General features: G+C 35.1%; 1 protein-coding gene across 1 annotated transcript; it reads right to left on the reverse strand.

Moving 5' to 3' along the window:
* Positions 1-46,656: 46,656 nt before the first annotated feature.
* On the reverse strand, positions 46,657-107,080 carry LOC128989204 (transcription factor hamlet-like). The gene is made up of 12 exons (XM_054411076.1): positions 106,736-107,080; positions 105,953-106,096; positions 101,946-102,077; positions 100,568-100,619; positions 99,800-100,006; positions 97,270-97,406; positions 92,501-92,587; positions 79,029-79,151; positions 76,349-76,472; positions 54,253-54,346; positions 50,748-51,066; positions 46,657-50,011 (listed from the first exon to the last, which is right to left on the reverse strand). Exons 1-12 carry the CDS (start codon positions 106,934-106,936, stop codon positions 47,873-47,875), a joined length of 3,759 nt encoding a protein of 1,252 aa, XP_054267051.1. The 5' UTR covers positions 106,937-107,080; the 3' UTR covers positions 46,657-47,872.
* Positions 107,081-144,179: the final 37,099 nt, after the last annotated feature.

The raw sequence follows: 144,179 nt of genomic DNA on the forward strand, positions 1-144,179 counted from the left end.
CCTGTTTTGTCTATTTTTATGTTCCATACGGTGTTTTATAATTTTAAAACTATCAAATATGAAATATGCTCCCTTGCAGATATTGTTAGTTCATACATATTAGCATATTGTATTGAAGTTATTATTTTACGTGTCCTCCACTTTTTGCATATTAGGTTTACGTTTATGTATTCTTGAATGTAAAACCATAAACTAAGTATGTTTTATCTATGGTAAAACTGTTTACTTTTTATGATTAAATAGTATTTATATGTGCATTTAAATACCAGTGCAACACTTATCTACATATTTGTTTTCTTTATATCAAAATAATAATTCCCCCTGTATATAATAATAATAAGCCTTGTTTACTTCCTTCCTCTATACATAGTATATGGAGAAAGTATTGTTTTCGTCAAAGTGTTTGAGTTTGAGTTATCAGTTGATATATCAGTTTGAAATTTAGTATGTAGGTAGTAATCCTTGGTATCTCCAGGCACTTTTTTCATTTTTTCAAAATTTGGATTATTAGTTGTGATTTACTCATAAAAACCCATAAAATAACGTGAAAAGTGCAATAATCATTTCCTTGCAAATGGCACAAACGATAGCCCTTTAAATTCTGAACAAAATGGCACAAATCCCGCTACCGTAAAATTTACGGTTCAAAATTTATCGTAATTTTTTTAGTGTAAATTTATTTTTTTATTTAAAAACACCACAAATTTAGAGAAAATCTTATTGAAAAAAACCCGGTTTTGATTGAAATTAGTATGTGACGGTTCTTATAATTCTTATAAACATAGTGCAACCCCCCAAATGCTGTAAAAATAACGGACCAAAGGTATGTGATTTTATCTTAACAACGCATGAAAAACGGAAAAATGGATTATTAAAAAAAACCAATTCTGATTGAAATTGTTCCGTTATGGTCCTTATAATTCTAAACAAAATAGTGCAACTATCTCTTTAATAATCATTGTTTAAGAGTTAATGAAACTTTTGTGATTTTGCCTATTGAATATCATACTGTAGTTACTCTCTTAGCTTACCCATGGTAAAGGTTTTTTGACAATCTAATGGGAGAAAGTATGTATCAGATTGCTGATACCGTTTATTTCCTTTTTTTAACTTTGGATTCCTAATGTACTGCGTCTATGTATAGTGGCATAATGCTACTGCATAACAAACAACACAGTACACATAAATAATAAATTGCTCACCTATATAGTTCTTCGTTTGCCTAGTGATCTATACAACGCACGGTGCGTCTTCTGTCATCCGATGTCCTCGGTACGAGGCTGTTCCCGCCAATTTATTGTTCAAGTGACGTTTACGAGCTACAAATCGCGGGAATATGGCATAATAAAGTGGCTTTGCGATGGTATTTATAAGGCGTTGATAGCCTCCTTGGCGGATTAAGGATGGTGCCGTTAAAGGTGGTGTTTGTGTTTTAGCATGATTGCCGCGGAGGTGCATGAGGAAATCACTATCATTGCTGCTTAATACTCTTCAATTGTAGTATGGATTGACGAATTTATAAGGAAGTGCTTATTTAAATAGTTGTGTAACTTCTGAAAATTATTAGGTAGTTAATTTCCGTTAGTTTAGCGCATGTATACTTAACGTAATTGTAAATTATACGTTGTTAAAATGGTCAATCTTACATCTTACATCCGGTGTCTTCTACGTGATCAGCTGATCGGGAAAAGTCGGTTTTCATCTGTAGTACGTCTTTATTAACGAGGTGAGCCGGGAGAAAATGTGGCGAGACACAAAGTCTGAGATGTCGTAGTATGGCCTATCAGTAAGGTATTGTATAAGTTTTTTGTTGAAGGTATCAGTTGGTGGTGGATGTTTTTAGTCTTGAGGCAAATGGTTGAAGGAAAGGAGGCTGAATAGGTTGGGGTTTTTTGAATTTTTGAAGTCTATGCTGCGGTAGGTCAATGTTGTGTTTGTTACTCTTGTCGTAGGGATGGGGATTTTTGTCTGGCCAGGATTATGGTTTCATAGATATAGAGGGAATAGGCAGTGAGGATTTTATGCTGGGTAAAAAAAGCTTTGCAGTGCTCCGAGGGGTGGGTTAAGTTTTACCGATATAAGAATTCGGAAAATAAAAATAAAGTAGGTTAGTAAAACTATGCTTAAAATCATCGTTTTTAAGAGTGTTTTTTTTATCGGTTTATTGGTAGTTGTAGTGATACAATTTTTATTTTTTTAATTAATTAGCGATCAGCTGGCCTGACTGATCCTGTTTACAGCAATAAAAGTAAATGAGAATTCCACTTCTTCACTCACACTCGTAACATTTTACGATAAGGTAAAAATCGCAGCTTTTAGATAGCAGAATTCTTAGTAAGCAGTTTAATTAAAGTTTATCGCACATTTCCCGTTTTAATTGATCCTCTGCAGATAAATTAACTATATTATATGTTTGGAATTTACTACTTCGTATCGAATAAGTCTAGTTAATTATTTTATTGGAAACATGTCCCTGTCGTTAAAAATGTTAGTTTATGTACTACATCACTGTGAACACGTTGGTTGAAGCCAATTCAATTAAATATAGTCTCAAGTCTCATTTATTAGTCTCATTTTATTGGTGTAACATTATTATTTGATAATATAATTTGATAATATTAGATAAGTATAATTTGATAATAAGTTCGCTGTTGACTTTCTTCTTAATTTTCGTTTAGTACATTATTGCAGTTAAATCGAGTTACGTAAACCTGCTTACTACTCTATGTTTATAGCAGTTTTAACCGATTCCCTCTACCTTATTAAATTCTCTTCATCCTTTTAATCTGATCTGTTTTGTTCCTTATGAGCCAACATTTATTCTCATAAGCTTATTTTGTGTGCCAATGACTCAGATGTTAGGCTGATGTTAGGCTAAACAATCTTTGATTTGTTCATTTCTTCTTAACATTTCCAGTCCATCTGATTTTGAGAAACTACAATTCCTACAAAATCTGCACCAATTTAAAGTTCCCACCCCTCTTTAGTGTATATCTACCATAATATTTCAAGCTAGAAAGCTGAGAATTTCCTAGTTGAGGTGTAATTTATGATGTTTGGAAATAAATATAGAATAATCTAAATGAATTAAATCTTTCTGGAAAATTTTGGATTTTTTGTTTTATACTCTGACTAAACGTTTCACGATTATGTACTAAAGACAACAAACATGCATTTACCGAAAATGTTAGTAGGCCTATACTGACTTACTATTCTGGTTTTGGGAGAGGACAAAATGAGTTACATTTAGTTTGAATTTAAGCTTTGGCTAACAGTTCATATAACCTCATACGTGCAAGTGACGCACTCGACTGCGCCGCGCCGGTCACAACGCATGCGTCGTACCATCAACCTGTCCACGCTGAGTTATTGCTCCGGCGTAGACGACAACGATCAATCCAATGTTGTGCACCTCGTTAGCATACAAGTGGTCCGAGCAATAATCTTCGCCAAACCAGATTTACGAACCTCTATGCCCAAATAAGAGGATTTCGAGCAGTTACGATCGAAAGTGAATATCGATCATTGCACAACCGATAACGACGTCATTGCTCTCTCGTCATTTCGGCAGTGGACAAGTCACTCGTGTTTAATGTTCATTTGCACGCTCACTTCGCGAAAGGCGTTTGTAATTGCGACATAAACACGGTTTTTCGGAGGACCAGTAAAGCTGAAGTGCCAATTATTGCGGGTTGCGAAACTGGCAAAAATTGTATCATTATGTGTTGTGAGTGTATAAATCCTCTCTTCTGGAATTCCTTTGGGCATAATGACTATATTTTTCTACTGTGTGCTCGGGGAAACTACGCTATTTACTTCACGCTCTGGAGCCAAGCACGAGCCCATTTGACGGTTCAAAATGTTTATGTCAATTATTAATAATGGTTTAAAAAGGCTTGAAAACACCTATACACAGTAACTTTTATCTGTCACTGTGTATTTATAATAAAATATATTTTTCTCATTATGATTACATTTTATTTTAAAATAATTAATCCGAATCTACTGTAAAACGTCTTTAAACACGTTTTACAGTACATTCGTTTTTAGACATCTGACAGACCGTGTCAGAATTGATTTAATCCACCAATGACTGGTCCTCGAGGGCCATCTTCAGGGTGACGACTTCCGCTTGGTTGACGAATCAAGTGGAGTCACACAACTTGCAATCTTCTTTTTCAACATAACATTATACCCATTTACACTTTTACTATTACACAAACCAACCAACAAACTTAACCCTTATTTATTGCAAATGTTGGAGTTCGGCATCCGAGCCCGTAGCTGTTAATGTTATGAAGACCTCCATAACTCCGTGATATTTGTTCGGTGCCGGGAGAAGGCAGAGGGGGGAGCGTAGATATTTGCAGTGATTCACGCCACTCCACCCCGAGGGTCAGTGTGCCAGGGCCCCCATAAAGACAATGGCTGGGCCCCGGCAGCCAAATTCGAGCAGAGTTATGTGAGGCCGGTGGACGACCGCTCCCGAAGTAGATAATGGAACTCGGCCTGGTAGCCGTGATAAATAATATCAGTCACAATTAAAACTGATTTACTCGTAACTACTACGCACGGAGTAATAGCGCCATTGGATTTTATTTTGGTCGGCTTTCGCCACCTCGGCTCCTCCGAAGGAGAGCAAGGGCGTGTTGTCCCGGTAGACCGCGCAGCGATCGCTCGGGGGAATGACTAGGAATAGAGACTGCTGTTGGGGTGGGAGTGAGTACTACAGACTACTGGATATAAGAGAAGGTGCTAAAGACTTCTGTGCTGGGAGTCTTCTTTCTCTGATGGTGAAAGACTAGAAATTACCTGCCGATTGGAAAACGGATTATGGACACTGAATAGGAGAAAACACATAAGACAAGGTTAGACATTAGGAAACATGAATGTAACATGATGAATTAGGTTAGACATGAATGTAATGGAGAAGAACTGCTGCGAAGATTGGATGAACGATTAGAGATTACCATAATCAATAAATGATTTTTATGGTTTAATATTTTTTAACTTATGATGAGTCTACAGCTCAGTCTGAAGCGTGACGGACTCTAAAACTAAAAAATGCGATGACGTAGATTTGTGACCCGTTTCCGCCACTTACAATGTGTCAGCACTGTTAATTCTATTACTGTGCCTGCTCCCATTCTAATTTTTATTTTCTTGATACCTTCCTCGCACGAATATGAAGTACACGTTGACGTGCAAATTCAAAGTTGAAATGGGCCACCAACCTCTTAAACATTGTTATTATTGTTATATTTTTGCATTAAAGATAAAACTTTCAAACATAGGCCTACAAGACTCCAATAAATGCAACTGGATAGTAGTACGTTATTAGTTTTAGAACTGTAAGATAATCTAATTTACAATAGAGCCTATTCAACTCACGTAAGTAGAACATTGTTCACTCTCATGACTTCCTCGCTTACGCCACAGAGTCCCATAAGAAACCATAGAAGTATTAGCTTTCTAATTGGAACACGATCGAAGGGTAGTGTTATGGTTTGCATCGGCCGGACCCAATCGTTTAATTAATTTACTGCCAATTAACTGACCGGTAATTAAACTAGTGTAATTAACCTTTATCTGTGCGGAGGAGGAATTATGGTAAGACTATCTTCATTACCTGGAATCTAGGAAGGAGGCTCCGTCAAGACTACAAACGTCTTCACAAGTATCAGTTCCTGTACTAATGATCAACTCGGGTTAATGATGCCAATTAAAAGCTTTGCTAAGAAGAAAGTCGAGAAACTTATCCAGAGTGCACAAAACATACTATGATAACTCAACAACCCAAACTAAATCAATTTCAAATGCTTTTTTGAGTGAAGTCAACCACTTTGAAAAATGCTTACACCTTCACAAAAATGGATTCTGTTGACTATTTTTTGAGAATTGTAAAGCAATTAAAATATGCATTTAACTTTAGTGTTGATTAATTGGCTTACAAATTTCTTGTAAAACTTATATCCTAGTTTTCTATTTGTTGTCCTATTGGTCGATGCAACTATTATAAAATAAGTAGGCTGGTATGTGAAGATGGCTTTATATAAACATGTAGATTTGTAAATTTAGAAGGGTTTGCTAGTTGCTAACTGGTAATATATAATAATTTAATACATCTGTTAGATTGCATTAAGAGCCTTTAGAGTAGACAACTCACTGAAATACGAAAAATAGAATTTTTCATTGCGCTTTTGCAACTTGTTAAGAACATGCAAAGTGTGTTAAACTACATCCTAATCCAGTAATGTACCAAAATCTTGTTGTATACAGAGATAGCTTTCTCTTAAATATATATAAGACACTAATTTCTTATATAAGTTTAATTAATGTAAGTTTAATTCTTAACCACTATCGCTCTAAAATTCCAATCAATAGTTAAAAATACAAATCGTTAATGTCTCTTGTAGGGTAACTCTTTGAAGCGGCAACTACCAAGTTGTTTTCCTCCCTGATCGAAATTAAACCACTCTAACAGAGATTTCAAGTAGAGATAAGCGGCGATGATTTATTTTCAAATTGAAAATAATGGCTGCAAGTGGGAGGAGATATCAGACACGAATTAACGGCGGAACCAGGTGTGAGTGCCACTGGTTAACGGGGGGAAATTAAAAGGTGCTACAGCCAGGGTGAGTAATTGCATAGCTAAGGTTAACAAAACTCAGTGTTACTTAGCGTTATGTAACGTAACGTGGTTACGCCGTTATGTGCGTGTGTCACGCTTGAGCCAGAGAACAATATCGTATGGAGTGGTTGAGGTCTTCAACATTTTTGGAAAGATGAATTTCTTATGTAAAGAGATTGGTGAGCAGATCAGTAAAATTCAAACATTGTATTTTATATTATTATTTATTTATTTTAATTGGTGTACGTTATCGGTTTAGCTAAGATAAGATTACATAAGTGAGATTCATAAGACATTGAGACATTATAATGCATAATCTAAGGCTAAGATGAGTGTTCTGGACGATTTAAGCCTAAATATTAATAAAAGTACATATCCAATTTCAAACAATCAAAATACGTCTAATACTTTTTCTAGGTTTGGACCGGCGACCGTGTTACTACCGAACAAACACAATATCAACTAAGCCCCCCAGTTACTTATGTATAAAGTAAACCCCTAAGTACTCTTGGAAATTTACCGAACAACTGTTCCCCCGCCTATAAATCTCCTTTGCGACTTCCCTCCTTAAGATTTTCATGAAACAACTTTTACCTCAGTATTGAAAGAAAATAATTGAGGGTTATAAATCGAAGGCGAACAATCAACTTTCCACTGCGTGTGTCCAAATACTCTTCCCGAAACCGGCCCAAAATGTTGCGAAAAAAGTCCAGTTTTTCGGCATCCATTATGGAAATTGGCGGCATTGTTCGAATCCCGTATAACGAACTCTTCCCCCGATAAGACGGTAATTAGTCTGTTTTTGGGCATTGCAAGTCCTCGACACGCTATTAATTGAAGCCGATTCTCCGATTCCACTCTCCGGACTCCAGTTGCCGCATCCGCGCGTTTCACTTTTGCATACATTTTAGCGCCCAGTGACAAGTTTTTTCGGAGCGGATTTTTTGTCAACACTTCGGTTTTAATTAATGTTCCTTCTTATGCGATTAACGCCACACTGCGTTCGCCTCTTAAGATACGGAGGTGTTTATGTGGCCTGATCGTGGATTTGCTGTCAATTTACGCGAAAGTTGACAGAGTAAATGCGACATTCGTTACTTCAACTGGTTCCCACCTGTTTATAACGGTCGCAATGATCATTGTGTTGTTTTCTCTGATTACATGCGACTTTGATAAGTAAATATAGAAGTTTGTCGTTTGTATTACATGAAACAAGCTGTACATTCACCAGTCCACTTCGACTTGGATTATTTTTACATTCCACGCGTAGAAAATGTAACAGAGAACATCAAAAAGATAGTTGTAAGTGAACGAGTTATATTGGTAAATGTCTCTTTTTGAGATATTCAGAACGACCATGGATCTATCAAACCTGATTCCCAAACCCAAAACATAGTTTCAAGCAAAGGATTACGCAACTTTTAATTTTATGGATTTGTATTTGTTTTACGTCGACGTGAAATCCGTTTAATATGGGCAAAACTTACCTGATTGTTTTTATTTATTTTTATTTTTTTATTTTACAACTCGAATTTGTTTCCTAGTCTGACATAAATTTGTGGTAAATCGTCTTTATCGCGTCAAATTAGGCTGGGAGTAAAACTTTTTAAAGATTTTTACTTTTTCCTATACACGTAAAAAATCTCTACCAAATTATTAAATTGTAAATATGTACTGTAAAATACACATTTGAAGAGCCTAATATTTTGGCTAAGCAATTATTCACACTTCACAATAGTTTTTGTTGTTCTTTTTAGTTAGTATAACCAATAGTTTTGTTACTATGGTCAAAATAATAACTATCTTAATCACCTGGATTTTACTTTTTAATGGTTATTTTAAAAATAATATAAGTAAAGTAATTTGTACAACCTGTATTCTCTTCTTGTCCCAAACCCTAAATAAAATAAATGGGAAATTCCTTTACAAATTGAGATATCGACTGTAACCCACTTTGAGGAGTCAAAGAACGATTTTATACCTAGTCATGAACACAGATGCCTACAGATCCTCTACGTACTTTTTACATGTAAAATAGTATTAAATCTAATATTTCTTTAACAAAAGTTGCCCTTCTGTCACACACATCAGTTGGTTAGTACTCGTTGTATCAGAACTGAAGACTGTTGTATAAATCTTAAGAAAATCCGTACTAATCTTACGTTATGCTTAACCCTCAGACAATGTTAAAACCATTGATTAGAGTTTCATTGCCTAATATTGGATTTTAGACGTTTTAGAATTACTCTACAATTGTATTAAAGCAGTTACGTCTTGCGAAAGTAACAATAGTTAACAATTACATACTCATTAAATAATATTAACTTGTATTGTCAAATTTGACACATTCAATTATACACTTTATTCTGAGAGATTGAATTGAAAATGGATATAGGTTGGATGTAATTATATCAAATATTAGGGTTTAATTTAGGCATCAATGTCTAACACTACTAATGAAATTCTCCTTTCTCTCGAGGATGATGACAAGTCCTCTACAATAACTCCACCCATTCCCCTCCTATCTTCTTTTAGAATACGTTAGACCTTTCTCCTTATCTTCTTACGTTTGGATCAGTCGTAAAAAATAGAGAACATTTTGATTGGATGAGGCACGCTATGGCCTTAGGGCTATAGGAGGAGAGTGAGCTAGGAAGGTAAAGAGAAATATCTAGTGTCAGCTGGTTGGTATTCTTTGTTGTTTAATATGAATCAAAATAACTGTAACTTAAATTATAATAGTGTCGTACTTTACCACTGAATAATGCTACAATGTACTATGAAATATCGCTCAGACTTAATTAGTTCTAATATTGTAATCAACCTTAAAGTTAAGAATACAATGGAAACTCCATGGTACAGTATCGAAAGTTAAATTTATTTAATTAAAATACAAAATTGATAGTAAAAGAAAATGAGGGGTTCACAATACAGTTTACAATCAGTGGGGAATGAATTTAATAATGAAAGCTTTAGGCTAAGCCTATTACAATAGTTCTAAAGGTTCATGTGTTTAATTTATTGCATGAATCTTTATCTCAGGTGGGGTGATCGAGCGGCATTTGAATTTAATCTTGTGATTTTATATAGCCTAATTAAAATTTTGTTTTGAAATATAAAAATAGGTTCAAATTATTTTCTGATTGGTTGAATTAATGACTTGATTAATGTTTCTTGACTTTTAAATTCTGGTACAATGTTCAAAAGTTAGGCCTAAAATGTTTTAATGGCTTCCAAGGATAGAAAATGTCTATTGGAGTGATCTCACCAAAAATTGATGTCTTCTTCACGGTAAATTTCTTGATGTAATAATGATTAATGTTCTTAACAAGGACGGTTCTTCTTTAATCGAATTTCAATAATTTAGGTTCAAATTTGGCCACTTTTTTATAAACTTTGATATTAAAATATGTAGTATCCAATTTACATCTTCATACTAGCTCAGCTCTCTTGGAAGGTGATGCAGGTTTGATGCATTGTTGCACTCACATATGTCAATGCTGACTTAATCACAGAAAATTGTAAGCCACTGTTCACACATATACTATAACAAATTTCAATTTGAATTTTGAAAAGTTATTTAAATAAAATTATATTGAATTTGAAGCAATTTTGTTACAAAAATTATAGGCTATTGTATATTTTCATGAAATTAGGTTATTTGAAAATTTCTATATTATATTGTATTAAATTGATTACCTATTGGTCTGCATGTTTATAATGGTTTGATAAAGGGAGATGAATTGACATATTAATAAAATGAGAAACATATGGTGAAAATTAAATTATTCTAAAAAAAATAACAGTGGAAATATTGAATTGTTACAATATGTTGTTTTATGACGACAATGAAACCAACGTTGATTCAATTCAATTCAATCCATTTATTTCCATGGTAAAACCATTTTACAAAAAGGTACAGTAGGTAAGCAATAAAACTAAAATTATTAGCAACAAATAAAGGCTATGACTGAATAAATAGCAATAACAAGAAAAACAAATAAACAATGAAGATAGAAACCATGATAAAGTCTGTGAAACAATAACAAAACAACACTTTAATACACGGTTTGGAATTCCCTAAGCAAGAATTGACATGACAAAAAAGATCCACTCACAAATTTCACACACAAATTTTGATCTCGTACAAAAATGAAATTAAGAGAATACAAGAGGTTCTACCCACGAATCCACGGGTGTACAATTCAGAAGCCACAATTAAATTAATTTAATTAACTTTGACTTTATATTTCATTTAAAGGGCCCAAGTTCAAGAAATTCTCATCAGAATGAATATTAAAAGCAGTAGGACCTTCATACCTTACCTTTATACCTTCATACCTTTATCCTGAGGTGGCCAACGTGGTTTTACTTGAACTCACAGCTCTTTTTCACGAAACCTCTCGGACGACCAACAGAAATAATTTTTTCACCACACTATCATGTTTTTGGCTGTATTACTTACGTTAATTGGTGGCCGAAAGTTACGTTTTGCTGGCGATGCCAGCTGTCCATAATTTGGGGACCGAGCAGGTTTTTACAGGCCGGGGCCGCAAAATCAGCTGTCCGCTTACTTACTTAAAACATGAATGCATTTTAAATACATAATCAAAATCCATAGCATTTCAATAGAATTGTGTTATTGTCACCGTTGCCTAGCAACTATATATTTTTATTTTTGCTGATTCCTCAAATTATTTCTTCACATAACCTTAAAGTTGTAGTTGTGTTGACTATCAGTGTGCATTATTATTGTGGTGAATAGTGGTAATAGGGTATAGTGTGGTGAAAAATAGCGTTCGTACCACGGACCGAAATGGTTTTGCGGCTCTCGATCGATTTAAGTTCTCGACTTCGTCTCGAACTTAAAAACTATCTCGAGCCGGCAAAACCTCATTTTCGGCCCTAGGTACGAAATATACTATTAATCTCAAATGCATCGTATTTCAAACATCTTAAAGCTCTCACTTGTATCAAACAGCTAGAAATAACATCAATGTTCATTTACCGCACCTCTTTGAACATAAAATGATAAAAGTAAATAATAATATACGTAAACAAAAGTGTAAATAAAGAAACTACTGTCAATTTCATTGACCAGCTGTTTTCGATGAATTAGTTGAATAACGTTAACTTCTAAAACGTGTAAGGCGTAGCCATTTGGAAATCGGCCTGTGGGGCAGGGCCCCATTAAAATTCGTTCATACCAATACTTTTCGGCAAATCTACACACTCTGAGCTTCATTTTGATGTGCCATATGCCTATAATTTTATTTGGTTAATGGCCTTAACCATTTACATAACATTTGATTGTACCACTTTAATAATATAATAGATTTTAAATTGCATCCTTATTACAACAATCCTCTATATTAAAAAACGTTTGTAAAACTTATGACAGCCAGCCTGATCATACTACTGGACCGAATTAAACGCGGGTTTTAACAAAAGAAAGGTTATTGGTCCTATATGTACAGATTTTATTTGTATTTTGAGAATATTTATGTTAATTGAGTAAAAATTTGAAATTAAAGTTTTCATATGGAGATTTAACATGCGGATAATTCTATAACAATAGACAAGCATGTTTATTGAAAACCCACTTTTATCAACTCCTGTGCATCGCAGGGAATATAAATATGAATATAAATTAAAGAAAAAAAATTACACGGGCTTTATGGGTAGCCATGTTGGTGACGAAATAAACAAATAATCAAAACAAATGAAAGAAATTCCAATAACATGTTTTATTTACAGCGTGAGGTAAAAATAGAGAAGTATGCACAACACAAACTTTTGGCAAAATTATCGACCACAGGGTTATTTACCTAATATTACCATTATCAACTATCAACCCAACTTCAGTATCAAATAGTCAACGAATGATGTTACTAAATTTAGAAGAATCGTCTACCTTCTGAATTTACTTTTGGTGCAGATCTTATAAAGCCCCTGGTGAGACGCAATGATGTTAACGACGTTAGTAAAAAATATCTTTGACTATTCCAATAATCAATGATAATATTTACTTAAAGAAGCCTAGAAGAGAAGTGTGCAAGATTACATGTGGTCCTTACTACAATCAATTACTTACTTACCTCCTTGGCCATTCAAACCTAGGAAAAGTTGCCTCCACTGTTTTCTGTCTTCTGTTTGGTCAATTGATGTCCCCGCTGAAGGTCTTTCCGAACCTGGTCACTCCACCGTAGTTTGGGTCTTCCTAGAGGTCGGGTTCTTTGTGGTTGTCCATTGGTAGCTTCAGGAGACTTGTTTACTTCTCTTTTCTCTATTTGTCCTGCTACCTCAATCTTAAGGTCTTGACAAAAGCTACAATGGGTCTTCATAAAGTTCTCGGTATGCTCTGTTTTCTTCTGGTCCACCATATGTTTCTTTTATAGATCTGAAAATCTTTCTTAATATCTTGTTTACAAAGACAATTAGGTTTTAGAAATAGGTGGACTGTATTCACTAGACAGACGAATATAATTATGAGGAAAAAAGAGCGGTCCCAGCACGCAACCCTGAGGTACTCCACGAGTGCGGTGCCCGTAGCGATCAGGCTCTTCACTAGGCTTCTTGTCAGCTGCAGGGCCTTTCTTACACCTGTCCTTACAACCCTCAATCTTCACGTCCTTCTGATGATAGCCTCACTCACGTGCTGCACTCACTTATATAAGAATAAACGTATCAGTAGGTTATGTTTTAAACCAACTGTGACCTCTATTTTGTGTGGTATGGTACCAGAAAATTGTAAAAACTTTCTTGTGAAATGGAGGGTACTAGTAATTAACTAATCATTCATACACATATTACCTACTCCAACTAGCGACTCATAATTTAAATGGTTTAGTTAGGAATGCTTAATTGTTTTTATTTAATCAATTCCAAGAAATCATTACGTGTTTTAGTGACATCACAGAACAAAATTAACACATTATCATAGTAACTGAGGATAACATCTTATACTGATTTTAAACTATTTATCACTTAAGTTTCCACTGGCTTGTTCTTACGACTTATAAACTTAACACAAAAAATACCCAATGCTTACACCGTAACGGAACTTAACCGTCTTTCGATCCAACACAAGTCAGAAGTTTACACTAACAGGCAGATAATACACCATGATGACCTGGGAATTACCTGAATAAAAATGCAAAGACTGGTATACCACGCAAATATGATTTTTCATGTTTTAACACTAGATTTTTTTTAAGTTTTCAATTAATGTCACTTATTCTACCTTTGTGTACGTTATGCTACAACGCAGTTGTCAAGAAGACATCAACCTGTTCTATCTGGTGTTTATGGCCTTCTGCAGCACTTTATAAACCATTCTCTTCCACTTAGCCTGGATGACACGACAGTCCTAGAGTAAATTACGTCTGTTAAGACTACAGAGGAATGGTTAAACGTTACCCATACGCAGCGTGCCAAGTATTAAGACAAATGGTTTGAGTATGAATGGTCGGGAACCGTAACTATTCCTTGTAAACCAGTATGAAAAAAACGTTTTTATCTAATTTTTATTTTAGCGTGATCATTATCGACATCGAATACTGTATATGTAGAATAGGACGATTGGAAATGGACGATTTGGATAGGACGTCATCGAGAAAATAACACAGAGGGCTGTTGTTTAAAAAGCTACTAAAAATAAGTAAAACTTAGTTTTCACAGAAATACATACAGATCACACCTGGAAATAATAACGTACGCCTTGTGTGGAGTTTTTATTTTGGGTTTTACTATTACTTATAGAAGTGAGAACACACGGAGTTATAGACTTTATATATGCCATGTGATTTAAAAATCAGCCTGTCTTTCGAATATTTGGCATAGCTTAGTATACATACCTGAAGTAGTAACAGGAGAAGAAAAGTATGAAGGCCAAGAAAATGAAGATAAAAGAACAAATTCGCAACAGCACAAAAACTTATTGTTACATCCATAGACAAAAATTATTTGGTTCACATTTTAAATGATGACACTTCACAAGGTATGTATACTAAGCTATGCCAAATATTCGAAAGACAGGCTGAACAAGAAAAATGTATCTTACTGCAAAAGTTTTCCAATTTCAAACTAGAACAAAATTAAAATGTGACTAGCTTCATTCCTAGCTTGCACATTAAATTAAACATGGCAATTAAATTGAAAATTTTAATTCAAAACATTTATCAAATAGCTTATCAACTTGATACTTACAAACAACAATCCCTTTCATGGTATCTTTTTAGTATGTTTTAAGCCTCACTTCTATTTCTGCCTGGGCCCATAGCCTGTGGAGTATTTTGTGTTTTTTTGTTTTGGGCTTAGGATTCATGGACAATGTCTTTCTAATAATTTATTGTAAAATAAAATAATTTCTATAATTGTTGTATTCTCACTTCTATGTCAGTTAAAAGTAAAACCCAAAGTAAAAACTCCACACCTTGCACCTAGAGTATAAATTATACCTTTTGACATCCTGGTACCTTACCCTGTACCAAGGCCCCTACACCTATCGTGCCTAGAACAGCTATTATCTCTTTAGAGAACGCACGCTTTCACGAAATAGTTAAACAAAGAAAGCGTTTTACTTGAACCAATGTTTTATTCTTATTTCGGTCCACGATTACTGTGAGTAAGACGTTCACGAAGAACGTCATCTCGCACCCTCTGAAAACCTTTCACCATGCATGACCGCCGGCGATCCCCATATAATTGCTTAATTCCCCTCTAAGTGGGTGATGGCGAGATGCCTTAATTTAGAAATTACTCTGGTTTCTCCATCTGAAGAGTGGATTGTTTCGTCTTTTGAGCTGGTAACACCCACTCCGCTGCCACGGGTATTAAGTCGTTTCCAAACATATCGGTTCGTAGATCTTGGGTTGGACTGATTATGAAGTAATTGAATTTTCCTCTGGAGTTGATCCGGTAAGTTTTATGTTGAGTAGTTTTTAAAAAGTGTAATTATCTTCAACAAACGTGGTAAGATGAATTCTTTGGAGTAAAATATGGAAAAGTACATTTCTTATTTTAATTTATATACATGCCAGTTTTTTTTGTTTTTCTTCGTTCAAGAATAAAATAAATAAATGTATACCTAACAGTATTATATTTTAAATGATCCTTTTAGCTTGAAAAAATTTTACAAGTATAAACTTGCAATGAGAATGAAGCAAGGATAATCACTATTTCAAAGTATAATGTTTGCAGCCTCTTTAAAATATTTTTAAAAAATGAAAAAAGCTCAAAATGTTATCTAGTTTTTGACAAGTGTATGTTTGCTTTAACAAAAAAAAATAAATTTGTTGTTGGACGCACACTGCAGTTATTTGCCAATTTTTTTTATAAATAATTGCTCTAATATTTGATAATTAAACTTCAAGAAATTAAATGCTCTGGTACCCTTTTGTGATTTCCTTTGTGCTGATAAGTAATTGCAAATTAACTGTGACTGGAAAAACTAGTTAAACACGTTCAGTATTCTGTTGAAAGTTCCAAGTTGTTCTTTGAAGTAATTTTCACAATATACTGTACAACAAGTACCGAAAATAAAACCTTTATACAACTACAACATGCATGTATTGGTCAAATGGGCCATTTCATTGTATCGATAACATTATTTATTCCATCCCATTACTTCATTCAATTGATCTTATATCATTATCACCTCTGCCACTAAAGAATACAATTATTACATCACTGATCACCAAAAGCCTGTTATTACCTTTTATCTGATCAACGCTAAACCGTTATCGAAATCGATCACACTAAATGCATTAGGATATTTTACTATTACAGTGCACATTGAAATAAGTCTAAATGCAACCTCTCATCTACCATATCAAAATTGATCAGATAAAATGCTCTAGAATACGATTACAAAACGCATTGAATTAACATTTCCAAATTCAACTTCATCTACCACAGCCTCCTATCACCACATTCGTTAGCCAGGTGTTGCACTGCCTTCTAGATAATTAGTGTAATAGTTCCAGGATAGTTTAATTGTTTAAGATGGCCGTTTAGACATGCTTTCTTACTTCCATTAGCCCTGGGGTGCCCCACACGAGGGCCAGTCATCGCCACGTCACCCATCATGTCCGGACAGGCCGGCGGGAGGCCTACTTAGGCCCTTTGTCGGTTAAATCGCCCAGGTTATAGGCCGAGAAGTGTCTGACCATGAAATGAATACGAAGAAAGGTGTAAGAGTGTCGTGCCCAGTGAGTCGATGTTGGTTGAAGAAAGGTTCTTTCATGACGAGGTGCATTTTGGTGTGAAGAAAAATAAAGCAAGCAGCTTAAAGGTTAGAAGTCTATGTAGATTTTGCATCGCTTTGGTTGAAAGTAGTTTGGACTACATTTTTCCGATTCTTACATATCAGAGTACGTATTTTGATGCAAAGATGAGTGAAAATGATGCATGTTGAACTGATAAGATGATAGCTTTGATACTGACTAAGATCAGCTGGTACTTAGGCTGTGTATTTATAATGCCCAATCCAATAACAATGGCCAGCTTCCGACCTATTCCAGGATCACACCGGGAACCTTCTCATTAGTAGTTGAGCACTCCACTCATTTACCTAGTTATCGAAAAATTACATAAGTTAAAACGTTAAAATTAAAAAAAAAGTTTACCAAAATAGACGATTCTCCTGGTAAGAAACTAGATTTAAAAATTTAAGCTCTCTGGTTCTAGAACATGGATTAGAACACTACCTAAATGTAATTATTATCTTTCACTGCAAACAGGTTTTCTCAGTTGTTACAGTTCAGAATTACGCTAAAATCGTATATTTACTCTAAATGTACTTAATATACAGTGCTATACTTCACAGTGCTTATGTTTCAATTTGCCATACATCTTGTGAATCATACATAACATTTCACTAAATCGTTTCACAATATTATTGAAAATCCGTCGAAAAATAAATTCTGGGTTACCAGAATCTAAATTTTTTTTAGGTTAGCTCCCATTAAGTATACACTGGAAGAAAATCTATGAAAGCTAGATGCCTTCGTTCCAACTCAATGAAATATCTTTTCTCCAATGATTTTCATCCATTGCCTTCATATGTTTTTCATTGGGTATTTATTATCATTTATTTTAAGGAGTTAGTACTTTACATTTAAGACCAAATCAGATGCGAAACTCTAAAATGCCATCAAAGGATTTAAAATTTCATCTACCAAAAGTTTGAGGAAACCACTACAATCACATATCATAATAGACCCAGTTATACAACCAAACCGCGGCTTTGATTTGACGATTAAGTCGTAGACCAGGGAATATATCAATAATCCCTAGACCTCAGATTACTTATTGCCTTGAACTATCCTAGTTGTCGGCCTAGACCCACCTGTCTGGTAAAATAGGATTACGAAAACGATTTTCAAAGCGTACAACTCACTGAAAAGATAGACATAATTTAGAATTTGTGATCGAGCCGAGGGCAATCGAGCATGTCACACGCTTCATGCTGAAAGTAAGTACAGCTGTCATGCGTTGACATTTCCATTGTACGGTCCAGATCCGGCTCTGAGACGTTCTGTATAAATCACATGTTGGACTGAGCTCAGAAAACGTCAGGTCTGACTTTTCCCGGGAATAAATCATATTTAAGTTTCAACACCGCAAACGCGCATCAAATCGCAATTTACCGTAAAAGCTTCTGTATAAATATTATCTGCGTGGAGACCACCACTCTGACCACAATTTGCGAGGGTCTTCAGCGTTGGGATTTCGGTAATTTATTGCCAACTGTGGTGAGAAGACCATACGTTGAAAATGGATGCTGATGTGTAAAATCATTTACATGGTTTAGCATTTATTGATTTTCTAATTGTTTTCTTCGTGGAAGTCAATTGTAAATACGAGTAGTACTTTTTGGTCTTACCATTTAAATTTCTTAACGCAGGCTGTTTGGTATATGCTGATTTAGAAATAAAAAGTTTGAGTGTACGGCTAAGCATCTCATCAGAGATGGGTGTTTGTAGCATTTTAGGTTCTTGACCAAATATACTGCCTTAAATATCCACTCTTATCATATGAAATCCAAACATTCCTAGTGTACAGAGAGCCAAAGTTTGTCATCTGTTTTCATTAAAATGGTAAAAATGTTACCTGTCCATGACATTGGATACGTTATAAATAGTGTTATCGTGTTTCCCAAATATATTATTTTAAGCGCAATAGAAAAATTGAAAGATCCCTTCATTTCTTTAAACATTTTTTAGATGCAATTTGGCTAGGAAAAAATTACTATGGGAACCATATTCGATAGGTTCTTGATATAGCCCGTGGTTAAACCACGTTTTACCTTTTTTAGGGAATATAGATTAGACTTTTTCCACAGAATGGCTAACAGTGCCAAACACCCAATGTAATACCAAGGAATCGCATTGTAATCGCACCCGGAACTGGCTCTATAGGGTCACCGTAAAGTTCACACACACGGTAGTCTGGCTGACAACCGTGTAATACAAGTGTAACGGACTATTACTTAAAGACTTTACATAACAATAGACGTTTCACAGATGCATTTCCCCACGTCAAGTTCCGATGGAGGTAATCCTCCAGCTCGTGACTGCTGGAGATTGTTTTCTGACGTCCTGTGGAGTCTGGACTCTAATCCTCTTTCAATTAAATCAGTATGAGCAAAAGAACCGGGAAGGTGAGCTTTTTAATAAAGATATAAAGTCGGTCTTTAAGTTGTAGCTGTCCAGCGCTGTCTTCTGGCGCTGACACTTCGACTCGCAGCATTAGTTCTTCAGTTCAAGCTCCGGTGGTTTTGGGTTACCAAAACAAGACTGTCAACGCTGCCGGAGATCGATTTCTAGTTCCCGCCGATTTCTCAGATGTGGCCGCTGATTTCTCAGATCTTTCCGCAGATTTTATCATGATGAATGCGCATTAGGAACTTCATCGCTGTCAATATGGCTGCGAAAATTAGGTAATTTACCAAGTTTGGTGATACCAACAAACTGGTAAATCTGGCGAATGTACAGTAGAGGTATAATTTGTCAGGGAGCCAACCGTTATTTGATATTCTTGAAAACTCGTCCTTATACCAGTAATTTCGTGTCCCAATTTTATTTATTCAAGCATACCCACCCACATCCTACCAAACATTACTTGATATAGTGGTTCATAAGATTGCAATTGTAATTTTTATAAATATAACAATTATTTTCCTCGACCTTCTATTTGGACGTTAGTATTTAGCTGAACTAAATATTCTTTAGGCCTACCATTTTTACCAGCCCTCTCAATCCTTTTCTTTAGCTCTAACCCTTTCCATGTTTGATTTTACCTGGGCCAAACTATCCCTGATTTAATCTCCCTCAAGGTCCTTGAGGGATTTCATTTGTGTATTTTCTTTACGTGATTCTTCTTACTATCTCAACACGTACTCAGCCGATCTTTTTCTTCCCTCCTTTCCCTCACTTACATTTCACCTCTGCATTATTATATGGGTCCTTCACTCCCTTCGAACGCACAACGTCCATACAGCTTTCTTAAAACGTTTTTCTAAGACTGGTAGTTTTTATCTTATTTTCTATATAATCATATTTTAGATCCATAGAGTAACACCGGAACAATTATTGATATACACAGCCTAATTTTAGTGATTGTAATTCAAATTTAGCCTATAGACAACACTCACACAAGTAAAGCAGACTCAATATAATCCTCAATTTCATTCAATGACCTTCAACTACAACATTTACAGACCTCCTCATAGTCTGAAGATATTTTATGCCTAGGGCAATCAAGATTCAACGAGAGCTAGCTCATCATTGTCAACAGGTGTTCAATCCACCACAAAACGTTAGAACCCCTAAACGAGCCATCTAGAACTCTCTCGATGTGAGTTATTGAGGCCACGATGATACCATGTGAACAAGGACCTAATTAATGGCATGCTAGCAAACACAGAAAGCGTGCTTTACTTCGTGGCCTTGCTGAGCCATTAATCGTCGTTGGCCTGCTAGAGTCGCTGTTGTCACATAGATGTGGTCAGCCTGTGACACACGTCGTGCGTGACTCTGCGTGACCTCTGTGACCTACGTGACTGTCACGTGACCCCACGGTTCTCATAGGATTATTCCTCGTGTTTATCTAGAAGAAATTAACAACATGTTTGAAGTGGATAATGTATGGTAATAATTTTAGCCAAGGGTCAACAAGTGTTAGAGTTAGGTAGTTAAATTTGTTGGGTAAGTTATAGCATGGATAAAACGTGGTTGGTTAGTCTATGGATAAAATCAACGAATATTCCGGGAATCACTTCTTTTAGTGTGTACCTACTTTTTTCAACATAACATAGCTTCTAATCACGGCAAAAACTATCTGGGACAATACCAGATTTAGCCGCATTAATAATAGGAAAATGTCAAATGTTTGGTAGAAGCATCACGTTAGAATAATATGCATCGCATTAAGTAGCCATGACCATGGAAGTGTAAAACGTGTAAAACTTCTTCAATATAGAACTCTAGTTGCCAGGAGGGCAATAGTTCGTACAATCTGGACACAGCGAAACTACGAGAACTGGTCATCAGAATAACTGGACATGTTAACAGAACGTTTCTGTGACAAAACCAGGGGAACAGGACATAAGGACACAAAGTTGCTATTATTTGGACACATTTGGAGAGAAAGGGGAAGGTCCATGAGAACAGGGCATCAGCATACATTATAAAAGAACATTCCTAGGACCTAGACACTACAAAGCTAGGAGCAAGACATAAGTGGAACAGTTCCTACGATTTGGTCACCAAGTTAGCAGGAAAGCAGGAAGCTCACGAGATCTGGACATCAGGATAGCAGGACATGTGGACAGAACATTCCTGAGATCTAGACACCACGTGATCAGGAGAGCGTGACGAGAGGATGTGACGCGCACGCGAGCGATGAAATGGTTTTGATTGGCGCTATTAACACGAGATGTCGCAAGCCGTAATGGTGCCCAGGGCGACAAACCACTTTCCCGCCAGAATTCTCGCTTCCCGCCAGTCTCTAACAGCCTCAGTCCGCAAATGGATAGTGCAATAATAACAGTTTGGACTGAGTAAAATTATGTATTGATCATTTATAACGTATTATTGTATCCGTAACGCAATATTTGAAGTGTTAGAAATAGATAGTGTTTTTATAATGAACTCAGAACAAAAATAATTAGAGGCTATTGCACAGTTGTCAGGAAATGTGCCAAACTAATGAATTTAGCACACGGTATTTGTAGTTTTTTCATGGAAGTTTTGAATTGAGGTTCGAGGTTGAGATCAATAATGAAATCTTCCCTAAGAGTTGTGTATCAAAACTTGTCAAAAGGTGATGACGTCCAAAACTGTCACTTGAGATTTGATTCTCTTTTTCAATAAAAAGTAATATTTAGAAAGAATACTCTGCTGTAGCACACATTTTTACTTCATGCCCCATATTTCCATATATATTTACATGTATCATATTTATATTATGATATACAGGGTGGTCATAAATTATTGGACACATTTTAAGATTACATAAATACCAATAACCAAGCAACTTGGAAACTTGGGAATTGTTTTATTGAATGGCAAATTTAAAACAGTTTTATACAGTAACTACAAAACAATAATTACATGAATGTCAATAATTATAAAAAGTGGTTATAAAAAAAATTTGTGCAAAAATCACTCAAACAGTTTGTGTAAGTTTTTTTTTCCTCAATGACTCGTGTTGTGGCATATACAGCATGGATAGCATGGCATAGTTACCATGGCAAAACCAACAATGGACCTTTCTACACCAGCTGTGTATGATATTTGGTGAATCAAACCTTAAACTGACTTAAACGTAACAATTTTACTAGGGTTCAATAAAAAGCAAAGTCTTTGGTTTAATGAAAGTAAATCTGCAAAAACTGTTCGAAGGAGGTTTTGTTTAGAGTATAGCCGTAATTCTCCGTGTAAAAATTTTATAAAATGGTGGTACAGTCAGTTCGAACGACTGGGAAGTGTCCAACATATAGTCTAAAGGGTCCTCATCTCAAAAGAACATAACTTACATTAACAGTTTAGGCGATTTCGACTGTGACTTTATAACTACTTTTCATAATTGCTGAAATTTTTTTAATTAATTTTTTGTAGTTACTGTATAAAACTGTTTAAAATTTGCTATTTAATGAACCAATTTCCATGTTTCTATGTTGCTTGGTTTTTTATTTATGTCATCTTAAAACAATAATTTATGACCACCCTGTATAATATCATATATCATATTTTTCATCCTTAAAATTATGATCCTTTGAGCCACGCAGTTGTTAAACACAAGACGCAGCGGCAGCATATACACTTCGAGCGACGTGGGTATTGATGTGGTACCTTATATTCTTAAGTATTTTCCTTTGCTTTGGATAAAAAATATAGTAATTTAAATGCTTATGCCACCCGTATTTGGAAAGTTAACCCATAGTTTGAACTGAAAAAATTTGTTATATTTTGGTATTTACAAAACTACGGATTGTTGAACTACGTTGAACCCTTCTTTATTTTAGCTCTCATTCCTCCATATATCATAAACGTCAGATGAATCATGCTAAAGACTTAACCAGTATAATCTTTGTAATAGGTCCACCACAATTCCTATGGCTTGGGCATGTAAGTTTTTGGTGAAAATCATATTGAAAAAACTACCTTATACTTTTTACAATCAAGATCACCTCACCACAAACAAAATATTTGAGATCTTTGAGATTGAAAATTTTACCTTTTCTTCCAATAATTGTGTTCTCTCTTAGTTATGCAGTTGGTGTAGTGACTAGCAACCATCCAACTATCGTAGGAGTAGCCAGTGTCCTGCCGATAGCCAGTCCCGGCACGCGTGGCTCGAGCCATCAACAATAACTCCTCCGCCACGCCTCCATCCATCACACACACTCCCAAGGAAACTTGATCAACTTTTGCATAAGACGATGGCTACACGACGACAATGGCGATGGTCTGATAGCTGATGGCTGATGAAGCTGTGACTGATGTCAGACGAGATCTCTATCTCGCGTTTCTCTCGGAACAAAAAGCCTCGCCATCTCAGTTACGGCGTGAATGAATCTGTAGAAGGACGTATTTGCATCTTCAGTCTGTCCGAGGACTTGCGAACATCTGATGGTATCGGCGGCGTTCGTCAATCCTGCTACTTATTATGGAGATCGGACGCTCCTTTAACATGCACTTTCTATTCCCTTCTCGCACTCTCGGACTTAGCCTTGCGTTTCTCTCCGTATCTTTTGAGGAAGCTGGGTAAATGTGAACTAGTACGCATAACTGTGCTTTGTCTCGTTTATGTTGTATGGTTGTGTTATACTGATGAGGAATAAAGGAAAAGTATGTGTTTTATTGATGTATGTATCAAAGTTTAGCTCACCAAACTAAAGAGGAATTTTACTTATTTTTTTTTATTTTAAGGAGGAGTACAAACTGTAATAATAGACTGTAAAATTTTAATATTTGTTTATTGGTGACAATCAATCATTGGTGAAATCCGTATTAAATGTATTAATCATGTATTAAAAAACATTCTTCTCACTAAACTATGCTAACTATTAAAAAACTTTCCACGTCGTCATTGTTTTAAGGGAAATAAATTGTTTAATCATATTACTATGAATATTTGAAGTGTGTCTACAGGTACACTATTGTGAAATTGATTTCTCCAGTATTATTGAAATTGAAGGGAATTGTGTTAAACTACTGCTATTTTTACAACGATCAGATAATGAGCATAACGATCACATTTATGAGCTCGTGACCAAAGTGATCCGACAATTGTAGGATAACATAAAGGGACCAAACCTCCATGCTGGGGGTTTGAATCCTATAATCAGTATTTCAGATTAAAAAAAAAATGTTTTCATCTGTATTCAGCTGTTCTTATAAAGAGAAAAAAATTCAGTACACTACATTAATATTTGTTTACGAGATATTAATAGTATTCTTAAAGGTATTCTTAAGGAGAGTAAACTAATTTGGATTAGGCTTACATCTTCATGGATACTCTCAAATCCATTTATTTAATTTTTCTTAGTTTTAAACGTCAATCATATTTTTAGCACCTCGTAGTAGCTAATTATGGTATCTGTTGAGCACGACTCTATTTTAACATGGGGTAAAGTTGCAGATTTTTTCAACTTGGCCGTATATTCACTTAGTTTCAATTTGCAACATTGCAGATCCTAGATCAGTGCCAGCATCTAATTAGTTCTTCTAGCGCGATGTGCCAAGTCTGATTTGACGATGATCGCAGTCATCAATGGACCGCAGTGAATGAACTAGGTGCATTCCGCGGACTCGCCAATCTAATTGGCCGAGGATCCCTTCTCGTTATACGCGACAAGTTGGAGGCACAGCCGCAAGCTTTCTCCCGTTTTGTTTAAGGCATCACCTCCCGCTATCTCTTTTTAATTGACATTTTTACCTGACACAATGCCCGGCAAGTCGATTTTTAATCGCGATGAAAATCTGACAAGGAAGACGATAGCGATCGACAAAGTTGAATGACTTTGATGACCGGCTCGTGAGATGGCCGGCGATAGTAGACGCTCTCTTATGACACCGCCAACCGCATTCCTTCCATTTGCGGGAATCGCCCGCTTCCGTCGGAAGGTATCATTCGGAAGGTTTCACTTAATTGTTTCCTCTCGGTAACGAATTCGTCCGTATCATTTGTTTACGACGTGATTTACAAACTTGTAATTTACCGGGTGTATGGTTGTATGCGGTAATAGTACTGATTAATCTGGATTTGTGAATTTGTGAGGCTGTAACTAGCATTATCTGTAAGATTTGTCATATTATATTATACGATTGTCTAGGCTATATTATTACTCAGTCAACCACTTGTTTTTATTTGTAGTCATCATTATCTGGAAACAGAGACAGCTATATTAAAACGTAACCATACACATTCCATATGAACAACTCACTAATAAACAAGCGGCAGTTATACTATTATACGCTTACTGGAAACGTGCACTGTCTTCAAGAACATTAAACAGTTTTCGTTGAACATTAAAGGCCTACCTCCAGCATTTTGAGTTCAAAATTTTCCCACTCAAAATAATATTTACAAGAATCAAGTGTAACATTGGGAAATGGTCAATCTAAGAAATAAAGTGGATATATGCTTATGACCTATAAAAATATTGCTGGGAAATATTGCAACAACACTCTACAACCTTTGGCCAACATTCAACGATGCTATTCTACTTGCTCAAGGAAGGGCTACTGGTGTTACCCAACCCATGTCAGAAGAACTTTTTGCTGATGCCAATTTCTTCATTAGTACAAGGGGGAGTAGCCGCAAAGTCAGTCCCGTGCCAAGCAAGCTTTATACAGCTTTTACGACCACTTTCATCCTTTACGCCAAGCGCAATCCGTATTCGTCTCGGTCATATGGATTCTGTGGCAAAAACACAGCTGTAAAATTATACACCGGGGTTGGTGTAGTGGTAGTGTTGTGCGAAGTGTGTGCTTCACCTTTTGTCCACCGTTACCGAGCGCCTCATTTCTCTATGAAAAATTCCTTAATCTCCCATTGTTCGTTGCCACCTACACTGGACTTGCGTGAATAGGAAAATTGCGCCCTTACATAACAGTGTTGCAGCTGATGAGGAATTATCACAAGTAATAACAGTGATGTTGAATATGGTTGATTTAAGATTGTCTTTCACAAGTTTTCATTTTGAAACGTAGAAGCCATACCACGGTAAAGCCACGTGACAGGTCCGTTATTGAGATAACTGATAAAAACTGCAATTGTTTTATATATATATATATATATATATATATATATATATATACATATTTTATATGTATTACAAAATATTACTCATTTAAAAAAATATTCCTTATTTAAATCTGTAGTCCAAAATCTTTTCCAGTCCTGTACAGTTGCACAAAACTTAGCCCATCAAACAGTACAACATCGGTAAAAGCTGTTCTAAAAAATCCTTGGAAAACTATTTGGGAGGCTTACTTTTTAAAAATTTTAAAATTACACGTATTATTTGTGAATAAGGTTTCTGGTTTGATTTCGAACAAGATAATTGTTGGACTCCCCTCTCATACCATTCATTGGGCTATCTATAAATGATGCCATCCAATTAAGTCAACGTTAGATAGTAATAAGACCAGGGTTTGGATCGTTACTTAAATGATAACACAGATCATAAAAAAAAAACTGTCATAAATTATAAAACCTGGTTCTCATCTTTTCACCTTATCTTTTGGAAATTCGTGTAAAACTCATCTTCCACATAATATGTTTTCCGTATAAAATTTAATTAAATAAATCTGGTTGAACTGAGTTTCTCAGATCATATACCGTCTTTCTCAACCCTATTCACTACCACCTTTCACATAAACACCACACAGTAGCACCTCTAGGACTGACCGCGGAATCCCAAGCATCCTCTATGGGAGACGCTCGCCATCAGATAGTCCACGTCCGAGTTGAACTTATAACTCCAGGAGGCGCTGCGCTGCGCTGCTGCGACTGAGTGATGAAGACCGTGCTTGTTAATGACCACGTATTTTTACGTCTGTCATTCGGACGCCTGCCCTATCAGCTGCTATCGGCCGCGCCATCGCCTCCAGTAAAACTGTCTTCTCCGGAGTTACTGTCACTGTCCTCCGAGCCGCTTCCATTCTTCATTGTCGCTCCAATCACTAAGCAGCCAAGTCAAGTATCTGTTTGCAAATCTTCTCTGCATTGTAATCGTTAATGAATTGGAGATACCTTGACTGAACTGTGATAGGGTGTCCCAGATGAACGATGGAGTCAGGATTATATCACTCCATTACATTTATGGGTACAGATTTGGTAGTTATGTTAAGGACATTGAGTTTTTAAAATATAACTAGAGCTCGCAACGTGGTCGAAATCTCGACCAAAAGTACGTATTGTGCAAACATGTGATTGGCTTTGTCATGGCAATTTGACTTAAGCTGCTATTAAGAGTGACTCATGAATATTCTGCCACCAAACTGAACATTCCGAACAAATAGTTATTTGTGCAACTAGTGAGAAAAGTGAGCAATTGACTCACTCGAGAGAAATCCTTACTCACGAGCCGTAGGCGAGTGAGGAATGGTTTCTCGAGTGAGGCAATTGTACTTTGAACTCGAGTTGCACATTATACTTTTCCTACAGTTACCATAAAACAAATAAATTGGTGAAGAAACATAACCTATTTTTACACAGAAGTGAACTTTTAATATAACATTTAATGTGAAGTGACAAATACAACAGTACAACAGCTGACCCGCTGATTTACAGCCAGTGCTGCCAACGTATTTCGCGCGCATACGACGTTGCCTGCATGTTACGCGCTCACTATTTCGTGCCTTCTCGTTGCAAATCTGGAGTGAGACAAAGTAATTAGAGTGAGACAATGTTAACATTGTCTCACTGATGAGCGAATTGGCCACATTGCTTTCTCAAATCAGTGAGAGAACATGTACATTGTTAGGTAACTGTAGGAAAAACTAATTTCATCATACTCTTAGAATTATAAGACATAGAAAAGCAGTCTTATGTAGAACTTTCCATTTTTCACTCGGATACTTGTAACGGGTCAGCAGGTTGGGTTTCGATTAACAAACGACAGTCGTCAGATGATGAACGAGAGGTAGGAATGGCAGATGCCAGCTGACTGCGCGTTCATCACTCAACCACAAGTTACATCATATTTTACTACCGGAGTTGACACAGGTTCATCTATTACACTTGAGATTCGCTCGCATCCTTATAATTATTGTCACGGCGTCGTTAAGACAAAGATGATCTATGGGTCGACGGGTTCGGTTTCATCAATGAGCCTAGAACGACCCCACCAGTGGCCAGCATGACGGACACTTCATCAGGCTAATTCTCCATTAATCAGAAGCTAAGTTTGCTAAACGCTAGCGCCCATTAATTATTTCAGACTTGTATTCGATCTTTGGACCATCGGTGTAATTTGTCCGAGAGGTGATAAATCAAAGAAATCGTTCTTGGGTCACAAATAAATCTTGGACGTTGGTAGTTTCTACGCTGCTGATGATCGCAGGTATTATTAGTGGCTTCCGGAATCGTTCTGTCACAACCGTTTGGTTTCAACATTGGAGAAACCTCAAGATTGCTCTCCTTAAGTCGCAATGGTGAACCGGTTGCGAAGAGGATTGATGTTTGTTAATTGGGAAATAAACGTGAAGCCGCTTTTCCATTATATGTTTTATATATGGTATGAAACATTAACATTTCTATGTTGCCTCTTGGTCTCTTAGAACTCTATTCTATGTTGTTGGACATTAATTTGTGTAATTTTTTAATCTATCTACGATATATCTAACGCGCAAAACGCAAAACACTGCTGAACCAACTGGGCTATCCACTATATACCATTTATAACATGTGTATTAAGACATTTGCTCATTCCACCTCCTCGTTCTTCCAAGCAAATATTAAATCACAATCAACAACAGAATATTTTAAACAAACTCGCCGATATCGTTAATCGTTTTGTAGCTTCCGGAAAGTGTTTGTTACCATTGAAGTGTAACACCCCTAAAAATCGAAGTTACTATTTTAAAATCTTTTATATTTTAAGTTGGCTCTGTAACTCACATTGACAAACGTTAGTTTTAACAGTAAACAAGACAGTATAGCTGTTATGTCCCAGATCTAAATTGAGAGGCAAATCGTTAAAACAGTAACATTTTGGGCTCATTTTAAAGCTTACATCATAATAACAGTTTAAAACGCATTTTTGAAATCTTGTCTCAGAAAATGTAGTATGATGGTAGCTTTACCTCCGGAAACTTTGCAGTGACCAGATCAGTGCAGAAGAGACCAGGTCCATTTGCCAGCTCGATAAGAGAGCAAGTTCGAGAAAATAAACCAGAATCCAATAAAATATGAGTCTAATTACGCAGCCCGATGTCCAGTAGCCCAATCCGGTGTTCCTCGTCCCAATGTACAATTAGCCGGTTCAGTTTCCCACGGTCCGCTGTTCCTCCACACTCATTGCTGATGCTCCGTTCATTGTTGAAGATCCAACTTGGCCGAGTCGCGTCGTCCATTTTATGGAGAGTTTATGGCCGAATTATGGTCACGACCGATGGATTTGATCGACTAATGTCTCCTCGGTGACATAATCCATGTCATATCTCCAGCACGTCGGTCTTGCCAAGCATTGATGTCCTGTACGTTCCCAAGAGAACGTACGCGGAGCTGGTGTCTTCCTCTGAGATGAATTGTCAATATTAGAGATAACACTAGCGGAAATTCCACCTAAATTGTGAGTCTCGGTTGTGCTAGTTTATAAATTGATTAGTTCTTGAAATATGTTGTAACACGCAATTTTGTTTCATAAATGAGTCAGGAGTAATATGGTGTATAAAAGACATTAAAATAAGCTATTCGAATCAAGGATGGATCAATTTAAAACCCAATTAATTACCTTTTTTGGTCTTTTGTGGCCAATTTGTGGAAAATAAATTCGAAGTAGGTTATTTAAAAACCATTAGTTGGGGAATTCGCCCTTGAGAGTTGAGGTTGGTCCACGAGAATCATATTTTAAATCCCGGAAACGAACCAAATCCATTACTAGAAACTATCCACAAGACTACGGGTTAGGATATGCAGGATAAAAAACTTTACAAATCCTAACAGGATTTGAGAAACGTTACAATATTTTATTGACACAAAAAACTAAAACACAATATCCAAAGAAAATCTTGCCCTTGCGCTACTAACCCAATGCAGTATACATAATCTATAATTTCCCCATTTTTCTCCAGCTTCTTTGCACTACAAATAATGGCTAGTTTACCTGTCGCATACGTTACTAATAATTGAAGTGATCTTGCGCCTTCTCTGCAATTTGTCGTGAAAAGTTGTTATCCCGTCACGTGTCAAAGTAAAGCCATAAAGTTGGAGTAATAACATGTTCAACTCTGTCTTGGCGGCTTGATAATCAAAATGAAATTAACGGTTAACGTTCAATTTTCGCACATTAGAAGCCGGTCTTTGGGTATCAGGTTGAGAAACGAAGACCAGAGTGCTGCAATAGATGCTAAAAATATTTTGACGGATGCATATTTGGCATTTTGAAGGCTGTTGCTAAAAACCACTTCCAAGGACAAAGAATCATTTTCCCTCATCCTCACCCTTACCTTGGGCTTTACGGCTGTGAATCAGCTTACGGTGCATTTAGTTCAAACATTCACTGAAACATCAAATAAATGACACTTGGAAACCATTGTAACGACATTGTTGACGTTGTGTTTTGATTTAAAGATTTAGCTGACAGCCACAAGCTACGTACACAATTCTTTAAGACAGCAACTTCACCTAGGTCCATATTTTGAGTTTGAGTCGGAATGCAAGATTATTGTAGAACAGAGTGATCTGTTTAGCTTTTACTGACAAAATCAACCTTTCTTTGGTCACGGTCACTAGTAGAAGACAACGATAAAGGAAGTTAAAACAGATTTTATAGCAGTGAAAAATATGTCCCCCTAGAGGGTTAGCAGTAGTTTTGGTAACACATCGTTTTATTGATTTATTAACACCTCATGAGTAAACAAAAAAGAGACAATATCGAACTCACGCGTTAAAATCAGGTTGCGTTGATATATCTTTACGTATAAAAGATATTATACGTCTATAAAAAAGCACGTTTAATCCATTGAATTACTAAATGGGGGCTTGATTTTACCAGCAGCTCATATTGTTATGCCTTTTTACTACAAAAAGAATTTTCCATATAAAATCATTTAAAACTGTCATGAATTGATTTGAAATTAGGTCATTCATCCTAACATAGTCTAATGCTCAATCAAGTGTGAGTCTATTCCCTACCCAAAATAAAAAATATCTCTCACAAGTTTACCTAAGCCCTTAACGGTCCTGCTACAGGACTTATCGCTGCCACGGGGACAGTTAATTAAAACATAAATATTTGTCCGATAGCCTGTTTAGGGCTCTAGGAGGCATTGAAACTTCAACTTGATGTATGTAGTGAGTGGTTGTCAGTCATGGTGCGCTATCATTAGCTCTGCTCACAATGGTGTCTGTCTGTACCATAACGAGGTTAGTGACGTATCTGACGCATCGAGACGCGGATTTAGGAGCTTAACTACCTCTAGTTCTGAATCCTTCGTGACGAGGATGTCACAGGATACGGATGTCCTGGAGACGCGGGTCCTTTGATGGGTTGACATTGACGTACCTAGTTGTAAGGATAGTATTTTGTTTGAAGGAGGTTTAGAGGTGGTTGAACGAAACTGGGGAATGTGTTGCTAGAGCCTGGTGGTTAGCGTTTTTGAGTATGGTGTCAGAGGAGTGCAGTGCCGAGTACCAATTGCCTAAAAACATTGACGAGGGTCATTTTACAGTCAGAGGCTTGAGTACGGTGCGAGTGCCATCCAGGTATCAGTTACCGGTTCCACGGTGTGGCGGGTATGGGGGTGGAAAGATTGCCCGGGGGGCAAAACGAGCAAAACTTGTTTCAGGGATAGAATGAAACTGTTATAAATTTTTGTAAATAGCTAAAATCTTGTAAATACGGGATCAGTATTTTGTTTTGTCTTTAGTTTTAAGTTAGGATTAGTTAATTGACAAGAGTCATCCTGTAAAACAGTTTGTACTGAGGAGCGCTTGCTAATAAAAGGCATTTTTATTTATTTATTTATAACTTAACCTAACGTAACCAAACTTGCTGATTATGACAAAAATGAATAAAAGTTTACTAATTGAACCGATATTGATTTCAATCGATATAAAGTAGCCTAGTTTAGAAACTGTATTCGGTCTCAGTTACATCCTCTTCCAATAACGCCTCTCCTCTGAATCACTCTTGCGCTCTGGAAAGTCAAACGGCACTCGAGTCCACCTGACGGTTTTGACAGTATATGGCCCCCACGGCAAAGAATAGGAAGACACACGCTCCGTTTCCCGTGTGAGAGGGATTCGATTGATGACTTTTCCAAAACGATTTGAGGGGTTTTGATCGATGCCCATGGATGCGTATGACTTATAAAAGCTATTGTCACAGATGTTTAAAGAAATACAAAGCACAGTAGACCTTATTTAATCCTGGCTAATCTGGGATCAACAAGTTACGTAATGTTTCTTAGGGATTGTGTTGGGTATATCTTAAATACAACGTAACATCGTATACAAAAAAATCACTGTAAACTATGCAGGACACCTTCTTAGTATATTTTATATGTCGATGGTATATAGTAGCTCCTTCCCAACGTATCAGTGACTGGTCAGAAAATTCGGGTCCGCATTAAGAATAGTAAGTTCAGGCGTACCACAGAGGTCCGTTCTTGCTTTTCTTAATGTTCATCAACGATCTCCTGTATCATGTAATTTTCTAGTTGCAGCTGTTTGCTTATGATAATTCCTTTATTGTTTCCAAACAAAATCATGAGCCGCTAGAAATCCAAACATTTATCGAGAGTAATTTTGTTTCCCAAGGGTTTATGAGAACGTTCTGCGTGTAAATCCTCAGAAACACCACGTTTGGACTTTTGTACACAACAGAAACCACCTAACACATCACATACTTTAAATTCACCATTTTACGAAATCACTATTGTTTCATCTTCATTTAGGAGGTGCCATTGATAGTAACTAAAATTTTCAATTGATAAAATTCACAAACAAGCTCAGCAATAATAGTCCTTCTTTATGAGCTCTTGTTAATTAAGAAAGTTGCATCCTTCTGACATCTTTTAACGGCCTTGTTTACCCTTTCTACCATAGTGTGTGCCCGTCTGGGCTAACGACAAACTTCAAACTAAGAGAATATGCAAGCTATAAAAGAGCCGTCAGAACAATCAGTCTCACATATCTAGAGTCTTTTAGGCCCTTCTTTCGTACAAATTTATAGGCTAAACTCCCCCTCATTCTTTAATTTATTCAGTTCTTCATTATTTATATTAAGCCGTTCTTCTTTAGAAATACCCGAAAGTTTCATATTTGTCTTGCATCTCACCACAGCTTTAATCGTAGGAGAATATTTCGAATTTCCATTCCACTATCCCACACCACTTTTTATAAAAACCAATAATTTTTCACGTGTATCCGTCTATTTAATTCCCTTCCTGATTCAATCAAGAATGATGAAGCACGGTTTGGGGGATAAGCAAGATTTATATGATATGGAGCTATAAAGTGTTTCTTCATTTTTGAATGTATATAATATGTATATCTTGAAGGTTATTCTGTAATTTAACGGGTCTGGGTCTTACTTATATCTTAGTTTCAACAATTTTTGCCCTGAGCCTTTCTGTATTTATGGCAAAAAGGCCTATTCTGGTTCTGATTGTGAATATCCCGCTTCAGCTATGTCGTTACAACATCCTACGGGACAAAGGTTTTCGTTATTTACAACGGTCGTCCATTTGCTATGAATCATATAATAATAGCGTTAGTCATTATTTACGTTATAAGATTTTTACATTAAAACGCAAAAGATTTCACATAGACTTGACTTATTTTAAGTGTTTTTTTTTTTTATATTTTAAGTTTGCTCTAACTCGGATAGGCTAGGATTTTAACCAACCAACCCAATAAACGGTATTCCTTTCCATAATACAACACGAGTCTCCATCTCCTACCAAGTCTTCTACTATAATTACCTCGAACGCATTTCCATCTTCCGTCAAATCTTGATTTACCGCACGAGCGAGTCGCGTTTAAGGGCGTTTGCGGCGGATTTGCATTTTAACTGATGCGACCGAAGCCGAGCTGCTAGGAAACTACAGATTGTGAGATAAGAGAACTAACTTTAACTTATTTCGACTAACCTGACTTGCGCGGAGGTAAGTAAAAAATGAATCTAAACCGTGCGCTGGGCCTGCGCTCACCAGTTATAGCTTGTCCAACACAGTTAGTATGGTGATAAGTAGATCCGATAACTCCAACAAGATACAACCGCAGGAATAAAACCAGCATTTGAACGTAGGTGAAACCAGATATTTTTATGAGTTAAGGTGCAGAACTGTATATGCAGTCCACACACGCTATGATAACATTATTCTATATCTGTATTTGGTAGTCGTTAAAGCTTCGACTGTATTACACCTTTACGTTGTGAAGTGGGAATACGTTTGTTGTGTAATACTTCCGCATTTACTATTGGAGTTTATTCAGCTTAGATTCAAATGTCGAAACGATTATGGGTTTGGTAAGTTAACCTCAGAGTGCAAGATTGTATTGATACTCTCACAGTTGTGTTAGATAAACATAAGTTTTGTTTTTTATCCAAAAAGATAAAAGGGTAAGGTAAGCAACCAGGTTATAAATTTTAGGTTTCGTTCAAATATTATTTAAGGGCCATCTAAGTAGTGTATGACAACGCTTCAGGCTGATGTGATTTTTCAATGGTAACACCCTCTGGTATTTAGATAATTATGTTGGTTGATGGTCAGGTAATTTAGAAGCATAGGATTTCGGATGGTAAATCTATGTTCACTTCAATATCACTATATGAAATGGAGATGAGAACGAGCTGGTCTAGAGGTAGATATTGGGTCTTCGGTCCTTGAGGTCCTTGGCTCGATATTACCAATCACCAATGAATATAAATTGTGGACGATTCGTTTAATGATGTCAGGACACCAACGTTATAATTATGTGTACTGTAAATTTTATTGGATTTTTTCTTTTTATTTTAGGGAGTTTCTATTCAGACCTACTGGAAATTGTGTATAGTATGAGTAATTATATTGTGTTGATATTGATTATGGAAGAGGCAGGGTATGCGATGGAATTGGAAGGTGATATCGTTGACTAGGCCTATACACTTCCTCAATTGACAATTGCTCTTTCTACTGTAGGCTTCTATAAAATTTGTATTTATACGTGTAAGCTAGCTGTTCTGTGATTTATACACAGTTTTAACTGACTACTCCCGTACGTAGGACGGGCTAACACCTCGTTTATTTAAAGACCCAATGTTCAAGGATTGCTGAGTCCATACTTGAACCACAAAAATCTACCAATTTTATACCGAACCGGTGAAGTTCAGATTGTTGAACTCAGCTGCCCAGCTGTTCCTAGAAGTTTCCTCTGTCCAAACTACAACTATCCCAAACAGCCGACCTACTCAGCCGCCAGTGGGTGCTGTTGATGAGTTACTACTCCTAATTTCGGTAGGTACCGAACGTGATTTATCCGACCGTTATTTGCATACGTCTGTGTTGCAACTGCGTTAATTGCGAAAGGTAGCCCTGAGATATGGCGGTGGATAACCAGCCGTTGCTTACAGCTAGTAGGCTGTCGAATCTATCAGGGCTGGGCTATATGTGATCACTGCCGCTATGGGGGCTGGGATTGTTATGGTGAAATACAACGGTTTCAACATACTCTGGATATTAACTGACAACATAAGATTGTGGCATCAACTGTTTGTATTTGATGGTCAATATAGGTATGAACGTGGAACGTAGAGCAAAGAGGACATGAGACAAATTGCAGTATTATTTAGCAATGTTGAAACATAGGGATTTGGAAAGGAAGTGAGATGAGTGGAAAGTTTTCTAATTCCAATCAAGGGATAGGAAGGGGTGCAATAATCTTCAATCGCCCATTATTCAAGGTTTTTTAGTCAGGTACATTAATTTGTACACAGGTTAACATTCAGAATCAATCCATTCGACTGAAGTTTAACGTAATCACAATCGTTCAACTATGTGAGGTTTTCAATACAGCTCAAAGGTTGTCTAGCATGTGCTAAGGCATTTCGGACTTTTTTAAATTGTTATGCTTGTTCGAGGATAAAGAAAAAATGGTTAACTCACCTCCACAGTTTTAGAGTGAACCTAGAATGTCACATCTACTTGTACGTTCTTTGCAATACAAATTCAGCCAAATTAAAATATAAGTTAGCCTAGAAGAAAATATTCGAAACAGATTTATAAAAAGAAATACTGTATGGCCAGTCTAACTTAGACTATATGGCTCAGTTGCCATTTTACATTAAACTATTAAATTATTGATTTGTAAAGCAGTTTGACATTAAAAAGTATCCAAAGGGGTTTCATTGCCAATAAAAAAAAAACACTAAATGACTTCGGTGTCGAAACATCCTGAAAAAATAAAGTAGTGATGTAAGAGATATCAAGTTTTACATATTTAAATTATATTGGTTATAACAAAATAATATAATAGAATTAAACTCGAACTTTCTTAATTGAAAAAATAATTTTGTCGAAAGATTTCATTGTATAGATCGGGAGTGAGATATGAGGGCAGTAACCATATTGTTGGAAGATCTTGATCTGTCATTTGGGGGAGAGGAAAAAGAAAGTTAAAGTAAATTCATTTAAAAAACTTGTATTTTAAAATAATTTTTCCTTTGCTTCACGCTTGAATCATTAGTGGAGTAAGTTTCATAGATAATTTGAATTCCCTAAATGGCAATTAATTGCTCAGAATATTAATTGATGGACTATTTATTGTTCCACATAGTAACTAAGTAACGGCTGTTACATTGCACTTATGTTTTATTATTTTATACCATGACCTGTTCTAAACCATTCCTTTGAGTATGTGAACATTAACGATTCTTTAGTAGTTTAGTGAATTGCCTTAAAAGATTATATCAATATCTTTCAAAATGTAAAAAAGCTCCTCATTCACAACAGATAAAATGTGATAGAGCTAGAGAATCCGATGTACAATCGTACATGAAGGTCTTCTATATCGTCGTAGTATACCTTTAACTACAGAATTAATTTCCCCATTTTTTTTTCAAGTAAAGGGTCTATTAATACTTTTAGTTGTTACGTATTTTATTATTAATTCAATTCAATAGTAGATAGTCAAATATATTAATTTGGCAAATAAATATGATTCAAAATTTTTTTTATAAAATTACCTTTTTTAATTTTTTAATAGTAACCAAGATTCGAAATAAATTTGTCCTTGGCACCCCCATTTAATGCGTAAAATAATGTAGGCTAAGCTTTTGATACCTAATTTAATGCGTTGTATAATTAACTTTCAATTCCCAAACGTTTAATTGAGATGGACAATATTGTGTGCCGAATTGTAAATAATATTCCTTTCATTAGGATTTAAAATTTGAAAGATAAATTAAAAGTTTAAAATAATGTTTATTACTAAGTCGATCTTCACGGATAATTAAAAGTGTCTTTAAAATAAATACCTTAAAAATAACATACCACCATTCAACTAATTATTGTAAGTATTGTTCATTCTACAAATGATCAAACATCTTTCTTCCATTATAACCTAATGACGGGAAATGTTTCTAACTCAACTTACGTTCCTATATTTCTTTTTTTCTCGTAGACATTATCAATCACTCTGTACATAGTACCACATACATACATAGTACCAGGGGACTGAGCATTTCTCGTGGCGTTTGATTCCTATAGGTCTCGCCACCCTAAGTTGAGGCAGCCCAACCTGACCGGGAGGGTCATTACCGGCTGGTCCCGCACGACCCTTTATAATTCGATTAGCGACACTTCCGTGAACGCTCTAGTTCAATAATTGTCATTAACAAATTTATCATCCGATAAATAAATTTGGTCATTTACATTAATTAATTTGATTTAACAAACATTTCAGTTTTTGTCCCATCAAAAACGGACAATGTTTACGGTTTGTGGGGTTTTGGATCTACACTACTTGGTTTTTTTGTTTATACCTCACAAACCGTAAACATTGTTCGTTTTTGATGGGACATCATCCGATAAATAAATTTGGTCATTTACATTAATTACTTTGATTTAACAAACATTTCAGTTTTTGTCCCATCAAAAACGGACAATGTTTACGGTTTGTGCGGTTTTGGATCTACACTACTTGGTTTTTTTGTTTATACCTCACAAACCGTAAACATTGTTCGTTTTTGATGGGACATCATCCGATAAATAAATTTGGTCATTTACATTAATTAATTTGATTTGACAAACATTTCAGTTTTTGTCCCATCAAAAACGGACAATGTTTACGGTTTGTGGGGTTTTGGATCTACACTACTTGGTTTTTTTGTTTATACCTCACAAACCGTAAACATTGTTCGTTTTTGATGGGACATCATCCGATAAATAAATTTGGTCATTTACATTAATTACTTTGATTTAACAAACATTTCAGTTTTTGTCCCATCAAAAACGGACAATGTTTACGGTTTGTGCGGTTTTGGATCTACACTACTTGGTTTTTTTGTTTATACCTCACAAACCGTAAACATTGTTCGTTTTTGATGGGACAAAAACGGAAATGTTTGTTAAATCAAAGTTGTTAATGTAAATGACTAAATTTATTTATCGGATGATAAATTTGTAAATGATAATTATTGAACTAGAGCGTTCACGGAAGTGTCGCTAATCGGATTATAAAGGGTCGTGCGGGACCAGCCGGTAATGACCCTCCCGGTCAGTTTGGGCTGCCTCAACTTAGGGTGGCGAGACCTATAGGAGTTATTATAAAATTATAAAATACAGTATAAAATATGTAATAAAACTAATTGTATAATAACATTATATTATCATTATCATTGACTTTATATATATTATGCTGACGGTTGGTGCTACTGTATTTGCATTACTTTTTGTGCACGACCCTGTCAACTCAAGTAATAGAAAACCATTGTAGGCCTAAATAAACTCGCATTACTAAAAAATTGCCAAAATAAAAATTATGCGTTTAAACATAGTATCCTTACAGTATTGTCATTGTTTAAAGATGAGCCATTGTGTAAGACTTCATGTTATAATATTTTATAGTTTTTGGCCTATATGTGACATCGGGTCTCCTCTACCAATTAATTGACTTTAATTAATTGATTAATTAATTGCCGTTACAGTTTTGTGCTAGGCATAATTTACTTATATTCAATAATTTACTAATACTAATCCTAATTTACTAATACTAATACTATTTACGATAGTTGACTTTTATTCAAAACTGGTGAATTCCACTGATAAACCCACTTTTAGAAATTAAAGTGTTAACATAGAAACGGCAAAATAGTTATTAAAAGCTGCAAATAAACACTCTGAATACTACTAAGATGTGGCTTACTGTTGTATAACGTAGTTTCCTAGGCTAAATATAAGGGTTTATGAGACAAAAGATGTCATAGCCTTTACTTTAAGCTCTTGAATCTTGATATTTATATATCATATTTAAAATATGTCGATTCCGAAATCTTTCAATTACCTGTAAATGGATTTGAGTGGCATGATGTCAGTTTCATGTTCTACATTAAATTTTGCATAAGAATTATTGAAAATGATGTAGGATTTTTCATAATTTTCGTATGACGATATCGTATGAGGTTTTTTTTAAATTTTGTACAAACTCCTTTGTAAATAGTTCCAAAGATTAAATATAATGTCTATGATAAAAGATTTCAAAAAACATTGGTCTATTGCATTTTTCAACACCCTTTATACAAAAAGGTAGCAAAATGTATTGAAAACTACGCCATTTGATAAGCTTTATAACTATATGCTACACTATTGAGCAGATCTGCTTATGTTCGCTTTAGTGGTTTGAAGACGCCATAACATGGAAAATGTAATAGACAAAAGTGTTTTAAATTTTTATCATAGACTTTGATTTTAATCTTTGGGACAATTTACAATGGAGTGTTTGCTATTTATCCTCTATTTTACATTATTCTTATTTAACATTTAAAGTAGAACACGAAAATTACATCATCTGCTCAAATCCATTTACAGGTAATTGAGTAATTGCTGAATCGTGTTTAAAAACATGGTTATTTTTAAACTTAAAATAATTCTTTGGTAAACTAATTTTTAACTAGGGACCTCTTATATGCATCACCACATTTCTTTTATTTAGTACTTAGACCAAACAGTTTTTGTAACACTGATAACCAGCCACCGTATATACAAATAAAATACATTTGAATTCAAATCCAAGTCAACCTATACACTGGATGAATTATGGTATTATAATCCAAACAAACATACAATGTATATCAACAAACATTTAAACAAACTTATAAAAAAACAACACACATCTACAACATAATTACCGACTTCACGGCCTGTAGGTGCGCGTGGAGATACACACCCTGCACTCTAGCGGCGAAGCAATGAACTGCGTGTGTTGGGGCGACTAACAGTACATGTTGGAACTGATAACCCCTACACAATGACCAAGTAACTTAGTATATTAAGTAACGTAGTAAAACAATTTATTATTTATTGTAGGCCTATTGTAAATTACCAAAAATAGTGCTACCTAGTATTTATTGCAGATATAACTTTATAGCAATTTAGAATTTAGATAATACTATTCGACTTTATCAATTTGAAGCGATGTTGAATTTTAGGTACAGTTTCAACTCTGTACAAGTATTTTGGACAGTGATTTCGGTAATATTGCAAATCAGATAGGGATTAGTATGTATTGCAATTTGACATTTCCCCCTATACGTTACATAGTATATGGAGAAAGTATTGTTTTCTTAAAACTCTTCGAGTTTGAGTTTTGAGTGGATATATCTGTTTTGGGTCCCCCTGAACCCAAAAAAGTGGTTTTCGAAGTGATGTGTGTGTGTGTGGGGGGGGAAGTGTACAGAGCTACAGAACACACCTGAAGTCCGATTTTGGTGGAATTTAATAAATAGATACTAATCCATTATATCTACAGGCAATTTTTAATTGTTTAGAAATTTTGATTTTTAAAGGCAATTTTCCTATAAAAACTTATAAAACAACGGAAAATCTGCTTTTCTCGAAAATGGCTTGAACGATTCTAATAATAATTTACTTCGCTATAAATCCTTTAAATCGTCCTTTAAATCTTGAACAAAATGGTGCAAATCCCATTTCTGTAAAAATTACGGTTCAAATTTATTGTAACTTATGTTATTTTAAAAACCTATAAAATAACAACAAATATGATTTTGAGGAACAAGCTGTTTTCGATTAAAATTATTATGTAATGGTCCTTAAAATTCTTAACATATGGCACAAATCCCATTTCCGTATAAATTACGGTTCAAAAGCTATCGTAAATTTTGTAATTTTTTTCTCATAAAAAACTATAAAATAACAAATAATCGGATTTTAGCAAAAAAACTGGTTTTTATTAAAATAATGTGTTATACTCCTTATAACTCTAAACAAAATAGTGCAACCCCCACATTGCTGTAACAATTACGGTTCAAAAGTTATTGGAACTTTTGCGATTTTCCTTCAATAGCTTATTGATCAGCTTCGTACGTGTTATTAAATTTACGGAATGTAAATAAAAGAAACGTCTTATAACACTTAAAATCACTCAATCAATCAATTTTAAGTGTTATAAGACGTTTCTTTTATTTACTTTCCATGATTTTCCTTAAAAAATATCATAATTACTCCCACCGCTTAAAGGTTGTTGACAAGCTTATGTGAGAAATATGTGTCAGATTGCTGATCCCGTTTATTACAAATTTAATTTAAACATTGTCAAATCTCACTTAAGAGAGACTAATCATCGTTTCACTTTCTTAGTTTGGTTGTAGCATGAATCATCAAAAGCGTATGATTAAAAACACCATAAGCTAATTGACTTTCTCATAAAACCCCTATAAAATAACAAAAAATCAGACTTTAGGAAACAAGCTGGTTTTGATTAAAATGATGTGCTTACTGTTCCACTTATGTAATTTTAGTCAATATGCTAACCTAAAATTTAAGTAATTACTATTACACTTTATTTGTCTTCTGTTAAAACAATAAGGATTGCCATCAGTGTAATAATTGTAACTAAATAATTAAATTAAAAAAGTAATAAAAACCAGTTGTAAAGCTTCAAGCTTACTTCATCAAATAAAAGTCTATTCCTAAAACGATTAAAACGACTAAAACGATGTTTGAACGATTAAAACATCTGTAAAGATATTCAAAATTATTGGCCAACGCTCAAACATAATTTTCTTGAATACATATTTCGTAGGTTATTAGCGTCAGTCATAATCAAAACTTTTGTTGAATTTTTTTTATCTTTTACAACTTTTTTAATTTTTTACGCATTCAAAGTGGTTTGACTGTATAAAAGTACATCATCATATCTTAATCGTATCCATAAAGTTAAGAATACGTTTTAATAAAGTTTACAAAGTCGGTTACGTACCTAAAGTTATAAACACAAGGTTCCTACATCCACCATAACAGAAGGTAGTTTGAAGTTTCGCCAGGGGATAGCACCACTGTAGACCCCAGCTTGTTTGTATTCGATGATCCTAACCTAACAATTATTGAAATACCAATAATGTATTAAACTACCAACTATTTACAAAACTGTTGTTTTAATTCGATGATATTCACAAAATACTTGCCTTATGTTGAAAATTTTGATCCTTCGTTTATTCCTTCACTTTTATGAAACAGAAATTGTCATTACCGTGCCTTAAATTACAATTAAATTACAATGTTACCTTACAAATACCGTGCCTCAAACAGCTTCCGAACTTAAAGTAACCTTCCCTTCTTCTTCCAAAAGTAGTTATATTTTACATGGAATCATTTCCCTAAGTGTGGCGGAATGTGTCTCTGAAGCCAACATTGGGTGAAAACTTTCGAAATTGTGGAATATGCTCAATTATTTAAGATCTCTATCATTAGGTTTAGTTGAAAAAAAAAAAATTAGAAGATTGCCTATTGGTATTGTGACAGTTAACCAGTCTCACAATAAAATGACATCTCTGTTTAGCACAACTTAAACAACTGTTTAGCACAAAAGCAACATTGTTCTATTACTTATTCACATCACATATTGTAAATGAACAATTGTACCACGAGTCTTCTAAAACAACTTCAAACATAATTATGTTTTTAGCGAATTTCCCCTATAGGGAATAAGCTATTACCGTAGTACTCATGGTAAGCAAAAAAATTTTCATTCCCATTTTTGACCCTAAAAACCTAAGCATTTTCTTTTTCTAAACCTTTTGTAGAGCTTAAAATAACAAATAATTCAGTACATTAAAGCGTTATTATGCGCCTAATAGTTACGGAGAAAATTAAAAAAAAACTGTAAATTTAAAATTCCAATGTTATTCTTATGGAGAATAAGTAAACTGTTGTAGTTTGCTTGTTTATGATCATATTTTGATCAAATTTGGAAAATGGATTCATTTCATACTAAACTATTAACATTTTACAAAAAACACCTTTTTACCCTCCCTGATGCAGCAAACCTAAGTACCATATTATTTAAATAAGGAATAATTGTAATATTTTTAAGGAGACATTTTAGTGTAAATCCAAATCAGGCAAATGGAAATTTGCTTAGTCTGCAGGTTTGCTTCGGCGGGGGTATTTTACATATAAAGCTGTGTACGTACATAATAACATGTGTGAAAGCATTGTTGGGCAAACATTTATTTCAGAGCTGCCAACCCAAAATATCCAAACTTTAATTTCTCACCACCCTTTAGTTTTTATGATTTATTTTTTCGTATCCAAGGATATGAGGGTTTTTAATATTATTTATTACTAGCATTCTTTATGTGAGTTTATTTATTAATTAGACCATTTTAAGTTAATAAATGAGAAATTAAATAGTAAAAAATGCGCGAAGGATTCATACGCTGCGGTTCGGTGCTCTTAACTGTACATCTATATTTTGGTCTAACTATGCCCATCCAAAATCCTACTAATGATTTATATAATTGTTTCCTTGATTTAACAATTTTCTTGAATATATTTTAGGTCAAATATCAAATAATAAGTTGGGGTGGTAGGTGTCAAAAACTGAAATTCTCAGCAAAAACGCTTTGAATAACCTAAAATTTACTATAAAAATTAAATATATCAAATAAAACGCCTTAAAGTGCTATGAATTATTGTTGCGGAAATTCTTTAGCATGACCACTTTCATTCTGAATGATTTGAGACTAAAACCACTAAAATCGGTGACACTGGTGTCACTCAATAACAATTTTTGTATTTTTACGTCACTTAGACCCTTTTTAGCCCTTTACTGGGTGAAGCAAGCGGAGGAAGTGAGGGGAATTTTCAGAGAATACTTACCTAATGACATACTAACACCACACCAAAAATCAGCTAGTTATTAATTTGTTCTATTTTTTTACCTAAAGTACCTGGGCTATTAGTATCTCTTGTGTCAACGCAGCTTTGGGATGGCACTTAACCTATAAGTGAGTGTCTTTGAGTCTTGTTGAGTGTCTTTAAGCTTCAGTTTTACATTCAATCCATACTATGTTGATTCCAAAGCTAGACTAGAGGCAAGGCTGATTGAATGTTTACATATCGTGCGCATCAACTCATCCGCAATCACGGACGTTCAGCGCAGCCATGTCGTGTTAATAATGAATTGCGAACAGATGACATGGCGCAGTCCATTTATAAATGATTACCTTAAAATGACTCGCAACACGTTCATGGGATTCAACGCATAATGGGTGTTTTATTGGCGCCAATAAAAATTACATTGTTATAAATTATAGTGAACCTTATTTTAACGGTTTTTATTGGAGAACAATTTTATCAAATGCGGCCTATGTGTTGGCTTAATGTATAAATGGTCAGTTAGAAATATTGTTGAGATTTGTGATTGAAATTATCTTTCCTTCGTTTATTTATTTCTATAGTTTAAGGTCCATTATATGTTAATTGACAATGATAAACATATACAGGGTGACAAAAAAGTCTGGAAACGGTTTAATATCTTTTTAACTAAATCCGTTGGAAAATTCAAACCTTTCACATCAACTGACATGTATGAAAACTACTTTTTCCAAGCATTATAATTTTTTTACCTCTACTAGGGGACGACCCATGAGGAGTAGGTACACAATCTTTAATGTAAGCATAGGTTGATATGCACATAATTTTAAAGGTCTGGTCAAGTGGAGATCATTGCCGGAAACCGCGTCAAAAAAAGTTCATCCGTTACAAAATGGCGGCTGTCCAAAGTTGTTTTCATACATGTCAGTTGATGTGAAAGGTTTAAATTTTCCAATGGATTTAGTTCAAAAGATATTAAACCGTTTCCAGACTTTTTTGTCGCCCTGTATATTTCACTTTACACTAGGTAGGTTTTCACTTTACACATAAAAAATGGAGAAACGTAATGAAATTAAAGGGGAAATAATATAATAGCATGTAACCTGGTTTCAATCCTGATCTTTGATCAAATAAACCGATATTGCAATGAATAATATTGAAGGATATTGTGTATCATGATAAACCTATTTAAAGTCCAACACATACAATATTCTGATATAGTGTGGTTTCCTATCATGAGAAATATACATGGAACTATATTTTAAGGTGAAACGGAATAATCGTAGTTCTTATTTTCCAAATCAAACGTTCTAATTAATATTCTTCCAACTGTCAAGGTTTCCTCCAGTACATTGGACAAAAACAAACCAAATAAAACTTGAAAGAAATGACGTTTAAATAGCTTTTTGACTATTGATTGATCGGTTGGACATGTCATTGTATGTATTAGCGTGTGTGGTTTTTAAGGGACCAATTGATAGACTGTTAAATGACATTGATAACGATCTGGCGTGACTACTGTCAGGATGGGTAACTATCTCACTAGTGGCGCCAAATACTGATTTATTGGATATTCTGTTATGTCAACTTATATGTATATTTTATACCTAAAGTAGCCTATATTTGCCTTGTAACCATGTCGTTCACCGACTTGTCATGATTAAATAATTATCAACATAAAGTCCTTTCCGTCGAAAATAACAGAAATTTTAAATAGTCTTAAATCTTTTTGTGAGATTCACATTTTCCGATTGCAATAGTTGATGTACTATTGTGCTATTTTTCAATGATACATTCCATTCTACATGGATATAATGATTAATTTACTAGGTAAAAACTTATCTTACAGTACAAGGGTTATTTCAATGGACATAATTCAAAATAAATAACACAATACTATTTATTTTAACTTTTATTAATCGTAAAAGTTTGAGAATTGATGTACATGATATAATTTAATAAAAATTTACAAGATAATCAAATCCACAATCGCTAGGTTAACAGTAAGAAGATATTACATTTAACATGTGAAATACTTAAGTATGAGCTCCGTGATTGATAAGTACAATACAATAGGAAATACAATCTGCAGGATAAATTGGTGTTGGATACATTTTTTGTATTTGCTAACTAAATGATAAAAACTAAATATAAATACATATCACATCATATCATAGTTCGTCTACTTTAAAATAACTTACTCCACTTATCATGTTGCTGAAATAATAATAATAGTCTGAATATGGGTTTCACAAAATTAGTAAAAAAGTCTCTAAATTTTGAAAGCCATTCAACAAAATATAAATTAAAATAAAATACAACTTTATTCGTCTTCATAAATAATTAAAAATATTATTCTAAACATAATCATTCAACCCATATAGTTTATTTATGATTAAAAAAATTAGTAATAATTGAACATTTTCACATATCAAGGGTGTAAGGTAAATGATCTTGGAAAATGTATACCATCTTTGGAGATCATAGACATTCTACCAACTTATTGGGAAAGAAATCCTTAATCTCACAAAGTAACAATTCGATTCTGTTTTTCAAACTCAAATAATGAGGAAAACTGGGAGAGAACTTATTTTTTATATTTGTGCATGTGTTACTATTTGTATAATAATTCACTTAATTTGCCTAAAATATTGTAAACCGTTATAGTAAGTGATATGTTAAAATTTTCAACAATATAATCAATAAATTACGTTTAAACATTTACTTTCGGATATGTTCTACTAGATCCGACTTTTCTACAGATAATCGAGAGAATTTATACATCACTAAGGAAACTACTTAGTCTGAGCTACATTAAAAAGGCATTCAAAAGTCATGCAATGCCTAAAGATTAAATAATAACAACTTAATGTAAAATGATCACAGTTAGTTATACAAACATACGATTGCTTTTGTGAATATTTAATACTTAAATGTAACGAGTATGCTATACATTAAACCTGAAGTTTGAGGTGATCTATATTGAATTTACAATCTAAAATACTATTTCTACAACGCTTAAACTGTACAGGTATCTAGGTACAGCACGTATAAACAAACTTTGGTACACTAGACTCGTTGGAGCTAACAACAGCAACAAAAGTACAGTAAGTGGTAACAGAGATCTCACGCGGGTCACTCATCATCGGTAGGAACTATGGACAAACAAGGAATTCCAGGGCTAGGTGCTGACACGGATGGTCTCTACCTCGGCTATGTTGTTGTTTAAAGAAGATTCCTCTTTGTCTATCTTCAATTTGGCTTCGAATGTTGGAGAATCGAGATCCTTACGAGAAGAGAAATCAAAACCCTTGCTCACAACAAGGCCCAAAGGGTTGTCTTGATACCCGGACTTCCCCATTGTGTAAGGGAAGCTAGGATGTTCGTGAGGCGAGTCTCTGTAGGAGTCTAGTGTAAGTTCGGAGTCGTCTTCGTCTACTTGGTTGGTCGTGCTGTTGACGAGTTCCTGACTCGGCGGTGTAGTCGGCAGCTTAAACTGGCTGAGAAGATTCAGGTTCAAATTTGGTCCGAAATTCTCCATGTTGGAGTAAGTGACTCGGCCGACAAAGTTTCTTATGTCGACACAAGCGTCTTCTCCGTCGTTCTCATTACTGCTACCGGGGCTGTCTGCGACGGCCACTATCCCACTTCCGTCGTCTCCTTCGTGCTTTTTCAGATGACGATCCAGATTGGTCTGCTGGCCGAAGCAGCGATCACAAAGAGAACACTTGAAAGGCTTCTCCTTGTTGTGTATGTTACGAACGTGCCTTTGCAGATTGGAAGAGATGCTGAAGCAGCGTTCGCAATACTTGCATTTATATGGTTGTTCCCCAGTGTGAGTTCTCAAGTGTCTAGTCAGGTTGGCAGATCGCGGGAATTGCTTGCCACAAAACTTGCAAGCGTATCTGTCCTTCAACTTGTTACCGTTAACGCTATCTGGTTGTGGATTCAAAACCTCGTGGTAGGGTTTAGCGCCTCCTGGGAAATGTTGCATCGGTGGACGTAGCATATCTAAGGGAGCTCGTGGCATTCCTTGCCCGTTTGCTAGCCCGTTCACCATCGATGCGAAAAGGTTAATCCTCGAATGGAGTGGAGGAAACTGAGACGCCATAAATCTTTCGTGGTTTGAGTTTGAGTCTGGGGAGAAGTTTGGAAAAGCGTTGCGATACATATCGAAGCGTATAGATGGATGAGGGTGAATCGGTATAGGGCAAACCATTGATGGCATGACGTGTTTCTTCGGGGAGCCTAACGGTTTGTCTGGAGTAGGTGATCGCTGAGGAGGTGGTGAACTCATAAGCTCCGACTTGGGTCTTATAGCCAACATAGTCTTTGGAGAAGCTGGTGAAGTACTCGACCGATTAGGAGAGCTTGCTTCGTAATTGTTCGATATCAGAGATTTTTGAGCTGGGAATTCTGTCTCGTCATCTGTATCAACGCTATCGCTTTTATTAAATTTCTTTTTTGGAGATTCGACGACTTCCTTCTGGCAACGGTTTTGTTCAATCTCGTCATTGTCATCGTCACTCTTCCGCTTTCCTTCAACTCTCAAGTCCAAAGGTTGGTCGTCCCTGAGCTTCTCAGATGGATCTGGGGTGGATGCTTTGTCACTAGAAGAATGTCTCTCGTCACTGGAAGTAGATAAATCATGAGGCTCAGGCTGAACGTCTACAACATTGATTTCTGGATCAGGCAGGGAATCCTTCGGATCAGAGTAGGTGTTGGAGAGGGCAGGTCTTGCTGGTGAAGGCTTGGACACAGCTTCCTCAGCTACATTGGGAGATGCTTTGCTGAAGCTGAAATTAGGATGAGTAGAAGACGGTGGTGTAACACTACGTCTCATACCTAACTCGTGTTCTTTGTCTTTAAGAAGATTGGACAGAAGATGATCATCCGAGTGGTGGTACTGAGGAAATTTACCATTCATCAAGAAAGGATTTGGTTTCAACGAATGTTTGTCTTCCATTTTCAGAGATTGGGCAAGTAGTGAGTTGTTAGATTGATTCAGTGCCAATAAAGCCGCTGCGTGATGCCCTGAGAACATGGCAGGGTGGTGATACGGGGGAAGGATGGTGGTCGGAGGGTAGAAAGGAGGAGCCCGAGGATACATAAGGTAGGGTGAGTGGTTGTTGTGTGGAGGGATATGTGGCATCGTTCCAGGAGGTGGCGTCCTAGAACTCCCAGGATCGCAGAACCTCTTGTGCTTCGCTAGAGCGTTTGTGGTGCTGAAGTTTTGGTTACACCTGGCACACTTCACTTGTTGGCGGCATTTGCTGTGCATGCGCCTGTGTCGACAAAGGTTGGAGAACTGAGTGTACGCCTGGAAACAGAACGAGTAGTTTAGTACGTAGTAGTTTAATGCAACGTGTTAAACAGCGATATATCTTAATATGCTAATGCATTAATGGAGTAGACTTTATCTTTTGTGAGAGATAAATTCTTCTGTTAACTGGTTTCAAATGTATAAAATGATGGACTTACAAAAACTATTACCATTATTTAGAAAAAATAATATTTACTTTATTCAATTTTAAAAATATTACAGGTAATAATTTCCTTGGTGTTTGCCAATTATATAAGTCTAACTGGCCAGTGGAAAAAATGCACTGAAGAGGAACTATTTTAGTTACAATACTTTTAATTTCTGTTCTTAGTTTTCCTTAATGTTTAAACTCCGCCGTCTAGGTTTTATTGAAGCATGCCAATGATCTATACTATTTTACATGAGTACCTGATTGCGCAGGTAAGATCTTTAGGAAAGGGTTTTCTACGGGAAGGACTTAAGGACATTGATAAATGTTCATATGATATTATTTAACAACGAAAAGACTATGGAACTTCTAATATGTCTTGTGAGAGCCTAATTTCACTTAGGTCTTACAGCGTTTGTTATTAGACCCTTTTGGGACAAATTAATGAAGTTCTTTTGGACTTAGGAAAGGAAGACTTTGGAATTGAAAAGAATCACTGGTTTAGAAAGACTTAATACTTCAACATGAGACAACAATGGGTAAGGACTTGGGAATAAACTTAACGTTCACCTGAGTAGCACCAACCTTCAAGCAAACGTCGCACTGGAAGGGTTTGACGCTGGAATGGATGTGGCTGTGCTGTTTGAGCCCGGAGGACGATGCGAAGGTTTTGCCGCACTCGTCACAAGCGTGGCTCCTGGCTCCCACGTGGCTGGTGCGGATGTGCCGCTGGAGGTTGCTGCGGTCGGTGAAGACTGTGTTGCAGTTCTCGCAGGTGTACTTCCTACTGTGAGCGGCGACGTGGCGGCTCAGCCCCTGTTGGCTGCTGTAGGCCCGCGGACACTGTCTACACTTGAACTGACCCCGAGGGTACTGGTGGAACAGCACTAGGTGCTCGTCGAGGCTGCAACAGAAAGCGGTGTTGAGTAACTGTGATTTGGAAAATATTGTTTAGCCTTTGGTTACTTACATGTTTTGAACATTACATGAACGTTATATGAACATACATGAACATTAACAGAAACTTTTTTAGAATTATAGTCAAACTATAAAGCCTTCGCTGAGGAATCGGGTGTAGAATCACCGAATATAGTGAAAAATCTTCCTTCGCCCTTGATTATGTAGTAGAATTTATATGACAATACATGGAAATCCTGAAATCGTTATGAAAAATCATGTGCATAAAGATGACTTAACGTTGAATATTTTACTGAATAATTTAAAAAGTGTTGGCCTAAAAGATTTAGTCCTAACTCTAACATTATCAAAGAGTTTGCAATGTTTTCACGTAGACCCAGGTACCCAGAAGAAATTGTATAAAAAACTAGCAGAGTGCCTGACCTACGTACCGGAATAACGTGTATTAATTTGTTTAATACAGTTGCACCCGTGTTTCGCATTTGCAACAGGAAAAGGAGATGGGAGAGGAAAGCTTTGTTCTTTAAATTTACAGTTTGAATTAGTTACACATAAACTTCTGATTTTAGATTCAAATTTCAATTGTACAAAATCTTTTAAGTCTACTTCTTTTCATTTACGTAACTAGTCAAAAACTTATTAGGCTACTTAGTACAATAAACGAGCATCGATATATCAATGTTTATGTGTTGCATTGATTTGCATATGAAAAACCAGTATTTATATGATTTATTTTATTCTTTTTTAATTACAATGCCTTAAAAGTGCATGTATTTGAAACCTATAATTGAAGTCAATTAGTAAAAAGTTATTTAAAATACCTGGCACCTGTATTAGAAAAACATGAAATATAAATTAATCTTTTGGCGAATTTATCCAATCAATGTTAAATCATTATAGGCTTTGTTAGGGAATAGAGAAAATAAATTGTCAATATTGCAGCTAAAGATACTACAGTAAGAATATATTATTTGTACTAAATTGCCTATGAGTCGTAACTACTTTACCGCTTGACTTTACCGTTCTTCCCATCCACACAGATATAGATCCCAAGCAAGAACAAAAAAACTAGCGAACGATCACGCCATACAATCCTAGGGAAGCGGCAAGTTTCAAGTTATGTCAATTATGAGTGGTTTGAAGTGTGAACGTCGTGGGAAGCGCAAGGTGTAGGCGATGACGTTTTGACATGAAGGGTCTGAACAGTTGCCGCTGATGGAATAATACAGAGGGAGGCACCGTGACAATTAAATATTAATGTCTCGTGACGATAACACTGTAAGATGAAAACATGGGGGGGCATCACAGTGTGTGACTTAGCGGGGAAAGGGGAGGTTGATTCCGAAATTGTGCGGCTGAGATGCAAAAACATATTGAATGCTTATTAGAGCCTTTACTAAATTACACCGGTTTGCAGACGACTCATGAGTGTGTATGTCCACCTAAAAAGTCGTTAGAGCCTTAAGTATTTTAATTTGTTGAAGTATTTGTAACAATTTGGCAATTTTTTTCATTTCCTAGAGAACTATGTTTTTCTTTACCGACTCACTATAGGGCATTACGTATGGTGTACTATCCAGTGTTTTTCTTCATTTTATATTCATTATTTTCGGGTATGTGTATACATTTTCAATAGTTTCTTTTTTGTAATTAATGGCTAAACAAATAATTTCAAACAAGAATAATGGACATTAGCTAAGTCATAAAGTTTTGATTCCTTTAATATCAAAAAGCTTTTCACTGATTATTTATGCACATTGTCAAAAAAACGCATCTGGATAAAAAATTAACTCCTCTGAGGACGAAACCAAAACATACATGTTAGAAAGTAAGAACTATAAAACACACTATCCTAATAAGAAAGTCAATGTCTCCGAATAAAATAAACAATTTCCTTATTTTACATGCTTTTCATTCCATTACATTGAATATACATACATTTTATATTCTACCGCTACAACCGTATTCCACGAGAGGGAGGGAAGCCTTTTAACGTTAAAAAGCGCCGCACTAAATTTCAATGGCTGAAAGAATAAGAGACAAATGCGGCTTGGGTTGGGGTCAAAGAAATTCGCTCATCTCACATCTGACCTAAAGTGCGATGGCTTGTAGCTGCGACGCCCCACTGGGCACCACGGGGCACGAGGGGCATCCCCTACTACAGGGGCACGGGGCATCGCTGAGTGTCAACCCCACACTTGCCCATTACACTAGGTCATTTATTATCTCACTGATCACACCCTAGTCTTCTACATGTGTTGAGATTCATTAAAAGTTAAATGATTGTTAGAGGGGTAAGGATAGAAAAGGGTATTGTGATATTGATAATTGGTTTCTTTTGAAACGTATAATTTGGTTGTGGTTATGCATAAATTTGAGATAATTATCGTTATTTTTAAAGTTTGAGAAACTTGATCGGTCGAAAAATTAATATTAATATTAACATAAACTCTGATAATAGTTTGGATTGAAATATAATTAATAATAAAAAGCAATAGTGTCATAAGCATTTAGCCAAGAATTAAACGTAATTATGTACATAAAGGTTGAATATCCCAAACAAAATATTGATGGAGTTCGTGTTTCTAACTTGAGTTTAAAAGGTTGCAGAAGGTTTGCAAACTCGAACTAGATTTGAGGAGAGCACCTTAACTATTTTTTATACCAAAACGTTGTAAATTGGAGAATTGTATAAAGTTCCCAGGAAATATTTGTTATGACGCTATAATATGTGAATTGTCATTATTTAAGCTGAATAAAGATGCTCTCTAAATGGATATTTATAATTTCTAGTTGTATTTTCAAAAATATGCGTCTTCTAGCATTGACTTTACACACTTTCTAGACACACAAAACATCTCTAACTGCAAACTTTCCAGACTTCAACTAATTGATTTATTTAATCAAAACCATAATCACCTATAGCGTTACATTAAATCTATTGTTACAAGCCCTGGTTGTTGTGTATCATATCATAGAAAAATAGAATTAAATATGGACCAACAGCAGTGTTGCGTTTAGCATAAGTTCAGACGTCCACCACTGGGAGCACCGTGTCGTTGCGGCGCACGAGATACGTAGCTACACGGCGCTCCCAGTGGTGGACGCCAGAATTTAGGCTAACCGCAGCTCTGCTGTCGGTCTATATTTAATATACTCATCATATACTCACTTATCGTTGTCTGAGAAGGTTTTGCCACAGACATTGCAGGAGACTTCCTCGTCTTCATCAATCTCTTCGTCACAAGTACCAGAGTGTTGTGAAGCTGAAACAAAACCAGGAGGTCAGACTCAAGATGAAGAAATACTGATGTTGATTGAACATCATTTTTCAATTTATTGTATATTCAAAACATGTTAAATACCACTGAAGTAAACAAAATTTCATCGTGTGAAAGGGTGATGCACGAATATCGGCAATTGAGATTAAGGGGGTTGGCTAAACAAATATGTTTACTATATTAAAATTCGTGTAGCAATTAATAATCCTAATTTTCTAAGTATCGTACTTTTTAGCGTAGTTTTTTGTTTGTTTTTAAATTCGTCAATACAGTTGATTCAATGAGAAAATGTAACAAGGATTTACGAGGGTTTTAGTACCGTGAAAAAATTAGAAACGTCAAAGTGAAAAAGAAACTTTGGAATAAAATCCCATAGTCAACTATTTCAATACACTTATTGTTTAAAATTAACGCTTAAAATCTGAAATATTCTTTTATGATGTGCTGTAAAGAATCTCTATTGAAGAGAGTAAAATCAAAAAAGACAGTTTAATAGGGAGGAAGGTATACACAAATTTTAAAAGGGAAAATGCACAAAACGAGGGGTTTTTAAATTTCGAATAATAAGTGATGGTTTATCTTTTTTTATATAATTTAAATTCATAAATTCGTACCTCACTGTGTATTGTTAAAAGAAATTTGTTCCAATATTCGGCCACCAACCCAACTTATGTATCGATATATTGTTTACTATGTAAAGTATTATTAACTGATTATCCCCGATGCACTCTGATGAAGAGTGGGATGTATCGTATTAACGATGCATTATAAAAGTGTCGGTGTTTTGTTTGACGAGAGTAGGGGCGAGTCGCGAGTTACAAAGCCTGTGATCCATCACCTTCGGATGGTGCTGTTCTAGGACGCCATTTTTCACCCCTTCTTTCTTCGCACGACAATACACTAATGTTCATCAATATCCAAGGTTACCCTCAGTGTTCTTTGTACATTTTAAAGTGCTCGAGTCAATATTGACAAATTTCCTTGGTGACAGCCCATTGTTGGAATATGGGACGATGAAAAATAATTTGCCACCTTGCCCTTTTGCGGTGTCGATATCGGTATGTGGGTTTGCGGTTTTTAAATCACTGATATTTACTTTTATTTTAATATTTTCAATTGCTAGTCTTGTGATGGTGCAATAGGGTTCAAGAAAATTATTTTTGCATATGAATTTAGTGCATTTGGACCAGGCAATTTAATATAGGGATTTTAATATTACTGCTATTTGGTAATTATTTGATCATTTTCAATTACAAAAAATATGCAAAATCGTATTGTGTATATGGTTGATAAGAGACGAATTTAAAAAATCAAAGGGACATATGTAAAGAAGTCATGAAGTTAGCATAGGTTAGTTTAGTTTTGGGGTTTTGGGCTCTAATCTCTTATAGCGATCGAGTATTTCTCAACGAGTTTCCTCTTATATTATATTATATTACAGTTTCCTCCAGTATCTGGCCTTGGACAACCAAAGGTTTAAGCATTTTCACTGTTATTTCTTTCTCCAAAGTTTAAATCCTTAACACGTCAGTTTCTAACTTTAAGATGCTAGAAGACACCTTTTTGTCATTCTTATTGGTTCATACTTAAAAAAAAATACCATTATCAAAATCTGCTATAATCAATTAAAATCAAACTGTCCCGGTCATAATCATGTGAAACCGTTTCAACAAAACCTAACTACACCGATACAAGGACACTAATTTCTGTCTAAAACTAAATAATAAATAAATAATTTATGACATGCCTGGTCAGTAGTTCCACGCCTGTCCGCGACGTCGCTAGTGTCGGTAACCGCTGTGTCATCATAGTAGCATAAATCACACACGATTAATGGCTTCATGCACAAGTGTGGCCGAACTAGCGCTACGCCATGTCATATTTAATTACTGCTACACTCCGTGTTGTGGTAAAAATATATGAAATGCTACATACATTCGGGTTTTATAGTTAGGTGAATCTGAGTTATAATCTTCCCTAAAATGAGTTTGATTAATGAGTGCTACGTGTTTATTTGAAGATCATTTAATGCACATATCTATTTATTCGTACCGGCAATATTTGCTTATGCAGATAACATATTGTTTGTAAGTCTTAAATTTGCCTTGTTTGGTTTGTAAGGTAATGTGTTCAAATCACGTATCTATTGCACACAAACAAACTATGGAAATCTGTGCTGTGTTAACGTCGTTTTAGTAGACATAAAACTTTATTCTTATAAATATTATACATACGGTCAACTTCCTATGGATAAGTCATGTAAATATTCAATTTAAACCCCTTCGTTAACGTGTACTGCTGAGAATATGTTTCAAAATCAAAATTTAAAAAAAAATGTTACAATTACAGATGGAAGCTAGAAGACACATCCTAAATTTAGAAAGAACCTCTAGGAAAAACTCTTTAAAACAACATTTCAAAGATTTGTTCGTCCACAAAATTAAAAACTAATCCTTTTGCAATGGTTCCACTATGAGAACGTGTATCGTCTAATTGCTACCTAAAGCTTTACAAATTGAACCATTTAAGCTTGAATGTATTGTCAAGTACAGGCAAAAAAGGTATCCAAAATATTAAGGTATTTTAAAGATTCTTCACGAAATGTCCCTATTTTTTACCAACTGTCAGTTACAATTCCGCTATTTGTTTCACCGGCCGATTTGTTTCCTGGAAGTACGAAGTCTACTATTAAATCACTTCCTTTGACCGGACAGCCAACCCTTTACACCCCATCGAACCCGCCGTTGACCGTTCGTCTTTTTAACTGTTTCTGTGCGGTCTACAGTCTACAGGACATACGGTCTTCAATCACACAAATAGAGCTTATTTATGTTAGAGTAATATTTTAGAAACAACATTATCCTTTACACAACATAAGGGTTGGAAAATAAAAAAATATGCGAAATTTACAATACAATTAGTTTAACAAGACTTAGGTTTGCAGGAAGGGTAAAAATGTGTTTTTTGTTGTAAAATGTTAATAGTTTAGTAAGAAACGAATGTATTTTCCAAATTTGATCAAAATATGTTCATAAACAAGCAAACTACAACAGTTGACTTATTCTTCAAAAGAATAACATTTGAATTTTAAATTTACAATATTTTGGAATTTTCTCCGTAACTATTAGGCGCACAATAACGCGTCAATATACTAAATTATTTGTTTTTTTAAAGCTCTACAAAATGGTTTGCAAATAAATTGTGAAATGTTGTGTTTCTATTGTTAATTCACGTGGAAATGTGAAACCGCTACAACTCGTATGGTGGAGTTTTTATCACTTAGGCCACAGAAAACATACGGTTATAGTAGTATGTTTTCTGTGCTTAGGCTGTTGAAATTAACCTTAAACTTAATCGAATAAATTTAATGTATTGAACTATTTTAAAGTATTAGAAAAAAACAAGAGTAGAAAATTAAAAACACCCCTCTCGTAAACAATAAATCTTTTAAAAAGACGTTTTATACAGTCATCTGTAAAATATTAAATTTAGGATTTTATTATGAATAAACAGAGCAGTTTTGTATAGTTAGGTATGTGTATATAACTTTATTTTTTTTTCATTCAATAAATTCAGTTCTTTATTTTAAGAGGTTTGAACTAATATTTTGATCACGCGGTATTTTATTAACTATGAAAGTGCATTGTTAGGATAAAAAATGTTATTTCAATCCCATGACACCCCGATAGAACTATGTTACCTTTGATTATGAAATATATAATTTTGGGAAAGTCAACAAGCATGAAAGTAAAGCGCAATGTGCATATTTTTTACTGAAACAATACATATAAAATTGCAAAAATCTTAACATAAGTGCGATTCGTGACTCTTTTGCTTGGATAGTTTTTAAAATGTGGGGAAATTCTCATCCTTAAGGGATAGAAGCTAAGCAGATATGTATCGTTTACATAAATGATGTATTTTGTTGCGAGATTTTCAACACAAACGGATGAAAGTTAGCGAAACGTATTTTTTTTTTCTTGACTAATATTTATAATATTGTGAAGCTTCAATCTAATGGAACGAAAGTGTGACATGGTGTACCTTTTTGTTTGGATAATATTTATGGCATTGCAAAAGTCTCTACCTAATGGTACGAAAGTGAAGTGCAACGTGAATCTTGTTCTACGTAAACAATAACATTGTAAAAGTCTTATACTAAGTGCAATAAGTATCTTTTTGCTTGAATAAAATTTTTTCTAATATTGCGAAAGTCACCATCTAAAGTTATGAAAGTAAAGTGCGATGTACCAGTTTTGTGCTTTTACCTCTTATCCGGTGTCAGGTGAACTATGGACTGACACGGTAGATGTATCTGTGTGTATGACACGGTTTATGGTTTGGTCGGTGATTGGTCGCACCCCCTCCCCCACCCCTCCAGGGGGATGAGGGAGTTTCCGGAACGGAAAGACGCTCTTTTCCCGCCAAGCGGTGGAAATCGCGGGCACTTCACGTCGCGTCCCCCACGCGCTCTTAAGGGAGAAGTGAGTTTTAAATGTGTGTCACATTTTGAGGCTGTAATAGGGTAACTGTAACTAGTAAACACGTTGCTCAAAATCGAGCAATTGCAAAGAAGTAAAGTAGTTATTTAAAAACAAATAAAAGTCATCATAACTTCCGATGAGTTTAAAAGACTTTGAAATGAAAAATAACAGCAAGTAAAATATACAGCTGATCAAAATGTAAACAATCATGTTCTTCATAAGGATAACATGGGAACTTTAACAGCCACTGGGGCAGAGCCCAATGGACTTTTTCAAAAATGTAAGTCAGTTTGCAAATATACGCGTCACGCTCTTTCCAATGAGACGTCAATGGATAAAATCGGTTAAGAAATGGCGGAGGAGTTCAACCGACAAAGTTTCATGTAGCGTATTAATTATATAGAGATTTAATTGTATACGGTGTGATATAAATACATTATGTAAATATTTAGTTTAATTGCTTTATGCAAATAATTTACTTTAGTTTCAATTAAAAAAGTGTAGATTGTATTTTTAACCATGCATCTGTTACTTTATTTACCCTGTAATGGTAAAACACATCGAAATATCTGTAGCATACACGGTTGTTGATTTGGTTAATGATTTATAAGTCGTTCATATACTTGTTTGTATTTCCTGAATTTACTGAAAGGCTAGTATTTGTTGTTATGGGCTCATTTGTATACCGTTTGGCCCAGTAACAAATATTCCTTCGTAAGACCAGCAATTCGGGGGCTGAGCTTTGCTCGGTGAAAATGCATCAAACATTATTTGCTTGGTAGTATGATTAATTGCTATTAGCTGGAAAATGCAGTAACAAAAGTAACAAGTAATGCAAGTAAGTAATAAGTAATGCAGTATGCTGTGACCCAGTAACAAAAGTTTAAATCCTATGTTGCATATTTTAATTGAAATTGTAAATAAATTACTGTATCAATGTTGTTAGAGGTTAACTTTTAAAAAGGTCAAATGTATAACTTTTCAGAAAAGTTCATTTATTAGCATTTTGTCTAATAGCCATGCTTCAGTGGCTAACTAGCTCGTACTTGTGAAAAGTTTCTCATAATTACACAACGCATTTGTCAGAGCAGACGGTAGGAGCGCAGTGCTGTCTGGCAAGTTTCTAGTTTCTATATTCAGAAGATTAATACTGCTCTATCGGTAATGATGCGAAGTAGTGGAAAGGTCAAGTAAACTAGTAGAGGCAGATGAAGAATATCCGTGGAAGAGTGGATTAGGGCAGTAGGTGGCGCTGTTCCGAAAACAAGCACCACAGTATGGCAGAGGTTCGAAAACCTACGGCAGTGTACAAAGCTGTTTTGTTGTAGAAGAAATACACAGTTTTGAAGTGCACTTTTTTAATGTGTTGGTTGGAAATTAATCATTTTATTTAATTTATATTCTAATTATTTCTGTTTTTGTTGGTTTTTAAGGAGCGTTTTGTTTGAAGCAAACTACATTGAAACTCTAAGATTGATTTGATATTTTTAAATGCATTTATCGAGAAGATTTTTTTACTAGATTTTGATAGTAGTTTAACATTTTCTTTACAATAAGCAGATAGTCTGTATATTAATTCCTATTCTAAAAATTCTTTATCGGTATTTTAAACAGTGTTTAGCCAAAAGATGTACCCCAAAGAGAAAGCTTGTTTCAAACAAGTCGTTAAACTACTTTGTGATGCATTGAGCGAGAAAATTATCACAATTGCACTATTATATAGGTGCGTACTGGTTTCTTGAAATAATTCAGAATATTGTTTATCTTTTTGACTGAGACAATTCATTACTTTTTAATATTTCACTGTTTCATTGACAAACACTTACGACTACTAGACTACCCTTTACACCATTTTTTGTGTTTTTTACGTCTTCAGTTCTTCAGTTAAGCCTACGGTTACGCTCCTAGTTCAAAAATAACCTTAAAATACGCTAAACGTTGCTAAACTAAGGGTTATAGAAAGTCGTTTCAATTTACAAAAGACGATTATCCGCTGAAGCCATCCTATAACACCTATTACGTCCCAAAGTGGTGAATCCACACAGTTGTGCAGGACGAGGAACCACGCATCATAACCACCACACCACGGATGACACTCATACACGGTATATCTGCGGTTTAAGGGTGACCGACCACCCTCTCTGTTGTAATTAGATTAGCCTCCAGTGACGTAATGCTCCACCGACCTCCGTCGTCTACCGTTCCAGATCTGGACGTGGACTATGGGACGGACGTGAGAACGGACGTTACTAGTGGCATCTGTTGTTTTAATTATCCCAGCATCAATTAACCTGCTGGAGTTTTCAATTTGTTTAGAGTGTACTTGTGGAAATACAAGTGTTTTCTGCACGTAATTACTATAGTAAGTTCTATGCTTGAAAGCAATTGCTGTCTAAGTTTCTTATTCTTGACTTTGCTAGACTTAACCTGCTAATTTGTAGTTTTAGAAGAAAAAATTGAATACTACTTTAAAAAGTAGAGATAACAACAGTGAAAGGTAATGAACTTTTAACTGTAGGTTCAACGTCTCAACAATTATGGCCCAGGATACTACATGCTTTGGTGTTAATAGCATGGTGTCTATAGCTGATGATGGCATGTTCTAATTTAATTTATTTTTGTTATTTATTTACCTTTTAATTTTTATTGTTTAATTAGTTTTAAATCAGCATTACTCTGAGGTTTTACTAAAAATACACGCTAAACTTTACTGTATCCTAATTCTATTTATCATATTATGTTATTTTTTAATTTTTATGTTGAATTGATTTTACTGAAAATATATGTAATTCAAATCATCAACCGAGTTTCATATTTTTGTTCTTCAGTATCAATCAATGTGCTTATTGTTAGTCTGTCCACGATTTAATTGTGATCCCTTTCACACGAAGAAAACCCCGCAAGACAAATTATTTATTTACATATTTAACAAATTACGTTTGCAAAATATTTAGTTTTGCTAATTTTTAAGACCCTTGTCTAACTCGGTTCCGAGCCCCTTTTTTACTGTAAAAAAATAGTTTTACAGTATATTGAAATCGTTATTAAAATTAGCACAGTTGAAATAAAGTTTTTTGATTAAAGCTCAGTTTTCTGGTAACTATACATTTTCAATTACAAAATGGTCCATGGCTAATAACAGATGCTGGTTTAATTGTGCAACACAAGGGTTCGGTCCCCGAGGTCCAAGGTTCAAATCCCACCAATCAATGGTAATCCCACAACCTCAGGTCTAGCTTGACAAACGGTTTCGGGCCAGAGTTTACTTACTTTAAGTTTACTGTAAGTTTACTTACTGCCTTTCATAATGTCTTAGAATATAATGAGACAGCATAAAACTGTAATATAATACATAATTTTCATATAATACAATATCTCGTTTTTCATCGCTTTTGCTTTTATCAATCAGTTAAGATTCATAAAAATCGTAAAACGAATCACTTCTTCGATATAGTGATTACACCCTAATTAATGTCACCCTCCCCAAGCGACAACCCCCCATTAATTGTCGGGGAGATCAAAACAGGCGTGGGAAGTGTCAACCTACCCTCCCACCCACTCTCCCCATCCGTAATCCGTAGGCTGCCGTGGCACCGTGATTGTTTACAAATCCGTTACGGCTTATTAAAACCCGTGACCAGGAAGATTAGTGACTAAGGGTTGACCGGAACTGCCGCTAGTGGCTTCCGGGTCTGTGGTAGCACCTGGACATCCCAGGGGTGGTGAGGGTACTAACTGTAGGGGTAGGAGTATGGTAGAGAGTACTACCTGCTAGATTTTCATGAAGTACAGTAAAAGCTAGAGTGGGAAAAGTGGATAAATGAGACTTAATAAAATATACCTCCCGAAGATACCTGGTAGAAATGTATCGTTGGAAGAAGAAAATAATTAATTCTTGGGTCTGTTTCTCCAAGGTAGGAAACATTCTGTTTTGGTTTAATGTCAAAGTTTGATTAAAAAACCTTACATCAATCTTACACGATGAGAAATTCTGAAAAATTATTTTGGTTGGATACTGAAATAGAAATGGATTTTCAATGTGGATGTAGAACAAAATTGACTATAAATTTCGAGTCAAATTTATATTAACACTCCAATTTATTGTCTTTCCTTTATTTTTAAATGTTATTTATGTATTTATTAACTTGTTTTGCACGAAATGTTCACTACACGGGAAATACGATATTTAGATGTTTTTTTTTATTATATTTATTCTAACGTAAAGAAGAAAACATTCTTCTTAGAAAATTACACCACCCCTTATCATATTTAATTGGTGCATTTCATTGGTATTTTCATTTATAGGAAGAATTATTTAGCTAAAAAAAACATTAAATTATATATCACGACGACGACATACCAGTGTGCGCAGTTTTACACGAGGACGAATGAAGGATGAGTGACGAATAAAGGAGATGATAGCTCCGTTACTGTCTAACATCAGTCTGGCTTAATAAAAACCCGATTATCAAGGACAGCTGGGTCAAATTACGACGCAATAAAAAGTTTCTGACTTTTCTTGAATCTTACCTTCTGGTAACCTTACCAGTAAAATATCTTCCGCATTTTCCAAAACCGTGCATAAACCGATTCCAACCCCAATAACGTACTTTCTCACGTGGTTCCTCATGCATGCCATAATTACGGAATGTTATATCGCGGAGGCAGTGGTGGCACATCTGGTGGCATATGGTGTACAAGGAAGTCACATACACCTGCTGATTCTACTCTACCGGACTGTGCAATGCTTGGCTGATCACTAGAACAATACCGGTAGAGGCTTGTGAACAAGTGAATAGAACACTTGCATCGAAGATCCCGAGAAAAGTCAGAATCTGTTTGATGGTTCGTTACTAAACCAGACTGTCCAAAACCCAGCTGATCGGTCATCATCATTCAACTTTCATCCTTCACTAGTCCTCGTCTTAAAAGGTGTATCAACGTGTTTAATATCTAATTTGAACGATATTCCCCTTAAGTTCTGGCCACGTTATTTATATTGATTAAAGCCAGGGGACAAGACATATTTTATGAAATGAAATGATAAAATAATGTGATGATTTATTGTCATGAAAACTATGTACAAAGTGCATGATGATCGTCAAAAGAAAAACAAAACTACCTAATCTAACCTAACCTAACCTAACCTAAGCTAACCTAACCTGGTAATTGGAAAATTTGGAAGATATTTTACGGATAAGGTCGTCAGCAAGGTTTCAGAACTAAGTCAGAAACCTTTTTAATGTCAAGCAAATACTCGAGTACCGTTGTTAAATTATCAATTGCTAAACAAAAAAACATCAAACAATTGTTCCTTTTTTCTGATGGAGACTTGACTAATGCGTAAAGAACATTGAATTGGATGAAAATACGGGTAAGAAACTTCTCAGCTATGTAAATGACTAATTCAATAGGTAGAGAACAATGTATAATCATTCACTGGTTGGTTTGGATTCGAACCATCAAAGGTTCTTGGCTATTTCAAGATCAAATCATCGGGTGACTATTTGGTGATAAGGTGGGCAAAAGAACCTTATAAATGTGTATGTTTTGGTGTTAGATTAGATTTACACACAACCTACTAGGATGCGAGTTTCAAGAAGAAAATGAGGGAAGGCAGTTATGAATAAATGAGTTGATAGTTAAGTTACTGACTAAGATTGGTTGGTTCTTTAAATAGGACCACACTATATCCGCATAGTACTGCAGAATAAATAGAGACACTTAATTATACCATACAAATTCACAAGGCGCGTTTTGCAATATTCCGATAACTGTTACAAATTAACAGTTACATTGTCAGAACCGGTTGCACAGATCGCTGTCACAGTTGCAGCAGTGATTTGTCGGATCTCTGCCACTTTTCTTGTCACATGTGGCAAAGTGACACCCACGGTGCTGCGACACTGTGGCACAAGTCTAGGTGACCTTGCCACGAGACAAGCTAGTTTCCGCCTCACCTAACCTACATGGTAATCACTAACGGGACGGCAAATGTCTAGGTTAGACGAAGGAAGTCGAGATGTCTAGCAGGAGGAAGTAATTATACTCTGTCACTTGTTGCGATATTTGTCTAGACACATTCTTGTGTTCAGTTGAAGTTGAAACATGAGTGCTGAGGTATTATGTAAACGAGTACATCCTTCTTACTATGAAATAAAACCCCTGAAAACTCTGTATTTCAGGACATTTGTTAAAGATGTAAACGGATGAATTAAAGATTATATATTTCAACAATGCCTCTTACGACGAACCGGGAGTACTGCGGTCAAGCCTATTCCAGATACAACAAGAAAAAACAAACTAAGTAACAAAAATCAATTAATTTCAATTAGCACATTAAAGCCAATATATGTTTAATTTGCATCTTAAAACCTACATAAACATCGAATGTATTTTGTTAAATTTGAGTCAATTTGAGTAAATTTGAGTTGGTGTTGGTTTAATCTTCCAGGATCTTCAAATATTTTCCTAGTTACACTACAGCTTAGTTTGTTACTAAATAATTACAGAGTGATTCGTATGCTATACACATTAATCTATATATTAATTTGAAACTGTTTTTCTTTGTCACAGCTATTTTGAGAGAATGGCTGGGCATAGAAACTCGGTAGATGTGTCTAAAGAAAGGTCTTGGTCTGTAGATGAGCCATCAAAAGAGAAACATGGTGAATTCCCTTGGGGCTCTGCCCCCGTGGCCTTTAAATTCCCATCCCATGTTATTCTTATGGAGGAAAACGGGGTTTTTGTCACAGCTAATTTGAGAGAACGGCTGGGCGTAGAAACTTGGTAGGGGTCTCTGAAGAAAGGTCTTGGTCTGTAGATGAGCCATCAAAAGAGGAAAGAGGTAAATTCCCTTGGGGTTCTGCCCCAGAAGCCTTTAAAGTTGCCTCTTCAGATTTGTTTACATTACGACCATATGCATAATTCTACACTACTTTTTAATGCAACAGCTGTTAATATTTAAATTGTGATTGACTGAATTTGTCAAAATGAAGTACAAGTATTTGCAATGGATTTTTCTGATTTTAAAATTTATTTTCTTCTGCATCGTGTCATGTTTTGCAATATAATGTTCTATTACCAAATCAGTGGAAAATCCTAATATCACAGTAACTTTTAAAATTATTTCTTATGTAGTTAACTTATATCTATTGTATGGGTTGGTTTCTGCCTTTTTTACCACTTCTTGGAGATTGTACGTGGGTGATATTCTTTGGCATATTGCATCTGTAGACGAAACTTGGGTTGGTGTAATAATTACAATGGAAAAGAGCGAGAAATCCTGGACAATTTGATACAGGCTCAAAATAAGAAATTGCTCGAATTCGAGCAACAGGTTCACTAGTTATGATTTAATTGGAGAAAATAGTGCAAATCGTTCAGCATATATCACAGCGGCGAATCCGTCCCTTGTAATTCAAATTCTTCGGCATGCGCATTTTCATGTCTTTATAGGCAATTCTGACTACCAAAAAGCTTAATTAGCATTTGGAGCTAGTCACACCATAACGAAACCCAAAATTATTTTACATGAAATGTGTAAATTGAAGAAAGAATTCAACACAAAACTAAACTAATGTGACTGGGTATAATCATTGACTATATATACCTATATATCGCCAATGGTAAAATTCAGTCACTGATTTAGTATGATATAATGAACCAGTAACCTCCAAACTGAAGTCATAATCCACCGTAAGCCTGACACGCTCCAGGGCTGGAATAGTTTGTAACAGTTTCTCAGTTTCATCAGTAAATTCCAGCAATTTCCACACTATCAGAGGCAACAGATTAAGAAGCTATCACGCGATCGCACCGCAGGCTTGCTGCGCCGGGGGCAACGTCTACGTCTGACTTCCGTGGACTCACCTAGTGCCATTTTAATAGCTGGATGTCAAGATCTTTTCACACGTCATGCCACACGATGTAGCCTTTGGCAAGGACAGAGTGTCGTGTAGACGTTGAGTATCGCTATAACTATGGATACAAGTTGATTTAAATCACTACTGTGTATGTTAAGTATGTATGAACGCTTTTCAAACTTTGTTTCACGATTTGTATTGGTTTGAAATCGCAAAAGTCTGACACAAACGCATCTTGAATATAAAAAGAATTGTCACCATCCTTGTTTTTTTTTTTATTTGATAGTAAACTTACTAAATTACCGTTTTAAAAAGTGTTACTTTGAGTATTAAATACAATGTCACGTAGATGGTTTGTTTATATTATTATACGGGTGTCCCGTAACTCTCTGGACACTTGTATATAGCGTTATTCCTTAGGTCAAGACAAACACATTTCACCATAGGAACATGGGTCTGTGGTGTCTAGTTTAACGACTGTCGGTATTTATGTTTTTTTTACAAAAAAACTAATAACTCCTAAACGGTTTCATATACAGCTTTGATATTTTGCAAAAATGTTAATCTTATTAAGACCTACTATGATTACAAACGGTTAATGATTGTTTAATATAATTTCTAACGATAGTGGGTCTTAATAAGATTAACATTTTTGCAAAATATCAAAGCTGTATATGAAACCGTTTAGGAGTTATTAGTTTTTTTGTAAAAAACACATAAATACCGACAGTCGGTAAACTAGACACCACAGACCCATGTTCCTATTGTGAAATGTGTTTGTCTTGACCTAAGGAATAACGCTATATACAAGTGTCCAGAGAGTTACGGGACACCCTGTATAGTTTTGCTCAATTGTGCGTTAGACCCATACGTGTCGTTAGACTACTTCAGATCTACTTCTAAATGTATTTAAATTATCATTATATGTAGATTATTACAAATTAAATAATGCGACTGTAAATGTATTAAATAGGTCAATTAATATATATTTTGTTAACATCGTATCAACGTTAAGACTTTGTAAGTCTGTGGTACGGCAATGGGACATTGGGGCACTGGGGGGAAAATAGTTTTTTCCTACAGTTACCTAACAATGTACATGTTCTCTCACTGATTTGAGAAAGCAAAGTGGCCAATTCACTCATCAGTGAGACAATGTTGACAATGTTAACATTGTCTCACTCTAATTACTTTGTCTCACTCCAGATTTGCAACGTGAAGGCACGAAATAGTGAGCGCGTAACATGCAGGCAACGTCGTATGCGCGCGAAATACGTTGGCAACACTGGCTGTAAATCAGCTGGTCAGCTGTTGTACTGTTGTATTTGTCACTTCACGTTAAATGTTATATTAAAAGTTCACTTCTGTGTAAAAATAGGTTATGTTTCTTCACCAATTTATTTGTTTACTCGCCTACGGCTCGTGAGTAAGGATTTCTCTCGAGTGAGTCAATTGCTCACTTTTCTCACAAGTTGCACAAATAACTATTTTTTTCATTCTGTCTCGAGAAAGCAATAGATATCGTTTGAAATTTCTGATTCTTCTTAAAGCTTGATACAGAAAATATATACTCTAAACAGTGATACAAATATGTTTTTGAATAAACTACAGTAGTCTACATCCATTATGTGATAAAATAATAAAAGTTTAATAACAAATGTTTATGCAATATTAGTGTTTTCATACAATACGTTGAGATTATTAGAGTAGGTACAGGTATTTTGCAGGCTTGTCTCCAGTCATATTCTAAATTAAAAGGATCATTGTAAGCTTCAGCTCCGCTTTTATTAAAATTCAAGACACGCGAGTACAATTTGCAATGTACGCAAAATTTCATTTCTGTAAAATATTGCAAGTAGTATACAGAAATTCCACTATTAAATAGTCCCCTTTTAAATAAAATGTATTTAATTTGAGAATAGCAAAATAATTAAATCATTGATCACAGGCAATCCCCATCTTCACTTTGATAATTTATATAAACAAAATGGAATATTATTTAAATATAAGTAATAATTAATGAATTTGTAGATACTACTTAAATTCCACATTATGTTAAATAAAAAATATATACAGTTTTGTGTAAATGAAAATAAAGCATTGGCCAGGTTAACAAAACGCATGTGTATGTTCATTTAATGTTTTAGTTAAATCAAAGAGGAAAGGAAGATCAAAAGTTTTATTTTTGCTATGAGTGAAATTTTATTTTATTTTTATCAAAGAAAATTTTATCGTAAACCATTTTTTTAATTGCAAATTCAAAGTGATAACAAGAAGATCTTGCTTAGAACTTCAAGCTTTTCTAGTTTATTTCTATAACGAATAAGCCTCTGATTTAGTGATCTAAACACAAAATAACACTCAATCACATTTTTAATCAACATATCTTACGAATCGAATAGTTTAATACTTTTCCTTGAAATGGTGACCATACAAACGTAGGTATTTTAAGCCAAGCAAGAATGGAGACGAGTGTAGGATGAGTGGTGCGATCTTGTAGTCTTGTTAGTGACTAAGGCTGGCATATTCCTTAAACAAAACTGTTTAAAAGCCCGTACAGCCAATGGCAACTAAAGGACCTACAGCTTACATTGGAATCCCAACCACATTTTGCCTTGTAACAAATTGGTCTAATTATCGGGTTAGTACTGCGGATATTCTACAAATAAAGGTGCGGGGAGCTCCCTAAAACTACGATGAAATGCCCGGGCCACCCCAGCTCTTCAGTTGTACAGTTCATGTCCGGGAGCCCAGGTGGCTCAGCACCTGTGACTTCGGGTCATGATTTGACTGCAACCCTTAATTGAGATTGGGCGAGGAACGTATCCGTACATCTGGCTCCGGTGCGATATGTCGTCACGGTCTGGGGCTCGCGATGGGCGATAGCGGCAGCTTGCCCTTTACCCCAACACTAACTCCCGGGGGCAACGGGTTTGCGTGGGCATAGATATCTGAAATTGTAAAAATGTTTTGGTTCAGTAAGAAAGAGGTTGTATATTTTCATCAGAATAGAATATGTGCTACAGTTATTTCCGCTAAAATATTATAAATCACGGTAAATTGCCAGCACCTTAAAAAATTTAAGGAACAACTTTTTGATCATATTTGTGTTAAGACATAATGTGACGTCAATTGAAGGAGAGTAAGTATATTCAGGGGTGAGTATTAAGGTAATATTATTTTAAACAATAAAGTAGTCATCAGTGATAAAAAAAACCCTTCGTAAATAGTTAGTTATACTATTGAACTATGGTATAATAGCCTACCTACACTTCACGATTTTGTACACGACAAATCTTTTTTCTGTTATTTAAGCATGCTTAATTAACCTGTAGTCAAGGAAGACATCCACATGAATGAGAAAATATATATTTACCCATGGTCAACTCACTCGCTACCTCTATAATTGCTCTACAATTCCTTCAATACAGCTGGACATCAGCTGATCAGCGGTAACTTTCGCTCGGGATGAAGATGGATTTACTTTTCATTAATGCAATGTTTACCTTCTTCTCTCCGTCATTAAAATTGACACCGTGAAGTAGATTAATGATCGATCCTCGCGTCACAGAACTGCTTCGTAATTGCTGCAGCCTTGCTGCGAGTCACGCAAAAAAACTGTGTCAGCGATAATAGAGATCTGTGACTTGGTGCAAGTGATCTTTGGTCGTCTTTGCTTGGCATGTGAATAATTATTGACATCAGGTGGAGTTAGCTGAAGTTTAGAACCAAATTAACGTCTTGCAATCAGTGTATTTTGTTTCTATTGTATACTTATAGCTAGGGTACCTGAAATGTTATAGGCTTTTCTGTTTAGAGGGTCGCTGTTAGATCCTGAGAAAACTCAGAAGATGTAAGTCATTTGTAACTGGACACTGCTGACTTTGATTATTAGGATTTAATCAAATTGTAATGATTGGGCTTAGTCAGAAAACCCACTGTTGTCCCATTCGTGCAATATCAGGTTTATATGGCTATATTGTGTATCATAATTACGTTGAAATAAGAGAATATTCAACAAAACCTATTTTTAAAGTTGTGAGAAAACGGCATTACTGTAATTTTGACAGATAAAGACTAGTTTGAAAGACTTAACTGTGAGGTATTGGTTATATTTTACATATGAGAACCGTTGCATTCTACGAGTAGTTGGTGTATCTTAGAAGCACAGGTTTGAGAATAAGAAGTATGTCGCGGATCTACGTATTCTGATTAAACAGTCAAGGTTTTAGTATTCCAAACATTTTATTGATTTACTAAAATAAATACCGTCCCTTCTGCTAACAATTGTTCAAGGCTGTTCAATGTTCGAATCAATATATTCCCCAATAAATACACATTTACAACGGTTATTACATCCGCATTGACAGTTTCACCCTTTATTCAGCCACAATGTAAACTGTTCCGATCGATTGTTAAAAAACCCATAAAACTACAAAGACGGATTTCAGGGGTTGAAAATCGTGTCGCGTGTAGCTGCTGCGATTATGACGCTAATATGACGCTTATCTCCCCGGCCAGGCCTTCGCCCGGCACCCTGGTACCGTGGTCGGGTACACGCCCCCCTGGCTCTTGGTCACCTAATGTCGTGACTGGGGCAGATGTCAGGGCCCGCGATCATCGGAGCACATCAAGTCATGTCCGCCCCAGATTTGCATGAGTCATGACCAAAACCACACGACGGGGTTGGAAAAAGTCGTTGAGAATGATAAATATTCAAACTGTGTTAAGGGGAAGTTTGTCATATCTTTTTGTGTAGAAACTGTGAAGAAAAATATTTCTTCGTGTTTCCTGTTTAAATACATTAGATCGGATTACATTCGTATGTCGTCGAAACAACAGGGTGTGTATTTTAACGCAAATGTAACGTGGAGGACAAGTATTAAATGGACGCAATGATAGCTGTGTTACTGAAAAAGATCCTCTGGCTCTTTAACCAGGGTAATTTATTAAAAGCCCAATTATTAAGTGCAGCTTGGCCCGGATTCGAACGAATGGTCTTAGAAAAAGGCTTCTGACTTCTCTCAGGATAAAATTAATTGGCAAGCATTTTTTTTTTTTTTTATCAGTAGATGAGTACCATCAGAACTTCTAATACAGTAGTCAATGCTGAGTACTATATTAGCTCAGCTTTTCATGTTTAGATTCAAGTATATTCATTTGAACAAACATTTTCAAAAGTTACACTGTAATTTGATCAATATTAGAAAATTTCCTACCTTAAAAATTCGAGAAAATATCAGGTTCGTAATAAACCGAAGATAAAAGGTTTCAAGACAACCTTTGAATTTATTTCGGGGTAATTACCTTTGTGGTTATTTTTGTTTTTGGATGTAAGAAAGCGTAGGTGGTTTGTATCCACAGTATAACATAGTTGACTAACAAACCAATTATTATTATAGTCTTGTAAATTAAAATCTTGCTACTGGAATCCCAGGTAGATTAACTACAAGACAAGGAAGAATCTAAAATGTTATTTAAGAAATTTGCACGTTAGATAAACGATTAAAAATATACAAAACATTCTATGATTGATTAATGATTATCTATATTTCACATTTTATTATATTTTTACATATTTATTATAAATGAATTCACAAAACGTTGAGAAATTAACACCGATTTATACCTCACAATCACGACAATCTACGTCTTCCAGTAGCGAAACGAGCCCAGACGTTGTGAGACGTGGAGGGTAAAATCATAAACATGACAGAAGAAACGCAAGGCTTATCTGGAGCTTTGGCAATTAAAAGCCATCAAGTCCCAACGGCTGGGTGGGCGTTGACTCTATATTGATGTCTATTTCGCAGCTGTTGTATGTAAATGAGGGAGATATATAGAACGTCAAATCTGGCCCGTTCACCCCTTTACGTCACACCCCTTCCGCCCTTGTAGCGTATAGATGTATTGCGATATGGTACAACTGTGAATTTGTCACAGGAAAATTGTTATTCTGTCATAATGATCGTTTGGGGAATATACAAAGAATATGTAGCAGCAACTGCATTGCATTTTTGTCGCACATTGTACTATTCTAGACAAGAAGATGTTTTATAGACTTTCACATGTATTTTGCATTAGTTAATGTCAGTCCTGACCTATCGTATATGAGGAAAGATAAACGGTTTTGTTTTAACATAACGAACACCATTATGTTGGTAACAAAACTTAGGGAAGCATTTTAGTACCACAATTTCAAGCTACTAAGATTCTAGATGAAGGATTAGTTCACTTGGTAATTCAAAAAAATCCGAGAGTTTTGATACTACGATAGGATTTTAGAGTTAGGTTCGTGACTCAGATAGGTGTTTTTTTTTTATTATGGACAAATTATGGTATTACCTTAGAATGGCTACATAGCATCCAATTTCATCTGACTTAACTACCTTACAACCAAAAAGATTAACTATACATGAAAGACGTCGACGAAAAATTAACAAATTAAACTCTACATAAAACATAACACATTCAAAACAAACCACGACGCAACACGAGTCCTACCACATATAAATACAAAACAGTTTAGGCAGGCTATCAGCTGTTTGTGGGGGCACACAAAGCCTAATGTCATGGGGAGGCAGGCGCGGCGCGCGTTTCTTTGTAGCATGCAACCCTTCTGTATGATATATCGCACGTTTTATTGATAGAGTTATTTCTCGCCTATTGTTCGCCTAATAGATAACATCGTTGACATCTATATCGTGGTTCATACATCTGCTCGCACAGCCTCCGCAGATTATGATTATAAATTTGCATAATATTTGTTATCACCCCAGTCTCGTTTTGTTTGCTTTCCCAGTGGCTTGAAACGCAGTTATTGATAGCGTTAGAGAACGCCCCTATATGACACCTATTATAAAGGTGGGAGGCTAATTTTTGAATGGTTTAAGTTTTTTGGTTTAGCTGAACTTTTTGGAAGGATGTACAGAACTGTTTCATCCTCAATAACTCAACCACGATTATTATGAAAAACCCTGAATTTATTTCCTTTTTGTAATTACAAGACTTAAACGTAAATTTATAGCTTTGTACAAGCCCTTATTTCCTTGCAACTGGTTATAAACTAATAAATTAGCTTTGCAAAAAGCTGGTAAAATGTTTGATTTCAAATTATTAAGTCGCAAGATTAACATTAAATATTTATTTTTCATTTTAGGGGTTCCACTAGCCCCGAATGTGTTATTTAAATTGTGTTAGTTATTTAATTCCAACCTAGTGTAAGCTGCTGACATTCAAAGTTTTAATTTATTATCGAAACCAACAGTCATTGCGAATAGATATCGACCTTTTCGAAAAAGGACCAATTACAGATATAATTAATTAAGTGGATTACTTCATTTGCCAATAACAGTTACAGTATTATCAAACAAATTCATCCACTCTGAAACTAACTTCAAACAGAAAGTGCAACATTGAAACCGTGAAAGTCAAAGTGGAAGAACCCGACAATTACGACGACTTATCACCACTTTTAATAACGATTTTAACCGGCTTTCCCAACTGGCAACTGCGTGCTCGCAGTGTTAATGTCGACTTTAGTTTATCATTGGGCGCATAAAAATATCATTCCTCGCACTCGGCGCTCTGAGAATTAAAAACGGCGACATCTTTAGTGCCGATGTGCGACTGCGATCCCAGCTTAATTAAAAGCTATTAACGTCTTGATTAGTAATGGTCGAATCACGTGACGTCCCCCTCCCTCCCTCTCGAGTTTCATCTTACCCCCACCCCACCCCTTAATTAAAAGGTGTCGGCAAAAATGTTTGCAGAGTGACAGGTGACGACAATGTGCTATGTTGACGTCTCGGTACGTTCACTTCACTGCTTCATTGCTGCTAAATTAATTAAGGAATTAGGCGCAATAATCTCACGGAGTTTATTGCGAGATAATTAAATTTGAGGTGTTAAGTCAGCGTTTGGTGGATAAAGGTTTGTGAGTACAGTAGTGTATTTACAACTTTGTAAATCATCAAGGACTGCGATGGCTTATTCCGTCTAAGACTGAATAAACTTTAAACTTCAAGTGACTTCAGAATATTTAATAAAAAAATGAGGTCATAGTTTTAGAGTTGCGGATTCTTGTTACATGGATTACTTACCTTTTACTATTACATTGTCAATGTTTTAGGTTTTAAGTGATGTAAATAATCCCCATTATTACTTAGAAACAACTCCTGGATCCTCTTAAACATCTCAATAAAATAAGAGCTTGTGTTGTTCACTCTTCTCAAAATAGTCAAAATAATTTACTACATTAGTTTTGACCTTGGGCTTAGTACAGTAATTTGATTATTTTACCGTTTTCCTGTCTCGGATAGTACTTACACCTGAATAATACACCGAAGGTTGGGTAATTCAGCTTGAGCAAGGTACCACAATAATTGTAAGAGTTGACGAATGTTAATGCGAGAACATGTTTTATTTTATGTCATACCGTTCAATAAAGAATAAAACCCCGATTGCCACTCAAACTAAAGAATTTTAACTTTGCTTGACTGATTTTCCGAACACTTATCTATCAGCATAGATTAAATGAGTAGGCTAATTGATGATTTGTCTACTCATTTAATCTATGCTGACATTGTCTCCTACGGTACCAAATCAACCTGAAGGAATCAATCTCACACCTAACATTCCACATACATTTATTCCTGTTCTTGCGGAATCGCCCAGAGTATGAGATGGATACAGTTCTTCAGTGTGGTGACATTTCCCGTGCGTATCGCACACCGGTAGTACAAGAGAAGTGTCAGACTTGACAGATGTCTGCAGTGGACGTGTTGACACATGTCCACTGTACAATGTACAAGTACTGTACTTGGTCTGGGACATAGTGGCCTTGTGTGATACCGCTGGCCGTGCGATCTTCATACCAGAATATTGCGTTTGGAAAAATAGTTTTATTTGTTATTGTGGTTACTTATGTTCGTTTATGTTTACTATATTTTGATGCAGTTTTGTTTTGTCTGCACTTTTTTTAAGTAATGTTTGACGAAATCTCTTAACTAAAGAAGTAGACAATTATGGATATGTTTTTTGTAAGAATCAGATAATTTTAGGTAAGCTCCACGTTTTTGAAACTCGTTGAATACGAGGCCCCATGCACTGCGGCTGCGAAATTCGCATGCGGTTTGGAAATTGTGGTGTCGCAGGATCCACTGGTAGCACTGACAGCGGTTGCGGCCCGCACCGCAGTGCATAAAGCTACCATAAGACTCAACGGCCGCAAAAAAAAACTGCGTTTTCTAGGTCCGCCGCACTGGACTGCGGGCCGCACCGAAGTGCATAAAAGCACCCATCAATGTACTTATAGAATCGCAGTGACAGGTGCATAAAAGGGACATAAAAAGATATCTAGAGACTCATCTTTTTGGCTTGAGGAAAATTTGGAAAACAAACTCTGTCATTCCAAACACGGCATGATATGAAATTGAATAAATAAAATGAACTTTAAGAAATACAATGTCTAAAAATATTTTATCCAATCTTTAGTTCTTCAAACGTGAATTTTATTTAATATTCATAACAGTTTTTTCCCATTTTCTCCCAGATTTTTTACTATTTCCCTTAGTACTGTAGTGTAAGTAACTCTAAGCTATGTTTATCTGTGTAGTATGTATTTGTATCATACTCACCGGACTCCCTGTCACTACGGTCGTCAGCACCATGCTGCAGCAGATAGTCCAGTTGTAGAGGTTCTCGTGGCGGCAGCAGCAACTCCTGACCAGCTGATATCTGCTGAGTCGTCTCGTAGTAGATCTACCAACACAATACTCACACTTTACAACTACGCTACCTAAAAACTGGCTACACCTGTTCTATATACATGCAATATCTATTTTAGTTTATAAAAGTCAATTGTTGTATAAACCTCGTAAGCATAGTTAGTTACATGCAAACTATTCATTGCCTACATTTTGTATGATCAGAAATCATGGATAAATAGTATACAGATAAGTGCTAACTATCTCCATAATAACTAATACCTCCACTACAGGTTTTTAAGATTGCACAATGTAAAAAAAAAATTATTGCATTAAAAATATCACTCAAATGTTAAGATTGTACTTAAAATTCACAGTTTGTAGGTCACATACACACACACCATTTATGATTATCACACATAATAGATAAGAGTTACTATTGTGAATTTTATTTAATGCATATTTTTATGTAGTTACTTATTAGACTGATTAAAAGACACGTAAACGTTTTCCAGCAAATTCCAATCTCTGTCTGAATAAAATTGGTCCCATAAATATTCTGACCTAGTAATATGATTTCTTAAATTGCAAACGTAATGGAATAGTTATTATGAAAACCCCTTTAAACATAATATTACCAAAAGCTCCCTGAATTGCTTCAAGCTATGTATAAAACTGTTTCCATCTATAAAGATAGGAAACAAGTAATGAAGTTATAAGACCAGAAGGTTACAAAATTAGAATAAACGTAGTACTAAAAGCTATTACAAGGCGAACGCTAGTAGTAACGTCAAAGTGCTCAAGGAAGTGCAACATAAAGCGCCAAATGCATTGTGGAAGAACTTAACGGCGCTTGTGCAGGCAACTTAGAACTGCACTGCAACTTGCAAAATAGTTCGGTAGGTCGTAATCTACTTCTACTACTTTGGACAGATTTATCTAAAATATGGTAACAGTTTCAAAAGCTTTGTTCTAGATTAGGATAATTTTTTTCCTGAACGTTTATACTATGATCTTCTTATTATATGAAACTTACTTGTATTACTTTATTTGTTTGATCGGATTGTCATTATACCCATTGGTTTTTCTCTCAAAGAGGACAAAATTATCTTAAAATAAGGTAAATTTCAATGTCTTGCACCGTAATTCCAATAATTTCAACGAAGAATTTTATAAATGTTGTCTAACCAGACATCAAAGCCCGGACTAACTGGGAAGAGACCATCAAAATAGTACACTTTTTTATAACAGTATCTATATAATGATAGGCAAGCATGTTTCTTTAAAACCTTTTTTCTCAGCTCGTGTGCATCGTAGGGAAAATCTAGGCAAACTTTTAGAAAGATATTTTCCTTTAAATGTGCAGAATCTATTTGTAAATTGAAATAGGCTTCAAAATAAGCACAAAAATGAATTTAAAATTAAAAAATCAACATAGGCCTTATGGGTTGCTATGATGAAGACGAAATAACAACGAAATACAAACAAAAAATCAAAATAAATGGAAGAAATTCTAATTACATGTTACAATTACAGCGTGGGGTGAAAATAGAGAAGTCCGTTTATTAGATACTTTTGGTCGACTTTTCGACTACTGGACGACCTCATGGTACACATTAATATAAGAAATTTGTCCTATTGGGGATTAAAATTTAGCGTTTATCATTCCTAAAGGTTTAAGGTAAGTTTGGACAGATGTCCTTAAAAACGGGTTTAAAATGTGAGTAACCTTTTGGGTTCTCATGAAATGTTCAAATCCAATGTTCTTATCTTACTGTTCGTAATACACAATAAATAAGGAAGTAAGTTTTCCTCTTTGATATGTCAACATCTCAAAGATACACATAACTGTACGATGAATTCCTTTGCAATTGTGTGATTGGACAGATAAATTAAAGCTGTCAATTATTGTACGTAATTTTTTGCTCCGATATGTGATGCCCACACACGCTCGCACGTACTGAGAACTAATACGAGGAAAAGAAACGCCTGGGAACTGCATTCATATCATTATTATTGTAACAAAGAAAAATAATGTATTTATTTAACTCAAAGCTACATACAGAAATAAACAAAAATAATTCTAAAAACATTGACCAAGTTTCCAAAAGCTTTACTTGTAATCTATTTAATACACTTTTTTTATTATATTTCCGATCAGCAAATTTAACTCCCCTCCAATCCCAGTGACGTTACACGACGCTAGCGTTACGTTAACATAATTGTAAGGCTTTGTCCGCAGAGTTGATCATTTTCATCAAGGCATTGTCCACTTTATGCGACAAGCTTCTGCAAAGCGTCGTCAACGTTGGTCATTTGAATAAATACCTCGCTCGTTATGGCGGGGTTCATGCTCAATAATGATGATTAATTGGGGGGTTCTTTTCGTTGTAATTGCAGGGAGAGACAAATTCGTATGATAATTTATTACTTTCAGTAACCTTTTCTTATTTTACACTAACTAATTTATGGGGCATGCATGGATATTTAGTGGTTTATAGTTTTTTCTCATACCTAAGATTGCAAAAAAAAGAGAAAAGAACCGAAGACGACTTGTTCAGATTAAACTTTAAATTTAATTATATCCATCTTTGTGTCAATTTTTATTTACCTGTCCAGCCCAGACCGGTCGTAAGTTTTGAGCCTCTGATTCCTTTGTGGATTTGATATGTTTGAGCCAACAACAATCGCTGCTAGAGTCAACGTAGCGTTTGATGCCGTCCCCAACACGCACCTGGAACATAGAGCCAACTGTGAGCAACTTGGGGAACTACCAGCTACTGTCGGTAAAGTAGATCGTGCCCACAGCTGATGTTCGTAGCTAGGATGTTGTCGTAGAATGTTCCTGTTGGTAAAATCAAAGCATTAAAGCATTTAAGATTACTTTATCTCTAGAACATATTACCAGCCTCTGTCGATAATGTAGAACATACAATTACTGTACTGTAGCATTGACTTTATATCTACACTACACATATCTAAGTGTAGATATAAAGTCAATGACTGTAGTTTGCTAAAGCGCTTGACGTTGCTCTGTTAGTCCTGTGTAAAATTTAACTTTAGGAATTACAATTAGGCCCTTAACTGATATATTTGGAAAAAGTTATCTTAATTCAGTATCAGTAATGGACTTGAATATTGGGTAAATATAATAATTTGCATGTTATTTACTCACCATTTTGATAAAACAGACATTTTAGAAGTAACGGTAATTGTAATTATAGTACAGGGTGGTCCAAAAAAGGTACTCATAATTTCACGGCAATTACTAAGCTGTAATATATAAACTGTACAAACTTACTCTATCTTAAAACTAAATACTCTACATGTTTTCCACCATTTCTGATAGACCTACAGAGTAGTTGAAAACATTTAAGTTATTGCCGTGAAAAGATGAGTACCTTTTCTTGGGCCACCCTGTAAATTACAAACTATTAAAGTTAACTAAAAACTAAAATGTATTGTTCCTTTTATAATTATTATTGCCTATATACACTCAAAGATAAAAATTGTGTTATTTGTTCTAAGTGTACTGGTACATTTTTGCTATGTAATAATACAATAACGGACAAATTTAATTACAACCATACCAACAGCTGAATTGTATACCATCGACTAAATTTAAATCAAAACAGTTGATGAAACAAGCGGGAACCAGGAAATCGTCAGCGCCTGTAAAATATTCTATCGGCAGTCACACTCATACACAACACTGGTGCGTATAGTATCTCTTAACAGCAGGAGCAAATGTAACTCAATAAAAGAAATTGTGCGGGGCAATAATTGTTGTAAAATTATTCCATATTGTAACAAACCAATTTATACTCTTAATGTATTCTAACAAATCTACCTTACCATAATAGTTTACCGAATGTATAATTCACTAATGTTCTGAGATTATACAATTAACCTCTAATTGCAGTAAAGTTATCACCGCAATGTACTACGATTTGTCAAACATCTTATACAAAGCCCCACTTTCTGGCATTACTAGCTCTCAATATATTAATCAGGGGCTGGTGACAATAAGACTGAAGATAAGACAGCTGATTAATGTGATAAGACGCAATCTGTCTGTGGTTCGCACCCCTTCACCACACCCTCTTTAGGTGATTTGTCAATCTGAGTCCTTGAAATTCATTACCGTTCCTCCCCATCCCTAACAATGGTGTAAGAAGTCTTCATTGGTGAATTGGTTGCAACGTAGGGATGATTTGGGGATTTGCAGCTTGTAATACATGTTAAGTTTGTTTTATACAATTTTTATTTTTTTATTCGTTGTAATCACATAAAATATATCTGTGGATTAATATTAATTGATTTGTAATCATCAAATATAATTGTAATTTAATAAGACAATTCTTTTTAAAAAATAGTTAAATACATAGTTAAATTTCCAAGAAAAATATATACAATTTTTTGTAATGTTTAGTTTAATCTGTCATGTATTTTTATCATTAAATGTCAAAAATATAATAAATACTGAAACGTTAAAAAAAATCATGCCATTCACAAATCTTCAAAAATCCACAATGGAATTACAGAGAATGCATCTATTATAAACTGTCAGTAAAACGTATAATTAAAACTATACTGAGTTTTTAACTGTTTTTACATTTTACGCTATTAATTCTGTAAGGGATTGAAAGTATAATAAGAGGAACGTTAGATGGAGTAGGCGCTACAGCGAATAGCTCAACAATTGGATCAGCTGATTAAAGAGAGAGAGAAAGAAAACATGCCTGTCTGAACGTACAAGCTACGATTAGTGGAAATGGTATTAGGTTATAAGTGTGCGCGTTGTACGTGTGTTAATGCAATTTGTAATGTTTTTGAAAACCTTTCGTACATATTGTGTAATTTTAATGTGTTTTGAAGTTCAATTTAAGTTGATAATAATGTGTCATCTGTGTTCGAAAATTCAACTGGAATCATTCAAGGTATGTGTTTGTCATAATTAAAATATTCCTTTGTAGGTTAGTACATAACAGCAATGGCATTTACATATCAGACCAACCATTAATAGGTAATTAGATAAAACTTATCTTAAGTATTGATATCATCGGAATGCCAATAATCCTTATTGGATTAGCAACAAAGTAAACCTTTTTTATATATTTTCACTTAATTTATTATTAGTTTTTACTTGTGGTTTCTATCTTAAAAATCAGCACTTAAAAAAAATGTATATCGTATGGTTGAACCTTAAATAAAGATAAGCAACAAAAACAATGTCTATGTTTATAATTTTTATATCATGTAGGCCTATTACTAATTTGTTTTGATCAATATCAATCATTTACTTACTGTATTCAATACTCAAATAACTTGAGCGTCAATACACAACGTTTTCAATAGCGAATACAGCGCTCTGCCATCACTTAACCACTTAGAAGCCCCCACTAAGGGGTAAGAGGAGCAAGATAGATGCCCCCACTTACCCCCCTCCCTGTAGGCGTTCTCCCCCTGACTCTGAGCATCCCCCTAATGGAGACTTACTTTACATCGTACAATACACCCGCATCATGGTGAAAAATGACGTCACTGACTCTTGCTTAGAGCACAATACATGTCTCCGAGTGAAATAGTATAGAAATGTTGTGAATTTGGAAAGTGTGAATAAAGATTTACTACAAACTGAGTCCATGTTCTTCTTGTGTTCTGATACAATTACATATAGCAATTGTTATATTTGTTACCAGTGATATATATTACCAAGAAGTAAATATTTTAGGCATTTAGCTGTTGCAGTAAGATATATTCCATATACATTTCTTTTTATGTAGGTATTTTTATAGTATATGAATTAGTATATGAATAGTATTTGTATTTTTTCAATAGTATGGATTTGTAGTTTAAAGTTTGTTTTAGAAATAATTCCCAATCTCATTTGTCAACACACTAAAGCTTATGCAGGACCCATGTCAATGTAGGTTATTCCTAAGAAGGTAGTTGGTTTTAACATACATTTAAAAATTACACTACAATCTAACTAAACAATCAACGTTTTATACAATGGGAAGAACACTTTTATTTCAAACATTTATTCGGTCTGTCAACCAGTATCTCAAACACTATAGTACAGTATAAATTTCCAGCGTGCTAATAATAAATTAAGATTTCTATCAAATGTTAAAAACCATTACCCCCTTTATGTGTTGTTTATTTTTTATTCGCTCATATGAAGCAAAAAGAATTGTCAATGTATTTTTTGTCAATGTAATTTGGGTTTGACTAGTTTACCAATGGAGAGGAGCAATAAAATTTAATTTCGTCGTATTCCTCAAAGGAAACCTTTCGTGGACAAAAACTGTTAGTAATTAGGCTACCAATCGTTTTTGAGTAATCATATGTACAATCTGTCCATAAAATATCTCATGCGTGCTTAATGAAAATTACGAAGGTATTTTTATTTACATAGTATTTACAATATACTAAAAACCAACATCGTTGTTACTTTTAATACTAACTGATTATACATAGTTTTCAATGTTTGATGCTAGTCCGTGTTTTATCCGCTAGATGTCACCTGGGTATGGAGCGTTACCTGTCATGGTGTCGATAAGGTAGATCACGCTTCCAATACCATACTATACAATACTAGTCAATACCATATTTTTCGAAATAGTTTAATGAATCAATTTACTGTTACATGGATGGTAGGGAATTAACAAAAACAGATTTTTATAGTGCGTTATCTCTTTGCTTAATTCTTGCTTGAAATTTTTGCTCCCGGGTGAAAATGTAAAAATGTAAGTTATATTCTCGAATATACACGGTGATAATCTCGAAGCTTTATTACTTCTGGATAACTATTTATAGATTTATAAATATTAATACCATGTAGGAGTAGCACCCTTCATTACTAGAGATCTCTAGATTATGAAATCCCTGTTAGCAATTATTTAACCAACAATCGCATATCACACGTTGTAACCCGCACCAAAACATGTTTGGCCACAACGGACACCTTTTCTGAAAAACACATCGAAGTGTGAAATCTAATATTGAAATTCCCTATTGTCGCGAAATATCCAAATCCGGACTACTGGAGTGTGCGATGTACAATGACCGGCTTACACCCAGCTGGCACCCGCGGGACGTCCGGACACCCATGGGTGAGGGTGGATCACCCCGGGACGTCCCACAGATCAGTGATCACCCTTTGACACCTCCGAAGAATACGATGGGCGAAGGTGCGAGGTCGTAGAAATCCGATTTTAGATTTGGATCAGTTTTGTGGTTAGTTTGGTGGATTGTTTACAATGTGAAAGAGACTGTGTATGTGGTTTTTCTTTCAAAAGACGTTTAATCTCTACAGGAATGTGATACAACATTTTAGGGTACAAAAAGCCAATGTATAGTATGTTTTTAATTTCACAAGCGCTTTCAAAAACTATATTTTTAACACAGCCTGAAGATGAAAACATAGTTTTCGAAAGCGCATGTGAAATTAAAAATATATATATATATATATTGACCTTTTGTGCTTTAAAATTTAGTATTACATTATGTTAATTTGCCAATATCTACAACTTAAATTATCTGTAGGAAAGTGTTAAGCCAACCGGACTTATAAGTTATTGACTCGAGAAACGCGTCAACTTCACATTCATGGCTGTAATTTGTTGTAATTGTAGCCTAATTCGTGAGGGAGTGTAACGGATCACCCAATTGTTAGAATCTTTTTGATTTTTTTTATGTGTAATTTGGTTTTCATACATTTAATCAAAACTAGTCAGAAATTTATTTAAATATTTCTTCTATATCTGAAAGTTTCATGAGGAAATTAAGTTTTTTTTCTTTTATGTGGATTCCTTACTCAGACATTTGCGATCAGGACATTCGTAGCTTCATATTTCCATACAAAAATGAAATTGTTTAAATCCACATTTCTCTCTTAGTTTGATCAAGTTCCCACGGTTTTCATTTTCTACGAGTAGAGCTCTACAGTTTGATTTACACAATTTAGTTGACGCCAAAAAAAAGAATAAGTCCTGATCACCGTTATTAAAGCATGAAAAAGCCCATGTTCTTCAGAATGTAGTAACAATAATACCATAAAAGCCACATTACCGACAACACGTTTTATTCTTAACTTCATAGTGACGACTTCACACCATGCCTCATGCGGATGTAGGCTACTTCCACAAATCTCTCAACCAACATGAAACTTTGTAACGCCCGCGTACATGCTGGCTGCTTTAACCCGTATTATCACGCGCTATCACCTTCATTTGCTGTGTAACGAGCCGGCGTATATCACAGACCCCGCTGTGCAGTACAGTGTCATCGCACACCCCCCGGGCCTGTCGACACCTCCGTACAATGGGAGGATTTGCTTGTATCAGCCACCGTGGAAAATGTCTTTATACGTGTCGGGGGCCGGGCGTGAATGAGATGTCACGGTGAGGGTAGCTGTCCTATACGTAACTCGGGACTACGCGGGGAGTTGGTAGCTGGCTGGCGGAGAAATGGGAATGGGTGCAGTTTAAATGTAGAATAGATGTTTTATCACTCAAATGTCAGTCTTATAAACTGGATAGTGGTTTTAGTAATCGCCTTCAAATGTGTAGGCTATTAGTTGGACCAAGATGAAACTGTGAACTTTAGAAACTAAAAATATCTGAATTTGAAGTTTCCTTGAAGGAAAAGCGTAAAAACGTGCTTAAGGTGTAGAATAACACAACACTTGACACAAAAAATTAAAGACAACCTTGCCTACCTTGATATTGATATTATTGCATTGTCTCGTATATAACATAATTATGGTTTTTCAACGTCCTGGTGAATTTTAGGGCCAAAATTAGCAATGAATTTAGGGTGAATTTTAGGGGGAGGGGGTTTGTTGCATTTTTCTTTTTTTACCAAATAAAGGAACCAACTTCGTTTAGCCTACTATTTAGTGGTTAACTGTTACAACTTTCATAACTTTAACTACTAAGGAATGGTTATAAGTTGTTATCACATACCTATTTAAAATGTAAAAAAAAAATAATCTGCCAATTTATTACCTTGATTTGACATGATTCTTTGATTTATTGCTACTTATTTTCTTGTCTTATTGTCCTTCAAATTTTCAAATAACATAATAAAAAGGATTCCTAATATTATTTTGCATTGAAGTTTTAGTGTACAATACTCAAATCTAAATTCTATAAGAATTTGAACATACCTCAATCCAAAAGAACCACAGCTCATTCTGTTGATTGAATCACCATTTCGTGACGATATGCGTTATCACCAGTTATCGTCTAATAGGCGCGAATGGGTTGATAGGTGGTGATCAGCCCGACAATCACATAACCAGTGAATATATGCAATAAAAGTAGCAGCCGGGAGACCAACGACCAATAAACTAACCTTAATAAACGCGTGTTATACACAGGGCTGTTAGGAGCCTTCTATAGTGGTTTGGCCGTGTTTGCCTTTTACTGTGGTTAGTGGTTATGACAGAATCATCTATCAATCGCAAAATGGTTATTGGAGGAAATTTTTGAAAAATTAGTTATTTCTCGTCATTTAACTGTACAAAGTCTGCAGCTACTGGAGTTTTAAATATAGTTTGAAATCAAACCAAAATATTATTACCTATGGAATTTCTTCTTTAGAAATGGCACATGACAAACGTTGCAACTCCATGGATGTATTTGCATTAAAGGAGGTCCCAGTTAATCATCAGCATTGTTTTTGTGACACATAAGAATTGTAGTGAACATATGTAGTGGCATGTGAATATGAAATCTAAACATAATGAATTGTCTGGAGCCAATTGGTTATAGTGCTTTTCATCAAATCTGAGGTCGCCAATTTTATTCCAAGCGAGATCTTTACCGAATTTGTCATTTAACTATCAATTGATGATACTTTCTAACAACAGGTCAAGGTCAAATGGTAACAAAACCTGGGATTCGACCGTTCCATTATAAGAAACATTAATAAACACTACTGGTGTAAGTAGACAGAATGTTTTAATATACGTATATGAGTTGCCATCCAGCAAAATGGTTTGTTTAAAATTTGGAAACGCACTTCCAAGAGCAGCTCAGGGTACGTCAAGAGGGTTTTCTGTAATTATGCAATATTATGTTTTTGTTTTTAGAAGAGTTATATTTTTAAATTGAGAATATCTAGTGAAGCTTCTGAAACTTCTCAAAGAAACGGATTTTCGGTAGAGCTTAGTCATTTGAAGCGAATGATCATTGGAACACGTTACAGGACGAATGAAGCGTCTAAGAAGATTACGTTCTTTCAGCGATCGTCACTTCCGTAACGTTCGAAAGTAGTTTTTTCTGAAAGGGGAATGCCTCTAGATGTATCTGTCGAATAGTGCTTTAGTAAGGGTAACAAGGAGTTAGCGCCTAAAAGCTAATTAAATTATATTTATCTTTGCATAAGTTATTTTCTTTCTCTCTTCGTGCTTTATCGTTTCAATAATACGTGAAAGTTGGTCTTCGGGTTGCTTACTAATACACCTTTTTGTTATGCCCTGTCACCATCTAAAACAATAAACAATACTATAGTAGTTGAACTCTACTCTATCTGTTGTTGAAGACATTGGCAAAGTTCAGTGTAAGTATTCTATTTGGATGCATCATAATTCAAGGAATTAGCCGGATATATTTTGTTCCATACCGGTTTTGACAGAAAATTATACATATTATTGAATACGAAAGTATAATTTTATCGAAGGGCTATGAAAATATTTTTTTCATAATAACGAGAAGTTTAACTTCAATAAAACAAGTAAAGTTTCCAAATCGCTTTCACATCATATGTTTTAGAAAGCAATCCCCAAGAGCTAACACAAAATAAACCGCATACAACCAGCATTGCAATAAGCCACCACTTCAGCACCCACAACAATAGGTCGGTCCGAGTCAAATTAGGTATAAACTAATTGTTCTGCATGAACGACACCCAATATTCACCTTGGGGTAGCACAGTATCTACTGTAGGGGAGCGTGTGCGAGCTGGCCTAATTATGACATTAGGGTGACGCTCCCCATACTGCCACTAATCTCCCCATTATGTGACACCTGGTCTTTCAAGCGGCGTCTTCCTATCAGTTTTTGCTGATATCAGGCAGTTGCCAAACAACTGGTGACAATCAGTCTGTCAATCAGCAATCCCCGTCAACATCTCAGTTTTCAAACCCTTCGATTGCGATTTTTTCACGATTTCATTTTTCCGTTAGTTTTTGGTAGGGGTGATGATTGTGTAATAGTTGTAAGAAGGATAATTGTATGTGTAAATTTAGAAAATGAGCTAGAATTACACTGATAAATTAGCTTATATTCACTTAAGGCTTTACACAGTTACTAGGGGGAGATTTTGCTTTCTTTTAAGTCTCCGTCTAGATAAGCACTCAAAATTAAACTTGATGGCAATTAGGTCATAAGGTATGGTGGAACTTTGTGAAGATTGTGCAGTTTGAAAAATGTATTATTTAATGAACAGTTAATTTTACACTATGTCTAAAAAGTACAAAAACTGCGACTTCGATCAAGTAACATTTTTAAAGTACGAACAAAAGTCCATCAGTTGTAATATTGATATTAAATAACTTCTTGATCAGCATTGTACGTTTTATGAAATTTACGGAAAGTGAATAAAAGAAACGTCTTATAACACTTAAATGAAGCGTTAAATGAAAACTTAAATTAGAAACGTCTTATAACACTTAAAATAACGGTTAAGTGTTAAAAGACGTTTATTTTATTTACTTTCCGTATATTGATATTGGAAATGCATTTACTGAAAATAGATCCTTAATCCAGGTATGTGACTTTCTACGTATAGAGGTCCCTATAACTTCCATTTGCCATTAACAAATTTGATTTTATATCATGGCCAAAATAAAATGTCAGATATTTAGTTACTAATTTAATAAAAAGCAAAGAATGCTCTTGTCCTAGTATTTTCCATAGGTAAATTAAGGTTTATGACAAAATTATCCAAATTTTTTTTCACATTCGCTCAGAAATACACAAAATTATGCCATACAACTCGCAACCCAAACCACCAATTACAACCGTTTCAGCTCCGCTAAACGCTACAGAATCGCAATTACTGAGATTCCCAACCCAACACAGCGTAACTCCACAACTACTCGTTAACCTGGGCGGGATAGGCTCAAAGCATCAAGCTTTAGAAAGTTGCGCCGGCAAATATAACTTTCAGTGAGTCATCTGGGCGTGCAGATTTAACTAAATGTGGCATAGCGGGAGGAAGAGAAAGGGGTAGGAGGGGTGGTTTTACCCCTTCCAACTTGTCATTCGCCGAGTTTGTCATTAAAATTTTATAGTTGCAGAGTTTGAGATTATGTTGTAACCGCAGACGGGCACGATGGCGCTTGTGAGTTTACCCCCCCCCCCCTCCCCCCTCATCACTTGAGCACCGCAAAACTCTAAACCGGGCAAAATACGTGTTTATCCCATCGTGACACCGAAATCTCAAAGCTTCGGGTTAAAAGCTGGAAGTTTTTAATGTTTGTAGCGTTTTGCTCGAGTCGACATTTTTGCATATTAAGGGGGTGTGTTGTGAAAAGTATTTTATCAGGACACAATTTTTTTAAAACATACTACGACATTTTATGAGTAATATAGGCCTATAACTGAACTTGCGACTTAAGAAAAAGAATAAAAAAGAACTAGTAGCTGGTTAGGATTTGAGATTACACATTAAATCAAGAATAAGCCTCCCGTAAAGAATCAACTATCAATTAACTACCAAATCCCAAAACTAGGATAATGGAAAACATGTTTTCGTGCAAATAGTTCTACGCTAGTATTAATTACACCTCCCAACTTTAGACTGATAATGGTAATATTATTTACAATAAATACTAATGTTTTAAGTCAAGGGTAATTTTCACATCACACAATTAAGCTTTGATCACATCTATCAAGTTTTATAATTATTACTTTTTCAATTTAGTGTGTATTTATTATTGTGTTTTGTAAGAGAACAGCCCGAAAATTAGTAATATTACTACCTCATCGACCTTTTCTTTAGATAGCTTCCATAATATTGATACCTCACTGAAAACTCCACCAAATCTACCATCTAAAATAGGATCGAACCAGCGACCTTCAGATTTGAAGGTGAGCACATTAACTACTTGGGTGCCCTTTGTACACATACAACAGTATCACTTAGATAACAGATCTTGCAGAGATAAGGCAAAATACAAAAGCTAACATAACATATGAAAGTCAACACTTTTTTAATTGAGTGTAAAATGATTGCTAAAAATAATCAGTTTGCGTTGGTTAGGAAACCGCACAGTCAAAACATTATCGTGTGTTTAAACATTCAGATTAATCAGTTCCAGTAACGAGTTATCACTGGTGATAAAGACCGAGCTGTAGTTTCTGACATGTTGTTGATTAATCGTCATTGGATAATTAAGTGACGCTAGATTAACCGATTGTTTAATTGGCCAGTCATAATCATATAGTTTGTGATTGGCCAATCTGCATACATCGATACCGCAACATTTCATTTAAGTGTGCTTCGTTTAGTTGTTTCGAAGTAAAAAAGGTCAATCGACATAATGAGCTATGTTGATTTTCTGTGACAGTTGTTTTTTTTTCTTCACCGACTTTCCTCTTAAGTCTAGTTCTATTTTATGGCGTTTTATAAACATACATTATTTAAGACTGTCACATTACAGACAAGAGATAACGTTGTACTTACAGTATTTTTATGTAGTAAAATACGCTAAAAATAAATTATCTTACAAATTGAGCCGTTTTCTTATAAACCTTTAAATAGTTTGATTTATAGACTTCCTGTAATTTCTAAAGGACGATTCTACATCTAAATCCAAGGAAGCGCCCGTACACAAACGATCGAATTACCGCACACCTTATGTTAATACGGACAAACCATCAGATTCGTCCGAGGGTGCATTAAACATTCTATTGAATCCTTTCTCTCGCCCATTTTGCATACTACAGTTGTAGAAATTCGATATTTAACTCGTTCTGTGCAAAAGATGCTCAGCTTCTGTTCAGATGTAAATGCGCTGGGATTCGCATGTGAAAGCAGTTTCTACTTTTGCAGTTCGCATTTTTCTCCTGCGGGACGCTTCTTCGGGTCTTCTTTCTCACTGTATCGGTTTCAAATGTTTTATTAATGTAAATCCGATCGTTGGAATGGATTTTGATAGAGTTATGGCTTTGGACACGCCTTTTTAAACGGCTATTGTTAATTTAGTGTTATCGAAGGGGTATCTCATTGGATATTTCGTCTCAGGAATATATTGTTGAGTAGGGAATCAACCCGCTTAACTGTTCAAAATTAAATACTTTACCTCCGAAACGGTTTGTAATGCACTAAAAGTCTGCTTATCTTTCATATTCACTGCAAAATCAGAAACATAATACAGGTAAAGTGATTATTTCAATATTTTATTGATTTGAGATTAGCTGTATTAGTCTAAGTTATAATTTAGTTGAGGTTTTAACTGACAAATGTTTCTAGTTTATTACAAATCTTTAACTATCATTCACGAAACAAATGTTTAGGGATGTGAATTCTCTGTTTATTCCATTATGAATATACCACACAATTCACGATTGAGATATTGTTATCACGTTTTCTAAAAAATAAAATCCTTGTTCACTTTATTTTTTTGAAGTTCCCTGACTAATTGTTTTCAATTATAATCCCAGTTTCTATTGACCCACAAATATGCAGAATTATTAATTGACAGAACAATTCCCCAACAGTTGTATGAACATTGTCGTTCTCAAGCATCGATGTATATAACCTAGCTAATTAGACTATATACATCGATGTTCTCAAGTGATTCTCAAGTGACTTTGGCTATTCAAATTATGTACCAATACAATTGACAGACAAAAAAATTACGTACATCTTGTAAGAACAATAGCTACAGATATCTACAACTTTCGTGATGGTAACAAAAGAAGCTGACACATGGCATTTCCGAGGTGACGAACCGAACACTTTATGTCTAGAGCTCAATAAAGATTAATTTGACTACGCTGCGCGGCGCGAGGCGTCAGAAGCGACTAACTTGATTGTAGAATCTCGCCTTTGACTCTTGGGCCCCTACCGAGATGTAGATGGGGCAGAGGAAACCAATTTTGAGGGATAATAGAGATGACAGCGCCAGCTATGTAATTGCAGCCAATGTTTTGGAAGTGTAAGGGTGAGGTTAGGGTTGACGCCCCCGCTTATCGTCTTGCTAAACATAAAACTTTACTTACCACCCCTTATCCCCTTTGGAAAAAGCCTCCGTAAAATTTCATCCGTTTCCGGTGGTTTTTGAAATTCGCTCCCCTCGGCTTGTCATTTTTTTGGTGAACGACCCTCTTGGATTTCTATGGTATAGATTTTAATGTTTTAGTTTAGATTTTTCATTGCAGGGTTCAGCAAAAACATAGTTACACACGTGGGAATTTGGGTGGATTGATACACTTGTATAGTGAATGTTTCTAAATGACTTGATTAAACATTAATTGTATGGCTTCACCTTAAGAAGAATTTTAAGTAATGGCTAAGTAATCCACAAGTATCGATCCAAAGTATTTTGCTATGTGTTATATATATTATGGAATTAACTAATTGTGCAGTTGTTTCCATACATTGATTTAGTTGGTACCGTGTATTTCCTTGTAGTTCCACCAAGGACCCATTTGATCTTAAAGTTAAAATTCTTGTGTTAACTTCTAGATATTCTAACTCTTGTTATTTTTATTTGGAATCTATAGAATTTCACTCTGAAATGGTTTATACGAATCAATCACACGTCTTATACTACTAGGCCTATTCGAAGGTTAATTTATAAATTTCAAAATTTAAAAATAATGTGTTGGATCCAATTTGGAATTTGAAGTTATTCTAGTTATAAAACTATACATTTATTTTACGCAGTAATTGGTCAAATATCAATTTTTCAAACCTATTTTCCCGAAATTATGGAAGCTTTAAGGAAACTACACGGGTTTGAAAAAATACATTTCACCTCCTATAGCTACTCTTTGAACTCATCTGCTTTTTATTCCTATTTTCGCCAGTCTCGACTCGTAGGCCAATCACAGCCCATACCAGAGGTGTCAGTCTTATTGTGAACAACCGTTTGTATCTGTGACAGCTTTCATCTCCCGAGCTTCGTGTTTGGGGCATCTTTCGCACCTGGGACGGACAAAAACCAGATCAATAATCTATCACAATACTCCAGTAGCCGGGGGTAAAAACTACCCTCATCTGTCCACACTGGGTTTTACGCAAGAACCACCAGAAATTCGAGATCATCAATATGAATATTTCACACTTTGACTTTTTCGGATTTTATAACGGAGTTGTGGAACTGATACGCACGTTGTTCGGTGGGAAAATCGATAAGATTGTGGCTTCATTAGTCATTTCTGACAATAAATAACGTTAAGCTTGGTTTATGCGTTTTACAAAAATGTAAATTAACTTTCGACATCAATTAGACTGGGGCGGTGGCGTCGTCCTGTAATCCAACTACTAGGACTCTGGGAGGTCACGAATTGTAAATATTTATAGGCATGCACTGTGGATGTGATACTCCCTGGTGTGGTAACGTCCGCACTAGTGAGTACTATGACTATCCACAGTACTATCCTGATAACTTGCCCAATTCGTTAATACCAAGGCAAAGATGTGGTTCGGATTCCACTATAAACTGTAGGTCCCTTAGTTACCATTAGCTGTATTAATTAATAGCTGTGTCTAAGGAATATGTCGGCCTTAGTCATTTACAAGACTTCTAGATCGTGCCACTCATCCTACACTCATCTCCATTCATACTTGGCTTAAAATACCTACTTTGTATGGACGCCATTTCAATGGAGAGTATTTAAAAAAATTATTAATAAAATTTACTGTTTTTGTGTTACAAAATAAAAATAGGCTACAGTTTTTAGCAAAAACAAAACGTATAGTGCTAACTATTGTCCATTTTTGTTTAATTTGGTAACTAAAAAGTCCAAAGGTCATTTAATTTTTACTACTCGGCGCTTGTTTAGGTATATGGATTGCAAGCCAAACAAAAACTTTTGAGTCTTACTTAACAGCCAATCAAAAACAAACGAAGCAAACTCCTTAAACAATCCCAATCTTCAGAACCCGCAAGACTTCTCGACCGGAGTTATTAAGTTGGCGATTTTTCATCGTTACCAATGTTTAATCAGTCGTGAGTTTCTTCCGGGGCCAGATGGCGGCGAGGGCAGCAAAAAGCGAGGGTGCTTCTCACGAAATGGCGCGGAAACCGGGTTATTTTAAGGGCCGATATTAGAGGGTTTGGAAACAATCGTAAGTGTCCGCAGTTGGTAATACTGCGGTTGTCCGCTCACAACAATGCATCAGTGGTGCCAACATGATTCGATTGTTCATACGATTGTTATCGACCCTTCATTCGATGATTCGAGTGGTTGAACGATCTGTTGGTTTAAAGACAATACGATCCTCGACCGTTGGTCCCCATTAGAGACGAGTGACCTTTGTGACACCGAATAAAGAAAATAAAACTAGAATGATGGGGTTGATCAAGTACAGTGAAATTGTAGTGAATTAAAATGTTGATGAATAATCGAATTATGTGTATAGAAAAAAATCCCTTATATTTCGAAAATAACGCATTAGCTTAAGATATTTTGATCTGTAATATAACTAGAATGTCATATTATTTTAATTAATGCGACAAAGCAAATTAACTTTTCATGTTAAATTAATCTATGATTAATTTGATGTAGGCGATTTAAATAAAGAGTATTTGTTTTTCCACTCTGTATGGATAGAGAATTGCTTAGAGAGAAGGCGCGTCTTTAACTTCCTAATAACGTGTTATAAAATCACAATCGACAAGAGTAATTTTACTGTAAGGAATATTGTAAATGAATTCGAACTAAATTTGTATGACTAAAAAAAATCGTATTTTACTCGAATAAACTGCATTTCTGTATGAAGATAAGGGACCAGAGATTTTTACTATGGCATTTGATGTTCACAGTATGCATTCAAACACTTTTACATCCCCCAATATAACAAGTTAAACCATTAGACGCTCATTGAAACTATCAAACTCCGGAAGCCAAAACAGAGCAATACTAAACGGGGGACGCAGTTGTACAACTGTTGAGAAGATATAATTAAATTGGCAGAGCCAGAATAATCTGTGGCTAAGCGAGGCATTGTAGAAGTAATCAAAGTTGAGCACGAGCTATTGTTGAGGGACTTAGGCCCTGAGATAAATACATTACATTGTCCTGTGTTGACTGTCCGGGCCTGTGCTCACACAGTGAAATATTAATTAAACTCGGCACAGTTGGGTACGCAGAGTTGTGTTTGGTTTTGCAAAATGGAAAGTTGGAGGAGTGTAGAAGTGTAGTTGTGTAGGAGTTGGGAGAAAACTATATTTTTTGTAAGCGACCTGGCATTGACAAAATTTGAATAACTTCTCGCATTGATACTGGTGTAATTAGTGGTTCGTGTGTAAAGTATCATTTAAAATTCAAATGTCATAAAGTTTAGTTCATATTATGTCAGAAATGTTAGTTAAGATTATGTCATTAGGGTTGGTACGGACTATGCTATAAAGGATAGTACAGATATGTCAGAAGGTTTAGTACAGTTTATGTCAAAAAGGTTAGTACAGATAATGATAAATTAAGAGCCTATAGATTCACCGGCTTTAACACAACATTTGAAAACATTTTAGTTGAAATCATAAAATTTATCTAAAATGTTTTTAGTTAGCTTAAGCATAGATAAATTGAAATCAATAGTCTATAGCTCGACAGGTTTTTAGTAAAGCTTAGTTAAGGTTTAAGGTAAATCAAAAGTTTATCCAATTACAAGTATTAATTCTTTCTTTATTGGCAATAAGTAACACTAATATACTCAAATAAATAATAATAAATATTTTTTCATTGCTGATTACTGTAGTTAAGATAATTAATTGTTATATCACAGAAGTTAGGAATAAGATCGGGAATTTTTTTTTTATTAATCAATTTACGTTTATACTATAATATTCACGTCTTTAGAACCTTAGCATCGAAGAATTTTGTGCTATTGCAATGAATTTGGGAATTTTAGAATACGTAATAAGTTATTAAGGTATAAAATTTAACATAACATGTAAAAATTACTGAAACATTTCTATTTTAAGTTTCACTTGGATAACTTTGTGATACATACATTATATTGGTACATTATATTGTACGAAATTACGCATCATATTGGTACATATATTGTACATTACATTGGTTTTCAAATTATATTTATATCCCATTTGTAATACTTGTGACCATTCTATTCAACCCCAAAATGTTAAAAAGGTAGTTTTTAGCGTTTAAAATACAACTTGTTTTACAATCATGGTTTATAAGCAACACTACTATTTCTCTGAAAAATCAAGAACTTTTTAGTTAACTACTAAGTCTAACGCCTAAGCCTGACGTTGATTATCGATCGGAAAGATCCGAGAGGACAGATTTTTCACTTGAGAAAGATAAAGTTTGGAGAGAAATATCAATGTGTCTGACATAGATGGAAGACTGGGGTGGCTAGACACTGTGTGGGGGGGGGGTTGAGGGGGAAAGTTGTCTTATCAGTTTCTGTTAATGGATCAGCGGAGTTGGTCCAATCACTTCGGCTAATCGAAACTTTTAATGTTCCAACAATCACGCCACGATGTCGCTCTATCAGTGTGATGAGTTGTGGAACTGCAACTTGCAACGCGGAACTGAGGAAATGAACTAACCTCTTCCTTATCATCGTACAGCTGACAACTGTGCTGGTACAGACCTAGCTTTTAATGTTCCAACAATCACGCCACGATGTCGCTCTATCAGTGTGATGAGTTGTGGAACTGCAACTTGCAACGCGGAACTGAGGAAATGAACTAACCTCTTCTTTATCATCGTACAGCTGACAACTGTGCTGGTACAGATCTAAGCTTTTAATGTTCCTACAATCACGCTACGATGACGCCCTATCAGTGTGATGAGTTGTGGAACTGTGGAACTGTAACTTGCAACGCGGAACTGAGGAAATGAACTAACCTCTTCTTAATGTCATCGTACAGCTGACAACTGTGCTGGTACAGACCTAAGCTTTTAATGTTCCAACAATCACGCCACGATGTCGCTCTATGAGTGTGATGAGTTGTGGAACTGTGGAACTGCAACTTGCAACGCGGAACTGAGGAAATGAACTAACCTCTTCTTTATATCATGGTACAGCTGACAACTGTGCTGGTACAGACCTAAGCTTTTAATGTTCCAACAATCACGCTACGATGTCGCTCTATGAGTGTGATGAGTTGTGGAACTGTGGAACTGCAACTTGCAACGCGGAACTGAGGAAATGAACTAACCTCTTCTTAATGTTATCGTACAGCTGACATCTGTGCTGGTACAGACCTAAGCTTTTAATGTTCCAACAATCACGCCACGATGTCGCTCTATCAATGTGATGAGTTGTGGAACTGTGGAACTGAAACTTGCAACGCGGAACTGAGGAAATGAACTAACCTCTTCTTTATCATCGTACAGCTGACAACTGTGCTGGTACAGACCTAAGCTTTTAATGTTCCAACAATCACGCTACGATGACGCCCTATCAGTGTGATGAGTTGTGGAACTGTGGAACTGCAACTTGCAACGCGGAACTGAGGAAATGAACTAACCTCTTCTTAATGTTATCGTACAGCTTCCATCTGTGCTGGTACAGACCTAAGCTTTTAATGTTCCAACAATCACGCTACGATGACGCCCTATCAGTGTGATGAGTTGTGGAACTGTGGAACTGAAACTTGCAACGCGGAACTGAGGAAATGAACTAACCTCTTCTTTATCATCGTACAGCTGACAACTGTGCTGGTACAGATCTAAGCTTTTAATGTTCCAACAATCACACCACGATGTCGCTCTATCAATGTGATGAGTTGTGGAACTGTGGAACTGAAACTTGCAACGCGGAACTGAGGAAATGAACTAACCTCTTGTCTCTGTCTATATCATCGTAAAGCAACAACTGTGCAAATGAAATAGCAATGACAATTGGTTAAAAAAAAGATTTCAATTTTTTTTCGTATTGTATTATATATGTATATTTAAAATAATCTAATTTTAATTTCAATTAGGAAATAAGATGTGTAAAAACTTTAATAACGTAAAAGAGAGATGTAGGATTTCAACCTTTAGTAGCCCTGTGGCTTTTGTAAATATACCGACTTTTGTGTATCGGTATTTAACTTAAGAAGTTAGATGGAACTGAACAAATTGAAAAAATTTAACAAAAAATTAAAATTAAGCTGATTAAAAATTAAAATTAAAAAAATTACATTATGATTTTTGCCTAGATTTCCCAATCCCTATTACAAAGGGAGAAGAGTGTATAAAATAATTTATGTAAAAGAGAGAACCGTTATTGCATATGTATAACATTGTTCAAGTCACATTTAAGGATCTTAATATTTTTAATTAGGTTTCGCATTAATTAACTTCCCACCGTACACAATAATATTTTCTTTCAATCGATCAAAATCTTCTTACTATGCATCACCCCTTAACAAAGGACTGTTCCCAAAATTTCTAATTATGCAAAAATGTTGTATTACAATTTTTTTTAGTACTTAAACAATAAATGGGAACAGATAAATTCATAGCATTACAATCAATAATGCAGTTTAAATTAGTATATTAATTTGCATCAAAGGAATATGAATCATAGATTTTACAAGATCACTCTTTAAAAATAGTTCGTGTTCCCCTATTCCCCTGTTCCCCAACCATCTAGGTTAGTTTTCATATTCATTATAATATTTAACATCTTTCGTAAAAGTTATGAATACCATCCCCTTCGGTATTCCAATCCGAAAACTCCAATTTACAAACGAATTCATTACGAAGACCTCTTCCATATCTGTTTTGTCCCTCGTAAAATATGAGCAATCCAAAAGTCATTTTCCAATAACGAAATCAGTAACTCACTCGACCCTATGATGAATGTGGGGTATTAGCAGTTATTGAAACATTGGCCGGGCTATGAACACTGAACAGCGCGTTTGTAGTGAGGGGTGAACACTAAATACTCAAGGGTATCAAGGTTCATTAATCTTGCAGCACATGTCATTGATGACACCAACAAGAGACAATTGAGTGGTGGGGGGAGAGGGGTGTCTTCTGTATCATCCTCCCCCAAGGGACTTATCTTGTTTGACACTTGTGACAAGTGTTTTCGAGATGTGCAAATAGACTCCCCCTTGTGTGAGCCGAGTGTTTGTTTTGCGGTGTGTTTTGCCAACAACTTGTTGGAACCGGTCCAATATTGGAAACATTGCAAGAGTCGATTGTGATTCTTAGTAAAATTCATTGAAAAACATATAGCAAATCATTCAACGTGAATAGCATTAACGTATCATAAGGTCAGGCTTTCCTTTTTTTTGTATTACGACTATTAGATTAAAAAAATTATTTCAAAATTTAAAAAATGGTAGCCCTATGTCTCATTGAAAGATAGTGTTTCATTACCTTGCAATATCCTTGGATGTTAAGCTAAAGAAACGCTATATATCAATATAAATCAATATCCATCAGTATGGCAATGAATTCTGAGATATTCGTAAGTTTACAATACTTATTTTTAATATCCTCTATATCTGTATAGGGTATGCAATATTTGGGGACACAAGTGGTACAAACGGTTTTAACTAATCAAAATAAGGGCAACTAAATATTTAAATAGTACCTTAATTCCCTATTAATCACTACCTATGTTATATTATTTATATTAATTATTACTACTTATTGGTTGATATATGGTTACTGTATTTAAATTCACGCTTGTAGTTTTAATTGGTCTACTCTAAAACCAATGAATTTGATCAGCACAATTTATAAAAATAATATTTGCCAATGACAACTGAACTTTCCCAAAAAGATTGTAGTGCAATATTTTAAACCCACCTATACAGTATGTTAAATTAACACAAATAGTCAATGAGCACAAATAGAGTTAAATAGTAAATTGAAACAATTAAAATAATGTACACTTTAATTTAAGTTAACAGGATAGCACGCTAAAGCCAATGACTAATAATAGTCAAAGCTGAAACCAATAAATGAATAACCTTAACCACCAAAGCTACAAAAATCACAATTAACTAATATACTACTGTACTCTAAGAGGTAGAGTATAAAGTGATGACTCTCCCCAATGTACTCACTGCGACGCTCAAGCTCATACTGCCACTTCACACGTCTACTGAGCTACTGAGCTACTGAGCTACTGAGCTTCCTACCCCTCAGAGACAGTCACTTATAATGCACAACATTATCATATCCGCATATTTCACATAGTAATATTTCCCACCCGGAAGAGACCCAGATGACTTCACCAGGTCGGAGGTTAGATCCAACCGTTGGTCAGGTCTAGACACAATAGACTTGTCAATCATTCTCCCCTCGTGCAGCGCACCTACGTCTTGACGGGGGATGTGCTGGACCTCAGTAATTACAGCTATTGTGATCCACCTTTTGTGGCCATCCTTGTTTTGTATTGTGGTGGTGTGAGTTTGTTCTGGTTTGGATAAGTTGCTTCGTTGCAAACTTAAAAGTGACTGGTTGATAACGTTGGATAGGTAGCCAGGATTAAATAGGGTCGAGATGAGCAAAATATTGTAATACAGTTAAATTATTTTCAGGTATGTAGGATTTGTATTGTAGCAAGAATAAAACGGTATATAAGCATGAAAACTTGTGTTGGGAAAATCCCCGGTTCGCAAATGAAGCTAAAAGTAATTAACTTATTCCAACCAATAATTTAATTTTTTTTTATCAAATACCAATTGGTCTACGTTAGTCAAAAATTTAATTTAAAAAAATGTTATCAGACAGTTTTCAGACTAGTAGATGTTAGAATGATAAGATATGAGATGTTTGACAATATTAAAAGTTGTTTTAATTGGAAATTCAATGGAATAAAATTAAAAATCACTACACGTGTTTATGTGTATACCGTTTTCCTATAGTATTGGCATACTGTAAATTCACTGTAAATCTTTACCCTCCAAACCTTTATCGTTAAACAAATAGTTGTTACTAAAGCCTATACACCTGTCAATTATTCAGCATAATTTACCTTTTTTCGGTAGCCTAGAGTGTAAAAAGTTGGAGTTCTGCCACATCTTCAGCTGCGTCAACATACAGGTTAAAACATTAGCTCACATTGATAGTGTTTGTCACATATTAACGTAAAACGTAAAAGATTTTAACCTGTATAATGACGCAGCTGAAGTTGTGTCGTAATTGACATGAAACGCGTACTGCAGAACTCTAACTTTTTACACCATAGGCTACCGAGAAAAGGTAAATTATATTGAATGTAATAACATTTCATTTTGATACTTCAAAATAAATACTCTTTCTCAACACTAAATAAAACAATCATGAAATCTCAAACCTCCCAACGCAATATAACATCGTTGACCGAACTGACCCGGTTATCAATCAAACCCCAAACCCTCCGAAATGTTACACGCAGATGATGCCAGACAAGAACTGTACATCGACATGAACATTGGCTATGGACATCGGTCATTGGACATTGTCCATTGGTCATTGGAGGTGATAAGTCAGGCGACAGCTGGGTGTCGCGTTACCCCTCCTTCTTCCACCCAGCTCTTACAGCTCGAATATTTAATTCCTTCGGATAATATATGGCCCAATTTGGTCCATTCGGATGCCCCGTTTGTCATAATCCGTTAATGGGCAATGGTTAATGGCCTGAGTGACAAATTATGCGCTCATTATTCCCGCCTGACCACTACGAGGGGTATCCGTCGTGATTTGGGGCAAAGGTAACTTTTATATCGGTAGCTATAGTGTTATAGTGTGAATATTTCTAAGGATTTATGTTTAACGATTTTTATATTTCATAAAAATAGTCTATTTGAAATCACTGTGGATAATGGTTATCATACTATTGGGTTTCCAAGACATTACATGAAATTTGCATAATAATATACGTTGGTTCAATTTATTATGTTTATTACTTGTACAAGTACTTTATTTAGGTTGTTTTTGGTGAGAGTGAAGAATTTGAATGTACTTAAAAGACAATTATCTGAACCTATTCTTTAACTATTGAATTCAATATAAAAATCGATTAAATAATGTAGGATTCAATGTTGGTTAACTATAGAAACATAAACATAGTACTGTATCGATTTAATCCTCCTAATAGAACATTATTTGTTATTCTTACATAAAGTTTATTATTCTAATATATATACTTTTGAAAGATATATTTGGTGGTATTATGAGATGAAAGTGTACCAATACAAAAAATAACAAACTCTTAAGCATATTGATTAATTATTGACGATAACTCGTCGAGGACAAAATCAATTCGAAGTATGAGATAATTACCGTATAAAATCCTTATCTATCAAACCCCAAATTTTGCACACTATCACCGTACGACCTGTAGTGTATATCAGTGTAAAGAGAAGACCCACCAATGACAGCCTTGCTAGCTGGCCGGTCTGAGGGCGGATGTATTTTTCACCACATCGACCAGTGTGTCCGCGCGTGCGGCAACGGTCGCCAGCGTCACACCAAAACTGATACAGCTTTTCATCTTTAGCGCCCTTAAATCATGAGCTCCACGCTTATTAGTTGACTCCAATTTGTTTAACTATGACATTCATTCTAAACAGCACAGTAATAAATTATAAATAAATACTGTATGTAATTTAACTTCAAATGTTATGTTCTTATGTGTAGTTAATATATGATTGTAAGATAAGTAAATGTTTCCAGGTCAATAGTTATCCTTTAATCATTCATTTAAAGCTTACTTGAATGGTTTTACCGATATATTTGAATGTTGGTGTGGAAAATGTCACGTTTATGTATTTATTTTTTATAATTCTGGTTACTTTTTTTATAATTGGTTAAATGATGTATTTTCAACCTTTGGTGGTTTGCAATAAACAACACTTTTAACAATTTTTAATGATGCTACCTATCAATTCGAAACTAAATCTTGGACGATTAAAAATACATAACTACCAAATTCAGTGTGAACGGAATGATATGTGGTACACGAAATGTTTCTAATAATTAATGCGTTTTGATGTAGTTAATTTTAAGATTTTGTGGTACAATTTTACTTTAATCCCTTTTAAACCATACCAATATCATTAGATCTCCAAAAGATATAGTTATACTATGGCTGCAACAAAATCTAAGGTGATAATAAATTCGTAACTACCAATACAATAAAATCGGTGAAATCTCTTTTAATATTCTTTTAATACGAAACAAAATTTATCTTTTTAGTGACAATCAAATCGCATTTTGTAAAAAAATCCGTAAATGGAGAACAGAATATGAAGAACTTACATGGTGAACATTGTTCACTGTTTATATTTCGCTTTTTAATTGAAATTTCGCCTTTTGATGTTCAAAAACAACTGTGAGCCATTTACAAACGTATAGTAATACTTCACACCCCTCTCCTGCAAATATAGAATTTCAAAATGTTTACATGTTTCCCTTCGCATCAAAAAACGCCTTACAAAAAACATATCTCTAAATTTCACCATTGTCCATCAAACCAAATTATTTACAAACATACATTACTTTATCCTCTAACCCCCCCCCCCCCCTCCTAAACGAAGAGCAGTAACCAATGAGCTGATTGGATGACCGGATCTATTGTCTCTGGACTCACAATGGGTTAATCAAGCCAGTAAATTTGGCGTGTGCTGTTGTGATTCGGCGTGCATAACTGTGTACACAATGTTTTGCCTGCAAACAACTCGCAACGGTGTACTTTTGATACATCTATAATGACGGAAATCGTTTTGTGAAGTCACCTCAATTATTTGGTTTTGGGGTATGTGAAAGTCGAATTTCGTTTGGAGTGAGAAATCACCATACGAATACGGTAAAGATTGAACAAACTAATAAATTTGTTGGTTGTAAGATTTTAGACCAAATGAATATTTTAAGAATGAATTTAGATGGTAGAAATTTAGGGTTAAACCCAAATAACATGAATTCGATATAGGAGAATTAGGTTTTTTGTAATTTACACAAAAACTAAAAGAGATACGAAGTAAGTGTAAAGTAACAAAGTTGTTAAGAATAAAAAATCCTATAAAATGATGTGCCACTTAACGTATTTGAAAATATTAAACTATGGGCATTTGAAAATTTTCAAACATCTTTTTTTTTAATTTTTATTATTTTGAAAAACCGTTACTTGTAGCATATCGCAGTAAAGATAATTTCATAACGAGTAATATCATTCAACCGGAGTAGGGCTTTGTGCATAGGTATAGGAGACACAGAGCATTAACAACATATTGATCTTTTCAAAATAAACTGCCGCCATTTTGAAACGGAAAAAGATAATTCATTTCTGTATTCACCTAATGTTTGTCTATTAAATACCTTTAATACCCCCGCCGCAGCAAACCTGCAGACTAAGCGAATTTCCATTTCACTGAATGGATTTACACTAAAATGTCTCCTTAAAAATATCACATTTATTCCCTATTTAAATAGAATCAGTTTTACACAAACTTAGGTTTTCTGCAACAGGGAGGGTAAAAGTGTTTTTTATGTAAAATGTTAATAGTTAGTAAGAAATAAAAACATTTTCCAAATTTGGGCAAAATATGTTTATAAACAAGCAAACTACAACAGTTTACTTATTCTCCATAAGAATAACATGGGAATTTTAAATTTACAATTTTTTGGAATTTTCATCCTTATGGTTGATTTAGAGTTAAATAGTTTTATTTCATCCTTGTACGCTAAGCCGTTCTTACGTAATCAATTTGAGACACATTCCATGGGACACCTGAAAACTTAACCATGCAATGATATTCATTTACCTTTTGAAATAATTATATTTTTAGTAGAATTTTTTTTATATTTTGACTTGTTTTGTTGCAACAATGCTTTTAAGCACTCATGGACTCATTACCTATCCTGATAGAGTCGTTCTACCTAAATCCCTCACTCATAAACAACATGATTTTTACAAGATTTTCAACGTAATCCAGAGAATATCTAAGCCTTCTATTAATTATGTAGTATTTGTAATTGTAGCTCACTCAATGCAAATGGTCTGGAATCAATGACTCTGCCGTTAATATCTTTATTAATTCATACCAATACAATTTTACCATGAACATATTCTAAATACTGTAAACCCCTTTTGATTTCAACAAGAACACAATCCAGTTAAATTAACCCCAGCAAAGGGAGTGTACAATAATTAACAGACATCTTGTATTTGAGTGGGTAGCACCGCCCATTGTACCATTGTACGTTGTTGACCAGGGTAGATAATATTAGCGTATCTCCGTACAGCTTAATTATACAGGTGCAATTTGGGGGCTTTTGTCTCCCTCCCCCATCTCCTAACCCTTCACTCGACCCACGGTTAACAATTAAAGCCAGCATAATAAATCATCTTGACATGGACTGTGTTCTTGCGGTCAGCCCCCTGTTTATATTGGGGTGAAATTTGATTTTCATTGCAATTAAGCTTTTATGAGAGTAAAAATTTGATGAAGTGCTTGGTGAAAGGTTGATTTTTTTGTCTCTTTACAGTTTGTATTATTTTGTGTATTCAATCGTTACATTATTTAAAATTAAACGCGTTACAAATTATACCCCAGTGTGTTTAAATTAGTTTTCTGAAATAAATCGATTATTTATTATCAAGTGAACATTAATTTCATAATTGAATTATGTTTTTGTATTCTACTGAAGAAAAATATAGAAAATTATTACATTTTTCATCATTTACGACTATTTTGGTAGGGAACATACTCAACTAGTGGGCCAACACAATATTTCGAAGAAAGACATTGAAGTAGGTTTTAATATGAAATACACATGTGATACGTCTATTAGTTATGGTTTGTACCACAGAGTATTGTATTGGTTTGTCAACATAACATATAAAATGTATAGAGGTACATTTTGTCAGGCCTGTAGAAATTGATGACGTTTTGTATTGAATATTTAAAAAACATAATCAGTTTTGGCAAAATTTACGTATTCCATTAAATCCACCTTTTAAACCCTCTGGAGTTTTTTTTACCATAGTAGTTATCTAAATCAATGCTTTAGGAAAGAACAAGACAAAACTCGGTTGTCATTTCCACAGTTTTCTTCCAAGTATGACAACCTTTAGATTAGCGTGTGCTCTCCATAAATGTGGAAACCCCATATCAAGTACTAATCCCCAATTAACTACCCACTTTATGTTAGCTAAAACTATTTTATGTTACAAGTAGGAATTTTGAGTTTGATTATTTGTAGCCTACAGACTACAATACATACTTTGGGTGTGTTACTCTTTTGGTCAGTGCCTCAGACTGTAGTTCAAGATAGGCAGGATCGATTCTCGGCATTATCACAAAACATAGAGTTAGAAAAATACCACTTGCATATTTAGTAAAAAAAATGTATTCCTTGGTAAAACTTCTCCACTTACAACACTACCAAGATTATCGGTGGTTGCCAACGACACAGCTGATACAAAGTGCTGAGGTGGACCATTACTGCCACTAACACTAACACTAACACAGCGCTCTGACATCACAGCGAACGTGCCAACACACAACGAACTCAATTGTGGCTGCGATCAAACGATCAAAGCATCAAAGCGCAGTTTGGGGATTGGTAATCCTGGTGCCACTGGTGCTCAGCACGGATACAACGTTTGTGTGGTAAAACGTCATCGGATCCCGTCGTAGTGGCTGGGGGAGGGATTTTTTTTTTAGGTTTGATGAATCATTAGTTGCTACTAGGGGTGATTCGTTTGATCAGATTTTGTAAAACTAAGAAATAAGATTGTCACGAGTTTTGTTTGAGTTTGTTTGATTTTAGTGCAGGATTCTTTGGTTCCTCTAGTAATACTGTAGAGTTAGATAAATATGCATGTGTGCCAGCGCAGGAAATGTACTAATACTTACATAATACAGTACAACAGATTCTGGCAAAGGTGATATTTTTTCTTCTTACATTACTCGTGGACACTAGGATAAAAGGTTATCACAAAACTGAATGATGATGCCAATACTATGGCAAACTGAATTATGATGCCAATACTATGGCATTCGCCATTGTATTATTCATTTGTGATTTCATTAGTAATGGGGACTTTCGTAGAACAAAGAGGATTAATGGTACCCCACTAGTGAAAATTCTCCAATACTGATAACGTGTGAAACAATGGTTTCATAAATATAAAGTAGGCCTACATAGAGTCACTGACCTCCCAGTAGGTCTGCGGATCGTGTGGACGATCTGAAGTCCACTTCCCCAAGAAAGGTCCGTAGCGGGTCCCTCGGTGTATCACGCCTCGCGTCCAGACACCACAACCTCGTACCTCCAGCTCCGGGGGTACCTGGGGGTCCAGAGGGCCTCCCTCGTCCTTGACGTCGATACCCTCGTCCTCCTGGTCAGGTACCTTCATCTCCCCAGTGTCACCCTCGTCACCACTACCTGTAACATAGACAGGATGAGTGATGTGGTCCAGACACCACAACCTCGCACCTCCAGCTCCGGGGGTACCTGGGGGTCCAGAGGGCCTCCCTCGTCCTTGACGTCGATACCCTCGTCCTCCTGGTCAGGTACCTTCATCTCCCCAGTGTCACCCTCGTCACCACTACCTGTAATATAGACAGGATGAGTGATGTGGTCCAGACACCACAACCTCGCACCTCCTGCTCCGGGGGTACCTGGGGGTCCAGAGGGCCTCCCTCGTCCTTGACGTCGATACCCTCGTCCTCCTGGTCAGGTACCTTCATCTCCCCAGTGTCACCCTCGTCACCACTACCTGTAACATAGACAGGATGAGTGATGTGGTCCAGACACCACAACCTCGCACCTCCAGCTCCGGGGGTACCTGGGGGTCCAGAGGGCCTCCCTCGTCCTTGACGTCGATACCCTCGTCCTCCTGGTCAGGTACCTTCATCTCCCCAGTGTCACCCTCGTCACCACTACCTGTAACATAGACAGGATGAGTGATGTGGTCCAGACACCACAACCTCGCACCTCCTGCTCCGGGGGTACCTGGGGGTCCAGAGGGCCTCCCTCGTCCTTGACGTCGATACCCTCGTCCTCCTGGTCAGGTACCTTCATCTCCCCAGTGTCACCCTCGTCACCACTACCTGTAACATAGACAGGATGAGTGATGTGGTCCAGACACCACAACCTCGTACCTCCAGCTCCGGGGGTACCTGGGGGTCCAGAGGGCCTCCCTCGTCCTTGACGTCGATACCCTCGTCCTCCTGGTCAGGTACCTTCATCTCCCCAGTGTCACCCTCGTCACCACTACCTGTAATATAGACAGGATAAGTGATGTGGTCCAGTCACCACAACCTCGCACCTCCAGCTCCGGGGGTACCTGGGGGTCCAGAGGTCCTCCCTCGTTCTTGACGTCGATACCCTCGTCCTCCTGGTCAGGTACCTTCATCTCCCCAGTGTCACCCTCGTCACCACTACCTGTAATATAGACAGGATAAGTGATGTGGTCCAGTCACCACAACCTCGCACCTCCAGCTCCGGGGGTACCTGGGGGTCCAGAGGTCCTCCCTCGTTCTTGACGTCGATACCCTCGTCCTCCTGGTCAGGTACCTTCATCTCCCCAGTGTCACCCTCGTCACCACTACCTGTAACATAGACAGGATGAGTGATGTGGTCCAGACACCACAACCTCGCACCTCCAGCTCCGGGGGTACCTGGGGGTCCAGAGGTCCTCCCTCATAACGTCGATACCCTCATCCTCCTGGTCAGGTACCTTCATCTCCCCAGTGTCACCCTCGTCACCACTACCTGTAATATAGCCAGGATGAGTTATATGTTCTAGACACCACAACCTCGCACCTCCAGCTCCGGGGGTACCTGGGGGTCCAGAGGTCCTTCCTCGTTCTTGACGTCAATACCCTCGTCCTAAGATTACTGTAGCTGTTTTTCCGCTATTCCTATTTAATCATTAGCCTAGGACTGCATAGCCTAGTCATCAAGGACAATTTAGAACCAAAGTTCTTCATATAACTAGGTGAGCACGATTCCCACTTAGCTACCCAACTGTAATCACGTGTCTACACAGCACATTTTTTCATTGCATTCTTCTGGCAGTTACTTGATTCATGAACTAGTCTACACGCCCTTTGATACGTATGAAGTATGAAACGTGGAACGCATTAAAATCGACAGGGTTGTTTTGTGTATTACACCAGTGATATTGGCTAGTCATGTTTTATCCTCACCTTGTACTAGGGTGTGATGGTGACGTCACTCCACGGATTGTCGCGCCATATATTGACAGTTTGGTCATAAACACTGATTGGTCGCGTCACCAGCGACACTAGCGCTCTACGTGGCGCCGTACTGTTCATTTTTACTGTCAAAAGAGCACTTGGAAACATTATGAAAAATGTAACTGACTAAAAATTTGTAAAATATTGAGGTGGTATATGAGAAGACAACAGTAAATTAATAATCCATGTATTGGTGTTAAGTTAATTGAAATACATATAACACGTTTTGTCATAAATCATAAAATTGTAATTGAATACGTTCAAAAGCTGATTAGGTGTGCTTATAGAAAATCTGTATGTGATAATTTTGGACCATTTCCCCTAAAAAAAGTGTTTGTGATTTTTAAATCAATATTTTACTGGAGTAGACTATATCAAATATATCGTTTGGAAACGTGGAACTAATTAAACTATTCAACATTTTCAGTTCAAGACTCAATAGTTTGTATAATGTAAATACATTTAAATTTGACCATTTCTGCTAAACGTGAGAAATCGTAGCCTATGTGTATAGAAATTTTTTTAGATTTTTTCGACTAAATTAATAAAATATTAATGGAAAAATAAAATTTTTTTGGAAGTCTTAAAATAACTACTACTCTAAGCCGTGACAAGCGGACGTTGAGTTTCGTTTCGTCTCATTGATAAATATTACCCATACAATTAAGTCACCTGGATCTACCCCACAATATACTTCACAGAATAGTCTACATAGACGTTTGGACTAATCACAACAAACAACTTCATAAAAAAATCTATAAAAACAGCAAACTATTCACCTTCTCTTCGCCTTCAATAGGCAGATTTAAACACAATGAAACACGTGGTACGCAGAGATAACCATCAATTGACGGATGTCCGACGGATAGGAAAGCTGCGTGAATGGTCACACTTTGGTTCACACTGCCCACTTCAATGATAAGAGAAGCGCTAGTGATAACAGCCTGGGAACGCTGTCTTCCCGCCAATTCGTTATCATCTCTTGTCTTGCCGCGGTTTTCGACCACCGGATGCTACAGTCATATTCGCAAACGTATTTTCATTCATGAGATTTATTAGAGTAATTTTCTCTCAATGGATTACTTGTTTGACTTTATAATTAGGCTCATTAGGATTGTAATTCATTTAAGATAGGAGCAGGTGTTAACCTTTTAATTCGTGTGGTAATTTGTAATTTTTATCATAGATAAAACATACTCCCTTAGTAGATTTCTCATCCTTATGGAACAGCTGAAGACAATTTTATTGTTAGTTCATGTACGGTTTATGTAGAGGTCGTGTTTTGTTTACAATTTGTTTCCCGTTATTACAGCCATTTAAAACCTCGTTTAACCAAATAATACGATCTAATCATAAACAATAACTTGTCCCCTAGTTATATAACCAAACAGTAAAGCAAAAATCAAGAAATAAACCCTAAAATAACGGAAACAAAGTTTCATCGACACTAGCGCCTTTGTGTCTCTTACATGAACTAGACACGAAAAACGTGCTTCAAAATTTACAATGGGATGAGAAGTCTACTTGTGTTGGTTAGTCTATGGTTTTATAGATTTTTACGTTGGGTTTAGTAGTGTAATTTTTACAAAATTAAATTAAATTAAATTTTTACAAAATTTTTAGGTACATATGAGGATTGAAATAATTATATTTATAGTTTTTTTTTCACAAAATAGGGTTGCTAATTTATTAAGATGGTAAATTGAAAACAACTGCGCACCCTGATATTAATACATTTTTTCTTGAAGTGAATTCTTTTGAAACGTAGTCCATTTTCAAGCCTCAATAAAAAGTAGATACTTAACATTCGTTTATATTATTGGTTTGGTTTGGATAAAATTCGATTTAACAGATAATATTTTCAAGAGACAGTACATATTTGGAAATTTATTAACTATTTATTTATTTAATTGGGGCATTTTTTATTGGGTTTCTTGAAGGGATTTGTTATTTTAAATATAATTGGGATTATTCTGGTTTGCTTTAAGTATGAGATATTTTTCGATTGAATCCATTATTTTGACTTGTTTCAGAACTTTTCCATTGTTTCCTGAATGTAGATTTTTAAGAATGTTGATGTTATTTGATAAATTGGTGCAATTTTTTTGGTTGATTGAAATGAAATTAAAATCAGATGAAAAATAGTCTTCATTGGTAAGAGATGTACAGGAAAAATATCTGTACAAACAAAACCAAATTACGTGTTTACTATTTATTGAAGTTAGAAAATAAACTAAGTTTCGAGACATGCCTCTTAAAGAAAATATATTCATTTCAGTGTGCACCGTTGGTTTAATTTACCACATGGATTATATTTTTTATATTTGAAGTTATGTTATGTTGTACTAAAATAGAGGATTTGAAAGCTCTATGTATATATAAATGATTTAAAAAGTTTACGAACATGGATAACGTCAATCAATCAATATTTAAATATATTACAGTATCTATCATACTAATTTGCTAAAAACCTAAAACAATACGTCCCTGTTATAACATTACCTATTTCTTTTCCTCCACACAATGTGAGAAACAAAATTCGAGTCCAAAGGTCACAAAAACCCCTTTGTTGTTTCTACCAACAATCTACTACTATTTCCTGTTGCCATTGAAGGAAAGTGGACGGTATAGAAAGTATGGGACAATGTGTGCATGAAGGGTAAACAGGGTAAAACTCTGTTGACTCTGGGGTAATTGGGTAATCACGAGGTAAGACAATGCTGGAGCGAGATTAGTCCATTGTGGAACCATCAACATTGTATGGGGATAAACATTGTGGTTGACAATGCCGCTTTGTTGCTTCGAAATCAGTTTAAAACCTGCGGATTGCGGGGTTTCATGGAGAAGTTTTTTTGATACAGGTGTCTTTTGATATGTATTTTTTTATTTGTTAGGGTTAAGATTTTCGCTTGACGAATAAAAAGAGTAAAATTTATAAATCTTACAGGAATTGCACAAATTGTTTAGATATTTTGATTTTGTTCGAGGATTTTAAAGTTGGAATTACGTATTGTTCATAAATATGGTCAAGACGTATTACTAATAACATCGGCCAAAAAACTAACATAAAATAAGTCACGTCCTTCTACGTTTTTGGAGAATGCTTAACAACATGAACTGCAGTTAAATATTTTAATTACTCACCATACTTTATAGAAGTTTTACGTAGCGTTAGTGTCACAAGTACCGTTAGTGGAATATTTCGTAAAAGACTATGAATTTTTACCTGTTTTTCAATCAACTGACTACGCGTATGGAGAAAATATTTGGTGTAGATAATAATAAATTTGTATACAATTATTTGGCATTTTAAAAGTTCTGTCTAGAATCTCTATTATATATTTTGTCATTTCATTATTAACATGATGTTTAAAAACTACAATGAATCATTTAACATTTTATTCTTCAAATCTGGGTATAGTGCCTTAATTCAGAGAATTTCGACGACTTATTATCCAATTATAAATTTTGAAGCTCATTTTTCGTGTCTAGTTCATATCCGGTGACACATGATAACTAGTGTCGACAAACTTTTGTTTTTATTATTTTAGGGTTAATTTAACGATTTTTGTGTTACTGTTTTGCTATATAACTAGAGGACGAGTTATTTTTTGTGATTGAATCGTTTCATTTTGTTAAACGATGTTTTACATGACCGAAATAACAAGAAACAAAATGTAAACTAAAAATTACCTCTATAGTGCACCGGACAAAACTAACAATCAAACTTCAGCTGATCCATAAGGATGAGAAATCTGGGAGAATGTTTTATCTATTTCATTTAGATGCCATTGTAACCTTAAACACTGCAGCAGTTCTCACAAACAAGTTCCATCTGATCCTACCGTGGGACTCTGTTACATCTTGTTCAGGATCTGTCAGCTTTGGTCACCGGTTTACAAGACGATCGTTCCCTCTAAGAGGCCGCTATCGGGCCAACGTTTGCCCAGGTTTTAGCAACCCTTGGGTCAAATAAGGGCGGCAAATCCCAGACGGCCGCCCCCTCGCTATAAAATCATAATCAGTGTTCGGCCAGGAAGCCAACAAGATAGGGTTCTAGGAAGCGGCAGATCGTAGCCACCCTGTCTGGCCTAGGTAGACTGGGACAATGCCATCTTTTGTTCGCTGTTGGGTAATGTTGTATAATATTGTTCGGTTGTATTTGCTTTCGACCGCTAAGGACCGATTGCGAAGAAGGATATTGTTGGATGTTTTTTTGTTATTTAGCACTGTTGAAAGTTCGTATTTACACGTTTTCTTTCTGAGAAGTAAGTTACAGAAAAATTATATTTTGGACTGTACAATGTATACCGATACAGCTTAGTTAAATATTTTCCTCTACCTTGCTGGGTCTTTTTTTTAAGTTGGAAATTCTGGTGAACTTTTTTATTTAGATTCATTATTTGTTTTGACCTCTTAAGTCTTGATTGGGAAACAATGTCATTGTTCTAGGATGTTTTTTGTTACCCCATATAATTTAAAAACATTTTAATTATACTTTAGGTAACTAAAAATCATGGTTCATGATCATCGTAATTACTAATCTCCGGCACAATCCTCAAAATTTGACATACAACGCTCTGGAATTCCTCCAGTCCGCGGGACATAACACCGTTCTGCATAGCAATTCCTGGTAACAATATGAGCGATGAAACAGATGGTCTTCCTGACTCTCTCAGCTGTCACTTGTCAGCACATTGTTGCGTGACGTCACAATCAGCTGATAGTTCGCAGGTGGGATGATCTCACTCATACATACACCGGACACTGACGACGTTTGTCGTGCAATACTTAGAACCGCGGAAGACAATGTACGTCAATTGTCTTATCAAACTGATACACAATCGTGTGTAACATGCAGATAAAGGAAGCATATTTGTCTGGTGATGAGTAGTGGTGAACTGGTGGACCTATCGCGAACAGCTGTTTTGAAGATAGGGGCGGAAATGGCGTAGTTATAGCAGATTTCCGGTGGTACGTCACTTCTGACGTTTTGTATAAAATTAGCGTACGTCGTCACAAGTGCAGCAAGCAGGTGGTAACAGGATACAGGTGGTAGGAGCTGGTGGTAATGGATAGGGGATGAAACAGCTGTCTGTACAGTAGTGTGTTTAAATAGCTAATACTTGTTCGTTTGCAATTGTCTTAAATGTATTGGGAATATCAACCAACAGCTACACCAAGGTTTTAAACCAAAACACAGCTTACATGTAGACAATAAATTGAGTTAAAATCATATTGTCGACGGTAACATTTAACAGTAGCCTACAGTATTGTACTAGTGCCCGCGGCGGCGTGGTGCAAGGTTGTGTCACCGGCCGCCGTGAATTAGGCTGAGGCCGCGAAGGGAAAGTGAGCGGGCAGTGGAACAAGGTCAAATGCCCCTACTCAACCTCCATGTGGATTTGTATCCACAGTTCTACAGTTTGCTTTCGGACATAGTGGCGGAGTGTTGTACGGTCCTGGGTCTATCGTTTGCATCGTTGATGCCATCGTAATACTACACCTCGATTGACTCAACAACACAAGGTATTGTAAAAACCAATTTTAATTTATATCTTATGTTAGATAGTCGCAGGTTAGCTGTTTGTGGTTAAAAGATGTTTATACAGAAATACGTTCCAAAAAGTAGATATATTTTCCCCATGTTAGTAAATATTTGTTGGTCTTAAAAAAAACCTTAAGTAGTGGTGTATTACGGGTACTGGAGACCGTGACGTAAAAAATAAAGTAAAATTAAATATCGTTTATATTTTGTTAAACAGTTTGACAGATCAGACTTTGTGGTCAAAATATGTTTATATAATGGAGTCTTTAGAAAGACTGTTTTTTTTTTTAAGTGAATTATACCCAATTCCATGTGTCCTGACTTGTGCGAATCAAATAAATTAGTTTGCCATCTTCAACGTCAGGAGGCTTTGGCACATTTAATCGTGTCGGAAAGCAAACCTCTAAAAACTTGTTGTCATAAAAGAAAATAAACGTTTTACCATTTTCGTTTTGTCTTTGTTCTACTAATTGATAATGTTTGTTTTGTAACATATATTTAAATGTTACTTTTTCTGTTTCTATTGGACTTACTAGTTGAGGAAGCTTCATTTCTTGACATATGGCTTCGGGTGATAATTGATTAGAATAATTTGATCCTGATGCATTCCAATGTAGTGGTAATTTAATTTGCTTCTGAAACTTTAGACGTAGTGACATTGACTTGCGAAAATTGCTAGTTTTAGTAGTAGTAGATTTCTTTAAATCTTCTTTTATTCTCTTTAGTTTATCTTGTGTGATTGTACTTGGCTTATCCATAGTTAACATCAGAACAGAGCTAGCATATGTGAACAGTCTTCGTTGAAGGTTCGACACTGAATGATGTGATGTTGGAGGTTTGGAGACTTCCTTACTTAGTAGGTAGAATTACCCGACAGTAGGGAAATTTACCCGCGAAGCAGGGTAAACCTCCCAACCGACCCCCTCCCAACTGGTTCGCGGATAAAAGTAGCGGCAGCGAACGGACTGTAGTCAGTCTCACCCAACTGGCACAGCTGACTGGTTGAGTGTAGACTGACTGACTTTTGATTAAAACCTTTCGTTAGATTTGGCCAATCTAACTTAATGTTTTAGTCAATAGCATGTGCTGCATGTTGTTTTTTTAGCTTGTATCTTAGATGGTTTTACTTTATGGAGTGCATCGTGTCTTTAGTACTTGAATTGCGCAGAGTGTTGTATTTTTCTAATCATGTGATATTTCAGCTAACAAAGGATAAAGAAGTCCCCCATTAAAATGAACAATCTTTTGTGACTGTAAATATTCTATATTTTAAAATTTAAGTTGACCATATTGTAATTAGTTGAGAGGTCCAACGGCCTGCATACTATTCTGCATTTGGTTAAATTAAATTTTAAACTTTTCGTTGTCATTGGTAGTTTACTTATGTCAGCTAACAATGAACACTTTCTTGTGACTGTAAATATTCTATATTTTAAAATTTAAGTTGACCATTTTGTAATTAGTTGAGAGGTCCAACGGCCTGCATACTATTCTGCATTTGGTTAAATTAAATTTTAAACTTTTCGTTGTCATTGGTAGTTAACTTATGTCAGCTAACAATGAACACTTTCTTGTAACTGTAAATATTCTATATTTTAAAATTTAAGTTGACCATTTTGTAATTAGTTGAGAGGTCCAACGGCCTGCATATTATTCTGCATTTGGTTAAATTAAATTTTAAACCTTTGTTGTCATTGGTAGTTTACTTATGTCAGCTAACAATGGACACTTTCTTGTGACTGTAAATATTCTATATTTTAAAATTTAAGTTGACCATTTTGTAATTAGTTGAGAGGTCCAACGGCCTGCATACTATTCTGCATTTGGTTAAATTAAATGTTAAACTTTTCGTTGTCATTGGTAGTTTACTTATGTCAGCTAACAATGAACACTTTCTTGTGACTGTAAATATTCTATATTTTAAAATTTAAGTTGACCATTTTGTAATTAGTTGAGAGGTCCAACGGCCTGCATACTATTCTGCATTTGGTTAAATTAAATTTTAAACTTTTCGTTGTCATTGGTAGTTTACTTATGTCAGCTAACAATGAAAACTTTCTTGTGACAGTAAATATTCTATATTTAAAATTTAAGTTGACCACTTTGTAATTAGTTGAGAGGTCCAACGGCCTGCATACTATTCTGCATTTGGTTAAATTAAATTTTAAACTTTTCGTTGTCATTGGTAGTTTACTTATGTCAGCTAACAATGAAAACTTTCTTGTGACAGTAAATATTCTATATTTAAAATTTAAGTTGACCACTTTGTAATTAGTTGAGAGGTCCAACGGCCTGCATACTATTCTGCATTTGGTTAAATTAAATTTTAAACTTTTCGTTGTCATTGGTAGTTAACTTATGTCAGCTAACAATGAACACTTTCTTGTGACTGTAAATATTCTATATTTTAAAATTTAAGTTGACCATTTTGTAATTAGTTGAGAGGTCCAACGGCCTGCATACTATTCTGCATTTGGTTAAATTAAATTTTAAACTTTTCGTTGTCATTGGTAGTTAACTTATGTCAGCTAACAATGAACACTTTCTTGTGACTGTAAATATTCTATATTTTAAAATTTAAGTTGACCATTTTGTAATTAGTTGAGAGGTCCAACGGCCTGCATACTATTCTGCATTTGGTTAAATTAAATTTTAAGCTTTTGTTGTTATACCTAAACACAGACACTTTCCTCACTACAACAGAAGGAGAGATAGAGCATGTTTGCTCCATCTCTTCATTTGGTATTATTTTAAATGACCTTGACCTACTTACAGGACTTTGAAAATATCTTGGAAAAAATATAAAAACGGTAGTAATGGATCTGCCTTGTATATGTTTGAATCCGACCGGGCATATATTCTAGCTAGGGACCTACTATCGCTAGTTAATTTACATAAGCAGGTGCAGCGTTGTTCTACCCCCACCACTCAACCCGAGCGTATAAAAGGGCTGCGAGCAGACGGATGATTGTCAGTCTTGCACAACCGGTGAAGCTGACCGGATGGGCAAACTGGCTAAAGACGAGACCCTTAGTTTAGAGTTGGTACCACTCTAACCTAAGGTTCTTGTCACTTAGTAGTTATATTAGAAGCATGTTGATTGTAGTATTTGTTGGCTTGTAGTTAGAGGGTGTTTTGCGTATTTGTATCTTTGGTAAGGGTGTTGTATTTCTTAATTATGTGTTGTTCTATTTCAGGTATCAAAATAATAAAGTCCCTATTAGTAATTTTATTTTCAATTTGAGTTGATCATTGTATGTTACAAAGTTCTAAGTGACATTAGTAAGTTGAAAACGTTCACACAAAACAAAAACATGAAACCAATAGTAAATTCATGACATAGAGTTCTCTTTGACATACACACATTTTTATGGGGACAGTTCGTTGACTGCGCTGCTCCGGCTATTGCTAATGAGTCTTTGATCAATACCATGAGGACAGTCCTTTGGCTGCGCTGCCTCTGATCAAAAAGACTGATACATTGGTCTTTAGCCAATTCAGACTTACACACAAACATGAAAATAAAACAAACACTAAGTTCCCCCACTACAACAAAATGAGATAGATGACATTCACACCTTTTTATGGGGACAGTTCGTTGACTGCGCTGCTCCGGCTATTGCTAATGAGTCTTTGATCAATACCATGAGGACAGTCCTTTGGCTGCGCTGCCTCTGATCAAAAAGACTGATACATTGGTCTTTAGCCAATTCAGACTTACACACAAACACGAAAATAAAACAAACACTAAGTTCCCCCACTACAACAAAAGGAGAGATGGAGCTTATTTTTGCTCCATCTCTCCTTTTGGCATTATTTTGAAATGACCTTGACCTACTTACAGGACTTAGAAAGCTTCCCTTAAAATACATAACAAACACTAAGTTCCCCTATTACAACAAAAGGAGAGATGGAGCCAATTTTTGCTCCATCTCTCCTTTTGGCAATATTTTTAAATGACCTTGACCTACTTACAGGACTTAGAAAGCTTCCTTATAGTACATTATTGGGAACCGAGAACAGTTCTTTTAAGTTAACACCAACGGACACAACATTTCCCCTCCAACCACAAGCTTCCCCCCTCCACCCACAAGCTTCCCCCCTCCACTTGAGTTTTGCTATAAAAGGAGGTTTGCTTCGCAGGCAATGATCATTCAATGGTCTGAAGTAGTCCTAGCTAGCTGAGTCAGTTCTAGTTACTATTCACTGTTTTATTTGCTATCATGGCTTACCTTAGAATTCCCACTAGACCCTCGAAAGTAGTTTCTTCATCTTCAAAGTCTCTTCCTCGATCTATTTTAATTTCATCGCATGCGTCAGATCCAAAATTGGTTCTTCGAGAAATACTACAGTCAGAAGGTGCAAGTCCTGGAGCAGAAGAACAATACACCTTCCGGACCAGTGGTGATCAATCTCCTCCGCTGATAGAAATATTGTCTTCATCTTCATCTTCACAATCAAGCTTGTCTTGTTCATCTACTTCGGAGTCAACCTCGTCTGATTCATCTGCATCTAGAAGCTCTTCCTCATCCTCTGACTGCACTGTTGCTGATGTTCTACTAACACCTACTGCCACTAGAACTGCATCTCCACCTCCAACTTCTACACCATGTATTTCTTCCTTAACAACTCCACCTTTACAATGCACTATCCCACCACCCATCATATCCCCCCTAAACGACTCCCTACCAGCCACTTCCAAATCCTTTGGCCACTTACACACTTCTCCTTCAGATAAGTGTAAACAATTAATTGCTGACAGGAGGAGAAAATTTGCACACACCCTCTCCAAGTGTCGATATGTTTTTAAAAAGGGTGTTAGTAAGGGGGAACACTGTGAAAAGGTTTGTGTTTTGAATAGTGATATGTGCTCCATTCATTCAAAACACAATAAAAGCACAGAGTCTTCCAATAAAATTAAAGAACTTCCCAAAGCAATCCGGGTAAGAAGAATGAAAAGGTGTACGAAATATTTCTTTGTCAGATGTGTATGGTTTAATAACATCATTATAAAACGTAACGATACAGGAGAGCATTTTTCTATTAGATTACCAAGAGATGTTGTAAACCCTGAACATCCGAAAAGAACTGACTACCTTATTCGGGATGCTAAAGGAAGATTGTCTTGGAAATCTTCAATTTCCAAGATGAAAAAGACACAGTAACTTTTTCCTTTTAACATTTTACATTACCAAAGATTAACACAGTAAATTCAATTTTTCCAAATTCTTAAAAAAAATGTGTGAGCAATTTGTTTGATTCTGATACATCATTGTGTAAAAAAACATGGTGCAGAATTAAACGAATTGTTCACACAATTTTTTTATTACGTTACAATGACCTTGACCCACTTCTTAAACTTAGAAATTTCTGCAATATTTTAAAATAATGAAAATATCAATTTCCCCCACTACTAAAAGTAAGGTGGTTGGTTTGAACCCAACCCTCACCCCCAACCAGTACATAAAGGTATAAAAAACGTGAAAATTGAAGAATAGCCTGTATTTACGTTAGATTATAAAAAAATTGGGGATTGGGGTGATGTTATTAATTTAATAGTAGTAGTAGAGGGGAGAGAGGGGAGAGAGGGGAGGGAATAGTATAAATAGGGGTGGATGTTCACACCTTTCATCAGTATGCTGCTGCTTCTTGAATAGAGAACATCTACAACATGCTACGCTGCGCCATTTGTCAAGCCACATTCGAGGATGAAATAGATCTTCTACTTCATGAAATAGTCGATCATCCTACAAATGAAGAGGAATTGGAAGGATATCAAGACTTGATTGAAGAATTGAATAAAATAGGACAAGGAGAAGAAGAAGAACCGACACCATCTACTTCAAGAGATCGAGGAGAAGAAGAACCAAAACCATCTACTTCCATGCTACGCTGTGCCATTTGTCAAGCCACGTTTGAGGATGAAATAGATCTTCTACTTCATGAAATAGTCGATCATCCTACAAATTATGAGGAATTGGAAGGATATCAAGACTTAATTGAAGAATTGTATAAAATAGGACAAGGAGAAGAAGAAGAACCCAAACCATCTACCTCAAGAAATACAGAAGAAGAAGAACCAAGACCATCGACTTCAAGAGGCCAAGAAGAAAAAGACCCGAAATCATCCACTTCAAGACCAAGTGTTATCCATTACGCACCTAAACTTTCAACTTCACCTTCAACTGCTACATCTTCAACAAATGTGGAACTACACGCTCATGCTCTACCAGGTAAAGTGGTAACACATTTCAAAATTGACAATGCCGCATTAAAACTGGAAGAATTTATGTTTAGTGCAAAAAGACTAGTTATTAAAACGTTGCAAAGTGAATTACAAAGATTAAATTTTATAAAGTTTGGACTATTGCTGGATGTTATGTTTACCAACATACAAAATGAAACATCACCTAGAGGATTTTTAACAAAAAACAGAACCATTATGTTTGCCTCAGATATTGAATCAATTGTAGATGAATGTTTTGAAGAACTTTTGACGAAATTGCAAGAACATGAAGGCAGAGGATCAGGATGGACTGTATTGAACATATCGGGCTTGGATGTAAGAGTGCATAAACACGGATATGGAATGAGAGGTAGTAGTTATATTCCTCTACCCAAGAAAATTGCTAAAACTCAATCTTGTGTAAATGTACAAAATAATGATAATGAATGTTTTAAATATTCAATGTTGGTAAAATATGTAAAAAAAAATGATCCGCAAAGGGTTGGAAGAAAATATGAAGAAGTACAGCACAATTATAATTTTCAAGGAATGAGCTACCCTGTAAAAATCAAAGACATCACCAAGTTTGAAAAACAGAACCCAACTGCTTCTGTAAATATATATGGTTTAGATTCATCAAACAATGTATATCCTCTACGTATAAGTGCACACGAACTAAATAATCACACTGACTTGTTATTAATTACCAAAGGTGAAATATCGCACTATGTATATATTAAGAACTTTAACAAACTCGTTACTTCCCAGATTTCAAAGCATGGGGGATGTAAAACAATTTGTAAAAGATGTTTCTGTCATGTGAACAAATCTATGAGAAATGGAGGGTCTGAATGGTTGTTAGAACATAAAAGGTTATGCAATGGAAATGAAGAAGTTAAGATTAACCTACCACCAGCTGATAGAGCATTTGTACAGTTTAATAATGTAGTTCATCAATATAGAATTCCTATTGTCGTGTATGCTGATTTTGAATCTACTCTACTACCGTTAGAACATCAAGAGGAGGACACATCAAGAAGAAACAAGTACCAACTACATTCACCCAACAGTTTTTGTCTACTCATCAAGTCAACGCTTTCCGAAGAATATTTACAAGATTATGGACTGACAGCTGAACCCAAAGTGTATCGTGGTGAAGATGCAGCTAAACACTTTGTTGACGAGCTGTACAATATAGCTGAAAAAGTAGAGGAAATTTATACACAGGTAAAACCTATGACACATATGTCACCCGATGAAGTTCAAGAATACGATTTATCAACATCATGTTATTTGTGCAAGAAAACATTTACAGAAGATAATCATAAAGTGCATGACCACGACCATCTGACTGGAAGCTACAGAGGTGCTGCGTGTAACGCTTGTAACTTAAACTATAAAATTCCTACTTATATTCCAATTGTAATGCACAACTTAAGCGGTTATGATGGACATTTTATAATACCTGAATTAGGAAGGGACAATGGTAAAATTGATGTATTAGCCGTAACGATGGAAAGGTTTATTAGTTTTTCAAAAAAGGTTGGTAAAATGAAACTCAGATTTCTTGACTCCTACAGATTTATGCCTTCTAGTCTTATGAAATTATCAGAAAATTTGACAAGAGAAAATTTAATAGAAACAAGTAAAATAGTAGACAACAACAAATTGGATTTAGTTCTTCGAAAAGGAGTTTTCCCCTATGATTACATCGATGGATTGCACAGATTTGACGAGACATCACTTCCTCCACCAGAAGCCTTTACCAACAAGCTGAACAATTCAGAAATATCACCAGAAGATTACCAACATGCATGCAGAGTTTGGAACGAACTTGATATGGAAACATTAGGGGATTATTCAGATTTTTATGTTAAACTCGATGTAACTCTGCTTTGTGATGTGATGGAGGAATTCAGAAACACCTGTTTGGGAGCATACGGATTAGACCCTCTTCATTCTTACACATCTCCAGGATTAGCTTGGCAGGCGATGTTAAAAGAAACCAATTGCAAACTTCAACTTTTAACAGATATTGATATGGTGCTGATGGTTGAGTCCGGTGTCAGAGGAGGATTGACTCAAAGCGTTGTAAGACATGTAAAAGCCAACAATAAAGATCTGCCAAACTACAACCAGCAAGAGCCATCAGTTTATCTTGGGTATTTTGATGCAAACAATTTGTATGGATGGGCAATGTCCAACCCCCTTCCATATGATAACTTTAAATGGATCGACCCAGAGTCAATTGGAGATATTGTTCAAATTCCAAAACATGGTGACACAGGATATATATTAGACTGCGATTTCGAATACCCAGAACATCTACACGACCTTCACTACGATCTTCCTCTTTTACCAAAAACAGAAATTTCACCAACTGGAAAACATCCTAAATTAATGATGAATTTAAATAACAAGCAAAGATATGTAGCGCACTTTTGGACTGTACAACAAGCACTTGAATTAGGACTTCGTCTAACCAAAGTACACAGAGTTTTGGAATTTTCTCAATCTTGCTGGCTGAAACCCTACATCGATTCCAACACTACAAGAAGAGCAGCAGCAACGTCAGCCTTTCAAAAGGACTTTTTTAAATTAATGAATAATGCCATATTCGGTAAAACTCTGGAAAATAAAAGGAAACATAAAAATGTAAAACTTGTAACAGATGCTAGGAAATTGGAGAAACTTGTACAGAAGCCCAACTTTGGATCATCAGTAATCATAAATGAAAACCTTGTTGCCGTATCTATGAAGAAAACTAGTATAAAAATGGATCGACCTTTGTATATAGGAATGTCAATATTAGATATATCAAAAACGCACATGTACGATTTTCACTACAACAAGATGGTTGCACATTATGGAAGAGAGAACATAGTTATAACTTACATGGATACAGATGCTTTTATTTACAAGATAATTACTCAAGATATGTATAGAGATCTTCGCACATTTGTATATAAAGATGAATTTGATTTTTCTGACTATCCTAAAGATCATCCGAACTACGATCAGGACAGAAACAAGAAAGTATTAGGGAAATTTAAAGATGAGGCTAACGGAGTGTTACTTGAAGAAATCGTAGCACTTATATCAAAATTGTATGCTGTGAAACTACATGATGACAACATTATAAAAAAGGCAAAAGGTGTAAAGAATTTGTATTTGAAGAAAAATGTACTTTTTGAAGACTACAAGCAAGTGTTGTATGAAGATAAAGTTATAACTGCACACTTCAACACAATCAGGAGTTATAATCATCAACTGTACAGCGTGACAGAAGTTAAGAAGGCGCTCTCCTGCAACGATGACAAACGACACATCCTACCAGACCGGATCCACACACTTCCATTTGGTCACTATTCCCTTAACCCTATCGACTAATTACCTTTTCATCGTCCTACACCACTTATCCTTTCTCCTTTCCGTAAAATTGGGGGAACACAGCATTGTCCGCTGTGTTCCCCCTTTTTTACACAAGGTTTGAATGACCTTGACCTATATAAGGAGATGCAAGAAAAAATGAAAATCATTACTTTGCCAACATTGACAGTGAAAACAACATAATGGCTTTTAAAGAAAACATTGTAAATGAGCTACACAAACCTGCAAGAGTAAACTTTCCAAGAAGAAATACAACTGTAAAAGGAATAAATGATTTGTATCAAGCAGATTTGATTGAAATGCGGCCATATAGTAAAATAAATAAAGGACATCATTATATACTTACAGTGATTAACTGTTTTACCAAAGTTGCAGATGCATTACCATTAAAGGATAAAACTGGTAAAAGCGTAACACAAGCCATGGAAATCGCTATAAAGAGAGATAAAAACAAAATGAAACATTTACAAACTGATGATGGCAAAGAATACTTTAATAAAAGTTTTTCAGAGTTAATGGAAAAATACAACATAAACCACTACTCAACCAAATCTGAAAAAAAAGCGGCTATAATTGAAAGATTTAATAGAACGTTAAAAGGAGCGATGTATAAAATGTTTTCAAACAGAGGAACCTACTTATGGATTGATATTTTACCAATGTTAATAAGTGATTACAACAACAGGTTTCACAGAACTATTGGGATGACGCCAAATGAAGTAAACAAGAAAAATGCTAAACTTGTATTAAAAAGAATAAAGCACAATACAAAACCTAAAGTTGAAATAAAGAAGCCTAGAAAATTCAATGTAAATGATAAAGTTCGAATAAGTAAGTATAAAACGATATTTACTAAAAAATATCTACCTAATTGGACAAATGAAGTATTTACCATATACAAAGTGCAACCAACTATACCAGAAACATACATATTAAAGGATAATAAAGGCAATTTGTTACAAGGTGCGTTCTACGGACATGAATTATTGAAATCTACAGTAGGTGATGTATATCTTGTTGAAAAAGTGTTACAAAGGAAAAAAGACCAAGTTAAAGTACGATGGCTAGGTTTTAACAAAACAGAAGATTCTTGGATACCTATAAAAGACCTAATTTAACGGGAACAGCTCATTGTACCATTGGATTTCAAATAAGATGGAGATTGTTCATCATAAAGATCAATTCAACATTAGTAATATTGATGATTACACTGTTGATAACGACACAATCAACACTGGCAAACATGGTAGTTTACTTCCAAACACAGTCAGATGTATTATAAGTGGTCCTTCAAACTGTGGAAAAACTAATGTCGTATTTAATTTGATTACAAATCCTAAAGGATTGAGGTTTAATAACTTATACATATTTTCAAAGTCACTACATCAGCCAAAGTATCAATTGTTGGAGAAAATCATATCGAAGGTGTCAGGTGTTAACTTTTATAAATTTAACGCCAGTGATAAAGTTTTGCAACCAAACCAAGCTAAACCATATTCAGTATTTCTATTTGATGACGTTTCATGTGAAAATCATGATACTATTAGGAACTATTTCGCCATGGGAAGACATAATAATATCGACAGCATATATATAGGACAAACATACAGTAAAATTCCAAAGCAGCTTATCAGAGATAATGCAAATGTTATAATTTTGTTCAAACAAGATGAAACCAACCTGAAACACGTATATAACGATCATGTAAATGCTGATATGTCATTTGATAAGTTTAAACAAATTTGTGGAAAAGCATGGGCAGAAAAGTATGGATTTTTGGTCATTATGAAAGAACAAGCCATAAAAGACGGACGATATAGAATAGGGTTTGATAAATACGTTCTGCTTCACTAAATATCACTATTTCAAATCAACACTTCGTACTGTAAACATGGCAAGTCAAGAAAAGCTCTTAAAAGAAATAAAATCACTTAGTGATTCTATTAGACATAAAAACAGAGCTCTGAAGTTAGGTATAAGCGAAAGAGAAAAGTTTATAGAATCAACGTTTAAACCCGTTACTGATCCTTTAAACAGATTAGTTAAGAATATTGAAAAACCTTTCGAAGGAGATGCTATTCTACCGATTTCTAAGTATGAAAAAGAATCAAGAGATTATGAACAATACAAACAATTTCAATCAACTGAAGAAAGTGGTGAAAGCGAAGAAAGTGAAGAAACAGAAGAAACAGGAGAAACAGAAGAAACTGAAGATTCAAGAGAAAAGGAAGGATTTTCCGCAGGTCAAGAAGAAGGATCTACTAATCCTACAAATTTAAGTACATTAAGCACAAACATAGCATTCAAAGGGAATTTGGGCAGAAAATATTTATTAAACATGTTACATTCAACACAGGCTAATCGAAGATATCACATTTATGGAGCTAGACTAGAAGACAATGGTATTATGATTGGAGACAGTAATTTGGATATTGATGAAAACGATAACATCCTTATTGGTAACCAAAAATATAAAGGTACAACAGGACTGTTTGAACTTATTTTTAAAAACAAACCTGGTAAATATACCAAAAAAGACCTATCAGTGTTTAAAAATATACTAAATGATACAAATGCACATAAAAAGCAGTATTCCAAAGATTTGCCCATTTATCGAAATCGATCAATAAAATACACAAGTGTCATAGCTGATCTTTTTCCAACACAAGTGAAAAAATCTCAACTTAAAAGAAGAGCTATATCTACAGCTGAATTAAATGTGTTACACAAAAGACCAAGAACCAACGAACCTACATCTTCAGGGAAAGGATTATTAAAAAGTCTATACAATACCAACATAATATATTATAATGATGTCAATAAGCTGGTTGATCGAATGAGATTATTACATGAAGCCATGGAAGCCGGTCATACCGGATTGGACAATGAATGGGTAGCTTTAATCGATGAACTACGAAATCGAAGGATTATTGCTTAATCATCGCATATAAAAGGAGGACAAGAATCGAGGGAACTCAGTTGAATCATGAGCGTGGACAAGTTTGGAAGGTATTCCAATTTTGGAGAAAAACCAAAATCCAATGGTAAAAGATATAGTTTACCATTAACAGCTGAAGGAGATTATAACATAAGCAGCAAACGATTGAAGTTTGTAAAAGATCCAGAAGATGATAATGATGCAATAAATTTGAAAACTTTAAAAAGTGAAAAATTGTTGAACCTACAACTTCAAAACGACTCTTATAATGCTAAGTCTCATAGAATAACAAATGTTGGTGAACCAATAGAAAACTCCGATTCCGTCACCAAAGATTATTTACTTTCAAAACTGTCAAATACTTTACAAGTTAATAATGAAGTTTACGATGTTAAAAACAGAAGAGTTACAAACTTAGCTGATCCTGTCGATAGTCAAGATTCAGTCAATAAAGGATATTTACATTCTATAATCCCTGAAAGAAAAGAAGATAGATTCTCTTTTTATAACTTTGTTATAAATGATATAGGATACCCTAAAGAAGATTCGGATGCAGTTAACCTCAAATATGTTAAAGATAATTGTATTATTCACGATAATGAACAAATTGATTGCAAAGGTAAAATATTACATAAGGTTAAAGAAGGATTAAAACCAACAGATGCTGCCACTGTAAGTCAAATCATGTTACAAAAGAATGGAAATTGGCATGCTGAGAACAAAAAGATAACTAATGTAAAAGGTGGAGTAAATCCTGAAGATGTGGTAGTTTTTAAACAAGTTCCTGTAATAACCGATGAATATAAACATAATAATATAAAGACTACCACTTTTGATTGTAAAAACTTACCATTAGCAAATGTTCATAATGCAGTTTTACCTCACGAAGCGGTAACTTTGGATCAGATGAAAGATCATATAAAAAGCCAGTGTATAATAAAAGATGAACAAAATGAAGAAATATACACATGTAATAATAAAAGAATTACAAATCTTGAAGATCCGCAACAAATGGATAATGCTGTCAATGTAAACTATCTTGCTAGACTTTTGGGTACTGTAATGTTTGATTTTCACAATATGATACCAGCACATCCAGGACATAACAAAGTGCATCCAGATAATAGAGATCAATGGATTGATAGGGTCATTATGAAGCAATATTTTATGTCTAGCAAAACAAAGATGCTTAGAACTAAACCTGTAGAAAGATTTCACCATTAGAAAAATGTTTACAATGCAGTTTTACCTCACGAAGCGGTGACTTTGGATTAGATGAAAGATAATATAAAAAAGCAAGTGTTAATAAAAGATGAACAAAATGAAGAAGTACACACATGTAATGATACAACATATTCAAAATATAACAAAGAAGATGAAAATACAAAAAATATAATATGGATTGATAAAGGTACATAATAAGAAATCAATTCGTAAATGAAACATTCATTGTCAAACACTTGAGGAGTGAAGCCGATGTGGGTACATTCCCCTATAAATAGAGATGTCAAAGGTTAAGCACATCAGTCGTGATATAGAGAGCTTGAAGAGAGGAAGAGGATTGACATCATCAGCAGTTTCTCTATTATCTAAACCAATTGGAGCAATTGTTAACAAAACAATAGATTTACTACCAGTAGAACTGCATTTGCCTGGAGGATATCAATACTGTGGACCTGGAACAAAATTGAAAAAACGTCTGGAAAGAGGAGATTCTGGAATAAATAAACTAGATCAAGCTTGCAAACAGCACGATATAGCATATTCAAAGTTTGCAGATACAAAAAATAGATCCATAGCGGATAGAGCGCTTGCTGAAAAGGCTTGGCAAAGAGTAAAATCTAGTGACGCAAGTTTTGGTGAAAAAGCAGCAGCTTTGGCAGTAACAGCAGCAATTAAGACAAAAACTACGTTTGGAGGAGGAAAGAGGAGGAAAGGCCGAAAACGAACGGTTAAAAAGCAAGGAGGTAGTATTAAAAAGAAAAGAAGGAATAATCAAAATAAAAAAAACAAGAAACCAACAATATGGTCAATGATAAAAAAAGGAGGAGGATTATACTTAAGACCATACCGTGTGTATTAAACAAGAAAAAACAAATACTAATTCCAAACAAAGAGTTGACAAATAAAGAATTAATTATATACGCTTCTTGTATGAAAATACCATTTTTTAGAGGAGTGTTTATGAAAGATGCATTGCCCGGTAAAATATGGAAAAATGAGACTGGAATAGTTAATTTAGAAAACAGTGAAGGTCCTGGCACTCATTGGATATGTTATAAAAAACTTGATCAAATTATTTATTATTTCGATAGTTACGGTAATATGCCACCACCTAAAGAGCTTCAACGTTACTTTCGCACAGCAAAAGAAGTATTTTACAACTATAACAGAGAACAACCTGACGATACAACAATTTGCGGACACTTATGTTTAGATTTTTTAGCTAGAAGCGTTAGTCAACTTTAAGATGTCTTCCTATACGGTCTCATTGACCGGCACTTCATCAACTCTGCGCAGTATTCTATTTCCAGCTCTACGATTGCAAAAAGGAAGATTATGGGAAGCTGCATTATTGGATTTAACAACATACAATTCTATTCCAAATATTTCTGAAGGAGTCAATAACAAATTACACTATTACAAAAGCAAAAATAATTTAGGAGAATTAACACCAATGAAAGAAATTAGTTTACCGACAGGATCTTACGAAATAGACCATATTAACGAATTTATACAAAAACAAATGAAAAACGAAGAACTTAACGAACTTGTTCAAAAGGAATCAGAAAAAGAATATATAACAATAAGAGGAAATAACAATACCATGAAAGCTGAAATTACTTCTTCATATTATATTGATTTTACTCAAAAACATTCAATTGGAGGATTATTGGGATTTTCTGAAACAACTCCAATACTAGAACCTAAAAAGACCTATTCTGGTGATAAAACTGTAACAATACTGAAAGTTAATACGATAGACATTACATGTAACATTATACAAGGATCATACAGAGATGGAGAGAATAGTCATATATTGCACACATTCTATCCGACAGTCGCCCCAGGTTTTAAGATTGTAGAAAAGCCACAAAACTTGGTGTACCTTCCCTTAAACACCAGTGTTGTTTCAGACATCGTGTTGAACATACTAGATCAAGACGGAAACCTCATAGACTTCAGAGAAGAACGTATTACGATCAGGATTCACATAAAAGCATCAACCTAAACCATGGGATTGTCATTCAAGAAGAGAGAGTTGTCGGGTAAACACCTAACTAGCTCATCATCTGCAAAAGGATTAACTACTGAAAACATTCAGTTTTTACAGGATATTGGATTAAAACTCATTGAAAATGGAAATACTGGATATAGCACAAGGACCGACATTCGACGAGACTTTATGGGAAAAGGAGTATCACACGCACAACCCCTACGCTTCGTCAAAATTGAATAATAATGATGAAATTAGAATTCCTATACAACAACAGGATATTTACACTCTTCCGTGTGAAAGTTATCTATATATTGAAGGAAGAGTAACAAAAAAAGATGGAACAGTTGGAACCACCGTTCCTTTTATCAATAATCCAATGGCATTTTTATTTGATGAAATTAGATATGAAATATCGGGAGTAACTGTGGATTCTACAAAGAAAGTAGGTTTAACAAGCACATTAAAAGGATTAGCATCTTTGACACAAAACGAGAAGAATTTGTTAAGAATTGGAGGATGGGTTGCACCCGATGAAGACACAATCACCCCTGATTCTGCAGGGAACTTTGATTTCTACATACCATTGAAATTATTTCTAGGCTTTGCTGAAGATTACAGAAGAGTAATAATAAATGTGAAACAGGAATTAGTATTATTAAGATCATCAAATGATAAGGATACTATTTGTGCAGCAGCTGGAACCACTGATGCAAATTTAGACTGGAATTTAACTTTGGACAAAATCGTTTGGAGAGTACCACATGTGCGATTAAATGATGAACATAGAATAACACTGTTGAGACAACTGAAATCAGATAGAGATATTGTAATACCATTCAGAAGTTGGGAATTTCATGAATATCCAGTTTTACCTAAAACACAAAGACACACATGGACTGTAAAAACATCTACTCATTTGGAAAAAGCAAGATATGTAATATTTGCACTACAAACAAAAAAAAGGAATAATATACTAGCTAATGCCAGTCATTTCGATCATTGCAAACTAACAAATTGTAAAGTGTTTCTTAATTCACAATTTTTCCCTTACGACAACTTTAATATTTCTTTCACTAAGAAGAGGTACACCGTTTTGTATGATATGTACGCTAGATTCCAAAGTTCATACTACGGGAAAACAAACACCCCGATACTGTCTCCCGAGCAGTACAAATCAAAAGCTCCAATAATTGTAATAGATTGTTCAAAACAAAACGAATCTGTAAAGTCATCAAGTGTGGATATAAAAATAGAAATGGAGTTTGAAGAGAACGTTCCTGATGCAACATCTGCATATTGTTTAATTTTGCATGATAAAATTGTAACGTACACACCATTGACGGGATTAGTCAAAACAGTGTTGTAAATGAGTTTCACCACAACCACCAGTCGGCTATAAAAGGAGGAGCTTCGCACACCATCAATCAGTCTTTGCTCGTTCGTTGAATGGGTAACATCCTACACTACATCATGAGTAAAATGAGTTCTCCATCAGTCGTACAAAAGGATGCAGAGGAAGCAGCATTATTGGAAGAAGAAAACCATGAAGAAATCGTAAATGAAATAGAAGAATTTTTAAAGTTTCGAAAACAAGAAGACAAAGAAGACAAGGAAGAAAAAGAAGAAAAAACTAAAAAAAATGGCACTAAGAGGAAGCGGAAAGATGAAGATACAATACCAATTAATATTTTGAAAGAAGTTTTCCTACGCATTTACTATCCTATCTCACTATGTTTGGGTAAAAGTGTAACAGCTGGACTAATGAAATCATCGGAATATACACCTACAGTAATCTTGCAGCATGGTACAAAAATGGTTATATTTTCTGAAACGGCATGGGAATCTTTTCTAAAACATTTAAATCTAATTGAATGTTACTTAAATACTAATGTTTGCGGAAGGAAAACTAATATTCGACTTTTGGATTCTGACAATGAAATTGACATAGTAAAGAATCGTGGAACACTACAAGTACGATTTAGAGATTTAACTCAACATGAAAGTAAAATTTTACTCTCACGTGAAGAATTCTACATTTTAATGCATGCAACGTCTCCTATCTCTAGATATATGAAACAACTTGTATTCTCAAGTTCAATCATCAAGGAGTATTTAATTGATACACTAGAAAAACAACCGGAAAGCACCATATTATACGGACACGTGGATACATCTATTTTTAATAGATTGCCTCATGAAGTTGGTATGTGGAGACAGTTAAGGAACTTCGAATCAATTGATGAAGAAGCGATAGAAGCTGTTGAAGAATATGAAACTATAAACCAAGAAGAACCAGCAACCCAAGAAGTGTAATTAAAGAAAAACAGTATAAAAGAGTGACCAAGGCGCGGTGTGAATTCAGTTGAACACTATACGTGGTGGTGTGTAGATAGGGTTAAACATTATGGATATAAAACCCTGTGTAATAGAATTTCAAGCATTTCGTGATAACAAAGATGAATTTGTGATAAAAGAATTAGTGATTTTAGATTTGATTACACATGTCGTATACCCGTTTATATTTGAAGCTCCATTTTCAGTAAACCAATTGAATGACAAAGCAAGAAGAACAAACAAATGGATAACTAAACATTTTCACCATATTCAGTGGAACGAAGGATTGATAAGCTATAAGCACTTGAACAATATCATGTATCATTTTTCTAACAAGTTTTCCCATATTTATACAAGAGGATCGGAAAAAAGACAATGGATACAACAATACACATATCACGATGTTTTCGACATAAGAATGGACAAGGATCATCAAATTAATTATGGACCTATTTGTACTTTAACAGATCACTCTTATCGCACAGTAACACAATGTGCACTACAAAACGCATACCGATTAGCTAATTTTCTAGTTCTTCACTATTGGGACAAAAATAAATTCAAACAGCAACAGTGGAAGTATTACGAAGGAAATAGCAGTGGAGGGGGGAACGTGTGCTATAAATACAGTGGACAGTCTCAGGATCCTCATCAGTATTACTCCAGACATCGCAGAGGCAACATCTCACAGGGTAGTCCTAATCAAGAAAATGGCTTCACAACAGTTTCTCCAGTCTTTGGTGGATCAGTTCAACACCCAGTCCAAATCCAGCATTCTAAGTACTAAGAAATGTCACGAATTGAAGGAACACAAACACTACATCGTTCACGAGCTGAAGAAGACAGAAACTTCACATGGAGACGCAATTTTAGCATCACTGAGCGAGGCACCGTTTTCACCAGGTGATGAACCGAAATTTCAAGTTTATCTTCCAAGACGATTTGTACAGCAACTACAAAACGAAGACCTGCGAGGTATTCAACCAGGATCCCTCTATTTGGTATCACACGGAGTTTGCGGAAACAATTCCACTGAACTATCTCTACACATCACCCATCAATGTTGGTTTTAAGTTTTTTTCTGTAAATAACCATCTATGTACATATGTTTGTTAAATGTTTTTGTCATTAAAAAAATAAATAAAAAAATTAAAAGAGGAAACAACATATCAGCATATAATTAATTCTATATGCTGATATGTTGTTTCTTTTTTTAAAATTCAAACAAATGACCTTGAACTTTTTTACTATAAATAACAGGTCTTACACGCAGTTGCTCTCAGTCTTGTTTTAACAATTCACCGAGCATCATGTCACAGCGTAAATACAATTTACCTTTTGTTTACAAATCCAAATACGATTTGGATAACTATTGTTGTAATTTAAAATGTTTTAGAAAGCCTGAAAGTAAAGTTGATGGAAAAGCTTGTAAAAAATGTGAGTCTGTTGGCTATTGCAAATGTAGGTGTAAAACATATCAAGACAAGCATCAAAATTACATACACGATCTAACACAAATGGTTAACCTACTATGGAAAAATGTAGACTAACTTGTGAGAGCTGCTGACTCTTGCACTATAAATAGAAGCTCACAACACATTGCTTCTCATTCTTGTTTTAGAATTCAGTCGAGCAACATGTCACAGTGTAATTCCAATTCATCTTTTGATCACAAATCGGAATACGATTTAAAATACTATTGTTGTAATCTTAAGTGTTTCAAAACACCTGAATGTCAAGTAGATGGAATGGCTTGTAAAAAATGTGAATCTTTCTCCTATTGTCAATGTAATTGTAAAACGTATCAAGAAAAACTGAAACATCACTCACAAGACAAGGGACGTAGAATCAAAATACTTTTAAAACGGATGGAATGATGCCCTCATGTTGCTCTCCCCCACCTCTACTACTTTCCCCCACCCCTACTGCTTTAGCTCCGCCCACTTCGTCAGGGACCTGCACTTCTTTACTCGCAACAGTCACTTCGCATCCAGCTCTTCACCAGTCAACTCAACCTCTCTCGTTTACTTTGCACAAGATGGCCAACCAACAACAACAACAACAACAACAGTGGACAAGCGATATTGAAGACTCTGACCTACACCAAGCATGCATCGAGGCAGAAGAGCAGGAGCGAAAACGAAAGGAAGAAAAACTACTTCAACTGCTAGAGGAGGAGAAAGAGATTCGACGCAAATTTGATCGTGTTTGGTGCGCTCAGCCTCGAGACGACATCGAATGGGCCGAGCACAATGCAGACATGGCAAGATGGAAAGAGCTCCATAATACAATAGAGGAGTTGAAGAAGTAAACATCCAAATACACAAGCGTCGCCGAGCTACACAAAACGGCCTTTATAAAGGCCACCAATAAACTCATTTGTTTTACACTTTAGCAGACGCTCACTCTAGATACGTACGTTCGCACATGTTTTCCTTATTAATTGTAATAGTATGTAAGTTATTGTCATTCCTCATGTTTTATACAAATAAACAATAAACAAAACAAGGAAGCTATCCTACACTACAACTGTAGGCTAGCTTCCTTTTTTTTAAAAACACAAACGAATGACCTTGAACATCATATGATCATCCATCGTGACGTCAGCTCAAATCGAACGCCATTTCCGGATTTTTACGTCATTTCCGCCTTATGCCCTTTAAACTAATGAACTTTGTAACATCTGCTAACATCTGCCCGACAGCTGTTCGCGATAGGTCCACCAGTTCACCACTACTGTGATGATATAGCAAAATTGAAATAGACAAGGAGTTTGATGCCTAAGGAAAAGTTGCTTTTCACAGGGTCATAATTAAACCTCGTTATTACGAACCTTGTTAAAACGAATTCCCCGATAAGACGATTATTTAATCCTCTTGAAACTTTCATAAAGGTAAATGATAAAAACAACTCTATACAACATAGTAATTAGGTAAAAGTCCTTCATAAGACGAATTTGTTTGTGACATGGGTTAGGGCTGATTAACCTCTATACAACGAATAACCTTAGCATAAAACCTCTACAAGACGAATGCGACCTCTATAAGACGAATTTCTCATGATCTTAGCCTCCTTAGTACGTAGTTTAAAAAAAAAAAACCCGAAAGCTTGTCTCAACATGGAACCCCCACCCATCACTCTTCCTTACTCAACCGTTGTCTCAGAGCGAGGAGAAAACTCTATAAGACGTATAACGGAAAGTATTAAACATCGATAACGAAACTCTTTATTAAGAATATCTCAATAGTACGAATTTCCCCCATACCCCTTGAAATTTATCTTATAGAGGTTCGACTGAGATATAACGCATTATTGCTGACCAGTTCATTCATCAATATATCCACTGGTACATGATTTATATAATCTACTTCTCCTTACTTTTTCTTTGCTACAAATATGCAACTATACATGAATACAAAACTGAACTTAAATAACGTTGTGGTATACTGGACAAATGGGCGAAAAACTATGTAAGAAATGGTTGTTAAACCTCGTGGTATATCGTTTAATCTTGCCTGAACCCAAAACTTTTGGGTACCTAAAAACTGTCACTGTTCTGTGTCCTAATTTGGTCGTTTGAAAACTGCTCAGGATTGTATACCCATTGTTATAAAAATACCATCAGAAGTGTACGCAGAATTTTATTTAATCTTAAAACAAAGATACAGATTCAACATCGAAAAGCATAAATTATACAACGTTCAATTTTTTTAAGGGATTAAAATGTGTCTACGTTTTAAGTTCTTTCATCATGTAATAGAAAAAGACGATTAATCCTTTGTTCTAAGAACAAGTGAATATCCTTGAGATACTTCGTAGTAATCCAAAATGTATTGTTGAAACGTATTTGTAGAGGAGGAGAAGAAGTTGCGTTAGATCACTTTCATAAGCGTTTATGTATGTTTACTAAATACTGTTGTTAGTTGGCTCCTAGAAACGTGGTAGCAATGTGGTCACTTATTATGTCAACACGCACTTGAGCTACCGTCTGTCTCACACACGCACTGAGCAACAGAGTACAGACACTCCGACAATGTACTCCAGTTGGTCGAGAAATGTACATCAATTCCGGTAACCTCCTTGAGCATGAACATTTATTGGGTACTTTTATCAGGAAATTAATTGCATTGTTTACAATATTTTTTAGCAGAACATAAAAAAGTGGTATTTAGAAGTATTAAATAATATCCTTCTTGTAACCCCCGTGTCAGTACAAAATCTGTGTTTTAATACAAAAAGGTTAAAGTTACCTTGAAGTTTTCGCGACCTTGAATGAAATAAAACATATTTGTATGCAATTTAACTCCGGAAGTCCTTTATGGTTTTATATGATTAAAATATATATTAATCAGATATAATCACTCCAGAACTATTGAAAGCACACACCTTAGATACTCAAATATTTAACTAATAGTATTGGATGCAATTACTTAAATTTTACCTGTAGCTATACTCGTAGTTAAGATAAATATAACCTGTGCATCTCAAAAATGAAAACCCCTCCAATAAAATGAACTGCATGAACTTATTGGTTTAGTTATTATAATTAGTATATGGAGAAAGTATTGTTTTCGAGTTTAGTCCTGGGCATATCCGTTTTGGAGCCCCCTGAACGCAAAAAAAGTTGTTTTCAGAGAGATGTCTGTGTGGATGTGTATAGAAATACAGACTACAACTTACTGATTTTGATAAAATTTGGTATGTAAGAATCCATAGTATATAAAGTTTGTTAAGTTATTTTCCAATTTGACTTTTAAGTTTGATTTTCCATAAAATTCCCGTTAAATAACAATACCCCCGCCGCAGCAAACCTGCCGACTAAGCGAATTTCCATTTGTCTGAATTGATTTTCAGTTAAATATATTTTAATAACATTAGGTTTAACGAGTACCTAGGTTTGCTGCTACAAGGAAAATAATAAAGTGTGTTTTTGAGCAAAATATTGATAGCTTAGTACAAAATAAATAAATTTGCCAAGTTTGATCAAAATAGATCCATAAACAAGCAAACTACAACATTTGACAATATTCTCCATAAGAATAACATGGGTATTTTAAATTTACAATTTTTTTAATTTTCTCCGTTACTAATAATCGAACAAAAATACTTTTACATACTAAATTATTTGTTTTTTTAAGCTCTTTAAAAAGGTCTAAAGAGAAATCGGGAAATTTTGTGTTTTGAGGGTCAAAAGTGAGAAAAACCAATTTTTACCCCATAAAACCCCCCGTAAAGCCCCGTTCCCATGGTCCGATCGTGCTGGTTCGCGAACTCATTCAAGTTTATCCCGCTTTACACCTTTAAACCAAGTTTCATCAAAATCGGACAAAAATTACTCAAGTTATCGCGTTCACGGACGTATATATATATATATATATATATATATATAAGTCTATATATATATACATATATAAAAATTTGAACGAATGGTGTTTTTGGCCTCTGGGGACATCAAAATGAAAAAGTAAATCGGTCCCGGGTCTAGGTCTTACCATGCCACCTACGGTAATAGCTACTTCCCTATAGGGAAATTCGCTAAAAACATCTCAAAAATATTACAAGCGGTTTTATTAAAAACATAGCATGTTATAGTCATTTTAACTCGACTCAAAACTGTACAACTTCCATCACAGTAAAAATTAGTGTTCAAAAATTATTGTAACATATGTGATTTTCCCATAAAACCCACATAAAAAGGAAAATTTCTGATTTTTTAAATACAGTAATACCGATCAAGATTCAATTTTAGTACGTTACGGTTATTTTAATTCTAAACTAAATGTTACAACCCCCTTTGATGTGAAAAGTACGGTTCAAAGCTATTACTTTGTTATTTTCTCCATAAAATATCATAGTAACTCTCACCACTTACCAATGATAAGCTAATATGAGAATGTAGGCTATGTGTAGATTCCTGATGCCGTTTATTTATCAACAACCCATTATATTGTTTTAACTATTGTCATCTCAAATTTATGTAAAAACAATACACATAAAAAACAAACCACGATATTTCATTTTGTGGACAATTATTGCCGTTGAACAAATAAGCTTGCTCGACTGTGAAAAACACAATTAGAAATAATCAAACTAATTTTTAAACAGGGAAAATTAGCTTCGCCCAAAAACAAAACAAATAACCGACGAACAACCCCACTGACAAAACAAATATCATAGAAAAACTAACAAAGGTGTATTAAATTCGGCAATGAACTAGCAATCAAATATTAAACTATTGCCCGGGACGAGAGCGCTGAAAAAGCACATAAAACATTTCGCGTTTTAATACAGCTGATTATTCCAACTCGCTGGGGTTTTATTTTCATACGTTGGCAACAATGAGTTGTGAATATTTTGTTAGATTGAAGCGCCAAACAATAGGTTTATGTTCGGTGTCCCATAAATGCTCTACAATTTCCATTGTTTCAACTTTTCACTCGCTTTTTCCATCCAATTGTAATTATTTTCCCACCAATCGACGGATTATCGCTTTTCCATTGTTGCAAAATTGGTTTGTTTGAAACTAATTGTTGTGTTTGTATCGCAATTTCTATTATTGGTGTCGTTTTGCACGTTTTAGTTTGCGTTTCGTTTAAGACAACATATTATATATTTCTCGTGGTCAATACAATTTATATTGTACAAATTATTTGTTTTTCCACTCTTTGTTCTTTAGCCTACATGAAACAGTACTACGTTAAAAAGCGTGTTTAGGAAAAAAGTTACTAACACTACTTTCGATTAATATAATTGTAGACTTTGGTTTTCTAATTAAACACTTAACTATTTAATCAAGTTTTTCAATAATAACCTATAAATGAAAATTATTCAGCTATCCTTCATATTATTTTGTATGTAGTGTATTGTACCTGTAATGATTTGTAAGTTTTGCATTTTTCCATCAAGTTTATAAAATTATTTATACAATTAATGTTCTGTGTAATCAAGTCTTGTCTTTTCAACCATCTTAATACACTATTTTTAATATTTAATGTTTAATGTAATATGCTGTTAAATGATGCTTAAAAAATAAAATGGACGAAGATTTATTGTTGTAAACAAAGATAACCAACAGCATTAGTTACATATTGTTTAATAAGCATTACAAACTGCATAAACATGAAGAGAAACGCATGTAGTATCTAATAGTAATCAATTACATATATGATACATAATTAATTTTAATACTACTGTAAAATAATATACCTTCATTATTTAAAGAAAACGGATGTCCCGTTGATGCCATCTGATATTTAAATGATAATCACTTATGTAAAAGAGTATAGAATTAATAGTGTTACTCTAAATATTTAAATAAATTATATTGTTGTGTGTTAATATTTGCTTCGCGACTGTCTCCGGATTGCTCAGTCTGTATTGCGAATTGCCCGTAGAAAAAGGAAGGCGTGCCGCGAAAGACGAAAACTGTGTATCAAGTAACGATTTTATGTTGCTGTCCATCGTATATCGGTAGCAAATACATTTTATATCGTTTCTACTTACGCATGGTATGTAAATTGTGGCAATTAAGCATATTAAAAAGTATAATTATCAATTTCAAGAATCAAGAATCAATATTTTTATTCCGTTAGACATGTACATGCATTTGGATATGTCAATTAAGTTGATTACATGCTGCAAAACCACAAGTCAAAGATAAATTACAGTAGATAAACAAATCAGGCATTAGTAAAAAAACAAAACAAATAAGATACAAAGGTCATTTAGATGGCACAGTGAAGACTACGGTATACTTATTGCCAGAGCTGAAGGATTGTATTGGATTGTCTACTTGTAGTGTACTAGTATATTACATATACATTATGTATAATATACTATATATTATACACACTATATATACAAGAGCTCATACTCCGGACAAAACATATGCGATAACACATAACCAACTCAAATTATTTGGTTCTGTTTTATCTGATCATAACTTTCATATCTATATGGTGTATATGAAAGTGCTAGTATATACATATTATAGAGTTATTTGAAATGCAAAATAAATAACATTTAGCTATTTTGAGCTTTTAACAAATAAATAACGTCAAAATCCAAAAGTAGTTCAGATGCAATAGTTGTCTTAAACTACCAGAATGTTTGAAACAGCATAACTTACTCGTTCTGACACTATGCAAATTTAGAATTCAGTAATTTATCTGTATATATCTCTATTAATTTAAATATAATCAACCCCTTACATGTTTCAACCCTAAGTGTACCGCTAATTGTATCTTTCACCCATTTAATACATCGATCTAATTTAACCAAGCAGATTTTTTTCTAGGATAAGCATAAATTTAATGTTTTTAAAGCTGCTAGGTGTTACTTAATTTATTACTTAAGTGATGTTGAATATGATCTAGCATAAATATTGTCTTTACATGGATATTTAATAATAAAATATTGAAAAAATCTTTCTTGTCTAAAAGATTAAACTACATTCCTTAAGATTAAGTTTCCCTAGAAATGTATATAGATATTTTAACATAATTTACGTTATAATAGTCGTGATTAAGCCGATTGCCTTGCAAGAAGATATTGAATATCACGCTTTTTATGACACAGTTATCTTTACATTACCAAAAGCTCGTCTGGATAAATAAGAGAAATAATAAATATATATCTGAGAATCGTACATATTATATATGTTACCTTTATAATCAGGAGATTATTCATAAACGATTAATGAATTACTGACTACTAATTTATGTAATTAATATCTAAACACACTATTAATTATGTAATTTACAGTGCGTTTTTACAAATGCAATACTAAAATCACAGTCTATTTATACGAAAAAAAACCTATTTATGGAAATCCCAAAACCATTTAACCTAACACTTTCCAAACACCAGAACCACACCCTTGCTCCAACCCGCGACCTAACTTACACGCTGCACACTATATAACACTGTTTACATCTAGGACTTACTGAATGATATCTCCAGTGATAGCTAGGATCGTACCTGTCATCAGGACACCCCACTGACACGGATGAACGGAGGTGAGATACTGAAGGCACTGAGCTCTCTGTGTAGGGGGGAGGGGCGGAGGGCGGAGCCTCATCTTCCCCCTCCACTACCCCTCTCCCCCACCACCATCGGGATGGACCAACGCCGCAGCTTCCTGCGGTCGTTTTATTTCAACAGTTAGCGCAGATTTATTAAAAGCTTTGATAACCTTTTCATCTCAGGTTTTATCTGTTATCTTGTCGAGGACACATTTACTTTTAGGTGTTTTGTTTCCAAATAAACGTACGTTTTTTAATCTAGAATGAGGATATTGTTTGGAAACCGTTTATCTTGCTTTAGAGGTGATAATGTATTTTTTGCTGTAACAATGGTATTACATTGTATAGCAAATGGCGTAAATATAATATAAAATCTGATATTTATCATTGGATTTTTTTATTATATTATGTTCCCCTCTTTTAGAATAATATTGTAAAGGAATACATATTCTACATATACATACACCTTAGTTTTTCCTTTTATATTTTCGTAAAATACCAGTATACCAGTTTTTAATGGTTTTTTTGCGATAGTTTACTATGGTTTACTGTAGTTCAAATTGTTTTCAAATAATGCAAATGTTTTATCATGGTAATAAAAATCTCATTTTGCTCGTTCATCTTTCGTCTTGGTAGATGATGTTTAATTTCCGTGGTGCTTTTTTCCTAAGTAGACAAGGAGGGGTTTTTTTAATACAAAATTGTGTGGTTATCTATTGACTCGTACAGTTGTCTTGTCTTTACCAACAGTTGATACATAAGATAATAAATCGGAGCTCCAGTAGGCCTTTAAATGTAAAATATTAAAAGTTAAAATTTGACAACCGATTGAAGTGAAAAGATAGAGCTCGCATCTCTCTGTCAGTAGGTAACCTACGTTTACTGGTACTGTATATGGTCCTTATTTGTTTCCAAATATAGGCTACCAGTGGTAATATGTTAAAGATGGGAATTTAGTTCGTCGAAATGTTATTTTGACTTAAATAATGCGTTTGTTTCTAAGATCCATTTACGTTTTTGTTTAAAATAGAGTTGTGTTTTTTGGTATGATTTGGAAAACCATTTTTGGTATGAATGGATTGATTATTCAAACAATTATCTTTTTTCGTGTTTATTCGTGAAATTTTGGGATTTTATAGCATATTTCTTTTGTCATTTTTAGGATATAATGTCAACAATTTGTTTAATTGTTAATTTTTCACTGTACTAGTACAATGGAACGGGTAGCTCAAATAAAGAATAATGTTTTCAGACTACATCAACAAGGCAATTGTTATTTTTAGAAAACTATGCTACAGTCCATTTGGACTCTTAGAAACACAAAAGCAAAAATCGTCGAGCTAAAAAAGTACAAAAATTGCCTGGAATGATTCAGCTATCATACTTTACACAATACTGAACAAATCGTCTTTAATCATACTAGCCGTTAACCCACGGGCTTCATCCCGTTTGACTTCATAAGTATTAATAAAACCATTGACTGGTTACGTTAAGCTAAGCTGAAATAAACAAAATAGAATACAGTAATCCAAACAAATAATCATATTGATTTTAATAGGGTAATAAATTGAAAGAATAACAAACAAATAAGTACAACTGGGGTGTTTTTAACATTAGGTATATGGAAAGTTCCCTTTAGAAAGTAATTACTGTACATAAAGGGAAATTTATGAAATAATGGATAGTTTGGCGCAAGGCTTCTCGTCATGACAAACATTTTAAGTATATGGTTTATGGGGGTGTTACTTTTAGTTTTCTAAAAAGTTCATGGGTACTTTAAGATTTTATATGGATTTTGTAAAATAAAATGTGTTCAAAAACAGACTTATAAAACTCATAAAGAAAATAGATGCATAACTCTAAATGAATAACTCACACATTAGGTGTCTGAAGACTAACAATTACATTGTTTTGAAATTTGGGAGGAAGTCTATGTGTTATCAAACAATAATGCAAAACATGTGATAAGCATGAAAGACGTGTTTAGTAATTTGTAATCAGCTGATTCATGAAGGAGGTGAGCAGATTAAAACACCAGCTGGTTATTGCAAAACGGGATGATTCAGAATGTGATAGTTGGCTGGTCATAACTCAACTAGACTATTGGCTAAAAATAATTGGTTTGGAAGTAATTATTAGCCTATTCTTTTGTGTCAGTAAAATTTTCTTTCCATGCGATTCTAGAAAAATATTGTTTTTAAAACTCACGTGGATTAAAAAAAGACTACATATTGTGGAATGCGTATTTATCAATAATTTCTACCTTAATAAAATCAAATAGATCCAATAGATCATCTTTTCCCCAGGAAAACCCAACAGGGAACCTATTTCCCAGTTTCTTCTCACACAATATACCATAGCAGATACTTCAAGTTCAGGATAACATCAATGGAATTCCCAGATCGCGCGGTCCATTTCGCTCTAAATCGGAAGCCTTATCAGAAGCGAGTCAACAATGGAATCGTATCCGACTGGCCTTTCAGCTCACCCTTCCAATAGGATATCGCAATGCCTTCGATAGGGTCAGATGTTTTACATTTTAAAAGATACTCCAGGGTAAACTTTACAATTGTCCATTTGGGTTGTGTGATAAATTATCATATTTACAGTGCTTTTTCAGAGGAATGTGTTGACTTTCCATGTTTTTGTTAAGTAAATTGTGGAACCTTGACAAGAAGGGCCTCGATACCAAGTCACCCTTGATAACAAGTGTCA

This window comes from Macrosteles quadrilineatus, unplaced genomic scaffold, assembly GCF_028750875.1.
Source record: "Macrosteles quadrilineatus isolate MER2022 unplaced genomic scaffold, UCM_ALF_1.0 Scaffold_3__2_contigs__length_128488019, whole genome shotgun sequence".
NCBI lineage: Eukaryota > Metazoa > Arthropoda > Insecta > Hemiptera > Cicadellidae > Macrosteles > Macrosteles quadrilineatus.

What these genes read in the sequence shown, in the direction of transcription:
- LOC128989204 (XM_054411076.1), bottom strand. Translation starts at nt 106,936, where the DNA reads ATGAAGGTACCTGACCAGGAGGACGAGGGTATCGACGTCAAGGACGAG. An exon ending in GACCGGTCTGGGCTGGACAG is followed by an intron (nt 76,473 to 79,028) that starts GTAAATAAAAAT and finishes TTGTGTTGGTAG; the next exon opens with ATCTACTACGAGACGACTCA. An exon ending in AGTGCGACGTTTGCTTGAAG is followed by an intron (nt 50,012 to 50,747) that starts GTTGGTGCTACT and finishes TTCTGTTTCCAG; the next exon opens with GCGTACACTCAGTTCTCCAA.